Raw genomic sequence first — 116,193 nt, 5'->3', positions numbered from 1 at the left:
TAACCTGATTGGAGCAGCTTTAAGACTTTTCCTCCAACACACATGGCCTCGTTTGATCAGCCAAAATGTCTTAATTTTCAAGATGACATATGTTAGCAATCGATTGGATTGCCTATGTCACTACTTACACGCGTCGATGTGTGGCCTATGTCATTGCTTAGACGTGCCAATGTGTGATTGGTTTTGCATGCTTTTATTTCAATGACACTTAGCAAATTTTTGTTGGTTTCTGAATAGTGATAGCAGAACCTAGTAACAATACGTGACGCTTTTGTAATTGGCCGTACTTTGTGGACTTGGTACTTACACTCGTCGATGTGTGGCCTATGTCATTGCTTAGACATGCCAATGTGTGATTGGTTTTGCATGCTTTTTTATGCTTTTATTTCAATGACACTTGGCAAATCTTTGTTGGTTTCTGAATAGTGATAGCAGAACTTAGTAACAATACGTGGCGCTTTTATAATTGGCTGTACTTTGTGGACTTGGTAGTATGATGTGTCAGCTTGTGATAGGTTGAAAATTTTCCCTCTCTATGCCTACATTAATTTCAATGTAATACAACATTAATATAAACTATTTAGTTGTTTATGACTTTCCACTATAGTCGTAAGCCTTTTAAGCCAAACCATGTTAATTTCTGTATAATTCCATTCACTTTATCTATTGTCTTTCATTCTCAAACTCAAACACCCCACAACAATTTCAACAATGTTATCTAATTTCATGAGCAGAAAACAATTGCGTTTTCCTCTTAGGTTAGATATTACATCATATTATTTTAGTTTCTCCAAAGGTAACAGGTTCACGAAAGAGGGGAAAAAAAGTGTTTGAAGCTTTATGATGGGTCTTATTCAAGCTCATGTAATCAGCTCTTGTTCATATCAATGTACATTTAGTTTCAAGCATCCTTCACCGATTTGGAAGAGACCAAATCCAAAAAATTTAAGTATGTCATTGTCACCAAAATTTATTTGTTTGTTTATATTTTTACTGTTTCTTGTCTAGTATATTTATCTTATTATCTTGAATTAGCATGACAGTTGCAAAGCTTTAATTGGAACAGCATCCAGTCAGCATCAAAGACTTGCTGCAATTGTGAAACAATGGCAGATGTGTAAGTCCCGAAGCTAACACTGGCTGTCACATAAAAGTAATCCCACACAAGATTGCTTGTGGCAACATGGGCTCGAACATCACTAACAACATACTTTCTGTGTTGACCCTTGTAAAACCAGGATAGATGTTTCCTGTGCTAGTTCCATTTGGAAATTTGGCAGGTCCTGTCAAGTTGAAACCGGGAACCTTATAGTACTTGATCTCAACTTTGCCTGCACAGTCATTGTACTTTGAAGAAGAGCAGAGAACGTTAGAGTCGAGGAGAGACTTCAAGTATTGATCTGCATTGCTGATAGAATTTCCAGTATGCTACCAATAACTTCACTGTTGCTTGCTTAGAGGAGAATACCTGACAATAATAACTTTGTAAGAATGTGAAACTTTGATACATGGAAGTATACTTATTAGAGAAGGAGTATACACCCTATAGCACATTGGCTAATGTTAATTTGCAAACTAATTATTTATGAAAGGAAAATATGTATGGCAAAAATTTAAAGCAATGACATTGGAAGTTACCTCTGATATTGCAGAGGAAATGGATGACCAATAAACTGTTGGGGTCATATACTCAGATTGACCAAGCCAATCCATGGTATTAATTCTAACGATCGATCCACTTCCTACAGATTTAATTGTATCCACCATGCTTGCTCATCAGCTTGATATGTTCCAAATAATAACTGCCAGCCACAAATCACATCAAGATAAATGAAGTATAAAACAGAATAAACATGTTAAAATTAACACATCAATTTTATTAATTTAGGAGGTTCTTATTTTTCTTTTTAAATAGAAGTACAAGAGCATTAGATATAGGAAACAAGAGATGTAATTCCAAAATGCAAAGCAGAAAAGATAGAATTGATTCTTCAATAAAACATTATCCATTCTCATTTCATTTGTCAACTCAAATAAAGTCAAAATAGAAATTTGGGTTAATTTCTAACAACCATGTATGAGATCTCTTTCCAAATGATTCAATTTTAGTTATGTATCATCATTTGTAATAGTTCTATACTAAAATTATGAATTTTCCTTTGTTTATATATAGTCCAATTTCCAAATGACACTTTTAGACATCGTGGTCGATACCAGAAATATGAGCTTTAGAAAAAAAAAAAAAAAAAAAAGTAATTGCAGAATTACCTCTGGAGGAGAAAAAGAAAGACAGTTGAAATGAGGCCGCAGAGTTGAATTACTGTATCCAGGAGTTTGAATTGACATCTTAAACATATAGGGATCTGACAATGTAGGATATCCAGCTACAAGGGGAATCTCCACATATGGAGGAAGAGGAGACCTGTGATGACATAATTATATACAAATAATTGGGAAAAAAAAAAAAAAAAACTGTCCTAAGAGTTTCTTCTTCCAAAGTCTACTAACAATACAGCAACCAAAAATAGTTATCAAGTCATAATTTGCTCATTGCCAAGCACGACATTCAGCCTTTGAATTTTGATGATAACTACAAATAGAAAACCTAGGGTTACAATCACCCAAAGTGAAGCAAACAGTTCCTAACCAGAATTCTTAACTTATATAATAATTTAAACTTAATGAAACATCTTACAAAAAATATTATTGAAAAGCCTCTGCTTCAAGCTATTTTGATATTTCTAAACTCGCATTCCAAGTAAAAATTGAGTTTAGCAAATGCAAGTTCCAAGCAGATAGCCTCCGTCTGATTGAAATTTGAAAACACCACATTAGATGATCCATGTGAAGCTATCGGCATGAAACTAGAGTTTGCTAAACTCGATTTTCACTAACTTGGGCATAGAATTTTCAATAATATTTTTTGCAAAAACTAAATATTTGGCAAAAATAAAAAAAGCTGTAAATACATGCATTATTTAACCTACAAATTTTTCATTATTTTCTTATAAAATAATTATATTATATTTTTCCACACATTGCGTGGGTTTGCAACTAGTTATACTAATAGGTCATTTTCTCTTCATTAACAAAAAACCCATGAGATGAATTCCATAATTGTCGAAATATAGAAAGTAATACTAGAATTACAAAGGTAAAATAAACCCTAGAAGACATAAAACACCAATATATGATAGTAAATAAACAAAAAAATCTAGACACTTCAGGCAGAGAAATCTATATCAGAACTTAAAATTAATTGCAATGATTAAAACTGGTACATGGTTTTTCACAATAAGCATTTGACATACCTGCACCTCTCTTTTGGATAAATGAAATATGACCAGAAAGGAACTGTTCTATTAATTTTCCATTGTTCATCCCAAACTGTTTTTGTGTGAGCTGAAGAATTAAGAAATGCAAGTTTCCATAGGTTGTCAAAGTACGTCTCAACCATCTTTGCTATTGTTGGACAACCAGCAAGATAAATTCCAAGCTCCTTCACCTATAACCATTTGGTAATCAGGACACACTATGGCATGATTTTATAGAAAACCAACATGCTCACAGCTCACGACATAATTAGAAGAGTAAACTATACAACTTAAACAAATAGTTTTGCAATCGTAAAGTTCCCCCAAAAAATCTTGATAAATATATACTTGCATAGGGATGAAGACAAGGACAAAGAAAAAAAGAAGAAGATATCTTGAGTAGATTTTGTAGCTGCTCTTATTAGTTATTACATATACATCAACCAACAGGCAACAGCAAACAACGAAGGACAGATTTCCCCACAAGTATAGAGCAACTGTTGATGATTATGAAGTAGTAAAAAAATTAAACAAGGGCAATTAACAAACTGAAGAGATGGTTTTAGACCCTGGTTTTTAAAATAAATTAATTTGATTCCCCTACTACATAGTAAGGAAACAAAAAGAAATTCAATTAGATACTTGGTAAAATCCCACATTGATCGATTCATGCAAGATGTAAAAGGAGAGAATCTGACCTTTGAAGCCATCAAATTTGGCTGATATATATTCAAGTTCTTATACCTTTTTATTAATGAAGAAAGCATGATTGATAATTAGACTTGTTCACTCTAATTAATTTTATTTACAGTATCATATAAGTGCTTTGATCCTCACAGATGTAATCACCAGAGAACGTACTTTTACTATCCTTACAAAATGATTTGGCTTTGAGAAAATGAGAAGTTATCCCTTGATAGTCATCACCAAATATGCAAGAAATATGATGTATTACAATACCTGTGTGAGAGATTTCCAGTCTTGATTAGCGGATCCAATATATACATCTCGACGATCTGAAATCCAAACTTTTGCATGAACTATGCCTGACCCATACCATTCACTAAGTAACAAAGTCACATTCTTCATATTTGGCCTTCCTGAAGCAAGGTTTGATGGTTCTGTGGCATAGTCAGGATAAACTCCTGAGTGTGATAATAGTCTGCATCATATGCATCAAATAAAGAATGGTCGATTTAACTATTTAAAGTACGAGGATCATTTTTCATTTGCAGGTAAATTGTGTATAAATATCATTAATTAAAAAAATAACAATTTTAAAGCAAATAAGAAGATAGCATCATTCTATAAAAAGGGAATGTAAGCATATATCAATCATTTTCTATTAATAAAGGGGCAAGCAAAATGCAATTCCCAAATCCATATCGTCCCCCCCCCCAAAAAAAAAAAAAGCTTGACAACTTGGTATTAGAAATTGGCTTTTCAAAACCACCAAACAGACTCGTGTCCATTTCAGCATTTTTCCAGACTATTCTCTGCATTGTATGGTTGCATATTTAGTTTGATAAGTATAGTCTTCAAACACACAGACGCACGCACATCTTTAAAATAAATCAAGAGTTAAACTTTAGCTTGTCAAGTGACCAGAAGCCATCAAAGGCATAGAGACCACTCCACAATAACTATCAATTATGGTATAAGAGATTAAAAAAAGGGGGGGACCACCTCCAACAGAGTAAAGCTCCTAGAGGAACATGAGGATAAGGCTATTGACTACCAAACAACTTAATATGGGAATCATTCCACCTTATAGCAATAAGATATTGCATACATAATATTTGAAAACTGCCTTCATCTTAAAACTACAAAAGAAACTTTCATATATGCACACACGCACACTAAAGAAATTTGCAAGTCACATGCAAGAGTTGTGAGCTTCAATACCCACCAGCTACATCATCATGTTTCTCTTATCAAGTTTGCAGAACAGTTCTGAAACTAAAAGACCATTGTGGCTTTTATAACATAAGCATACTAAATTTTTTTAAAAAAAAAAACCCTACCTAACATTAACATTGCGATCAGCAGCATTCTCTGTAGCCTTGTATACATCATAACCTTCTTTAGCACCAAATTATTGCATGTTAGCTTTGGAGTATCCATAATCCCCGGAGTGTGGATCATCAGGAGCCACTAGTAGCTCCCAGTACTGAGCAATTATGTCTAGTCTTTTAGAAGAGTTCCCAGCTAACCACTGGAACACATCCCCTGTAAGCCATCACATTCCATCACAAAAGCTCACACCATATGCGTCGATTATCAGAATAGAGTAAAAAAGCAATAAGTCTATCTATACACATAAATTAACAGCCTTTTTCAGAACACAACTTGCTGAGCATTGGTGGAGAATTTTTGTTTAGGGGGCTATAGTTAATCACAATTAGAGACATATACCATTATGCATATCATTTTTCTATATCTAAAAAAGAAAAAGAAAAGGTTATAATGCAGTAGATGCTATAGTTTCCAACAAGAAACAAAATGATGACATAGTAATTTTATTTTGCTTTGCTGAAAAGTTTATAATACATTACGTGATAGAATAGTTTAGTATAAGCTTACTATATAAATTCAAGTTCACCCTTTATTCATCAAATCGGTTCCTATGCTTCTTTTCTAGAAAAAAATCATTTAACTTTCAAATTGGTCTTGTATAGCACTTACTAGAATGAATACCATTTGGTCCTGTATCAAATTGGTCCTGTATACCATTTACTAGACTGAATACCACTTTAATGTTTTAATTCTTAAGTTAAAGTACATGTTTTATTCTGAAAAATCATCTAATTCAAGTTTATCCCTTTGAAAGTCAAATTGATTCTTGAAAAAAAAAAAAAAAATCATTGAGCATTCACTTCACTTGAATTTTGTGTGTCAAATTGATCCCTAATACCATTTACTAGAGTGAAGGAATTGTTTGTTTGACTTGGAAATTTTTTTTCTTTTATCATGTAGCAATTAGCATACTTTGGAGGGGGAAAAAAGCCTAATATACAACAGTTACAACTATAGCAAATGTCCGAAATGAGAGAAAACTGGTAAGCTACATTGCTGATGTTTACACTGTTAAATAAACTCCTGTTTAGTTATAAAAAAATTGTTTTTCATTATCAAAATAATTTCTATATTAACCAATTACATCACGTCATTACGTTAGAATTGTTTGATTAGATAATTAAATTTACCATTTCCGAAGAGTTTAAGCATTTGGAAGAATCGATCACCAACTTTGTATAAATCATCAAAGTTTGACTGTATTTTGCTAAGCTGCGGTTCTTGCATTCTTGCATTCTACTTCTCTTTCATTTTTACAAAAGATTCTCACTAGACTCGATTTCCTAGGAAATGGCAATGACAATGACAATGAAATGGAGTGTGAAATGCTGACTACTAACTCCACCTGCTAATATTTTATAGTAGAAATATTTGTAAACGTTGATATATTCAAAGATTATATATTCTCTTTTGTGATTTCCAACACTTTCTAGCCTACCAAACAGAGCTGAAAAGTTGTACCAAGACTAGTGTAAAGTGTAAACATACCGGTGGATAAGACGCCAGGTACACGAGGGAGATGAGGCATGTCTATGGGGATTGATTGGACTAGCCACCCTTTGCATTCTTGTGATGACTCAGAAACACGTGGCAGTGAAAAATTGGCCACGGTAATGAGAGCAACAATTATATTGGCTCTCTTACTATAATCTGACGTTCATTTTTCCTTGTCTTTTCTCGCTCTCTTTTCGTGTGAACCAAAGTGCAAAGTGTATAGACAATACTCTTATAGAGAGACAGTCACAGAACAAAAGTCAAACCACTCCAACAAAGGGAATATTCAGAGGTTGTTTGGCTGATGATTCTAGGAAGCATGGGAAAGTCACTCTCAAGAGTCAAGACTCGCGGCTATCCCTATCCTCCAAGAAGTGAAAACCAAAATATTCTAGAACCTCCTATTATTTCATTTCACATATACAACGTAACTGATTGTAACTGATTATAAATGGTTGGTTTAGGTAAAAGTGACAAACAACCAATCATAGTTTATTACATAAAATAATTGTGAAAATTGATATAAAATAAGTTGTGGTCCTAACTAATGAAAACCGTGCGTAAAGTCTCATGTAGATAAATAACATGTCACCCACAATTTAGATTTCCAAAGGATTAGCTGATTACTATTGAATAATCACAATTATTGCTTCAACTCTTTAGTCTTTTCCTCTAACACTACATTTTTTTAAATACAATTTAGGTTACAATTTTCCCTTTAATTTCGTTAACCAGTGTCCTAATGCCACAAGTAAAGATGCATTTTGATTATAAATTAATGGTCCGGTGCTCAACATGTCAATGGAATACTTGCAAAAACCAAGGTTGACTAGTAGCAACGAAGAAAAACTATCATGTATTTGATTTATGTATTCACCCTCTTACATGGGTACTACATGTAAGAGGACGGACGCATGTATTAAATACATATAATACCAAATTTTAGCAAGAAAGTAGCACTTTAACGCTTAAGTATGATGATCTCACTAAGAAATAGCTTTTAGGAGGTATCATGCACATGCACTCATATTTGTATACCTTAATTTCTTAAGCTCATTAGGAGTGCACGCTTCTTGATTGTAGCCCTCAGTTTGATAGTGAACTTAATGGTCTAGTTGATATTTTTGTTATGAGCGTGATTAGTAGGGTTGCATCTATCATGGGCGAGATTCTTGGCCTCTAGACCATTGTTTCCCATAAATGAAGATTGTGTGCCTAAGACTAAGAGGTCGTCTTTCAGGTCATGCTTGTCCTAGGAGCTCCGAGATTTGAGGTCCAAGCTCTAAGAGTAAGCATGCTGCCTTTCATTGGTTGCCCCGTCCAACATGTCCCAAGTCATTCGTTCAAGCTGCGATGATGTAGCAGGTTGTCTAATCTTATACTAATGTGGCTCTCTTAGACTTGTTTTCCTGTATCACATATTCACATATCATACTTAGTATAGCAGCATATGAAAAAAGGGGGGGGGGGGGGGGAAGTGGAGAGATAATTTTGTATCACATTTGAGCAGTGTCATATCACATTTTGGGAAACATGTCTTATGTTAAGTTGAGGTAGGAGAAATGGCTCATGTCAATCTTGAGGATTGGTAATAAGATATTGGAAGAGAAAATAGTACCACAGAGAAAGCTAGTGAAGGGGAAAGTTTGAATCATTACGGCCTTTAATTTAGGGGATCAAGATCCTGTACAAGGAAACATAAGTATTAAGAAAGCATAAAGAACCTACATTGACTTTATAGGATAGCCGATCTTACATTTGAAACCAACAGATGTGAGAGAGAGATCAAGCAATCAAAAAGCTCATTACATTTTTCTGCAGAAAACCCCCTTCTCTGAATATTGTGCACTGCAGCTAAGTTAATACCCATTATCAGCTATGGCAAAACCTACCACTTTTTACACTTCAAGCAGTTTGAATCTTCTTCACTTTTTAGTTTGAAATGAGCTCCCAAAATCCTTTAGGAGATGGAATGCCTCCTGTGTCTTGATGATGAGCCAGAAGATTTGGTGTCTCCAGGAGCCATTGAAGTCGGGCTTTGAGAACTCCCAGATGACTCAGAGCTCTTGTTATCTCCATGCCCTTTACCCACAACCCACAGCTTATCAAATATTCTACGCGACCGTGATGGCAGTAACTGAATGCCACTTCTGCCATTTTTGCTGTTCTTCTTAGCCAATTTCCCATTCTTCCGGAACTCCTCCTCTTTTATCCTCATTTGACTCATCTGCTTTTTAAGGGTTCTGCAGCTTTCAGCTGCTGTCTTCTCACATTCTTCATCTGTATTTGTCGTGGAACGTGAAGCATCGCGGGGATTGTTGTTAATGGATCGAACGTTAGCAGATGCTCTAACCTGCTCAAAAAAGAGAACCTGGACAACAACCCGAAGTGGCAGGCGCTCATTCTGTGCAGCATGCATGGACGCATCCATACTCAGTTTCTTGACATCCATAAGTCCACATATCTTCTTCCTTTCAACTTTTGTTAAATTAGGATGCTCCTGAAAACACAATAATTTATCAGAAATTCATTCAGGTAATGTGTTCAAATCCATATAGGTTGCATCTTCTAAATCATGAGTTAAGCTGTCTGGTTCACATTCACAAGAGAGCACCATGCATTTATAAATCAAAAAGAGTTGAGGTATTATAGTGACTTAAAATCTTCACCCTGTCTTATTTGATTAATGATGTATCGACAATGTTGAACAAGAAAACACAAAGAAGATAACATTTACAAAAAGAAAATAACGGCATTTCCCAGAAACAAAAATAAAAGAACCCCAAGGAGTTGGTTTGAGCGAGTCTTCAATTTGCAATCAGGACACCTCAGCAAGCATTGGCCCAACTTGAAAACCAAAAACCACCCCTTGTGGTGGCCAACCCCAGGGACTTATTCTAGTGATTACCAAATACATGTGAGATAGAAGCGCTACAGGTGCACAGGCAATAGTAAGACAAAAAGGAGCCTGGAACACATTGTTAGCCAAATACAAGACAAAATGCATCAGTATAATTCTAATCTCAGCGTTAGAATATTTCACAGTATTAGTTTTATATATTTTGTGTTGGAAATATGAGAAACAAAGCAGTGAAAATGTTCCACTTTAATCCGATGCTAGAAGCTATCAGACAAAAATTACTCTGCATACCACAGCAGAGCATAAGTCTAATGCCATAGCTAGATAATGTCTGGTTAGTCTACTCAGAGCCCTAAGAATTTGAAATACCTAAGCATCTACAGTAATTTTCTTGTATAATAATACATGAGTAAAGGCCACTTTACTGATACTCAGAAAGCATAACCCAGTTTACGTATATATATTTCAAGAGCTTAACTCGGATAATTAAATATACTAAATTGGCGTGCAAGGCATAATAAAATCCAACAGTTCATACCTTCAGGTAAATGTCTATGGCCTTGTACAATCCATCATGAATTAATCTTGCTGACTGAGGAATTGTATGTGATAAGTCAATGAAACTAGACAGGGTAAGATTTCGATCACGTGCAATTTCCGCAAGATAACCATCAATCAGTTTAGCAACACTCAACAAGAATCCATGCCCCAAGACAAAACTATCAACCCCCTTCTCATTCTTCCCAACAACATCCATATCCCAATTAGACTTTTCATGCATCAAAAATCGATTTACAATGCATTGCACCAACTCAACATCATATGTAGTAATTTGAGGAGGCCGAGATGGGATCAATAAATCCGTAACAGAAGCCTCATGTAACTTCATACTTATCCTATTCACCAAATCTTCCCTTGATGACTCATCCGCTCCAACTAAAATTGCAACTTTCAATAGTTTCAGCAAGAAACTACATGAACAACCCACACCTCTGTCAGATGGCAGTAAGCAAACAATTGTTTCTACCAAAGATGTGTTCCTCCAGGCATGAGCATCAGAAACCAAAGCATCAACAGAATCCGGCAACCATCTAACTGCATAAGTTTTTAGTGCCTCCCCAATTACGCTACCATCCATTCTTCCCTTTGATTTTACAGCAATCATAACTCGCTTGTAAAGATCAATCTCCAACTCACATATATCTTCAACCCACCAATCTTTTGGAACAGATTCGAATTTCTCAGGGAACTTCACTCCATCCTCGACAATTTTATCTTGCTCTGCTAATTTCCGATTATATGTGTAGGACCAGGTGATGTTCACAGGGTTCACAGAAGTTTTAGAGGCAATGGAATCTATGCATCTTCCAATAATTTTCAGGTCTTCAGACCATGGTAGAAGAGATTTGGTCGTTTGGAGAACAATAATGGAATCTTTCCAGCTACGGAAGATACTTGAGTTGAGAAATACCTCAATTTTAAATATCAGGTTTCCTCGATCAATGTCCTCAGTCATCTCAAGGTACTCAGCTGCACAACGAGCAGCCACGACATTGTATGCATTGAGAGTAACAGTCATTCCATAGCAGAACTTCGCACAAATTTCAAAGGCTTTTGGCCCACCAGGAAAATCAACCATGTGAATTTCATCATCACTCTCCTCATTGGCCTTCATCACTAGTTTCTGCAGGCGATTGCTCTTGGACAAGAGAGGGAACTGCAAAGACAAAGACAGTATACAAAGTATTACAAACCAGAATATACAGCTGGTGGAAAATAGTCACTTTTTTTTTTGGGGGGGGGGGTTGGTCCTCAAAAATAGAATACATCTTTCATGCTCATAGACATTGTACACAGAGCAAATAACTTTTTGTCAGTAACCTCGTTAGATCATAAGTTAAGTTTCTACAAGAGATAATTAGGCATCTATGTAAGACGAACAAAATTTTGCACTTCAAAAGATACCAAGAAAGAGTGTTATCATCTTTCTTTGTATGCCATTCACATTGCTGTTTCCTGGGTGGTACTAACACAGCCTGTGAAGAGACCTCAACCAGCCATGACGACATTATAAAGTCCGAATTCAGAGGCCTATGCTCCCTGTTCTTGGTTGAAGCATGGATCATATACCACATGCCTCTTATTAAGACAGTTATTTTCCTATTAATTTGATCATTTGTTTGACTGTTGTCCATTTGGTCAAGCCTTCAAAATAACAAAAACGGTTTATCTCCATCTAAAAACACAACATAAAATAGATTCCAAAATGATGTTTTCAGGTATGTTTCTCCAATCACAACAATGAACACAGATTTCACTTGAGATTGGATTATTGGAAAGAGATGCTTTAACTGCTGTTGTATGAGCCCTTAAACAATAGCTTCAGTCTAGCAAATGCTCTATTTATTTTCTATTTCCATATTCTTTTGCAATGAAACAGAAACCCGTAAATTTTGTAAAAGATATGCATATGTAGCCACCTGTCACCCAATCTTCTAATGTCGATTTAGTTTGGTTTCACTTTATTCACATGCTTGTTTGCATAAAAGATAAAATTATCTCCTCTCAGAACAGTTGGCATATTAGTTACCATGAAAATATCATTACTTTTGAATATTTTTACAGGTTGACCAATTTAAAATAATAAGACATTGAACCAATTCTTTTTTAGATAAGTAGAATAAAACAACTCAGTTAGCTAAGATAATGTTAAATTCAACCCACTTGAGGGAAAAGCATAAAAAGAACACCATACCTTATGAAGGTAAAACTTCACTTCACCGACATTTATGATGACATCCGTAGCCAAATCAGATGACACATACCTGCATGAACAGACATGATATGCTAAGCCATTAAGGAGGGTGGAGACCACAAAGTTAAAAATGAAATGAAATGCATATGACCATCTCATGGTTTATAACCTAAAATAAATATTTTTTAAAAATTATAAAGAGGTTATGATTCTTTTGATGGTAATATCATTATAAATTGTAAGTTTTAACTCTTCACTACATGATGCAACAGATATAACATATTCTTCTTTTATTTTTTTACCGAACATATTCTCCTTATAAATGTTTTAAATATCCAAAGACCATAGAACCAGGCATCAATCTCAAAAAAAAAAAAAAAAAGTGTAATGTGTAATATAAAGGTATCAGGGAGGGCTGGGTGTAACCTTGATTAGAGGACCTCACCCTGCTCCTAGGGTTGTACTTGTAAATAAGTCAAGCCAAGTATTAAAAATTCAAGATTGATTCATTTAATTTTACTTCAAACACAAGCCAAGCTTGAGCTCGTCACCAAGCTAGATAACATGTTCAAGCTTGGTTCATTTTCTTATTCAACAAGCCCAAGCTTTTCACAAGATACTTTGAATAATCTATTTTTTACATCATATATACTAAACACCATGACAAAAAAAAAATATATATATATATATATTTACCCTTTCAAAAATTCATGCTAATAATTAATAACTAAATTTAAGTAGAATGATTTCTGTTTATGAATTTATAAATTAGATTCACCAATCTTATGTTGTTAAAAATTATAGAATTTTTACTATGACATGAACTATTTATATCATCAAAAAAATTACACATAATAATTTGATATCTCATATACTTATTTACAACTTTGCACAATATGATCTCAAGTCTAATAAGCATATTTTTATGTGTCTCATAGTCACAAGCTTGTTCATAACACATTATTATGTTAGAGCTTAGCTTGTTTAATAGATGAGCCCAAACCTAGGCAGCTTGGCTTGTTTGCTAACAAAGCGAATATAAACAAGTTTTTTGTTGAGCCAAGTCTAAGCTGTTCATAACAACTCAGTTCTTTAACAGCCCTACTTGCTCTTACACACAGTTGATAACCCAAATAACAGTTACAGTGAAATAGCAGCACAATTGTCATCCAGTCTTAAATGCAAAGAGCATAACAACTCAAAGAAGAGTAATTTTTGTTTTGTTTGATAATTCAAAAGTTGGGATTTGAACCATGGACGTCTTTAGTGTTTCCAGGAGGTGCTAGTTGAGCTACAAGGCTATTGGCAGGAGTGAATTGAATGTTAGCTGGTGCATGTATGATCATTCAATTGATCGTAGTTTAAAGATACATGTCTTAAAGAATAATGAGACAAATGTTGAGTACCAGGACTGCCTAACCCAAATAACAAGCCCAATGGATGAGATAAGAGCTTTCTTCTAAAATCCATATACAAATTATGCTTGATGCTTAAGTATATGAATGGATGGATTTGAATTTACAGACAAAGGTCAAGAAAACCCACCCCTCTGGTTCCCAAAAATCTAAAATCAAAACCATAGCATGCATGTGAGATATGAACCAAAAGGTCTGAAAACTCATTTTATGGGGTAATAACACTCCAATATCTACCACCCTTTTTTTTCGCTTAAGTAAACAATACTCATAAAAATCAAGGCCCCCACCCCCCCCCATCTCTCCCCCCCCCCCCCAAAAAAAAAAAATGCAATTTGCATTATAACATGTGATCCCATAATTAAAGGAATTAACCACCAAATTAGCTTTGTTTTTGTCTGATTTTCATTATGCAACGAGACAAAGATAGTGCACATGCAAGAGGTTATGACACTTCGTTATTAAAGATGCCCTTGAGGCAACAAAGCTGGATTGGTGATGGTCAAACCATCCATGCACAGGTTTAACTTTTCCTCTGACCAATTAGACACATGATGTGATAAATGGAAATCTGCATGTAGCATCGCCAGTACAACCTATTTGGAGGTAGAAATTGTAAATGTTGGTGCAATTAATGTCATTGTATGTGTAAAGAAGTTACCCAAAAAACAACTTGGAACTCCCATATGACATTATATTATTGATCTGGGCCACAAATTCTTCACAAAGATGAAACCTTTCAATGACAGGACCACCTCCTGAGTGGACTTAAGATTATATCACATCCATACCTTCTTTTTATTTTTTAAAGTTTGTACTTAACAGGGTTTTTCAACTGAATTTAAAAAGGTTTTGATTAGTTTTACAATTTTCAAAAGTTAGAAATGTCTGCTTTACATTTTTTCCGCTTCACATTCAAATCTCAAAACTGAATTAAGTGTAAGCTTTTGCTGAAAATTTCCAGAGCATGACAAAGAAATACAAGCAAATCTACAATTCTTACAAAGAAAACTTAAACCAGTAGAGCATTACCATTAAGTCCAAAATCAAACAAAAAATGAACCCAAAAAAAGCACACAAAAGAACTTTTATATGAATTTAGAATTTGAGGTAAAGGAAAAACCCCTCACTCACTGACTGACCTGATAGTTTTCCCTTCAGCTTGAAACACATCAGGCTTGGAACCCAACTTCATAAACTTCATTTTTGTTCACCACTGAATACCCCTCCTAAGTAGCACAAATAGCAAATTTGTCACTCTGAAATGTCGGATTTTGAGACAAACCCAGTTGAAGAAACCAAAAACCCACTTCAGAAATGGCGGTTCTTCTTCCTCTTTCTTCTTCTTCTATCTAAAAGAACGCTTCCACAGGACCGTGACAACCACAAACAGCACCACCACCACCAGAGCGAGACAAGTCTCTACCTTTATACCACTGTCTCGATCTTCGTGCTTTTCCCATTGATTGATTTCAAGGCTCTATGATGGCATTGATGACGCTGGTAGAGAAGAAAGAAAGAGAATATCTAAAATCCTATGGAGCAGAGAGAGAAAGAGAGCGAGCAATGGTTTCCCAGAAGAACACACAAGGAAAATAGCGTCAGAAAGAGAAAGAAAGAAAGGAAGAGAATACAAAGCTTTGAATACAGAAACAAATATTAAAAGAGGGTCTGAGTTCTGAGCCTGACGAGTGAAAGCGAGAAAGTAATTGGCGTCAGCGTTTTAGAGAGAGAAACAAGGAAAAAAAAGCAGAGCATGAGAGCACAGACATAGAGAGAGAAAGAGAGAAACGATCCAAATTCTTTAATTTTTTTTTGTTGAGTTTCTCTCTCTAAGTCTACTCTACTCTATGAGCTCTAAACTCTCATAAATTGTCGCCGCCTTTGCTTTAAATCACTCTGATCCGCTGAAGATCCTTTCTTTTTTGGCGCAAATCTCAATGCGTCTCTCTCTCTATACGCTCTACTCTGAGCAAGCCCTCTGATGCCCTTGTCTCCTTCTAGCCCTGAATTCTTTCAGCAAAACAAAAATGAGGGAAAGTGAGAGAGAGTGTTTTAGTGAGAGAAAAAAGGCTCAGGCTTTGTGAGTGTGTGTGGTAGTATTAGTAGTAGAAGAGTAGAGAGAGAGAGCAGAGCACTGTGTTTACAGGGTGGCTCAGACCTCTTCTCTTCTCTCTCTCCCTCTCACTCTCTCTCCTCTTTTCTCTCTCTCCTCTTTTAAAAGAAGCTTTTCTCTGCCGTTAAAGCACGCCACCCCTTATTTTCTTACCTTTTTACCCTTTCTTTTTCTCTCTATTTTCATGTCTACCACTTCTAGTTTTACCTCAACTATGGTTTGCAATGTTGTTGTGTTTCATTGCTCTGTTTTATTATTATCGTATCAATATGGGTGTCACTTGTCAGTTCTATTAATCTTTTTGGATCCAAAAAAAAACAACAACTAATAGCACTGACAAAAGTGGTTGAGATGATACAAATAGATTTGGGTCCTTTTCTTTGAACAACAAAAGTGAGAGAGAAGAAAATAATAATAATATACTCTTACCAAGCACATTACGACTAGTACTTATCTGGGGTCCCAACGTGGTCGTTTGGTTTTGGTTTCATTCTCCTATGCACTCTTTTTTTAAAGAATCCTCAACTTTCTTTCCCAAGTTGTGTATTGTTGTTGTGTGTGAATGTGTATTGTCAGTGTATTGAGAACCAAGTAAATCAACCAAGTTCAAAACTGAATATAATCTAATAATACAAATTGTTGAACTATAACAGTCCACGTTACAAGCTATAGCAATGCAGCTGTGTTGTGACTACATATGTATGTCTCTGTGTCTGCCGCGTAGCTTTGTCTTGTGACTTTGTCATTTTGACCTTTGATAGCATTTTAGGTACTGGAAATTGGGAAAGAGCAATGTTCTCACACACACACGTACATATATATATATATATATACACACACAAATTAGAATAATAATTTGATATATAATCATAATATATTCCCGCGTGAACCGGTACATCCAATACTGAGTTGATATTTTGTTAGGTATTTATTGAAAACTTGCTCGACACATCCCGTATTAGTCAATACCAGCCAAAACCTATAATTTTGTTTTTTTGTTTTTTTTTTTTTTGGTTTATTCAAAAGGTTTCTTTTTTTATTCCCAAAGTTATAATTGGTTTTCTTTGAAATGTGCTGAGGCACAGCAGTTGACTGGACATCTAAGAATAAAACATTATTTCGATGTGGGTCACAAGAATGATATCAAAATTCATTACTTGAACGAAATTAGATCTTATGGAATCATATTTTAACTCATTTTTGAAAGTTAGATTTTTATTTTATTTTATAATTAGTTGTTAGTAGAGAGAATTTAAACCATGTACATTTTTATTGAAAACATAAGGAAGCATAAGTTGAACTAAAAGCTCTTTGCGAGAATGTGTTTCCTTAATTTAGTTTTGATGTTAATACAAAAACCAGTCATGCTAGTTATTGGTACGGAATGGTTTTTTTTTTTTTTTTTAGATCATACTACGGAATGGTATTTATAACATTGAGTCAAGCTCAGTCAATAATGCACCATGGATATAAATAAAGCAGAGACCAACACCATTTCTCATTGTTTGTGTCATTGTGTGTGCCTTCCATGAACGGGTAGACACCCAGACGTTGCCATAAATTAGCACCCTGTGAGGGTTTTACATGGAATAAGTACAGGGCCACAACTTGTGGCACAAGTTGTGCCGGCACTAGTCTTATTCTTTTATATGAGCCCTCTATAATAATGTACTGCATATCATTTATAAGGACAACAATGAAAGAAACTAGACTGTCCAAGATGGTGGTACATTCTACTATCTGCAGTAGTAGTGCTAATGCGCCATATACAGTGTAAATATTTGTTCTTTCTCTCACTCCCTGTTTTTGTTTTTGTTTTTTTCTTTTTATTTGCATTTAATAGCCTCAAGCCTACATGCATGGCTTATTTGAATTTGCGAGCTAAAAGCCTAAAACAGTAAAACCAGCGTTTGACGAGGTTTTTCATTCTGGGTCCTTCTAGTGGCCAGTGGACACGTGTTCAGTCTTGACACGTGTTAGCATCGCAACATATTTAGCCGGCACTGACCATTGGATACAAGTTTCACCCTTTTATTTTTGTCCAAAAACTTTATTTTAAGAAAATATCTGCGTGTCTGTTTAGATACCGCTTATTATTGAAAACTGAAAATATTATAGTAAAATAATTTTTAAATGTATAAATAATATCGTAAGACCCAATTTTAATAAAAATTTTGTTGAAAAAAGTAGTTATAAATCCTATAAATAGTACACGAGACTCACTAAAAACGCCAAAAAACAAGGACTGAAATAATTTCAATGCAATCCAAACATAGGCATGATAGGATTCTGTCATTCTGTGTCCATTTAGGATAGTTTAAATTTATAAACTAATTAATACTAACAATTTGTCAAATAAATCATGACAAACACATGCATAACTAGCACAGTGAGGTTGATTTTTCTAATTTTTTTCAATTATCATCTACCATCCAAAAGTAATAATACAGTAATCATCATTAACATGTTCAAAAATTTGTTTTGGTCAAGATTATAGGAAGAAACACTATATTTTTCTGTGCTCAAGGAGCAACATGCTACTTTTTACTTATATATATTTTAATCTCAATAGAAGGTGAAGGAGAGATTTGAAAACATATGATCCAGAGACGTGGTCTTTAACCGATTGTGCTACCTCTTTGGGGAATAACAATATGTTACTTGTATGGATAAGACTAAAATCCCAAAAATTAATTCTTGTACGTTTGTCATTAGCTTATTTGGTGTTTTGCTAAAAATTGATACTTTGGAAACAAAAAACAAGAAAGAAAGAGAGAGTGAAGTTTTAAAAAAACTGTTTATAAACAAAATAAACTAAAATCTAAACCAAAAAGCTAGTGACATATAGACCATTTTGTCTATTCTTCTACCTTGTACCTCCTACTTACCTTTCTTAATCTCTTTAGTAAGATGGTTTAGAGCTTACACAAACACATTTCCAATTCAATTTTTCTTTATTAACCAATTGACTAAGACAACTTTTTTTTTTTTATAGGGACTAAGACAACTTTTGGTCCATCCAATTTCTAACACACTATTATTTTGGTTACTTTGAGTATCAGAGTTAATAATTTAAACCTCCAAATTTAATGCGGTTATTTATCAAAATGTTTTTTTTGTTAAAAAAATAAGACGAAGTAGTGTTGGGATATTTAACAATTCATTTTACAACGAAAAGATTGTTAATTAGAAGATATGTTACAATTTTTAATAATGGAGGGATTAAAATGACAATGATACAAATAAAAGGGACCAACCCATCGTCAAACCAAAATAATTTTAGCCTACAGGCTACAGCCAAGTGAAACAAACCATTAATTATACCTGCTTTTGTCTTGAATCTGATCTATGTAAACTGATTAAACTACTACCTAATAATCTTCTTATATAATTTAAAGCTTTCAGTCTTTAGTCAAACAACCTTGACTAAAGACTTTTACTGTTACTTATGTCATCTTTGGCAGAACCCTAGTCTATAATCTATATGTATCACTATCAACTATTGGGGATTCAAACATCGACACCTTGGTCCGTAGTCATGTACTCTAATCCTCTAAAATGGGGTGTTCATTATTGCACTTCAAGGTGTAGTTTGGCCAAAACTATCACGACATTGCATCTCAGTTTTGTAGTTATATGTGCAATTTTATACCGTGTATCACATTGTGATTTGATTGGTTTTGGGTTTGAATATTTTTCAAAATTTTGGCAAAATATTTGCTTTGTTTTTGGCCTATTTTTAAAATGTTTGGTTGGTTTTTCTTTATTTTGGAATGATTAAGAGTAAATCAATAATTTTTTGGGTGTGAAATGTCTCATCTTTAAATTCAAAAAATCAAGTAATCAACACTTAGTTCATATAATATATATTAATATAAAATAAAGCACGCACACACACATATATATGGGCACGGTGCAATGTGGTTTTTTCACCTCCACTTATAATACAATGTGGTTACTCTATTTTGTGGGCAATTTGGTTAACTTAGATGCGATCCGAGCGGTTTAATGAACACCCATACTTTGAGCTACAAGTTCAAAATTGTTCATATGCCCTTTTTTTTAAACCTATAGTTAGAGGAGAGTGATATGACCATTGAGTATCTTCGTGAAAATATCAAGAAGTACTAATTAAACTACAAAATTCTTGGCATTGATACGACAGATTGGCCAACGGAATTGATGTCATACTGCATTGGCAGTTTGTCACCTAAGGTTCTGTTTTAAAATGTCTCTACTTTTTTTTCGGGTAAGACTTAGTTCATAGTGGGATAGTAAAGATTCTTCTTACTTACCTTGCACTCCTTATCTTTTCAGATTTCAATAATGGCAATTTAAATTGTTACCTCTAAATGAAGAAACAAAAAGATAAAACTTGCCAAAGGGTTCAAAGTTCAGTGACACTTTACCCCTTCTCCTCCCTCTCCCATTTGTCGAACTTTAGCTCTAATTTTAATGTATAAGAGCTTTAAGCTGAATTCAATCAAAATAAGTACTCTAATTTTCAAGATAGTTTGATTAAACACTTGCATCATTAGTGATGTAAATTAAAACAAAGGGTTAGTTAAAATGTAGTTAGACGCAACATAAATTAATAAGCTTAAGTTATCCCCACAATATTTATTATTCAACTTTTGACTATAACATCAGTGCTAGTCATGTTATGTGAGATCTCAACTAAACCTACATACCCAAAAAAACAAAAAACAAAACCAAATCAAAAACTTAATTGTCATCGACAATTTTAATTCTAGAATATGCTGATCAGACTTGGTTGGAGTCTAATTGTAATATAATTATTGCTGTTGTTGGATTAAACTCTACATATCGAATAGCTAGCCCTACCCCAAATCCTAAGCATAAGATATGCATGCACCATTGCTAATTTCAGTAATAAAGGAGATATATGAGTGATGGATATAATGAATGTGATGTACTAGATCATCACAAAGTATTGGTACTACAATTTTAATTTAAGTTCACATATCATTGCTTAGGGACCTAGCCTGCTGCACATGGGCAACTGGGTTGTGAATTTTACCTTCACATATATGTTATACAATAAAATCTCTTTTGTGTTTGTGATAGGTTGCATATTTCCAATGGCTTAATTAATTCTTTTTGTTTAAAATGCTTATTATATATAAAACAGTAAGATTAAAACTATTTTTTATAGAAAAGGTCAAATTTATGAGTGGCTGTGCACATAAAGAAAGCGGAAATGAAATTATGACACATAATTACAAAAGTTTGAAAAAAAAACTTAGATAGTCCCGAAACACTGCTCCGGGTTCTCACATAAAGGATGAACCCTAAATGTGGTACCCACCATGGGAGCCACTCTCTTTGTGAGAGCCCAGAGCAATGCTCTAGGACTACGTAAGAATTGTCTAAAAAATTTGAATCAATGCAAACCCTGACCCAAAAAAAGTAAAAGAATTTGTTGACACGCTTTCTTTTTTGTTTTGATTTTTATAAGATTGAGGCCCCTACTCCAACAAAAGTAAAAAAATAGATGGAGAAGGAAATCAAAAACAAATATAAAAAATGTCATTGCAAAAATTGGTTCGATATTTAGAGGAACTTGAAGATGTCACTCTTTGTCATTGGGAGGTTAGCGTGGTGAAAAAGAAAAGGATTTTAAAAAAAAGATGTATTTAGGAACTTTACTTGTAAGTCATTACTCAATCGGCCAAATTAATGATAATGGTTGGTTGATGCCTCCTTTTTATTCTACTATAATTTATATCATCTTGGACCACAAAACCATCATTAAACATTACATCATCTATGTGTGGATATGTGATAATTTTGGTTATTTATAGTAGTAGAAATATATAGGGTTCATGATAAAGTCTATCAGGACCACATAACCAAAAAGACAGGTTCAATTCTCAACAGCATTGCAAAAGCTGTACATTACAGGTAGCAAATCATTCCCATGAGCTCTTCTCCATGCAAAATATAGTATCTTTCTCAGACCCATCGAAAACCATTTTCAACAAATTTTCAAGCTCGCCCCTAGATTTCGCATTGCAATGGATAAAAGTTCAATCAATTTATCTTTAGCAGGAAAGTATATTCCCTAAAAAGAAACAATATGTAATAAGAAAGCACTAATTATTATCATATACACTGAGTTATACACTAACATGGTAAAAAATAACACGATATTAATTATGTGTACCATACATACAATGTGTAATTATCACCACTTATAAGAAAATATATTAGCATTGCATTTTGTCAGAGCAGGAAAGCAAATACATGTGCTGATGTGGTAGTTGTCCCAAGAGGGGACCGTCCGAGGTCCAGAGAATTAAGTGCTTTTCCGATACTCATCAATACTTTTTTGTATCTTATAAATTTCTGTGTGATATATGCCATTGCCATGCATGAATACCTAAACTATATAATACAGCTTTTGGTTTCAAAAAAAAAAAGTAGGTACCAGTCATGGTCTAGGGATCATTTGGGAATTTTGTTTTGAACATAAAACCGCCAAAAAAGTGTATAGTGAAATTTTAGAATGCATTTATTGATTTTTTTTTTTATAATTATATATCCAATGTTTGCTAGCTTTGCTAAAATGTAGTCAACTTTATAGTCATGTCAAACAGGGAGTTGAGTATGTGCATTCATTGGCAAGCTATGCACCTTTTCTTTGCCACTTCACTGTCATATAATTAAGCTATGCATGGTCCCAAAGAGCTAAACATGTTGGGGTAGGAGTAGGGGACCTTAGGTTAGTCTCCATGCATTAAACTTTCCTTAGACTAATTCCTTTTCATATTCAGCACAGTCGCCAAGTCCCTTATCCATTACAGTTGCCTTGTTGTGAATGTAGCTAGAAAGGAAAAAAAAAATAGTATAGCTAATGGCTATCAAAATAAAACAAGGAAAACGTTTTGCTATATACATGGATATGTGACAGTAAAAAAAACTAAGGAGGAGTGTTTAAAAAACTACTTGATTATGGGCATTGTATATGACCTTTATATACATGTTACTTTTTTTTTTTCGTTATTACGTAATCTTGTAGGTAACAAAACTTTTTCCATAAAATAATAAGAACTAATTTTTTTTTTTTTTTAAAAAGACAAGGAAAATTGGTATGCACATGAAATCATAGGTGAAAACTTAAAAACTTTTTAAAAGAGACATTGGTAGTGGGTGTTTGGCAAATGCTTTGCTTTAGCAATGGGCAGAGATTTGTGTGTAATATTTTATTTAAATGACAAAAAGGCAGTTGTTAGTCAAATGATAACACCCATGTGTGGGTGCATAGAAGAAATTGCTGGTGAAATTAGGCGTGAGAATAAAAGCATCATAAATTAATGATGATGGAAAGATGGGGGAGGCGAGGGTCCCAATCTTTTATAATGGTTTGGGGGTGTGGATGGGCTTTTTCTTAGCAATGGCTCCAAAGTGGGGGACCATATGACCCCCTTTATGCCCAACCCTTCGTTTGTTTGTTATTAGAATAAGTTCCACATTTTGGGTTCAATTGGTGCTGTTGGTGCTGGCCCTGGGTTGCAACTTATAGATTCTCTCCAGGTTTTATGCTCTAAAAGCTTGGCATGATTGTACCAACTACACAACCCATGTATCTACCTTTGCCCCCTGCCTGCTTGCTCCTCTCTCTCTCTCTCACACACACACGTAGGGATGGTGATACTTTGGAATCTATGAAAGTTGAAAGAGGAACAGACTGAGATGCAACACTATTTTGATATTTAAAGAAATGCACATCTTAGTTTACGACATAACTTAGATATATTTTCCTTTAAGTGTAATACGTTAGTTTCTCCAATTAGATTCAAAAACTTGTCTTTATTGATCAGTACAAGTCATACGACTATACCATACAAACAACACTATCTTTTTCAAGAAAAATTAGATGCAATCAATTTATGTGTTTGAATTTTATTGGGGTAATCAATGTGCTACACCAAATTTACTGTACCTATATTTTCATCTTATTTACAAGTTTTCCACAAATAAAAGAAAAAAAAATTAGAATTGAGGAAGATTATGAATGCTACAAAATATTACAATATTTTCACAACACTCTTTCTTTTAGTTGTGGTGGTGGGTCTCAGTATAATATTTTAATATTTTATTTAATTTTCTTTTGACCTATGAAAGATTGATATGAAAATATTATGACAATTTGCTATGTCATAGGTAGGGATGGCAATGGGGCGGGGCGGGGCCGAAGGATGGGGTCTTCGTCCCCGCCCCGCATGGTTTTATCTTACCCCATCCCCGCCCCGCCCCGCATGACGGGGAATACTTTCTCACCCCATCCCCGCCCCTTGGGGCCCCACGAAGCCCGGCGGGGCCGAAGGATGGGGTCTTCGTCCCCGCCCCGCATGGTTTTATCTTACCCCATCCCCGCCCCGCCCCGCATGACGGGGAATACTTTCTCACCCCATCCCCGCCCCTTGGGGCCCCACGAAGCCCCGCCCCACCCCGTAAAACTCTACTTTTTGTTAATTTGCCCTACAACTAGTACAATTTTTTTAATGAAACCTATTTCATTAATAAAAATATACTTGAAATTACAACTAAATTTATCCCATAAAATCAAATCAATTTTTAGAAAAAATTGAATAATATATCCAAGTGTTTATCAAGACAATCATTAAAATAAATAAATAGATAAAAATCTCATGGTATAACACAACGAAATAAAGGCAGAGAATCACATTGGGTAGAATAAAATATGCTAATATTAATATGTTTGTTTAAATAGTAGGGTTTTAGGGTATGAAAATTTTACAATTATAACTTTTAGTAATGCGGGGCGGGGCGGGGCGGGGATGGGGAGGGGCGGGGCGGGGTGGGTCTAAAAAGCCTAAACCCATCCCCGCCCCGCCCCGTGGTGCGGGGCTAAAATCTTGCCCCATCCCCGCCCCACCGCTTTTGCGGGACGGGGAAAACCCGCGCGGGGCGAAGCGGGGAGGGGCGGGTTAAGCGGGGCGGGAAAAAATTGCCATCCCTAGTCATAGGACCACCGGAATTGAATTTTATTATGGTTAGTGAGGCCCAAGTAAAAGAGTTTTGACTGTCCTGGCCCGCATTGAGCTCTTTTGGACAAACAGGGAGGTAGTGAAGATGGGGGATGTCAACTAGGCTGGCCCTAAGGCTCCGTTTGGGAGTTCATAAGGGAAGGGAATGGAATGGAATCATAAGGGAATGGAAAGGAACGGAATGGAATGGAATGTATTTAAGTAAGAGAAATGAATGGAAAAGAATGGAATGGAATGAAATTAAGTAACCTTGATTGGATGTTTTAAAATGAAGGAATGGAAAGAAATGGAATGTAAGTAATTTTGTTTGGAAGCAACATGGAGAGAATGGAATGGATTCATTTTATAACAATATTACTATTAGACCCTTATTTTAAAATAAATAATTGAATATACAGGGGTATTTTGGGAGTTTTAGTAAAAAAAATCATTAAATCTAATTCCATTCCCTCCCATTCCTCCCAATTTCGAGGGGAATGAAAATTTGAGGTTTTAAGGGAATAAAGAGGAATGAGTGTTCCCTCATACTTATTCCATTCCCTTCTACTTAAACTCTCAAACAAGGGAATGAGCTTTCCATTCCCTCCATTAAAACTCCCAAACAAGGGGAAGGGAAGAATATTCTAAAATTATTCTTTTTATTCCTTTCCATTCCATTCCATTCCCTCCTCCCAAACGAGGCCTAAGAGTTCAGACCAAAACCAAAGAAAGTGAAGGGAAACCAAACCCAAAAAAAGGGGGTAAGAGAATATTGGGCCTTTTACTTTGCCCACATCAAACTCATTTTGGACTGACAGAGTAGGGACGTTGTATCCCAGCTTCCAAGCCCCCTCCCCCACCTCTAAAGTATAAATAAATAAATAAAATTCCCCTGCCGACATCCAACTGATCCAAATGAAGAACATGTGATAATTTTAGCTCTTTTTGTGAAATGTGCAATTCATGTAGTTTGCTAAAGTCATGGAAATCAATCTTCCAACCAAAGCAATCGGTGGCCTGGCTATTGGAAATACTTGGGATTCTAATAAAATTTTATTAGCATAACTCAATTGGTGTATGGTAAAAAAAAAGCAAAAAAAAAAAAAAAAAGGATAAGAAGTGGGTGAGCATGATGAAAGTGAAACATCTTATGGGGTGCTTATTGAGAGTTCCTAGTTCTTAATAATTTGTTTGAAAGATTGGAGGGATGGAAAGTAGAGGGTATGGCTAGAAAAAAAGAAGAAGAAGGAGATGAGAGGGGAATAATTCACTTTGTTGTGAAAATTTGTTATGTCTCATAGTTCAAGTAGGGGTGTCCACGAGTTGGGCCGGGTCGGTTTTGGGCCCAAACTGAACTCGACCCAGTTGAATTGGTTTCCTGAATTTGGGATCCGTATTCGACCGAATATCGGGTTGGATCCGACATTTCGAGTAATCGGGTTGTCCGGGTCGGAGTCATCGGTTTCACGGGTCTGGGCCTCAGATTGGGCCGGACTTTTTGCCATAGTTAAAATTACGAAAAATTCATTTTTTTGGGCCTTTTTACTTAATTTATTTTAAAGTAGAGCTTCCACCTTAACAAAACTAGACTATTGGGCCATCAATCAGGACAAATCAAAAAGGCCCAAAGAAGGCCTATTCTTTTTATCACCTGTGATCAACACAACACACCAAAAAGTCTTTCTTATTTTTTAGTCACTTGTGATCTGAAACAAGAAGCACCTATCAATCCCAATACATAATCTTTCCCACATTAACGACAAAAAATAAACACAAAAAATAGTATGTAATCTATTAAACAACACAATAAGCACCTAGGCAGTAAATTGCTCAACACCCGTAAAACCTGCAAACCACAACAAATAATATTTCCAGCAATAAAATAAATCACAAACAAATAATACTATACTGCAATATTCCAACAAATATATATACTTAGTAACATAAAGGCAGTCACTGCAAGTTTTTTGGGCAGTAACCCATAAGGCAGAAAGCTTGCTAGTTATACAATGTTCCAAGCTATATAATTAATTACAACAATCAAATACCATAGGTATTTCCAAAAAATAGCTTTTCCAAAGTATTGAATAACTACTCTATAGTTTATAAGTCTATAACTAATAGAAAAGAAAACCTATGAACTAAGATTTCTTTTCTATAAGTATTGACAGTTGAGTATTGTTACAAGTTAGAAAAGCAATATGTCCAAAAAAGCTTCCAAAATATTCCCAAAATGCTGCCTTCTTTACAAAATAAATTACCATCCTCCTACAATATATAAAAAAATATTCAACAAAAAATACATTAGTACCAAGTACAAGACCAACTAGTAAGGAAACCAAGTTTATAATAGTAAGGGGCTATAAAGGCAAAATCATATCAAGTTAGTGATTAATCATCAATGCTAATCAAGGGTCGTTTGCCTGAAGTGGAACCCTTGCTTGAGCTGGTATTTGCTGTTGCACTTGCTGTTGGTTGTTGATTTAAAACTAGAAAAGAATAGGAAATAAACATAATAAACACAATAGATTAAATTCTGCTTGAATACATGAGACATTCAATAAAATTAATACACTAAGTTTCAAAATTTAAGCATATTACCTAAGTCAAGTAACTCCTCCTCCAATGCCTCAACATCATCCCTTGACTGGTGATGAGAAATTGGAACTGTGGCTTGAAGCCAATTTTGTAAACATACAAGGTTTTGAACCATGAGAGGAGATAGTGCACTTCGAAATCGATCAACAATTCAACCTCCAGTGCTAAATGCTGACTCAGATACAACAGTGGAAATTGGTACAGCTAGCACATCCTTAACAACTTTAGACAACACTTGGTACTTATGACAATTGTCCCTCCACCACTCCAATATCTCAAAATTTGTATCCTTTCTACCATCACAGTTTTCAGCCAAATACCTCTCAAGCTCATTACTACAACCTACAGATTGCTCAACTTGCAAAAAACGTTCATATTGCGAGTGAACCATCACATATGGATCACTAGCATCACTTTCCAATTCTGTCTTCTCACTCCCACTTTGATCTTGCACATTTGGTGAATGAATAGAAGTGTAAAAATTATACAACTTAAACAAAAGATCTTTCACCTTATCAACCATCACTTCTGCAACTGCATTCCCATAAATTTCAGAAAACGAAAACTTCAAAAACCTCAATTTTTTTCGTAGATCAAAGACCACAACCACATACAAAAGAGGATTAATTTTCTCCCCTTCCCCCCAATACTTCTCAAACTTAGTTTTCATGTTTGTGGCTGTGCTTTTCAAGAGAGTGTTTTGGGATTTAACTAAATTGGAAATACTCTCCTGAATAACAAAGATCTCATCATAGAAGGCATTTGAAGTAACGTACAATGAACCAGAAAATTTATTTGTTGCATTATAAAACAGCCTTAAGAAAGTCACAAATGCCCTACAATTTTGGGAATTAGTCATACATGGAGACCCCAAACCACCACTATCTTCCTTGGTCCTAAAGTACGACGAATAACCATCATCTTCAAAATCCATTCGAAGGAACACTTTTTGAAAATTTTCAGCAATTTCTAACATGATATAGGTCGAGTTCCACCTAGTAGGTACATCTAGACTAAGAAGACTCTTGGACTCCATACCTAACCTCTCCATAAAACTCCTAAAAGTTTGACTTCTATTGGGTGAGGACTTCACATACCTCACAGCTTCACACACCTTAGCAACAAATGCATCTATCTCTTTCAAACCCTCCCCCACAATGAGATTTAGGTTATGGGCACAACACTTCATGTGCATGTACTCATTTCCTAAAACTACCCCATTCCAATTTTTAGTCACCCTTTGCAAAAATTTAATTGTTGTTAAATTTGAGCTAGCATTATCCACTGTCAAGGTGAATATCCCATCAATACCCCACTCACGCAATGACATCTCAATCTTTCTACCTATAGTCTCCCTATAGTCTCCCACTTGTGGTCTTCAACTTGAAAAAAATTTAAAATTCTCTTATGCAATTTCCAAGCATCATCAATAAAGTGACATGTCAGACACATATAATTTAAATTTTGAATAGAAGTCCATGTGTCCCTACAACCCTTCAAGGATTTCCTTAACTTCTCTCTCTCACTATTATAAATGCCAATCACATCCCCAGCCACAGTTTGACGAGATGTGATATCCTTTAATCTAAGCTTAGGTTGTAAGGTACTTACAAATTTCTTAAACCCATACCCCTCAACATACCTAAAAGGCAATTCATCAATTATAACCATTTCGGCCAATGCCTTTCTAGAAGCCTCAACAGAAAAGGATGTTGACACAAGGTGGAATCCGTCTTCTCCATCCTTTTTGGGTACAAAAGCTAATGTTTTCTGCCCTTTAACTACATTTACTCTATTAGGGTTCTTAGGACATATTGGCACATGAGCTAACAAATTACTAATACCACAACTCTTACTATCAGCATTATAAGATTTTTGACAATAATTACAGATAGCCTTAGTTTTACTAGTATCACCCTCACCTATCTTTACTTTTTCAAAGTCACCTCAAACAACAGACTTTTTCCTACCACTACAACCACCACTAACAGGAGCTGTCATACTCACTTGGCATGGTGGAATTGGGGGTAACTCAGAAGCAGCAGCTGCTTCAGCTTGGGTAGCAGCAGAAGCTTAGGTAGCAGTAGAATCTTCAACTTGGGTGGGAATAACACCATCATCTTCTGTAGCAGCTGGTGTTTGGACAGAGGGTTCGTTAGTGTTGGTTTCCATGACCTAAAAAAACAAAGATAAATATTAGCAAACTAGAGTAACAAGTATAATTATTAGCTTTAATAATAATAATAAATAATAACCACACACACCAAAAAGGAAAACCAGTATCCTGGAACCACACATTTTAATAAACATAATCAAAAGAGATTATTAGAAAGAAAGATCACAGATCTCTTAGCAAGATCACAGATCTCTTCTTAGCAAGATCACAGATAACTCAATGAAGTAAATTAATTAGGGACATGCAAGATCACAGATCTCTTCTTAGCAGTGACAAATTGCATGATCATACTAATCACATCATAACAATCTTCTCATACAAAGCAAGGTAAATGTTCTCAAACTTGTGTTAAAAGTGTTAAAAACAAAGCAAAGTAAACTAAAACTTCCATAAGATGCTGTAACCAAAATGTTAAATCAACCTTGTTCACATCATAACAATCTTCTCATATAATCAACTTCTAGGTGTTAAATGTGTTAAAAACAAAGCAAGGTAAACTAAAACTTCCATAAGATGCTATGACCAAAATGTTAAATAAACCTTGTCTAATTTGGGCAATACAGAACATACAAAGCTACAAACTAATAGAAAAGCAAAATCAAAAGCATCTGCAAGCCACATTAATGCAACTCTCATGAATTAAATTCAGTAGTTTCCCTTTCAACATTCTACTAATCACATCATAACAATCTTCTCATACAAAGCAAGGTAAATGTTCTAAAACTTTAAAAACAAAGCAAGGTAAACTAAAACTTCCATAAGATGCTATAACCAAAATGTTAAATAAACCTTGTCTGATTTGGGCAATACAGAACATACAAAGCTACAAACTAATAGAAAAGCAAAATCAAAAGCATCTGCAATCCACATTAATGCAACTCTCATGAATTAAATTCAATAGTTTCCCTTTCAACATTCTACTAATCACATCATAACAATCTTCTCATACAAAGCAAGGTAAATGTTCTTAAACTTTAAAAACAACTCTCATGAATTACATTCAGTAGTTTCCCTTTCAACATTCTATTTATCATTTAAATTACTTTGCCCCTTTTGTAAAAAGAAATATCAAACAATCACCACAGTCACTACATTTTTTTTTTTACTAAACACAAAGGAAAGCAAAAACCATACCTTGAAGAAAACCGTGGGTGTATGGGTTTCAAACTTGAGGGTAGATAATGATACTTGGAGTCAGCTTTCAATCCTGTATAAAATTAAAACAGGATCAAAATTGATTAAAGAAAAGAACAAAGAACAAAAGTAAAATAGTTAGGGTTTCTAAGTTTTTTTTAGTTGGGGTTTCATAGTATGAATCTTTGGGTTTATTTGATTTTAACATTTGATTTCCATCACAAATGAAACCAACGAGACTAACAAAAAAGAAAGATGAGAAACAAAGAAAAATTACCTTACTGACTTAGTGAAGAGTACACGGGGTGAGGACTCCGGAAGTAGCTATGGAGAGAGGAGTGGACAGCAGCGGTGGCGCTAGGCGTTGGAGGCGGAGAGGGGACTGGGTAACGGCATTGGAGATGGCTAGGGTTTGTTCTTTAGAATTTTGATTTGGAGAAACAGTAGTTTGGATTTGGGGAAACGGTTTAGACTTTATAGAGTGTGAGATTGTGAGAGTTTGAGAGAGCAAATAAAGAATTGAGAGTTTGAGACTGAAGAGGTGAAGACTGAAGAGGTGAGGAAGAGTGAAAAAGGAAGGAGGAGGCGTGAATGGGAAGCCATGTCCATGACCTAAACTCTATCTCTAAAGTGAAAATTGAAGAGTGAAGAGACTCGTTAGAGGAAGTGAGAGATATCAGATATTTCCTATTTAATTCTCACCGTTAGATTGGCTCTTCATCTTGGATTATAACCATTGATTTAAAATGGGTTATTGTGCCACTATAACCGGTCATATCATGATCAATTTTACTCTCATCAACACCATTAATTTTAAATTTTAATTTGAGATGAACGACTGATATTCATGTTGGGAAGGTGTGAGGAAAATCTTGCTTTGAGTCTCGGGTTGGCATTGCTGGGCATGGGCTGTTCTGGCATGTCAAATCTTTTTTTTTTTTAATTATAAATAATCCGGTCAGTTCGGGTTTCCCGGGTGAAATATTTTGAAACCCAGGTTCGAACCGAACTATTCGGATTTTTTACTTGCCAATCCATGACCGAACATAGAGTGGATTTGGAGCCGCCTGTGGACCTTCGGTTCGGGCGGTTTTGGGCGGGCGGGTCGGTTGATGCGGGTCATTGGACACCCCTAAGCTCAACTCTCCGCTATATTTGTTTCGATGGAAAATTTTGTGCAAATATAGTTTTCCATATTTTTCAGTATTTGGTAGCATAAAAAAAATGAGTCAAATGAAAACTATCTTTAATTAATATAAAAAATATGTTTTACTTTTAGATATTGTTTTCCACTAAATTTTTTTGGAAAATAATTATATCTCACAGTAAACTAAATAAAATATGTTAGGAGATTGTTTTTCAACCTAATTAAAGTTACTATCAAATATTGAAAAATAAAATTACTTTATAAAAAATTACTCATTTTTTAGAAAACGTAGTCGTTATAGCAAATAGAGCATTCTAATTAAATTTTAAGATGGCTAGCGAGGCCAAGGTTAAAAAGACTTGGCTGTCCTGGCCCGCATTGAGCCCTTTTAGACAAACGCGGAGGCAATGAAGATGGTGACGTCAACTAGGCTGCCCTTCAGAGCTCAGACCAAAAACAAAAAAAGAGAAAAAAGAATACTGGGCTGTTTATACCTTGCCCACATCAAACTCATTTTGGACCTTAATTTGTTGACAGAGTGGGGACGTTGTAGCCCAGCTTCAAAACCCCCTCCCCCACCCCTAAAGTAATAAATAAATAAACTCCCCGGCCGACTTCCAACTTCCAAGGAAGAACATGTGATAATTGATTAATTTTAGCTCTTTTGGTGAAATGTGCAATTCATGTAGTTTTCTAAAACAGTAATGCTAGAAAAACATTTTTTTTTTTTACAATCTGGTGATGTGGTGAACGGTTATTGGTAAATGAAAATAAGGTCTAAAGTAGGGACGGAGGGAGACTTGGACTGGGGGGCAATGGCCCCTCCTATCTTTTTTTTTATAATTAATATATAGATAGTCACCAATTTTAGCAATTTTGTTCAATAAAATCACACTTTGCCCCCCTTAATATTATCATTGATTCTTTTAGGAGTACTACTCTAACCACAAAATTTTCTATAACATTTTTACAAACTATTATGGTAGTAAACTTTTATTGGTTTGCATTTGGGCTCATCACTTACATCGCATTTTAACTTACTAATAACCACTCATCACATTAATAATTTGTAAAAGAAAGTTTGTAATTCTAGCATTTTCCTCATTTTAAAGGCCAGATCTAAAATCTAAAGCAAAATAAACAAGCCCAAAAAAATTATTCAACAATAAAAATTACCAATAGTAAAGCTAAAAACAATTAAACTCAATCAACCAATTTTACCTAAAACAAACAACTTGACCCTTTAAAAAATTTTAAACAAAATAATTTTGTCCATACCTGGATGGACACATAAAAAACACACAAAAAAAGAAAAGAAAAAAAAAGACTCATTAGCTGTTAAGCAACTGAGCCAAAAGCTAGAGCCACCACACGTAACTAATAGTAAAACTGCCCTCCCTAATTTCAAGTTCTAGTTTTGTCCCTAGTCTGAAGTCTAGAAATACCTAACTTAATAGGACATTTTAAGAAATGTGCAAGTTAACAATAAAAATGAGAAAATCCTAAGTGATAAACTTCTTAATTGACTAAGTTGATTATTGAGTCTAAGTTACTAAATTTAAGTTATCAAACCTAATTGAAGTGAGCTAATTCAAAATGCATTATTTCGAAGTGAACTATCTCCAAGTAAATCATCTTGAAGTGAACTAATCCGGAGCAAATAATCTCAACGTAAAATAAATTGCAACAAATATAACAAATTCAAGACTAATTAATCTCTAACACTAAATTGATTCAAAGCAAGAAAGAAATCATATTAATCTTAAACAAACAACTAACTATTGCATCAAAGTAATTGAATACTTGATTAAATAAGATCACAAGTACAAAGGAAATGAACTTACAAGCACAAAATCTTTTACAAGTCCAAGGACGGCTTGATTTGCCTACAATCTACTAGACCTCCTAAGAATCTAAGTACAATTGATCTTAGAAGTACACCATTGTTTATGCTTTATTGTGCGTGATCCCTTCTCTTGTAAAATTAGCCTCCATTTATACTTAAGGATTTGATACTTATGCCTAGTTCCTCTTGCCACGTGTCACTTCTTTAATATCAATCCATTGCCAAGTGTGCTATTATCAACAAGGCTTGGTAACCTCTCTTAACCGTTTTGAGACAGTTGTCACCCTATTGCTCTTGATTACTTAGCACACATGTCTTCATATTTGATGCCTCTGATGGTCACTTGAGGTAACTACCTTTTCTACTTGTATATACATGGGAATTCTATTAGATTAACGCCACTTGTCATTCTTTTGGCTTGATATTTCTGGAATTGAAGGAGATGTCATCTCCCTTCTTCCAAACATAGGGTAATATCGAATTTCACCATTTTTGATTTGGCAATTACACCGAAGCCTCTTTTTCAAAGAGTAAATGCTACAGCCATAAACTATTATTGATGCCAATTTTTGCAAATCCGTACCCAAAAGCCTATGAGGAAGAAAGCCCAATAAGAAACAAGACTCAAGAGCCCATACGAAGGAAAGCCTGATGAAAAGCAAGGCTCAAAGGCCCACCAAGAAGACCAAAGAGCAAGAAAGGTCTAAAGAAAGAAATGCAAGGGAAAGCGATCTGCAGCAGAATACAGTTCTTCAGCAGAATGACTTTGGCAAATCAACGCAAATTAGGCCCAAAACCCTTTTGATCCAGTCAACATTATTTGGCCCACAAATGCCCAAATCCTTTTGTATAAAAGGATACGTGTAAAAACTAATATGAAGAAGCACGATGAAAAGAAACAAGGAATAGTAGGAAGTGTAAGTAGCAGGAATTGCGTGAAGGAAAGAAAAGCCAAACTAAAGGAAATGACAAACATAGCAGGAAACACATAAAGAAATAAGACAGAGACATGCAACAGAACAGAATAAGGCTATTTTGCTACAATAGAAACTGCGTGGGAACGAAAGAAGACAAAAGCAGAAGATAGTGGAGCAAGCACACAAGGGCCGAAGCTCCACCAACCTATATCCAACCAATACAAGGGAGGTGGGCCCATGATTAAGGGGATTTAGAGGGTGTGGTTTGGTGGTGGGGGGAAAAGAGGTCTATATTTGGTTTCCAGCTGTGACTTCTTTTAAGAATATACCTTGCTGGGATGATATCTTACCCAAAAGAGGTAGTAGATGACTGGGACCATTTGATGCATGCCATAGAGGTAAGTGGTGAGATAGCTCAATCCTTATCCATTTGAACTCAGAGGTAGAGGTATACAGCAAAAACAAACAAAATGGAGTTTTGTCATGAAATAAGTAGTGTTGGAGTGAGAATATACTAAGTAGTGGAAGTGGCTGGGCCACCAATGGGTTGGTGGGTAATCTTGAAAGAATGGTATCAACAAACCAAAGATAGTTGGTGAAGCCCTAGGGGTAAAATAGAAAAATCCCATTGAACTAGCTCACTATAAAAAGAGGAGGTAGTCATAGATGAGGGAGGAGGAACCTATGGTAAGAGAGAGCAGTAAATACCTAGGAGAGGGACTTAGAGGGGGAGAGACTCAAAAGAGAGGGACTCAAGAAAAGAAAAGACCCAAAGGGGAACAACATACGATAAGAGATCAATAAGAAACTAAGAGTAAAAAATGAATGAAAAGAAAGAAAGAAAGAAAGAAAGAGAGAAATGAAGTGGTAAAAAGAAGAGAGAAAACAAAGTAAGAATAGGGGCATGTATCAATAGACTATCTTTTCCCTCCCTCTTAGCAAACCCACTCTTTGAAGTTCCCCAAAAGTAATAGATAGTAGCCATTTAGGCTTATTCTCCAAAATGCACAACTTTGATGGCAAAAACTGATGACAAGGTTGTTCAAATTGGGGTTTGGGTTTCTTCTTGGTTTACTTATTCTTTGGGAAGATTTAATACTTGATTTTGATTGCAAAATATATTTGATTTCACTCATTATAATTTATATCTGCTATATTTAGTCATTCTACTATAGCACACTTTTTATCACGTTCAACGCATCAGTTGTCTTGCTGTGGTATCTTTATTTACCATACTAGTTATTCTGTTGTAGCACCATTTTATTATATTTACTGTGTTAGCTATTATACTACCTAAGCCTTTTATGCTGAAACTTTCTTATTTCTTTGTTATTATGTGTTTTACTTTTGGCACGAACTAATCATTATCCTGCTATAAGTATATATACATATACTACATTGTATCTCATATTCTACCATATATTTTATATATGTATATGAAGATACGTATAAATGTATTTACGAATATATGTATGTATATATTTGAGAATATGCTAACTCATGTAAACTAACATTTGCTTAATAAGTATTTTCTTTGGGTTTTAAATTTGTTTATATGCAAGAAGTAGAAAATGTGCAAGAAGTATAAAAGTAAATCTGCAGTAAAAAATAAAGAGTAGTCATCCACATTGCAGAAAAATGCAAAAAGTTTTATTGCACGGCAGAAGGTTTTATTGCACAGCAGAAAACTTTACTGTACAGCAGAAAGCTTTACTGCACAGCAGAAAGCTTTACTGCCCAGCAGAAGGTTTTATTGCACAGCAAAAAGTTTTATTGCACAGTAGAAAAGTCAGTCTCATGACAAAAACTGGAGAAAAGTTCCTTCTGCGGTAGAAATAGAGGATAGGCCCACTTTGTAGCGTCTTCCCTTTCACTTTGAACTCAACATTTGCACACAAACTGGCAGTGGCAGAATGGTACTTTGGAACCCATTCCACAAAGCGCTAGGCCCAACTTCCTTATTAGAAAAAAGCCTAGACTAAGCGTTGTTCAATAACATCAAGACGTGTGTCTAAGGTACAAGAAATATAAAAAGAACCCTCAACAACTATTTTACAACATTTTTACAAAATGTTGATATGGCTAACCTCTTATTGGTTTTCATCTATACTTACCATTAATATCACTTTGGCTAAAATCTAAAACTGACCCTTTAAGTTTTAACTTTTGTCATTTCAGTCCTTTAAGTTTCAGTTTTGTCATTTCAATTCTCTAAGTTTCAAATTTTGTTAATTCAATATTCCGTTATCCTTTAGTTAAGTGCTACCATTAACTAAGCCAAAACGACGCCGTTTTGGGTTTTATTATTATTATTATTATTTATTTTTTATTTAAATAATTTTGTAATTTAAAAAAGAAAAGAAAAACTGTTATTAAAAAAAAAATTAACCTGAAAATTAATTAGCCTCACCGATTTTTGAGAAATAGTGAAATTTCGAGAGACATGCATTTTTGCAGATCTTCGACAAAAAAGTGAGAGGGGCTTCAGCCTATATTCTTGCTTCCTTTCAAGTTCTCCTGAAGTTGATTGAAGTTTGTCAAAATGGTGATGTTTGGGTAAGTTGTAAGTTGTAGCCATCATTGTTGCCTGTGTCCTATTGTGGTCTGTGATAGAGTTGAATCCTTTCAATATTTCCTTGCCACTCTAATCTCTAGCTAGGTAAGCCACTCTTCAACTTGGGTTTGCAATAACTAGCTATAAGGATAAAAAGTTGCCAGTTGGGATCCCCCCTTCCATGGCTTGATTCTTTTGGATGGAACATGGATGTTGTGTTCTGCCTAGGGATTGTAATGGGGCGGGGCGGGGCCGGGCCGAAGGATGGGGTCTTCGTCCTCGCCTTACATGGTTTTATCTTGCCCCATCCCCGCTCGCCCCGCATGACATGAAAAACTTTCTCACCCCATCCCTACCCGTTGGGGCCCCGTGAAGCCCCGCCCCGCCCCACCCTATAAAACTCTACTTTTTGTTAATTTGCCTTACAACTAGTACAATTTTTTTTAATCAAAACCTATTTTATTAATAAAAATATACTTGAAATTACAACTAAATATATCTCATCAAATCAAATCAAATCAATTTTTAGAAAAAAAAAAAAAATTGAATAATATATCCAAGTGTTTAACAAGACAATCACAAAAAAAAAAAAAAAAAAAAAAAAAAAAAAAAAAAACCTAATAGTATAACACAACAAAATAAAGGCGAGAACCACATTAGGTAAAATAAAATAAGCTAATATTGATATATTTATTTAAATAGTAGGGTTTTAGGGTATGAAAAATTTACAATTATAACCTCTTAGCATCACAGGGCGAGGTGGGGATGGGGAGGGGAGGGGAGGGGCGGGGAGGGGTGGGGTGGGTCTGAAAAGTCTAAACCCATCCCCATCCCGCCCTGTGGTACAGGCTAAAATCTTGCCCCATCCCCGCCCCACCACTTTTGCGGGACGGGGAAAACCCGCGCAGGGTGAAGCAGGGAGGGGCGGGGCAAAATTGTCATCTTTATTGCTTCATTGGTAAAAGCTCTGTAATACCTGTCAACCAAATTATGACAAGTAGGGCTATCCACGAGTCGAGATTGGGTTGGGTCACTGAAAAACTAACCTGCAACCAACCGAAATACGGGTTGGACCTGCCGGGTCGGATTATCGGTTAGAACGGATCGGATTCAACGGTTTGGCAGGTTGGACCACTTATTAGGCCTTTCTATAAATTTTATTGGATTAATTTTTTTTGGGCCTTTTTGGCCGAAATTATTGGGCTTTTCAAGGAATTAATAGTTTTTGAATCTCATTGGGCCTGTTTTTTACTTAATTTCTTTTAAAATGGGCCTTCAACTCTAATTGATTTTGTCCAAAACTCCAAATTCATACTTCCCAGATATTGAGTACGAATTCATACTCCCTACAACTCTATATGAATTTGGCCAGAACCTACATATTGAATACTGACATTTGGGAACAAAAAATAAACAAATTAAAACCTAGGTACCTGGTAAACATCAATAGCATGTAAAACACAATACCAGTTTGTTACCACCTGTTAATGATCCACACATTATAACAAATGTTTTCCAAATTTCCTAAGCCTTAAGGCCTGGGCAGTACCTCAAAATTGCCTCAAGAAAACTCAGGCATATAAAAGTCAATCTATCAATCTTAACACATATTAAACCTACCAACCATTCCACACATCAGCAAGCATTACCAGTTTGTTACCACCTGTTAATGAACCACACAGCAGCAAGCATTACTAAAAATACTTCATAATTCCATATATATATATATATAAAATAAGCCATAGAGGCAACAAAGTAGGCAGTTACTGCACAAGGCTGTAAGGCAGTAAACTACCAAGGTAGTAGGCAATATTCCCAACAGTATATATAATTAGTTACAATTATGAAATACTATAAGTATTTCCAAAAAATAGCTTTCCTAAAGCAGTAAAGAACTACTCTACTATCTATAGTTAACAAGTCCATAACTTATAGAAAGGAAAGCTTAAATAGATGCCAAGTTTTCCTTCCTATAAGTGAGACAAGAGTTCATGTATAATTAGAAAAGCTACACATCTATCCAAAAAAGCTTCAAAATATATCCAAAAAAACTGTTTCCTATACAAAATGCGACCTTCCTTCCTCCTACAATACAAGGGGAAAAAATATTTATCAATAACATATAAAGACAACGAACAAAAGCTACAGAATAACCAAAATGGAAGTTACCAATATGAACAAAAATTATAAGGGCAGAAACATACCCAATCAGTGATCAATTATCAATACTAACTGTGGTACGAGTACCACCTTTGCTTGAGCAGGAACTAGAACTTGCTGCTATTGTTGCTTGATTTAAAACTAGAAAAGAAAAAATTGAGACAACAGATTAAATTTTGCCCTAGTATATGACACATTTAATAACACTTAATAGACAAGAAGTTTGGAAGTTAAACATATTACCTATTCATGAAATTCATCCTCCAAGGCCTCCATCTCATCCTTTAACTTGCGAAAAGAAATTGGGACACGGGCTTGCAACCAGTTTTAAGCACAAACAAGATTTTGAACCATGAGAGGGGAGAGGGAACTTCGAAATGGATCAAGTATGAGTCTTCCGGTACTAAATGCCGATTCAAAAGCAATCGTAAAAACAGGAACAGCCAGCTCATCCCTGGCCATTTTGGATAGCACTTGGTACCTATCTGAATTGGTTTTCCACCACCCCAAAATCTCAAATTTCACATCCCTTCTACTCTCACAATTTTTAGCCAAATATTTTTCAATCTCATTGCTACACCTTATAGACTTCTCGGCCTCTAAAAACTGTTCATATTGTGAATTAACCATCACATATGGATCACTACAACCAATTGTATCACCTTCCATGTGTGTCCTCTCACTCTCACTTGGTACTACCACATTTGATGAATCAACCCTAGAGTAATCATCATACAACCTATTCGTTGTGTTCCTCACCAACTCAACCATCTCATCAGCCACTTCATCCCCATCAATTTCAGAAAAAGAAAACTTCAAAAACTTCATTTTCTTCCTTGGATTAAGAACCACAGCCATATACAAAAGATGATTAATTTTATCCCCTTTCCCCTAGTACTTTTCAAACTTAACTTCCATTTTAGTTGCCATGTTTTTCAAGAGATGATTTTGAGATTTAATTAAATGAGTAATATTCTCTTGAATCACAAACATCTCATCAAAGAAGGTATTTGAAGTAACATACAAAGAACAGGAAAACTTTTTTGTTGCATTGTAAAAAAGTTTCAAGAAACCCACAAATGTCCTACAATTTTGAAAATTAACCCCACAAGGAGATCCCACACCACCACTATTTTCCTTGTTCAAAAAGTAGGAAGAATAACTATCATCCTCAAAGTCCATTCTTAGGAACACTTTCTCAAATTTTTCAGCAGTATCTAACATGAGATAGGTAGAGTTCCACCTAGTAGGTACATCTAGACTTAGTAAACTCTTGGATTCAATACCTAATCTCTCCACAAAACTCTTAAAAGTTCGATTTCTATTTGGTGAGGACTTCACATACCTCATTGCTTCAAGCACCCTAGCAATGGACGCATCAATTTCTTTCAAACCATCTCCCACAATCAGATTTAGAATATGTGCACAATACCTCATGTGCAAGAACTTATGTTCTAAAATAGTCCCCTTCCAATCTTTAGTTACTGTTTGTAAAAATTTAATGGTAGTACCATTAGAGGTAGCATTATCCATTGTTAAGGTAAATATGCCATCAACACCCCACTCACGCAAACATATCTCAATCTTTTTACCTATAGTCTCCCCCCTATGGTCTTCCACTTGGCAAAAATTCAGAATTCTCTTATGCAAGTTCCAATCATCATCAATAAAATGACTTGTGAGGGACATATAATTCAGATTTTGAATACTAGTCCATGTGTCTGTAGTAAGGCACACCCTATGACCTTTTAAGGCTTCCCCTAATTTCTCTCTCTCAACACCATAAATGCCAATCACATCCCTAGCCACAGTTTGACGAAATGGGATATCCCTAATTTGCAACTTAGGTTGTAAGGATGTTGAATATCTTTGAAACCCATACCCTTCAACAAACCTAAAAGGCAACTCATCTATTATAATCATTTCAGCAAGTGCCTTCCTAGAAGCCTCAACAGTAAAGGTTGTTGGTACAAGCTGAAACCCTTCCTCCCCATTCATTTTGGGTTCAAATGCTAAGGTTTGTTGCCCTTTAAGTGAAGCTCTATTAGGGTTCTTAACACAATTTGGTGTATGATTCAATAAATTGGTAGTACCATGACCCTTACTATTAGCAGGTAAGTTTTTTTTGGCAATAATGGCAAACAGCCTTAAATTGACCCTCACTAATCTTTATTTTTTTAAAATGATCCCAAGCAATAGACTTTTTCCTATTATTACCACAATCAGCAGCTATCTCACTCACCTCGGTTTTATCATTAGGTTTAGGTGGTAGTGCCTGAGCATTAGTTGGAGTGGCAACAGATTCAACTTGGACAACGGGTTCAACTTGGGTAGCGAGTGTTGTTTGGGAAGGGGATGCATCACTAGAGGTTTCCATAACCTAAAGACATCAAATTTAAGCATTAGCAAACAATCATAAAAAAAACTAATCCTAAGAAAGATCATTGTAGTTGAACTCTTAAAGGGCAAAGTCACATACACTGGAGCTTTGTAGAATAAGAAATATCATTATGCATAAGTATTGACTTCACAAGTATTGATTTCATTTTACACTCAGTGTTCTATATCAAGGTAAATTACATGGCACTTCATGATTTCATTTAAATTACAAGTATGTATGTTTAAGAGTCAAGACAAAACTAAGAACTAATATAACTATTAGCATTTGAAAGAAATTGTCCATGGCAAAAGTTCTTATATTCATAAACAATAAAGATAAGAGGGACAGGATGTAACTAAAGATCGAAATACTTATGAGTTCCTTCAGCATAATAACCGAGCAACCTCACTAAATTCTTATGCCGAACATGTCCAATTGCTTCAACTCCAACCTTAAACTCCTTCTTAGCTTGTCCTCTAGAGCAAAAAAAAATTACCCCAATTAAGCTTTCTCTGCCATAACCCCCACAACCCAAAGCACATGAAACACTTGTTCAACACATAATCCACACCTTAAACTCTCAAAGTTATAACAAACCAACAACAAACATGGTAACAAACATCCATCTGAACTAACACATTTAATCCCCAACAAAAAGTAAAGTATTTAAAACTAACACCCCAAGTAACAAAAATATTAAAAATCCATAAATATACTCAGTTTCATAAAAAAGCAACAACCAACCATAGTAACAAACATCCAACTGAACTAACAACTAAATTTCCCAACTCGGTTCATAACAACACAGAGCAAGGTAATTAAAACTCACATCCCTAGTAATTAAAAGATTAAAAGTTTATAACAAAGAAAAAAAAATAAAGAAAGTAACAATCATCCAACTGAACGAACACATCAAATTCCCTAATCTTTAAGTTTTAAATCATTTGAACAAGATCCCTTCAGTTTGTTTTCATATGATTCTTATTACATATCAAAAAATAAACCATTTGAACAAAATGATAAACCCATATCACAAATACAAAATACAGAAAAAGAGGGATGAAAAGGGAAAAAAATTTACTTGATCTGAGACTAGAGGCTGAGAAAACTCATGGAGTGAAGAAACTAGAAAGATTTTGAATCTTTGATGTAAAGGAGTAAAAGACTTGGTTTGTTTCAAAAAAAAAAAAAAAAAAGAGAGATTTTGAAATCATTAGAGACTAGAGAGACTTGAGAGCAGAGAGAAAAATAAGAACTCAGAGAAGACCAATTTATAAGTGAGAGAGATGAGGGTTGAGACTTGAGAGTTAGCCGTGTAGACTGTAGAGAAAGGAAATCTAATTTGGTTTTTGATTTGAAGTGTAGCCGAGACTTGGGTATGGGGAATTGATTCATGATGGTAGAGTCTTGAAACCCTAAAGGGCTTAAACCATGATTCATGACCATGGGCATGGGGAAGTGAAAATTTTCCATCTGATTTGAAGTGTAGTCGTTCCATATCTTCAGACTTCAGCAGAAGATTTTCTTTGAAAGGGAAACTGTGTGATATGAGCTGTGGAAACTGTGGGAACAAGTGGTTTTAGGGATGGATACTACTCAGTGGTTTAGCTTTTAGTCCCATCACTCTTGCAGTCTTGCTGTGTGGCACTAAACAAACTCAGCCTTTAGTCCAATCACTCCATTTCCCCATTTAGAGTTTCAGATTTCACGAGTTGTACAAATTAAAAACTCTTTTTTTTAAAAAAAAAAATATATATATATATATATATATATATATTAAACCATTGGTTGGGTCGGTCTTTGCGGGTTTTCAACACATTAACCCACCACCCGAACCGATTCTTCGAGTTTTATTAGAGAGGGACCCGAATCCGACCCACCATGGACTTTAGGTCCACCCGCTGGGCCTCAAGTCAGTCGGACCTGGGCGGTTTGGTCGGGTCTTTTACCCACTGGACAACCCTAATGACAAGTTAGTAATGTATGCTATAGTTTTGGAACTTGCAAGGGCGTTTCTGAGAAATCGATGAGGCTAGGGTATCGGTGGGGTGGGGTTTTTTGTTTTGATTTTTAGGTTAATTGTTTTTCTTTTTTTAAACAGTTTTTTTTTTAATTATGAAATTAAAAAAAAAAAAAAAAAAAAGAGCTTGGCTTAGTCAATGGCAACAATTAACTGAAGGGTAACAGAATACTGAATTGACAAAATTTGAAACTTAAAGGACTGAAATAACAAGACTGAAACTTAGAAGACTGAAATGACAAATGTTGAAACTTAGAGAGTCAATTTTGGATTTTAGCCTATCACTTTTTTATCTACCAATAATCACTTATCACATCAACAGTTTGTAAAAAAATTTGTAAAATAGTTTGTATCTTTAATATTATGCATTTTTCAAATGGGCAAGCAGATATGGTTATCTCCTAGGCACTAATTTCATAATTGACACTTTATCCTCTTTCCATAGTTGTTTTGGTTGACCGGATTGGAGTTTATTCAGCAGCAGCTGTTTCACGGCTTTGGGCTGGGCCAATGGTCCAATACTTGGGCCTTCATTTACTATAAACATTGGATCCAAATCAAGCCGTGCTTGTTTCCTTGTTCGGCTTATCTGCTTTGGGCTGTTAAAAATTGGCCACAAACAGCTATCAGCTGTCAAGCAACCACCAAATGACTTGGACACAGTGCGGGGGTGATTGTATGTGTAGTCACCCACAGACGTATAGTACACTTGGTATAATCAAAGATTTTGTGTTTCTAAAAAAGTAACATTTAACAATTAACATTGCTTAATTGTTCAGAACTCAGGATTGCAGCTATGAGATTTGTTTCCAGTTTGAAAATGAGCAACGGGAAACATTATAAAGTTCATATGCTTTACAGTTTACACACTTCTATCCTTTCCATCACAAAACCAATGTGGTTCAACCGTTCAAGTGTTCTGCGTTTGATCTAATGAGGCTTTTTGCATGTTGGCCCAAAGGTTCTAAGATATTCAAAACTGGAAAGGCTGACTGGGATGGGCTTGTAATTTTCTCTTCCACACTTTGCAAGCACCTCTTTAACTTTAACCAAAAAAAAAGTCATGTAGGGAGTGAAATATCTTGACCAATGAGTCAACGACTGTGATACATTGATACTATATATATATATATATATATAAATTAATATCAAAAACCTAAAAACACACAATAAAAAAAAAGAAATGGACTTGGCTTAGGTTTAGTGCTTCAAACACAGTATCTGTCACAACATTGGCACATGTTTATTTTGACCACATATTAAGTTCTAATGCACAAGCTTTGCCAATAAAGAAAGCTAGCTAGCTAATGATGGAGCACTCACATAGTGAATGTATAACAGAAAAATGTGTCAAATTTACACACTTAAGCTTAAAAATTGTTGTGGGTTTTAGTTAGTTCAACTGGTAAAATCTCTGATGATTGTATAAGAGATTTAAGGTTCAATCTCCGCCTACATCAAAAAGCTATCATCGGGAGTAGACGCCATATATTTACATTTTTGCTACAATAACTGTGTAAATATACATGATTACTGTAAATCAAATTTTTAAATAGTTCTTTACTCATATACATAAAGATAAAGATGATTTGAGAGAGTAATAAAAATCTAATACTAGAAATAATATTTTAATAAAATGTAGTTTAAAATAGATAATATAACGTGGGTGATTTTGTAGAGCGGCCATGTAAAATAGGAAAAAAAAAAAAGTTCTCATGTTAACATAAACAAAAATTTTTGCACAAGCTTATCCGAATGCTCCGATTGTTTAAGCTAGCATAAAGAGGACTAGTAATAAATAGTATAGAACATTAACTTATGCAAAAATTCATGTCTATTTTAGCATAAAAACCTATTTTTTCTATTTTACCTACTCACTTTTCAAGACACTCCACGTAAAATTATCTATTTTATACTCCATTTCATTAAAATATCAAATTTTCTTAATTAATTAATTAATTTATTTTTCTTTCTTTACAGACTATAATCATCCTCTACTCTTTTCCTTCGTCCTTAAATAGTAGTATAAGGGTAAATTTACATTTGTATTTTTACATAATATAATTTTACGATAGACTGGTGTCGGTGAATGTTGACCGTGATGGGCTAAAATATGATATTTATGAGCTGGAGTCACCGTAGTAATCATAACTGGAGAGAAGTGAATCTCAAAGCCTCACAATCCCCTTATGCTTCTCATTTCTAAAAATTTATCGTGGAGTGAGAGCGATCTCATATAAATCAAACGAAGACCTCTCATCTCTCTCTTTCTCACAGTAATTCACAGATCCATATCCCCATTCTCTCTCTCTCTCTCTCTCTCTCTCTCTCTGAAAACGAAACGCCATGGCGTTTCGAACGTCTCTCTCCGCGATCTCCGCAATCCTTCTCCTTCTCTTCCATGGCGGCCTCTGTTTCTATCTCCCCGGCGTCGCTCCCGAGGATTTCGAAAAGGTCAACTCTCTCTCTCTCTCTTCATATATACTTGATGTGCTTGCTTGATCTGAATTCGTGTTTTGGATCTGAGTTTCATATGATTTCACTTGTTTGGATGCCGAGAAACTTTTAAAATGAAAAAGAAAGTTCATGTTTGGAACCGGAGGTTTTAGGTTATCCTGTTGAATTACTAATATTTGATTCTCCAAATTAAGATTAGGTATTTATTGCAACTGTGTTTCTATGATTCTATCACCGGATCTAAATAAATGTTTGGAATTTCGGAATTTAGGACAATCCAATGCCTAATTAAGATGCTTTTGGTTTTCTTAGCATTGAACATCTAATAACTTGAAAGGTTTATCGATGAGCATTTTAGAACTGTGTGATCTTGATTCTGGTTCTCTCTGTGGTTTTTAATGATTTGCTAATTAAGTTGTAGCTGGTAGAGGAGGTTGGATTTGATGCTTAATGAAGAATTCAAATGCTGTAAACATTTTTGGAAGAATTTTTAGGCCTATTTCTTTGGCTCTGTGTGCATTCACGGGAAAACATGATCCTCTCCATTTCGAGAAGACATTATTCGTGGATCTGACAATGCCACATTATTTAAATATTTATATAATGTGGCACTAGATACATGCGTTTAGATTTGTAATATTTAATCTGAACCTTGAATATAGATCCATTTCAAATGGAGAGGATTATGATTAACATGGGGTAGGGGAAATCCAAAATAAGTGTAGATAGCTCCAATCATTAGTTCCCAACAGTGGGGCCTGTGATTTGCTGATGAATCTCTTAAGCTGTAAGATTTGAGAGTGCAATATATCTAGAGTAGGCTGAGAGATTTGGGCAGGAGCTGGGCTTTGATGGACTCAAACTCTAGGCAAAAGTGCATGAACTGAAATGTTCTACATTGGGGTTTGGGGTTGGATAAGCTTTTTGGGAGCTATAGAAATTACAAGCATAGCTAGCGCCATACCTGTAATAGGAGAGACAGTAGTCACTTGGCTTTGGGGTGGTTTCTTTGTGGACAATGCCACCAATATGTGGATTGTGCCAATTATAATTTTGGGGAAAATTTATGGGATTCACTCATTCAATTTACAAATATTTTAGTATTATGTACATTTATGCCAAGAGCCTTGTAGCTCAACTGCCACCTTTTGGTCAGTGTTGGTAAAAGCACATGGCACACTTAAGCGCAAAGGCCTCTTGAAGCATAGGCTCAAAGCATAAAGCTCAAGTACTCGCCTGATTAAAGTGAAGGGCATGTCTTTTAAAAAATAATTTGATAAATTAGAAAATAATTATTACTGGGAAATACAACAATCAAGTGATCAAAAAATATTCATATAAATTGAAATAAGACATTTTATATAATTCATATAAAATTTATATAAGTCAAGTTATTTTTATTTTTGGATCAGCTAGATTTGAGTACATCTATGCAATAACCTTTCTTGAATATCTGGTAGCCATAATGCTTGTGAGTAATCACTAATATTAGTTAATAATTTAATCACTTAATGAGCATAAGTCTATAAGAATTAGTCAATATAAGGTCAATGGAGGATTGTTGAGTGATTGTGGTCCCAAAATGGGTGTCATAGAATTTGTGAAGTTGGAGGGGTTGGATAATTTATAGCAGCACACCATATCATTGAATTTTATACACCAAATCAATGGTCTATATCAATAGTGCTAAAATCCTATGTCTACAATTCAGATTTGTTTTTTTTTTTTTGAAAAATATAAAAATAAGTGTGCTTAAAGCATGCTTCTTTGAATGCGGCTTGCTTTAGAGTTGAAAAGCGCTGGAGCCTTGGTGCTTCGCACTTTGTGCATAAGCTCGCTTTCACGAACACTGCTTTTGGTGTTTTCAATAACTATGTCCAAGGTTCAAATCCCCCTTCCCCCAACTATCGAATTATCATAAAAAAGTATTCTGTACTGTACATTGTGCTTCAAAGGGAGTGAATAAAAGATTAAAATGAAAAGTGATACAGCAAACAAGTATATCAGAAAGTAAAATATGGATCTATGGCTCTATGCCACATATGACTCTCTCCAATCTCCACTGGAGCTCATATTTTTAAAAATATGAGACATTGTTAAGAAATATAAGCCTGCACTAATACATGCTTAGTAATTTATGTTTTCTAAGCCATGTTACTCATTTTATTGCATTTGCCATTATTCAATTAAAACAGTTATCTGATGATGCTTGGATTTATTATTTGTGCCTGAATATTTTTTAGAATTCATTCAAAAACAATTGCGACTAACTTTTTTTTTTTGTGTGTGTTGGGGGGTGGGGGGGTGTTTCTCTACATGCAGGGTGATAGTTTGAATGTAAAAGTGAACAAATTGACCTCTATAAAGACTCAGCTTCCTTACTCATATTATTCTCTGCCCTATTGTAAGCCTAAAAAAATAGTGGACAGTGCAGAGAATCTTGGGGAAGTACTTCGTGGTGATCGTATTGAAAACTCTCCTTATGAGGTCAGTTTTGATTTTCTTTTACAAGTCTAAACCTGATAAATAATTCCATTACTATTGACTTTTCTAAGTTGACTTGAATTTTTGCAGTTTAAAATGCGAGAACCGCAAATGTGCAGTATTGCCTGCCGGATTACACTAGATGCCAAATCTGCAAAGGAGTTTAAAGAGAAGATTGCTGATGAGTATCGGGTTAACATGTATGGGATTCTTCAATTCGTGATAAATATTTACTTGCTAATGTCTGTTAGATCTGCTTTCAAGTTGCATTCTTCTAATGAATCTGCCATACATGTGACAGGATCCTTGATAATCTTCCGCTGGTTGTTCCTATGCGAAGGGTGGATCAGGAATCTCCTATTGTTTATCAGCTTGGCTACCATGTTGGTCTCAAAGGCCAAATTGCTGGTGTATATACTTCATTTATTAGGATATAATTATTTTCTTGTGGATGTGCAATTTTGTTTCCTTCTTTTTCTTATTATAAATTATTTTGCACAGAACAAGGGTGACAAGTATTTCATCCACAACCATTTGGCATTTACTGTCAAGTATCATAGAGATACACTAACAGACTCTGCAAGAATTGTGGGATTTGAGGTTAAACCATTTAGGTCAGTTTTTTTTTCCTGGTCCCTTATTTCTTATTAAATGATTGCTTCTTGTTTATTCTTGTGTCCCATAGTATCTAGTGGTGATTTTACTTGATTACTGGATAAATACAGTGTTAAACATGAATTTGAAGGAAAATGGGATGAGAAAAATACACGTTTAACAACCTGTGACCCTCACACAAAACACATGGTTGCTAATTCCAACACTCCTCAAGAGGTTGAAGCGAAACAAGATATTATATTCACATATGATGTTGAGTTCCAGGTAAACTCATAATTTTAATTATAGCTTTCTTTTGCTACAAACGTTCTCTTTTGAGCATGAAATCTCTTTTATAATCATCATTATTATTATCATTATTGCTCCCACCTAACAGTACAGACACCAATGGGGACTGGTGAATTTATATATATATATATATATGCTCCTTTATGAGTCCAGTGCTATTGTATTTATAATTTTCTTTTTCTTTATGTCTACCTTCAGGAGAGTGATGTGAAGTGGGCATCTAGATGGGATGCCTATCTTCTAATGAGTGATGACCAAATTCACTGGTTCTCAATCGTCAACTCTTTGATGATTGTTCTCTTCCTCTCGGGCATGGTTGCAATGATAATGCTAAGAACGCTTTACCGTGACATCTCCAAGTATAATGACCTTGAGACCCAAGAAGAGGCTCAAGAAGAGACAGGATGGAAGCTTGTCCATGGGGATGTCTTTAGGCCCCCAAATAATCCAGAACTGCTCTGTGTCTATGTTGGAACTGGTGTTCAGTTTTTTGGGATGATACTGGTAACTATGATCTTTGCCATCCTTGGATTCCTCTCCCCTTCAAACCGGGGTGGTCTCATGACAGCCATGCTCTTGCTTTGGGTCTTCATGGGCCTTTTTGCTGGTTATGCGTCAGCCCGTTTGTATAAGATGTTTAAAGGAGCAGAATGGAAGAAAATTGCTTTCAGGACTGCAATCATGTTCCCAGCAACTGTCTCTGCCATTTTCTTTGTCTTAAATGCCCTCATATGGGGACAGAAATCATCTGGGGCTGTGCCATTTGGTACCATGTTTGCTCTGGTATTCTTATGGTTTGGGATTTCAGTCCCACTTGTATTTGTGGGTGGCTATGTTGGGTTCAGAAAACCAGCAATTGAGGATCCTGTGAAGACAAATAAAATCCCAAGGCAGATTCCTGAGCAGGCCTGGTATATGAACCCAATCTTTTCGATTCTGATTGGAGGAATACTCCCATTTGGAGCTGTTTTCATTGAACTCTTCTTCATTCTTACCTCAATCTGGCTGAACCAGTTCTACTACATCTTCGGCTTCCTCTTTTTGGTCTTCGTTATCCTCCTTGTCACTTGTGCTGAAATAACCGTTGTGCTCTGCTACTTCCAACTGTGCAGTGAGGACTATCTGTGGTGGTGGAGGTCATACCTTACATCTGGCTCTTCTGCACTATACCTTTTCCTCTATGCAACATTCTACTTCTTCACAAAGCTTGAAATCACAAAGCTGGTGTCCGGGATATTATACTTCGGATACATGCTAATTGCCTCATTTTCATTTTTTGTTCTGACTGGTTCCATCGGATTCTATGCATGCTTTTGGTTCACAAGGCTCATCTACTCCTCGGTTAAGATCGATTAAATAATGCAATAAGGTGTGTTGGATGGTCTGTTTCTTTCATAGGCTGCACAATTTATCTGTATAAGAATTAAAATTAAGTTACAATTATGCTTTTCAGATGTAACATTGTACTCAATTTTGATTTTTGACAAGGCCATGATTTGGTGTTTACGGTAGCTTTTTATTTGTTGAATATTTAATGAATGATTCTCTCCTAGAATATTTGTTTTCGTTCCTAGTCTGGACTTCTAGTGTATATTTTTTGAGTGGTATGTGACATTTAGTTACATAATTGCTGTTGTTTCTTTGGTATTCCGTACCTAGAAGATTGCCAAGCACAATCTTAATATTTCGAAAAAATAAGTTGACTTACCAAAACCATTTCCTTGAGATTACAAAGTTGAAAAAGATGGGGGGTATATATCAAGCCTATAATAAGAATATATCAAGGCAACTTACTATATACTTGTTAAATGATGTGGTGGAATGATGAGGTGATCTTGGGAAAAGTTAGATGAAAAAAATGTAAAGCAGTTTGACGTATAGGTTAAATGTATCTTGGGTTTGTAATTGAAAAAGATTGTTTTGGTTTCATAGCGGCTTTAATCAAATATTTATAAAAGCTAAATAGAATATCAGCAAGAAATGCAGCGTGCTTTGTGCAGGTGTGTTCAGTTTTGTGGGGCAAATTTATGGCTGATGCGTATACTCAAAAGTGCAATCATATTTCTTTGTATAAGGGTTCTTTGTGCAGGTGTGTTCAGTTTTGTGGGGCAAATTTATGGCTGATGCGTATACTCAAAAGTGCAATCATATTTCTTTGTATAAGGGTTCGGCTTGTAAAACATGCAGCCTGAAAGGAATTCTGTACTATTGGTATTCAATTCAATTGTGGTTATACTGGTTGGCATATAGCCACTTCGAAGTGGATGCCAACGGTGGCGGGCTCTGAAGAAAGCTAGTTGCAACCCATTATGTTGTATTTGGGGACTGAGGATCAAGTTAAAGTGTGCTAAGATTAAGAACGTAGCATAATTTGATTTCGTTGTTTTCCATCCAAATTTTATATTCTATTTTTGCATATTTGTTTGATGTATCATGTATGTGCCCCATTTAAATTCCTTTTTAGGTTTGATCCTATTATTGATTCTTTCTCGAAACGTCAACCCACTAATAAAGACCTTGTAAGAAATGATGTTTGCGGAAAATGGCAGCCTTAAACATGTTAGCTGTCCATGCTTGTATTTATAGAAGTATCAATGTACAAGTGATATTTATCACTCACAGGTGCTATATAGGTATAATGCTAAAATTTAGCTCCACAAACACAAAAAGGTTGCTGTAGTAGTGGAGCTAAATCTAAAAATTTTAGCTCCATTGCTACAGTGCACATCTTTTTTTCTCTCTCTCTCACTCTGTGCCTCTCTGTTTCTCCCAAATCACTTAGCCTCCTCTCCCAAATCACAATCACTCAGCTCTCACTCCGTGCCTCTCTTTCTCTCCCAAATCACTTAGCCTCCTCTCCCAAATCACTCAAGCTCTCATCCTCCCTCAATCACTCTTGACCCAGCCGTCCCTCTCACTCTCCCAAAACTTTCTCAAGCTCTCATCCTCTCTCAATCACTCCCGACCCAGCCGTCCCAAGCCGCCGATAAACTCACCGTCACTCTCCTCTCTCACCGCCACACCGAGAATCCACTTCCGATCGCCGCCCATCTCTCTATTCTCTTTGCTATGATTGAGGTTTTTATTTATTTATTTATTTTTTTAATGTATTTTCATATGGGTTTGGTGACTGTGGTGGTGGTGGTTGATTTTGGCTATGGTAGTGGTGGTGGATGATTTTGACAGTGGGTTTGTGGATTTTGGTTGTGGTGGTGGTGGATGATTTTGACTTTGGCAGTGGGTTTTGTGGATTTTGGCTATATGAGTTTTGTGGTTTATGGTTGTGGTTGTGGTTGTGGTTGTGGCAGTGGCAGTGGCAGTGGGTTGTGGTTGTGGTTGTCATGGCTGGTGGTTTGTGGTGACTGGTGGTGATGGGGTTGCGATTGTGGTTGTGGTTTTTTTTTTTTTTTTTTTTTTTTTTTTTTTTTTTCTATGTTGTGTTGTGGTTGCCAAAGTAGAGTGGTGGTTGTGGCCGGTGGTGGTGGTGGTGGGTGTCGTTGTGGTTGTGGCAGACGGTAGAGGCAGTTGTGGTTGGTGCTGTGGATATTTATTGAGTAGTGGGATATATTATTTTATTGTGATATTTATATTATTTTATTGTGTTGAAAGTTAAAATAAATCTACTGCTGTAGCATGTGTATAGGTAAAATAGATAAAGTAACTTTTGGTGGAGCTGAAAAGCTAAAATTTTAGCTCCACTGCTGTGGATGCTCTTACAAGTAAAAAGGAAAAGGTAAAGATACTTTACAATCATGATCATGCCAATCTATTATAATACTAATTTACTGATATGGACTGCATTCTGGTGTTGGCTGTAATCTTAGCCTGATTATCATTTCTAACGACCTTGATTTTATCATTACTGGTTATGCTAACAATAAAAACCTGAAAAGAAAAATACTTCTAAGAAGAGAAAAAAATGAGTCAAAGGAATCTCCACGACGAACGAACCTTTTCCTAGTTTGAAATTCTGAAAATTAATGCCCATGTTGGAGAATGGATAAGATATCCTACCACAAAACATCCAAAATTTGGAAGCAAGATCACTTTAACAAGTCTAATTGTCAAGCTTAATTCAAAAAATCATTTCCGTGCAGAAGGAATTTTCCACCTGGTAGAAGTACATTGGGTCACTAATCCAGATGGCACTTTACACACACATCGGGACACATCTTGGGTATCCTGTTATCATGCTCTCATAATGATAGAATCCCTAAACAAGGGAATCTTACCTGAAATAGTACCAATGGATCCAGAAGTTTGTAGACAACAGTGGCCACATGAAAATCATTGGGAAATGCCCAATCCTCTTATGGGATATGATGACCCCTACTACCATAACCATGATCCAGATGTCAATGCTGATGTTGATGAAGAATGGTTCCAAGGAAGAGATGGATGGGACAAGATATTTCTAACACCTAAAAAAAAAAAAAAAAGGTCCTACAAATGTCTTTAGACATAGCACTCTTATTCTCAATAGTCACATATCTACTATTTTGTCAGAAGCATATCTAAGTGATCTTACCCATGTAGACAGGTTCCCTACTCGGTTTGACACTTGTTCATCAGCTCCAGCCAAGACCTCTACTCCTAATGCATGTGAACCTTATCCTGATGTCCACAATTATTACCATTGCAAAGCTCTATTCGGAAGAAGATACATCTCCAACCAGGCCCCTACCTTTTTGCCACTTGTAAATCCATGGCTTAGGCCCCTATTTTCTTCTGAAATGTATAATGTACATTATCTCTAAGTTTTGTAGTCTATAAATAGAGTCCTTGTAACTTTGAAGAGGCAATAGTGAAGAGAGAAAAGAAAACCCTTAGAAGTCCTTGTAAGATTACCTGTTCTTGTAAGATGTTCATCGGTGTTTTTTTATGTCTAATATAAAAAAGTTATTGGATCTAATAATATCTCTTAGTTTGCTATATCTTATGCGGTGTTCTATCCCATATTTTCATGTTATCTTTTATATCTTCCATAACCTTCTTACACCCTCATTCTCCCGTTTCCTGGTCTTTCTCTCAGCAACTGTTATCAGCATATAAACAGTTTATATATCCACAATTTATAAACTACATCATGTCCGTAGTCAAAGATAAACACTACAAAAAGGTCCACAAATTAAACAAACAATTACGACATCAGCAGCAAAACCTTCATAGCAAGCACTAGAATAATACTGCCACTACTACGACTACTGCTACTTCCTAGGGTGAGTGTCTTCGGGTTTGGCGACTCCAACAATAACCTTGCCAACATCTTTGGCAGTGGCTTCAGGCTTTTTCTTGACATACAAGGTGGAATATCCAATGGCAGCAGTAATAAGGAGGCCACCGATGGCCATGGTTTTATAGCTGTATGGAAAGTTGCGCCTCTGGTGTAACACTTCCCCTGGGTTCTGTCCGGAGGGGTTCTTTGATCCCTCTACACCCGCTACTTTTACATCCTCTGGTTTCATTTTGTGGGTGTTTGCCATTTTTCTCCACTCCTCGTCTCCTGCCATGATGTATCTCTCTCTCTCTCCGTGAGTTATAAATTTGTTGTGTTTGTGTGCGTTTGCACTTGGAACATTAGCCACGTTTAATCCAGGCATGTTGTTGTCGTTTTTGTTGTTGAACACGTAGCTGTGTGGTGTTACTGTAGCTGGACAAGTGTGTATGTTGACACCAATCAACGTGCCCTTCTGACGGGTTGTGCAAACCCAGTTTAACCAAACCAAACCAACCCAACCCAAGCCTGACTTGTGCTTTGAACCCAATTGAAACCATAGTCCGGCTTATGTTTTATGATACCGACCAAAATTAGGGTTGTAAATTAATTAAGCTGTTTATAAATATCTAGGATTTGATTTGAAGTTCTAGGCTCATTTAATAAAGGAGTCGAGTCCAAGCAGGAACAGAACCAGAATTTAAACCTAGGGGGGGCCAAAGTATGAACTAAAAAAATTTCAAGTAACATGGTTTATTAAAAAAAAATCATGGTAAGCAAAACAATTGCACTTTATTACTATAAATATTTAAGTCAAGAATGAAATAATATGAACCAAAAAAGTTGAAAGTTACAATATGATATTCTAACCTTTTTGAAGAAGAATAAAAAAAGAAGAGGGCTTCGGATCTCTAGATTTTGAGTAATTGGAATTAATATGTTGATTTTATCATGTTGACCAACTCACCAATATGATAAACACATACTTTTGGATGCAACTGAAAATCACACTAATAAAGTTTTCAAAACTTTTTTTGAGGATTTTAAAAAATTGGGATATTAATATTAAGAGTTGGTAATGCTACATCACCAATATTGGCTTCTAAAAGAATTTTGCATTTTATCTTTTGAAAAAAATTTAAATATTTTAATTGACTTTCCCATAATTTATAAATCAATTAAAAAGTCATAAATTATTGTCACCCCCGTAAGGGAATTTTTTTTGTTATGAATTATTGAATTATGATATTGGTGATTTGTAGATTTTTTGTTGTGTTGTATTTAGACTATGGAGGGGTCACAGGCCCAAAGAAAGATTTAGGTGATTAGTTTCATTTGGGCTATTTGGACCAATCCAAAAATTTGAGGGGGGCCAACTATAAACTCTAAAATATAAGTCATTCAATATACATATACTACTTAAATTTTTCAAAGAAATGTGTTTGGGTGGGGGGGGCATGCCCCCTGCCCCTTAGTGGGTCCGTCCTTGAGTCCAAGAAAAAAAAAAAAAAAAAAAAAACATTTTTATTAACAATTGTGTAAACAATAGGGCTTGATAAAATGCAAGTAGGGCATAGGCTCGTTTATGGACTTAATAGTAAGTTTGATACAAACTTAATAAATAAATTCATATCTTACTAAGTCTTTAAATTTTATTAGAGTTGAGACACTCATCCAAACAAAAATGGGCTTGATATGAGCTTCATAATGTACTTGTATTAGATCTAAGGTCAAGAGTTAGATATTGAGTTCAAGTTTGAGCTCGACTTAAGAATGAATTAAGTTAAGTCTAGTCAAGCTCTAGCTTTTGGACATTTTGACGAGCTCAAGCCCAAACATTTGTTCCTAGGTTTGGTTCGAGCACGAACCGAGCTTGAATGTTTAATACTTAACAAAGCAATTGGCTTATTTAAAGCCTTAACCAAAATGATATTCCAAAATCAACTGCTCTATAATATAAATGTGAAATGGATTATTCATACAAGTTTGGAAAACACACATACTAATAGGTAAATTTTCAACTTTGAAAGAGGAGTTTTGCTACATAGTTTTTCCCAGATATGCTTTTACAAGTCACAAACTCACCTCACCGTCATCCATTACAATACAAAAAATAAATAGGTTAAGTGAAAAATTGATGATAGTTTCGAGGTCATCAAGGGATTCCTCTATGTAATACTTGGTATGTGTGATGCGGAGGGACTGTACACACTTAAAGGAATAGTAAAATGTTTAAAAAGCATTGGACATCCTTGGTCTTAGGAAAAAAAAAAATCATAAATCATAAATCAAAGCTAGCTATAATGATCTATAATTTTCCCACTATTTTAAGAATTCTCATGCAACTCTCGAAGGCCTCATCTCTAAAAATTTTGTCATCCTAATAGAGTAAAACTGGATATTTAAGATATTTAAAATATGTGCTATCTCAATATATGGTCTCTCAAGTTTCAACATTAAATTTTTTTTTTTTTTTTTTTTGGAAAACTAACTCATTTTCTTGGGTTGTATTATTATATTAGGGTTAACTATATTACTTTGCTCTAAAATACCAAATAAACTTGAGAGATGATATATTGGGATGATAAATTTTAAATATCTTAAATATTTTGCTATAGAATGTATTGAATATTTCTTAGAAGGTCCATTTTATTCTATTCATTTCCTCATTCTAAATAGATTATTAGAGGGTAAAGGAAGTGATACTAGGGATACAATTTTTTTTTGTTGTTACAATAAATATGTGTGATAATCTCTCTTTCAAAAAAAAGAAAGAAGCTTATTTGTGTGATAGTGAGATAAAAAAATGACTTAAAACAAATAAGTTGGCTATATTTAAAGTTGACTTATATACATAAAAGTCAATTTTTGTTTCACATTTAATCAAATAAACTATCCAAACTGATAACTTTTTTTTTGGTAAACAGTACTTCTATCAGAGAGAAACAGGAATACAAACTAAGGAATCATCCCTACAAACAGCCTCTAACGAGGGGGGGAGATTTCCTTTATTAAAGCGATACTCTAAATCAGAATTCAATGCAAACTTGGCAGCTACATGCGCTGCAGAGTTGCATGATCTTCGGACCCAACAAAAATAGACAAAATCAAAAGCAACAACTAAGCTACGAATATTACAGATAATATTGTGCGTAAGCCATTCAGGGGATAAGTCTGGGTTGATGAGTGGATCAAAACAATTCTTTGCATCTCCTTCAAATATCACAGATTTCCATCCCTCCTTGACCGCTAGATTCACAGCCCAGTAAAGTGCTTCAGCTTCGGCAATCGTAGGGGAGGAGCTGTGATGTTTTTTGGCCCAGATTGATAGAACTTCACCCAAGTGGTTTCGTGCAACAATTGCTAAAGCAGAGCTCGAGTCTTGTTGAAACGCAACATTCACATTCAGCTTGATGCAGCCAGAAGGGGGAGGAGACCAAGTCTTGCTACTAAGCTCTTTAAGAGGTTGGGTAGCTAAAGAAAAGACTTTAACTATTTCATTGAATCTGGTTTGAATGTTCTGCCTAGCCTTCATCGCATCAGGGTCGATGTTACTAAACTGTTTGAGGTTTCTTGACATCCAAATCTCATCAATTACTAATGTCATGTTGAGGGATACACTCTAAGACTCATGGGCAGGGATGATAACTTGTTTGATATATTGCAATATCAATTAGTAAAATTATGGTAATAAAAACTAAATGCGTGTTTAGAAGTTTTTTTTATTGACTGCTTATTTGTTGATTTTTTTTTTTGGTTGGAGAGAGAAAGGTAAGAAATTTGCTTATTATAGTTGATTAATGTATAATTATACTTTATTTATTGAAATTTGATTAATGTATAATTGTACTTAACTTGCAGAAACTTTTTTTTTTCTTTTTAAATTTAATTTATATAAAATAGAATTCTACTATAATTTAGCCTAATATATGTGTATGTGTATGAAATTTCCTCATAGAAACTTAAATACTAGCTCTTTCCCCAACCCCACAAGCACTTAATATTGATTAATGTTTTGATTGTAACTAAAAAAATGGATTTTAAAATTTGTATACAAACAAATAAGCTAAAAAAATTAAACTAATAAGTTGAAAGAAAAAAATCAACATCAAACAGACTTTGAAATATCTTTAAAAAAAAAAAAAAAAAGACTTTGGAATAACACGGTCATTTTTAATATTTCAAAGTTACTATGGGTCCGGTTAGTAGTATATGCCTTAAAAATATATATTAATTATTTATTTTAAGAATTTTTTATATGAAAAAGTGGAAAATCTGTCAAAAAAATTAGTCACATTTTTTTTTTTTCCATAAAATATTTTTAAGATGATTTACTAACATACATTGGTGAAACCCTTTTTTTTATTGGTCGTTTTTAGTTCCTCAGTTCAAATCATGATTTCAATTAAAAACCAGTTTGGGTACACGGTGTCTAAAAGTAAAAGTAATTTCCCCTTTACTTTTCAGATTCTTTTCTCACCTTTCTGAATTCTGACCGTTGTTCTTCCCCAGACTCCCTGCTTTCCACGTCATTTTGAACGTTCAAAATCTCTCCTGCTTCATATTTCTACCGTTACTGACACTGTACCCCAAGGCCAAACAAATAAAAAAGAAATTGACCGTTACAATATTGTAACGTACAACAAAAGGCCAGAAAGGCAGAGTGGCCCACACTGACCTCTGTCCCAGGCCCCAACGGCTAGTTTTCTTCACCTTTCTTCCTCCATAAATACCCCCCAAAACACCTGAACCAACATCACAATCATCTCTCTCTCCCACAAAACACACACACACCTCACAAAAACACAAACTTCTACTGCTCTTTCTTTCTCTCAGTTTCCAATGGCAGTTTTTTCAAGAACTATTTCAGCTTTGGTGCTCTTGTTAGTAGTCTTCAGCTCCTGTGAAGCTAAAGAAATCTTGGTAGGAGGAAAGGCAGATGCTTGGAAGATCCCATCCTCTCAATCTGATTCCCTCAATCAATGGGCTGAAAGTACTCGTTTTCGCATCGGCGACTCTCTTGGTAACTTTTATATTCAATCAAATTAATAATAGTCTTTTGTTTTCATAAATCATGGTATCAGTTTGTTTTTTTTTTTTTCTGACATACCCTTTTTCATGGTTTTTGTCTCAGTGTGGAAATATGACAGTGGGAAAGACTCAGTGTTGCAAGTGAACAAGGAAGGCTATGTTAGCTGCAATATTTCCAACCCCATTGAAGAGTACAAGGATGGGAACACCAAGGTGAAGCTCAGCCGATCTGGGCCGTTCTACTTCATCAGTGGAACCAAGGGAAACTGTGAGAAGGGTCAGAAGGTGGTTGTGGTGGTTCTTTCTCCAAGAAGCAGGTACACTGGTATTTCTCCGGCACCTGCTCCTGCTCCGGTGGAGTTCGAGGGGGGTCCTGCTGTTGCTCCCACTAGCAGTGCTACAAAGTTGCAGAGCGGGTTGTTGGTTGCATTGGGGATCTTTGTTTTGGGGTTGTTTTGAGGGTGAGAAAGAGGGCAAAGTGATTGCCAGATTTCGAGCTTTATATTTTGGGGGGGGGGCATTCTTTTATTTGTTCTGATATCTTATGTAATCCAGATTCAGATTATATCCCAATATTAATTTAAATTTATTTTATACAATCTCTAGCCTCTTCTTCTCAAGAGAACTTTTTTATATTTTCTATATTTGGCTTCACAAGTAGTTTCACAACAGAGACTTAAATTTTCACTAAAGAAATATTCTATCCTTGAAATTGAGACTCACAAATGGATAAAATGTTTACTGCGAAGCTCAAAATTGAAACTCATGTCAATCAAAATTCATTTCAATCCCTCACCGAGGCCTTGTGGCATTCCTAAACTCTGGGCAATCTTGCTCATATGGCCTTGAAAAAAAAAAAAATCAGAAACTTCCAGTAAGCAAAGGTGCCTGACTCCCTTGGGCAAGATTTGCAATCAGTTATATGCCATGAAGTGTTCCTAATATCTAATAATTTGGAGCAATAAAATATCCTAACTCCATAGCAAATATTAGGAGCAAACTTGCAGATTTGGACAAGAATCATTGTAAATTTGTAATCGGGTTCAGGACTAGGAGACCAAATGAACCCAGTTAATTATTCATGTTGTGCATATATGGTAATCCTTGGTTGAGAGTCTTGTTCTGATTCTCCCTCAAAAAGGTTTATCCTTATTACTATTGATGCCACCAAGTAGTTAAATAGACACAAGTAAGCTAAGGTTACCAAACTTGAGCCTAATCCATGACAAATTTATCAACCAACTTTACGGCCACACACAAGTATTGGCATAAAAAATCTAAACCACATTCAGGCTGATTTTTGTAATAAAAAGAAAGAAAAATCATACCTTAATTAGCTCACCTTCACAATAACCATCAAACTCTGCTCTGCAAAAAGAGAAGAAAAAAATGCAAAAGATAAATAACTCTTTTGGCAAAAGGAGTACAAATATAACACAAAAATGGATATAAAAAAGAACATACGCAGCAAGCTCTTTCTGCACACGCACTGCTTCAACTTGGACTACCATTTGAGCTTTCTTAACGGTTTCAAATAGATTTTGCATATTACCCAGTGTGCCTGCCTATATCAAAGAACTATGGTGACCAACAAAGGATGAACATACAGTTAAGAAGTGAAAGGAAGAATATGAGAGATAACATTAATTTAGGAGATGGAAGTTATACTCATGTGTTTAAGGTATGATCTAGTTGTTTAATTATGTAGTAGTTCAGTCTATATGACACAATACTTAGCTGAGGGAAAACAAAATGAGAGACGGAATGAACCGAACCTTTGATGGCGTATCATCACCCTTTCCATTATTTTCCTTTTCCCCTCCAAATAAACCATACAAACGGAGAGATCTTGGTGTCCTTCCAGTCTTCCAACTAGGCCATGATAAAATTGAAGGACCAGCTGGATATGCATATATGTTAACTTCAACCAAATTCAACAGAGAAATAAGTTCGAACAAGAAAAATTAGACAGGAAAAGAATGTTGCACAGAAACATTAAGAACAAGAAAAAGCATGCAATTTTTGTTACTTTCATAATTTTCCAAACAATTTATTTACTTTCATAAATTTCTAAACAAGTTGAGTTGAAAAAAGGCGAAATTCATTTACAGCAGCACAAAATAAATGGCACACAAGGAAAATTCTAAATGACGAAACTTGGGCACACTGGCACCATGCTGATTGCAGGATTACTAAAGAGTGTCTTTCTTTTTTTATGGACTGCTGCTAGCGATGGTATTCTTACAATAGAAAACTTCTTTAAGAAGAACTTGCCTCTTGTCAATTGGTGTTGCCTTTGTCGGTGTGATGAGAAAACTGTGGATCACCTTTTACTCTACTGCAAATTTGCTCATGCTTTGTGGAGTGTGGTTTTTCTTATGTTTGGTGTTCAATGGGTGATGCCAATTATAGTTCTCTCTTCTTTTTGCTTGGAGGAATTTGTTGGGGGGAATTATTCTTCAAATGTTTGGAATATGGTACCGGTGTGTCTTATATGGTTAGCATGGAAGAAACGCAATGCCCGAACTTTTGAGAACATTGAGAGACCTATTGATCTATTGAAGTCTTTGCTAGCTAGGACTTTATTTGAGTGGTCTCGTATTTGGGGTCTCACACTTTGTATTTCCTTGTTTTATTTCATTATTTCGGTTAGATTTTCCATTTGATTTGATTGTATTCTTTTTTCTTTTCTTTTTTTGCTGTGAGTTTACAATTGTAAACACATTGCACTTTTGATAGCAATAAAAGTTTTATTACCTATAAAAAAAGAGAGAGATTATTATTCATTATTGATCACCATGAAAAATTAGAGCTATCGAAATACTAAGCCACTAGATATGCAGAATAACAATGAAGAATTGTTTGTCAAGGTGTTCAGTGAATTTTCATCCTCAAGGCTAGTTGATGATGAGTTTTGAATCCAGGTTTTAATGTTCTAAATTTGACCTCACCAATTTTTCAAGCATTGCTCTTTATTAAGTTTAACAAATATACATATGATAATTAAAAACAGGAGCATACGTGAAAAAAAATGAAAAACATTCAAAAGGCTGGCTAACAATCACCTCTCCCGAACCTCTAAAAAGTGGGAGTTTCGTGTATTGGGAACAGCCTTTTTTTTTTTTCTTTGAAAAAGGATTAAGAATAGTAGGGACAAAACTTACTGTTGGTTCACTTTCTATTTCACTAAATTCCCCGACTAAGAATAATTTCATTTTGAAACACACACATAGGAGAAAATACTCAAAGAACGAAAACCATGTGATCAACATATGGAAATATAAAAAAGAAAAAAGCAGTTCTGCTAATCTACCAAACGAAAACAAAAAAAGAAGGCCAAAATAAGTATTAGTGACAGAGACAAACAATATAGAAGATAATGAAGGTAGAAGACAATGAAAAACCTAAAATAACCTACTTTTCTTTGTTAGCATTTAGTGCCCTATGGCCATGTTCCACTGCATAAAAGCTTGAGGCAAGCACCCTAGGCCCTGTTTTTTAACTTAGGCATGTCTCTAGCATGAAGCTACACTGTATAAGGATATGCATCTAGCATGATGGTCAGTATTAATAAAAGCACACCTAGGCACACTTAAAGTGAAAAGCATGAACACCCAAGGCCAACACTTTAATCATTTGAAGCTAATAACTAATATATTACCATTTTGATTTTCTTTTTTCAACTTTGAATTATATGTCGTGAATCATTCTATCACAAGTCATTATACATTATGTTTAAATATTGTGCACTTTATTTCAATTAGGCACAAGCTTGTGCTTTGCACCTAAACTATAATAGCACTTTGCATTTAAGTGTACCGATTTAACAACAATGATAAGGGTGTTGTTGTCAAAAGGACCTCAAGGATGCTGGCTTTTAAGGTCAGCTAACACATTGTGCAAGCACACACACACATCACCAAGTAGGCATGTAACCATTGGTGTTGGCACTGTAATCCAAGTAGTCCTACACTTGATCTTTCTAGTTGAATTCTTGCGGTTTTAGCATGTGAATTATTACCCCATCAATCCTTTCTCCAAGCAGAGAGAGAGAGATTTGTGGACTTACAGTAATTAACTACTGGTCTATTTGATGTGAGTGACCTATTTTCTTTGCCAAAATCTACAATCTATTTTTTTTTAATTTATTTTATAAATTAAACATAAAATTAACATAAACGCTATAAACTCGGACATATTTTCTTAAGGTTAAAAAAAAGAAAAAAAGAAAAAAAAAAGGCCTCCCTGTCTCATGACACCCTCTTTATCAAATTCAACCATAACCTTTGAAGGTTAGCATACATGAAGAAGTCAAGGTATATAATTCATTAAGTTGTCCCATAAGTTAAAAGCATGGTAATGGAAAATGCACTCAAATGGAACTACGTTCAATTGATTTAATAGAGTTTATTGTGCCTCCTAAAACCAACAAGTATAACAACAAAGAATTTAGATATTTCAAAATCATAAGCTACCCCATGCCATTCAGTTGGAATATAAGCTTACATGATATATGTGTCCACCGATTTCCTTTTTTTTTTTATGAATAAGAGAAATTTTATGAACAACACAACCAAATTGGATTGCAGAGCCCACAGCTGATAGGCCAAAGCAAAACAGCATCTCAGGTCCTACTGTTGACATATAGGATTACTCTAATTATAATATAAGACCCTATTTAGAACTGAGTTACAGTAGTTCCCTTTAGCCAGCATCCTAGCTCTAACTTCCAATCTTATTGCAAGAACAATGTTGTCCTTTGACGTGAATTGGCCACCATGGAGCCTAGCATTTCTTTCTAAACAAACATGGTAAATAGCAGCCCACAAAGCAAGCCTACACAGGGCAGTACTGAAGCTTCTGCCTCAGCAGTTTTTATTCCCCAATTCACTATCTCATCCCATACTATTATTGGATTCCTGACCAGACAACATTTCAGCAACTCTTTCCAAATTCTTCTGGTGAAGGAACAATGAAAGAATGAGTGATTTCTACTCTCTAGACATCGCCTACAGAACACACAGGCTGTAGTTGCCAAGTACCCCCAATGCAGCTTTCAACCACCTGTTGCCAATCTATTTCTGAAGGCTAACCAACTGATGAAGGAATGTCTGGGAATGGCACTCACAGACCACATTAATTTCCACAATTTACCTCAGATTGTTTAGCTCATATAGCCTCCCAAGTATCAGCACAACTGTACATGCCATATGTTGTAGGGAACCTTACTGTCCACCCCTTAACTTGAACCAAGGAAGGTCGACTTTGTATGATATGCAAGTCTTCCAATCTTGTAGGTTTCCAGAACCAATTACTATTCTTTAATGCACTAGACAGTTTGGTGTGCAAAGAGATATTTTAAAAACAAAATCCTGTCAGGATCATACCAATTATCATTCCATAAAAGATGTTCTGTCCATTCCTCACTTCAAATCTCAGAAAAGGCCTAAATAAATTCTTCAATTATCATTCCATAAAAGATGTTCTGTCCATTCCTCACTTCAAATCTCAGAAAAGGCCTTAATAAATTCTTCAACTTTAAGATTATCCTCCACCCCCATTTTCTTTCCTGTGGAACCTTCACAAACCAGAAACTCTTGCCTCTTTACAGATTTTTGTGAACCCAAGAAACCCATAGAGAACCTGCTCTAGCAAACAGATTCCAGATGCGTTTCATTACTGCTTCACTTCATTACTACTGCCTTATTCAAGCCCAAACCACCATTTTTTCTAGGCACACACACTAACTCCCAAGATACCTTAGCCCCAAAAGCAGATTTGTCATTTCCATTCCATAGGAAGCTATTAATTTTTTTCTCATTAACTTTGATAACCTTCTTGGAAGAATGAACAGTTTTGCCCAATAAGCTTGTATGCTATATAAGTCTGACTGCAATAAGTGCAACCTTTTTTTTTTTATATAGGTGATAAAAAAAAAAAAAATTATTAACAAAAATACCTGCAAGTACGCTGGGAGTATACTAACAAAACATCATGGTACCACTCTAAATTATATGACACTAAGCACAGACACATGCATTTCCTAAAATTCCTCAAGCTTTGCACCACAGGTGTCTCGTCTTTGTGAAATTCACAACTCCATACTGTTTTACCCATGTAATAATATGAGTTACCATTCTTTTAACTGGTTCGTAAAAGAAGCAAACAGAATACAATAAATTTTACCACATGAATTGTAATTTGGAGATTCAGTTTAAGCACAAATGATATGGTATGAGAGAAGCAATATTTTTAATTTTAGACAAGTAGTACAAAAGTAGGGAGTGTAGTATTACTTTGATTAATGTTAAAGAGGGATTTATGTACACTTAAAGAGAGAGATTGGTTTCTGGGGGTGACCACCGGGTCCAACACCAATTGGGTGGCACTTAAAACTTGTGAGGTTAGAGTAGCAGCTGTCGGGGCCATTTGATAGATAGAAAACAAATAGAGATGGTGGCGAAAAGGTTCCTACTTTGGACCAGAATTTAAACTAGTACTGTCCTACAAGCCTACAATGACTACAACTCCCTCTGTGTGTAGAAAGTCAAAGAAGTGTTGTAGTTATTAGAGAGCTTGAACATATGGGGAAAGATCTTTTTGCCATTTTGGTTAGGGCGGCACTCGCCTCTTTGACTTTTTAGCGGACCACGTACCAAATTTCTATGTTTCGTATCTTTTCTCTTTTAGGGTGGTACTCCATTCTCACGAATAATTCTAGTATCAGACTCTGTAGCTCTTCTGTCTGATTGTGAGTAGTAAAAAAAAATTATAACTCAATGCAATAATGACTACAGTCAATTACATTTTATCACATAAGATAATTGTAGTAAAGTGTGTGGTACTAGAATTACTTTGTTCTCTCATTTCTTAACAATGCGAACAGTGAGTAGTGGAAAAAAAATAATGATAGATTTATATAATAGTGACTAACATCCAATTATATTTTGTTATATAAGATAATTGTGACAAAATGTGTGTAAAAGTGTGTGGTACTACCATACTAGAATTACCCTATTCTTTCATTTCTCAATAATGATAGTAATAATAGCAAATCAGAAATCCCCTGTTTGGAAATTTCCTAATTCATGCGTTTAGTATTAAAATTTATATATATGCACATACGTGTGTGTGTGTGTGTGTGATTTTCAATTTCAATGTTTGGAATCTCAACTTGGCTATATTACTTTAATTAAACTAGAATTTTATGGAAATTAGTTAGCAAAGAATCAAACAAATTTGGTGATTTGGAATCTCAACTTGTCTATGACTCTAATTAAACTAGAATTTTATGTGAATTAGTCAGCAAGGAATCAAACAAATTCCGTGATTTAGAAGTTTGATAGAGAACGTTATCACAAATCGACATAAAAAAAGAAATGAGAGAAAGCGGACATATGTAATGAAAATATTTATATCAGTTTGGTTCAATTCATCAAGTTAAGAAAAATACAAAGCTGACAAGCCTGACATCAAACCAAACTAATATTAAAAAAAAATGAAAATGTTAATAAATGCTTTAAAGGCATTGGTTTGAGAATTATTTTAAGAAATATTTTATGGGAAAATGATAAAGCAATTAATTTTTCTGACAGTTTTTTATATTTCTCATAAAAATTGTGTTAAATTTTTTTCTAATATGGTTTATTAACAATTGTCCTAAAAACAATCATTAACATGACCCTTAAAAAAATAATAAACCAAACTCTCCTGCCTTTAAATTGGGTTGGGCTTGTTGGGTTATTAGGTTCCAATGATTTATTCACATCCCCATTCAATGCAATTCATCTTAATTTTTCCCCCGAATTTAGACTTCCACTAATTTGATCTTAAGAAAAATTCGATTGAATTTGAATTTTTAGAATAATTGAAGTCAAAGTAATTCATTCATTAAATAGTTCCAAACAGAGTGTACCAAATTAGTAGTTAGTAGTCATAGTTTTGTCTTTATTTTAGAAGTTGCACTACTTGTTACTAACAAAGAAAGTTACTAACAAAGAAAGACACTCAGATAACAAAAAAGGCACATCACCCATGTTGGCAAAGGAGGTTTTCACGAACAAATGCACTGGGTTGTAGACTTGTAGTGCATGTTTTAAGTTTATAAAAAGAATAAAAGACTAACCAAAAAATTTGCAGGTGATCACCATTTTTCTGTTCAGAAGTAGACAAAATTGTATCTTTTCATTATGAGAGAGAGAGAGAGAGAGAGAGAGAGAGAGAGAGAGAGAGAGAGAGTTCTTAGTAATATAGAAGGCAAGCGCCACTTAGAGCACCATAAAATACAAGAACATCACAGCAGCTGGCTTCTCTGAGACGTCTATGTTTGGGTGCTCTCCCTCCGTTCCAAACTGACCCTTTAGGGTGTGGAACTAACCCTTTAGATTTTGTTTGGTTGGGAGGATGTCAATTGAGAGGATAGAAAATAGAGGAAAGATTGAAAAGTAGAATGATAAAAAAATGTTAGAGATGATGGAAAATTGAAAGAATAGAAAACTCCACCCACCCCTTTTCCATCCTCCCTTTTTTTCCCACCAAATCAAACAATGGAAAACTTTCATTTTCCACCCAAATGGACCATTACTGCTTGAAGTTGGAGGCTTCTGCTAAGGATGTCAACTGGTAAGTTGGACACAAAATTCCTCGGAAATGTTTTACGACCCTTGTTTCTCTCCCCAAGCAAACAGGCCATAGGTATTCAACAAATGTGAAAACTGATTCTGCTTATTGTCATTGCCTAAATTAGTTCTCACACTCACCAAATTAATGTAACAAGGCTTCCAGCTCAATAACCTTAAATCTATTGCAGGATGGTTCCTAAAACAATCTCTCTGAAGTTCAAAAAACTGAAACATATATCACACGTACATATATTATCCAAATAAAATATAAGACCACAAATTTAAAAAGAAAAAATATATATACCAAACATGGTGAATCCATTGATCACATTCTCATCATAAATTCAAAACCATAGTCATCATCAACATTATATAAGATAAGATTTAATCCAAATATATGTGGATTGTACAGCTGTTGGAAAAAGAGCTACTGTTGCAAGTGGATGGAGAACTCAATAACCAAAACAATTTTCCCCATCAATCATCACAGTTCAGGAAACAACTTCAACTATTGGTATGGTGATAAAGACTGAAATATTGGACATCTCTCATGTAAATTTCAGAAGTTTATAAACCAATTACTGGGAAAATTGAATATTTAAAAAGCAGAATCCTGCATAAGGAGATTGAAATAAACACTTGCTTTAAGACAATAATGAACATGGGCGGTCTGTCTCCTCAATCCTGTGAAGATACAAACAAAAGGATTGTCAAAATGCCAAAATAATAAATCATAAATCCAATTCTCAAAAACAATACCAGAGCAAGTTTAGAGTTTGAAAGGAATTAAACCAGGAGAGACTAAACATACATGCAGCGCATCCTTCAAATTTATCCTTGAAACTAGTTTATGTTATTATTTTTCCTCTTAAAAGAAGGCACATCATCCATGTTGGCAAAGGAGGTACAAAAAGGGCAAGAGCATGAGAGATAAGACCCTGCTAAAGAAAACCTTCAGAAAGCTGCATATTTATCACATTCATTATCTTGAGGATGTTTTAGTTTTCCAAACACCAGCCAGTTTAAGTTAAAATTAAATTCAGCCGGTCCAGACCAGAACTGTATATAGGTCAGTCCAGACCGGAACTTTTTTGTCCTGGATTTATTAGGAGTGTGTCCCTCACATTTGTCTATCTAATCAAGTTTCCATAACTTGAGTCAATATTGTGATTGGCCAGCAGGATCTGTTGTTTTTCCTAAACATAATACATCACAACTGTTTCCCAATGTAGTTCTATAAATCTTCAAACCAATTATCATAATTAAACGAAAGTAATCGATATATGATTTCACTTTCTGTTTTCCATAAGTAGATAGATTCAATTTCATGGTAAGTTTACCTATATCTAGTCATAGTTTGAACCATACTAATATCTACAAAGCCTTTCCTCATCAAGTGCACAAAAAACTACTAATCATGCACTCAAAAAAATTTTCATGTACGAAGGCTATGCATCAACCCCAAATTTTTTACAAATATGGACAAAAGAACACTTATATTAATGTGGAAAAAGCAAAAAGAGTAAAAGAGGAAGCCGAAAATGACATTTGTAGAAATTGTAAGGAAAGACATGAGCTCTAGATCAAATGGAACATTTTCCCTTTATAAGAGATTGGTGGAGGGTGAGCCGTGAGTTCAAGACAGACTGGGTGCATGTATAACTTCAAAAAGAGAGAGAGAGAGAGAGAGAGAGAGAGGGGAAAGACATGATTCTTGGAAAGGGCTATGGAAATATGGCCCTGGATGGAGCAAGTGGGTAAAGGATCCATGGATCCCAGATCAGTTAGTTAGGATTAAGGCTTAGTTGACACAGCTTAGTTATCATCAATCCATTGTTTCCATATTTGATGCAAAACCAGATAATTTTTATACGTATTACAATGGATATCTCGCAGGTTTAGTTGTTACTTGGTGAACGATATATTTATGGCATTTGATTCAGATCCTACAGCCTTTTAGGATGAAATTAATATGAATGTATGAAGTGCATCAAACCAGAAAACCAATTAGTCACTCTACAAGCTTTATGAGAACATTGTACTCCAACCATCAGCTTAGTACCAAGGCTGAGCAGACATGGTATCAATATTAATATACAAAACTGATCTATGTGATGCAAATGGCTTAGCTTACTGTCAAAAAAATAAATAAATAAATAACGATAAATACACAATTACATCTTCCTAAAGTCTATATAAATACACACAATTACATCTTCCTAAATCAGAAAACAATTTCCTAAGATAAAATCTAGAAAAAATATTGTTGCCGTCCCTATAGTTTGCCTCAAGTTTGCTCTTGTCCCTAAACCTTAAAACGGTTTTTTATTTTATTTATTGCCCCTAAACTATTTAAACGTCACATTTTCTATCTTTCCGCTTACACCCAATAAGCTTCCATCATACATGTCTAACAGAACGGAATGCCTAGGTGGCATTATTTAATGAGTAAACTGCATTAATTAATATGACATGGTCCACAAATTTTTTATTTTATTTTTATTTTTTTAAGTGTCATCTAATTGTCTTTTCCCAATTCAAACCCCACACTGTGAAACACATTCAGCCTTATTTCACAAATCATCAAACACCCAAGCCAAACCTATCACCAATCAAACCCCAAGACAACCTTGCATAAATCAACATCAAAGAAAAATAAGGAAATGAACTCAAAACTGACAGATCTCTCAATTTTGCAATTGAACAAGCCACTGCAGAAGGAGAAAATGAAGTCTGAAAGGTAGACAAAGATGCTAGGCATCCTGACACCACAGAGGGAACAAATAATGTGATTTCAAACCCTAACCAAGCTGAATCTGATTCAACTCCCATGCCTTTTATACACTGGAATTTGTTGGCAACGGAACCCTCCAACAACAACCATGATAGAGAGATATAAATGATTTTCTGAAGTCTCACAAGTCACAAGAGAGAAACCTCAACTTCTTCCCCTGCATCCACAAACACAAGAGACACCATCTGTTGGGGCATCCAAGCCGAGGATAACCAGAATTGCAACCTTTGTATAGAAGAAAAGAAGAGGGAGGAGAAAGAGAAGAAATAAGGGTAAAAAAAAGGGAATATGTTTAAAAATATTTTGGGCCATGTCAGATTACCTAATGCAGTTTAGTCATTAAAAAATGCAACCTAGGCATTCCGTTAGACACGTATAATGGAGTGTTAATGGGAGTGAACAGAAGGATAGAAAACGCAGTTTAGTCATTAAATAATTCCACCAAGGCATTCCGTTTCTCAAACACTGATAAATTACCAAAATTTTCCCAAAAGCTTATACTATTAGGAAAATGGTGAATTTAATAATCTAACTATAATTCTAACACTCCCCCTTTGGTGTGGGCCTAAATTCCCCCTTAATAAGTGGGCCTAACACGTAGGATTTTTTATATTTTAAATGGGAGGTAGAGTGAAGACAGGAATTGAACTTAAGACCTTCTACTTTGATACTATTATAAATTATTGATCGTCTCAAAAGCTTAACCTATTAGAAAAATGATGAATTCAATCATTTAACTATAATTCTAATAGACAAATATAATGGAAAAATAATGGTAGTGAACAGAAGGATAGAAAACGTGACATTTAAATAGGGGGGACAAAAATATAACTCTTGAAAGTTTAGGGACAAAAGGCGAACTTGAGGCAAAATTTATGGACAGAAACATTAATTTTCCCTAAAATGTACATTCACAACTATCTTATTCAGGTGATCACACCAAACCAATAAAGCTTTTCTTCATCAGCAGCTAGCATACAATCAGAATGCACCCTATAATAGAGATTTGCATATCACAATTATATAAAGCATATATACATGTAATGCATACCATTAGGAAAATATCTCTGATTAGTTATCGTAATTACCCTTCAAATTCACATAACTTTTCTAATTTCCCTTACTAAGAAGAAAATTTGATAAGTCTAAAATATATACCTTTTCAAGGGGTTGAAGATGTTGCCATATTCACTCTTAACCATACATTCAAGTATCTAATACATCCTTACTATTTAATGCTTAATCACGTCAGTATAGCAAATAAGGAAGGGCAGAGAGGTCTTCCATACTGAACGATTTTTTTTTTCAGTGTGTAGGTTAGTCTTGCACAAGCTACTTATGTGATCCCAGGCTAGATTACATGAGTTTACATAGTTGTAGAAGTATTTGAAAGCACGAGCAAATAAATGAATGGAGCCAGCCTACAATGTGAAGAGATAAAATTGCTCTTCACAACTTTCCTATTTGGAATAAGACAGGGTGCATACTTAAATTGGCACCATAAAATACTACCTATCAAAAAAAAAGTTGGCACCATAAAATACTACTTAAAAAACCCACAGGTCTAATGGGCTTCCTATGTACGAAGGAAAAGTTATTTTATAAAGCTAAAGAAACACTCGTGTTAATGCCAAAGGAGTCCATTCTCCTAGCAATGATAGTGACTTTACAGAACCAAAGAAAAATTAGTTCTCTCCAAATAACACTCAGAAGTGGCTTTTAAAGGGATGGAGCTACCTCCCTTTATTATCTCATATCTGCACAAGGTCCTTCCTCAGAAAATAGATGTCTCCGTTAAAATTTCATGTGAAATTCATTGTTGGGAATTGTATTTCATTTGGTTTTGGCATAATGTGTGATGTGGGGATGAACCGCTTAAAAATATCTTTTCCTGACCCACATATTTTGGCAGTTAATAAACAAGCCATTGTTGCTCAACATATGTATAGGCTAAATGATACAGTTCACTGATGTCCTACCTCCATTAGGGACTTTAATGATTTGGAGCTTGAAACTATTGAATATTTGTTTGACACTATTAGTTTAGCTCATATTTCAAGGAGAGGTTGGTATTAGATTTATCTGGTATTGCCTAAAACCACAGTTGATGTGAAGTCTTTCTACAGGACTTTACATAAAGACCACAAGCAGGGTTTTCCTTGTAGAGCAATTTAGAAGACTAAAATCCCTAAAAAGCTTGCTTTCTTTGGATAGACTGAAATTTCGGTATAATTCTCACCATGGACAACCTTCAAAAACGAACATCAATGTGGATTGGTGTTGTATGTACAAAAAGGATGACAGTAAACCATCTTCTCAATCAATGTGTTATCAAATGAGATTTTTGGCCAATGGTTCTCCTTATTGGAATTTCTCAAGTCATGCCTTGGAGAAGGATCTCCTATCTTGTTGGAGAACAGGTTTTATGGGCCACCAAAGTGCGGACATTTGAAATGCCATCCCTCTTTGTCCCATGTGGTGTATTTGGAAGGAATGAAATTCTAGGTTTTTGAAAGAATAATTCCCATTGTTTTGATTGAAGTTCTTTTTTCTTAGAACTATTTATGATTGGCTTAGGATCATTGGGGATATTAATTGTTCTATATATGGGATATTTGGTCTATGGAAGTATGGTTCTCTTTATTTGGAAATTCTTGGGTCATAACATACACGATGAAGGATCTCTCATCTTGTTGGAGAGCTGGTTTTAAGGGCCATCCAATTGCGGACACCTGGAAAGCCATCCCTCTGTCTTATGTGGTGTATTTGGAAGGAACATAAATCTAGGTAGTTCAAACTTCAAAGGGATATAATACTTCTTTCTTAGATCCCTTCACAATTGGCTTAGGAGCATTTGGGGTAAATGTTCTTCAGTTCAGGAATTCTTAGATCTTTGCAATTTAGGTCTTAGGTTGTTGGATAGCTCTTGTATACTTGGGTGTGTAATTACAAGATTTTCAGAACCTTCCAACATCAGAAGGTTCTTTTTACTTTTTGGGAGGGGGGGATGAGATTATAAGTTACATATCACAAAGAACATCAAGACAACTGTAAATATCAACGGCATGAAAATAACATAAAAAGAGCTTTAAACTAAGAATCTACCTGGATAAAGCATGAAATTTAGCTCACAGCATGTCATCATCATCTAAAGCCTCAGCCTGTAGAGGTCCCACTAAACCACCTTTATTATCACCAAGAAGTTCACGGGCTGCCTTCTCCAGAAATTCCTTGGCAGCAGTTTGAACAGATTGTTTTTCAGATGATTGATACTTTCTCTTCTTTTGGACACTCCTCTCAAGATACTTAATGGTTGGCCCCTCTCCTCTACTAATACTTCTCATACTTTGTTTTTGCTCTGCACAAAATGAGCAGCTTCTCAATGGAAAGATCTTAAGATGGTAAAACATTCATGAACATGACAATTAGGAAAGGACCAACTACCTGAGGAAAGGTCTGGCAAGGCATGCTCGATAAAGCGCGTTGCTGCCTGAGAATTCAACGTAGCAGAAGGTCGAAGCGGTGCTTCAAGAACAAATTTTAAATCAAGCAATCAATTAAAGGAAAATGAACTACAAACAACTGTTGAATAATGTTTGTAGGAAATGACTTCTAAAATGAATTCAAATCCAAAACATACAACAGTATACTATGCATCTTGTATACTTTCCTTTTTCATCTTAAAACAAATCCCTTTTATCAATGATTAAGATTAAAACTGTCACTGCATAATAAACGTGTGTGTGTGTGTGTGTATTAGAAGTGCCATTGCAGGGAAGCATCATTCAAGATGATATTTTATGACAAGAAATTAACAGCAAATGGCAGCTTTTAAAGAGAAAAATGTACCTTTACTCAAGTCTATGAGCCTTTCAAGTTTGTCTTCATACAAACTTAATCTTTCCTGCAATACATGGATAGTGAAAAAAAAAAAAAAAAAATCAGTTTTCAAACAATCAAAACCAAAAGGCAAAGCATGTAATTTCAAATAATGAGCTGGTGCTCTCCCACATGTATAGACCAGCAGGAAAACAAAAATCACATGCTTGAAGCAATACCCACAAAATCTATAAGTCAGAAAGACCCAAACAGTCACACCCAAATATCAAAGAAAAATACATAATACCCATCATTAAAGACCACAAAACATAGATACCCACATGACAAAAACATATAAACAAACACAAATTCACAGTATGAGCAAACCTACAAGCTCTGATTTGACTGGATGGTCATCTGGGTGAACTCCAGTACACCTCAACCTCACTGTAAAAGAACAAAAACCAAAAACAGAATCCAAAAATTAAACCTTTAAGCGAATTCACAAACAAATAAAGGGAAAGTGAAGGAGGAGGAGGAGGAGGAGTTGGCGTACATGTGAAGAGGGTAGTGGTGGCTTTGGCAAGGGTGAGCAGAGTCTGAGCCCGTTGGAGAGGCGGCATTTGAGAGAGGACATGTGGGTCGTAGAGAGACAAGAAGTTGAGCAAATGGGTCTGAACATCTTCTACGTTGGCTAAGGTTCGGTTCACAGAGTCCATCACTGAGTCTGGTATCACCGAGCTTTCTCTTACACCTCCTTCCATTGTTACAGAATCAGAGTTCACACACACACACAAGATTTTATTTATGATTTAGCTGCCTCTCTAAACTCTGAAGTTTGAAGAGGCGCTAGATAGCTAGGGGTCCTGTGTTTGGAAGGTTTAATTAATACGTTTCTGCTTGTTTGTTTATTTTTCTTTTCTGTTTTTTGATTGGTGGCGGAAGAACATGACTTATGTTATTTGCTAGGATTTCTCTCAGTCTAAAATTAAAAATCCATCCGGTAATATCGACTCTTGAGTATACTCAACTATAAATAGATAACATGACATGACAAACATGGCCTATTTAATGAACACTATTCTTTATATTTGAACTTTCAAAGTACACAAATTTTCAAATTCAACATACATATTATTTTTCAAATAAAACGCACGATTTTGTATGTTCAATATAAGCAAATTTTTTAATTTCTATATTCAATGAACACAATTTTTTTTGCGTAATGTATACAATTATGTATATTTAATGTACTCAATTTCTTATTTTTGTACATTTAGTGTATACAATTTTTCAAAGAATTTATACAATTCTATACAATCAATGTATGCAAATTTTTGAATACTATACACGAATTTGCATATTCCAAGTACATAATTTTTCAAAAAATGTACACAATTTTGTATGTTCAACGTACATAAACTTTTAAATAACAAACACAATTTTGTACATTCGACTTATACAAATTTTCAAAAAATGTACACAAATTTTCAATTATATACACTCAATGTATACAATTTTGTACATTCAATACATATAATTTTTCAAATAATGTACGCAAATTTTCAATTATGTACATTCAATGACATACTTATCCAAAGAATTTATACAATTTTGTATATTTAATATACCCAAATTTTCAATTATGTACAATCAACGTACACAATTTTTCGCAAAATGTACACAATTTTGTACATTTAACCTACACAAATTTTAGGGATCTATTTTCAAAATAACACTAAAACTCAAACAATTTCGTTAATTAGCACATTTTCAAAACTATTTAGCAAATTGACATCTCGAGTCTAAGGGTGTCAATTTTGTTGTGCTAAATCGAGTATAATGAACTCGAGTTCTATGCGTGGAAATCGAGCATTACATACTCGAGTTCCATGAAGAGACCAAACGAAACCGAAGAAACTACATGAAGAACTACACGAAGAAGGCAAAACCAAATGAGAAAACCCAGAAACCCAGACTAAACAAAGAAGAAACACAAACTAAAGGTTCTAGGAGGCGACGACGGCAACGGCGACAAAGCTCCAGATGAAGGTTTTCCTCTAATTTGTTGTTTTTTTTTGTCTGGGTTTTTGGATTTGATGATGCATGCTTCGCTGTTTTTCTTGTTCTTTGGTTTGATGATGTTCGTTGCCTCTTAGGGAAATCAAGTCTCAAAGACTCAAGTTTCATGGAACTCAAGCTTTTCACACTCGATTTAGCACAAGAGAATCAAGTACCCAGCACTCGAGATGTTAGTTTGCTAAATTGTTTTGAAAATGTGTTAATTAACGAAATTGTTTGAGATTCAAGGTTATTTTGAAAAAAAAAATCCCAATTTTTAAAGAAAGTACACAATTCTTGTATATTAAATGTATACAAATTTTCAATTATGTACATTTAATATGCAAAATTGTGCAAATAATGTATGCAATTATGTACGATCAACAACTAAAAATTTTCAAATAATGTACACAATTATGTACATTTTGCGTAATACAAATTTTAAAAGAAAATACACAATTTTGTATATTCAAATACATCAATTTTCAATTCTACACATTCAATGTAAATATTTTTTCAAAGAATGTACACAATTGTATTTGTGTACGTTCAATACACACAATTTTTAAATTAATTATGAGGATATAAGATCAGAAGACAAACGAGTTTGTGCATTTTAATTCCAAAAATTAAAAATTAGGAATGCTAAAACGACGGCGTACACTTGTTCAGTAGACACTATACTATGCCTTGTTGTCTCTGTTATTTCGAAATAAATATCCAAAGCCTCCACCCAACTCAACCACAGAAAACTAAGCCCATGGCCATGGAGGAGTTCTCAGCTAAACCACACTCTCAGAATTCAAACATCTAACCTTCACATATCCACCATAGCAGATATCATCTTACCACTTCCAGAGCACTACACTCTTGTCTCTTTCCCCCCACCTCAAGTCATACATACATAGAGGTTAGTACATGCCAGTTTGTATATATCTGCGTTTCTTTTGCTTTTTTTTCTCACAAGCAATTCAACAGTCACCAGACATGCACAAACCAATTCATTTATGATTTATAAGACGTACCCTCTTTTGGTCACTCCTTTGTTTATGGTAACAACTCCTTCATGGCTGAGTTAATCCTCTGTTCTTCTAGTGTTTGCTGTAGTAGTATCACTTATAGTTGTGCTCTCACTGATAGTAAAGTATATGGTTTAAGCCACAATGGGTTAGTAGGTGGAAGAAATTGTAGAACTTTAAAGGTTTTTCCATTTGGGTCTGTGGTGAAATGGAAGAAGCATAGGAAAAAACTAGTGAGTTTTTGTGGGTTTGTGATGAAAAGTCCAAATGGGGTGGGGGTGGCGAAGGCAAAGTCAAGAAATTCAGTGTCTTCTGAGGAAGTTATTGGCGTTTTAAAGTCGATTTCGGACCCGAATTGTGCTTTGTCTTACTTTAAGTCTATTGCACAGTTGCCCAGTGTTGTGCACACCACTGAAACGTGTAATTTGATGCTTGAAGTCTTGAGGGTTCACAGGAGGGTGGAAGATATGGCTTTTGTGTTTGATTTGATGCAAAAGCAAATCATATACAGGAATTTGACAACCTATTTGACTATTTTTAAAGGCCTTTACATAAGAGGTGGGATTCGGCAAGCACCAATTGCACTAGAAAAGATGCAAAAAGCTGGCTTTGTTCTAAATGCATATTCATATAATGGGTTAATCTATTTGCTACTTCAATCTGGGCTTTGTAGGGAGGCTTTGGAGGTTTATAGAAGAGCAGTCTCTGAAGGAAATAAGCCTAGTTTGAAGACTTACTCGGCGCTTATGGTGGCATTGGGGAAGAGAAGGGATATTGAAACCATAATGGATTTGTTAAAAGAGATGGAAAGTTTGGGGTTGAGACCAAATATATACACGTTCACTATATGCATTAGAGCACTTGGAAGGGCTGGGAAATTTGATGAAGTGTATGCAATTCTTAAGAGAATGGATGATGAGGGATGTGGACCTGATGTTGTTACTTACACAGTTATCCTAGATGCTCTTTGTAATGCAGGGAAACTCGATAATGCCAAGCAATTATTTGCAAAGATGAAAGCTACCCGTCATAAGCCTGACCGAGTAACCTACATTACTTTGCTGAACAAGTTTAGTGACTCCGGAGACTTCGAAACATTTAAAGAAATTTGGAGTGAAATGGAAGTGGATGGTTATGCTCCTGATGTTGTTACTTTTACCATATTTGTTGATGCCTTATGCAAAGCTGGGAATGTTGACAAAGCATTTAGCATATTGGATGTTATGAAGAAGCAAGGGATCTCACCAAATCTTCATACCTATAATACTTTGATTTGTGGACTTTTAAGGGTAAGTAGGTTGGATGAGGCATTGAAGCTTTTCAGTGATATGGGATCTTTGGGAGTTGAACCTACTGCTTATACATATATCCTTTTCATTGACTACTATGGAAAGTCAGGTGATCCTGCCAAAGCTTTTCAAACCTTTCAGGAAATGAAAATTCGAGGAATTGTTCCTAATGTTGTTGCTTGTAATGCATCTTTATACAGCCTTGCTGAAATGGGTAGGCTTGGAGAAGCAACAGAAATATTTAATGGGCTTAAAAATAGTGGGATTGCTCCAGATTCAGTAACTTATAACATGATGATGAAGTGCCACAGTAAGCTGGGCCAAGTAGATGAAGCCATTAAATTACTCTCTGAGATGATGGAAAACGAATGTGAACCAGATGTTATTGTAATTAATTCTTTGATTGACACACTTTACAAGGCTGATCGGGTTGAGGAAGCATGGCAAATGTTTTGCAGAATAAAGGACATGAAGCTTGCTCCTACAGTTGTGACCTACAATACATTATTAGATGGGCTAGGGAAGAAGGGTGAAGTCCAAAAAGCCATCGAGTTGTTTGAGAGCATGACTAGGCATGGGTGTCCTCCAAACACGATAACTTTCAACATACTCATGGATTGTCTTGGCAAGAATGAAGAGGTTGATTTGGCCTTGAAAATGCATTTTGAGATGACAACAAGGGACTGTGTTCCTGATGTTTTGACCTACAACACTATCATTTATGGCTTGATAAAAGAAAATAGAGTTAATGATGCATTTTGGTTCTTTCATCAAATGAAGAAATTTCTGTATCCTGATCATGTGACTTTGTGCACCCTCCTTCCTGGAGTTGTAAAGGATGGGCGGATTGAGGATGCCTTCAAGATTGTCGAGGACTTTGTATATCATGTTGGGGTTCAAACAGACAGGCCTTTTTGGGAAGATTTAGTGGGAGGTCTTTTGACTGAAGCTGAATTAGATAAAGCCATATTATTTGCTGAAAGATTGGTGTGCAATGGGATTTGCCAAGATGACTCAGTATTGATACCTTTTGTAGTGTTTTTGTGCAAGCGTAAGAAAGCCCTTGATGCCCACAATTTGTTTGTGAAATTTACCAAAAATCTGGGAGTTAACCCAACACTAGAAGCATATAACTGTTTGATTGATGGGCTTCTTGAAATCCATTGTACTGGAAAAGCTTGGGATCTTTTTAAGGAGATGAAGAATAGTGGTTGTGCCCCAGATGTTTTCACATACAACTTGTTGCTTAATGCTCATGGAAAAGCTGGGAAGATCAACGAACTTTTTGACCTGTACAAAGAGATGCATTGTAGGGGATGCAAGCCTAACACCATCACTCATAATATTGCAATCTCTGGTCTTGTGAAATCTAATAGTTTAGATAAGGCTATGGATTTATACTATGATCTCATAAGTGGTGATTTTTCTCCCACACCTTTTACATATGGTCCTCTCCTGGATGGACTTTTGAAGTCAGGGAGACTGGAGGAAGCAATGCGGTTCTTTGAAGAGATGCTGGATTATGGATGCAAACCTAATTGTGCTATTTACAATGTTCTTATAAATGGATTTGGGAAGACTGGTGACTTGGAAACTGCCTGTAAGTTGTTCAAAAGGATGATCAAAGAAGGTATAAGACCGGACTTGAAGTCTTACACTATTCTTGTGGATTGCCTGTGCATGGCAAGGAGAGTTGATGATGCCTTGCATTACTTTGAGGAACTAAAGTTTTCTGGCATTGATCCTGACTTGGTCTCTTACAATCTTATAATTGATGGACTTGGAAGATCACAGAGGTTAGAGGAAGCTCTCTCTCTTTTCAATGAAATGCGAAATAAGGGCATTACTCCTGATCTTTACACTTATAATTCATTAATCTTCAATCTTGGGATTGTTGGAATGGTGGAGCAAGCTGGGAATATGTATGAAGAACTACAACTTATAGGTCTTGAACCTGATGTGTTCACCCATAATGCTCTCATTCGAGGATACTGTACGTCAGGAAACCCAGACCGTGCCTATGCAGTCTACAAGAAAATGATGGTTCGGGGCTGCAGCCCTAACAAGGGAACATTTGCACAGCTTCCTAATTAGTCTTGACTTTATTGAGATACTCATGGGGCCACTCAACTGTATATGTTTGGTGATCTCTGTACTTGAGGAATACCAGGTATAATTTTTTTTCCACTCTCCTTGAAGCACTGAAAATCTTCTTTAAATGTCACTAATAAAAGTTTGGCCATCATCTTTTGATGGATCTATATGAGTATGTGTTGGGGTTCTCCCTTTTACTTATGTCTGTTAACTTGGGTTTTTCAGTGATGCTTTACCCTAACAGCAGTAAATGGGTTTGGTCAGTACCAACTGACAATGAATGTTGTGGAAACAACTTTGTCCTGCTATTAGATGTATCTGCAAGGTTGGTGGTAAGAAATCTGTCCTGGTTTGGAACGGTTTTTATAATATTTGGTCCTAATATAGAAGTTGCTTGTTAGGTCTGTTTGAAGTCTGCTAAAACTTTTGAGCCTGAGAACTGTATCTTACTTTTGTATGCTATGTATGTAAGATAGTAATGTAATACAGTGACTTTGAAATGTAACTACTATTTCTTGTATCATCATTGACCTTGTCATCATTTTGTAAACTAAAACATTACATTATGTTATACTATGTCTACAGCACTTTTACTCTACCAATATCAATTTGGACATATTTTATCTTCTCCAACCCATTATGTGGTGATTTAAAATAGTATTCTTGTGTGTGTGTGTGTGTTTTTTTTCCTTTTTCTTTTTGGAACAAGTATTCATGTTACAGATTATTAAATAGATACATGAATAGTCACATTAAATAGATAATGTGATAAAGGAATTTTTCTCAAAACCTGTTTGGAGGAAAATTCTAATCTTTAATTTAAAATTTTATAAGGACCAATCAAATTATATGTAAATATTGGCATATCGTTGTAGTATGTGCTATTGTAAAGAAGAATCTATGGATCGCCTGCTGATTTTTTGTCTGGTAGTTCATTCTATGTGGATGTATATGCTTGAGTTGTTTGGGATTGATTGGGTCATGCCAGGTTCAGTTACAGACTTATTATTTTGTTGGTATCATTGGCTTGGGAAACTTAATTCTTATATTTGGAATTTGGTTCCAGACTGTTTGATGTGGACTATTTGGACTAAATGTAATTGGCGTTCTTTTCAGATACTGAGAAATCTCTGGCTTAGTTGTTAAATTTGTGCCAATGGACTCTCTTTGATTGGTCTCAATGTTGGGGTCTCTTGGATTGTTTTGTTCTTATGGATTTTCTTTTGTCTCTTGGAATAGTTTAGTGATTGTTTGTTCCTATTTGTTTCTGTTTGCTCCTTGTTCAGTATCGTGAACTCTGTGTATCTTTCCTTCTATTCATTTTTTAATAATATTTTCTTTCTTACCTATCAAAAAAAAAAAAAAAAAAAAAGAGTGTTTCATATCACTTGAGAAATTATTTGCGCTTAAACAAAGTTTGTTCCCCGGAGCACCGCATCACTCTAGTCCAATGGTCCTCTCAACCAATAAGAAGCCTTCATCTGTGCTTAAATTTCTGAGTCAGATCCTAATAAAGCATGACAAGGAAAATCCAATTCTGTTTAACACCGTTGGAATGAATGTTTGAGCATTTTCAGAATAGCTCGGAAAAATTTTAATCTCAAAATTCAAATCCAAAGTTCAAATCTGTCTCTGTCGGAGTGTCAGATCACCCTCTTCTCCAAATGATTCCTAATTCTCTCACATCCAAAATTTCAAATCAAACCCAGCAACCCAAGCATGAGTTCCACAAGGTCAGTCAAAGTAGCCGAGACAAGCCCAAGCTTTCAAGTCCATCTCCAGTTTTTGAGCATATCAGTATGGCACTCCCATTTACTGAGGTTAGTGATTTGCTTGGTCTTATTTTTTGTCCTTGATTTGTGGATGCAGTTTTTTTAGTCTTTGTCGGGGTGTTTGGTTGTTGAGAAAATGTGGCTGTTGGTTAGTGAAGGTAATTGGGTTTTCCCCTCCTTGAAGATTGTTTATTTTGTTGGGAGTGGGTTGTGCACATTTGGATCTTTGTTTGGTGATAGAATTTAAGGAAGCGAAAAGGAATTAAGACTTCGAATATTAGATCTTTTATTTGTTTTGATCTAGGGAACCAAGTTTCTATCGGATTATGGAACCGAAACAAGCATCACCATATGGGTTTAGTGATAGATGGAATACAAAATAAGAAAAATAGTATGTTTAGTTGAGGCAATCAAATTTTGGCAGCTTCAATTTTCTTAGCAATGGTGTAGATAATTAAACGCTTTGAATCACTGTACATACATGATAATCGTATGCAAAGATTTTCATCCTTGTGCGAGGTTGAATTCTTCCCTCTAATCTTGCTTCTTTGGTTTTTGTCAATTTTTCCCTGCACCTTCTGATCAACTTTAGGAGTAGATTTATTTTACAATTGCAATCACATATTGAGATTCATTTTTTCTTGTTCTTATTGACTGTTGGATACTCATAGCACATGTATTCTATATAGTCAACAAATTAGGTATGTCTCAAATGAAATTTTGATGTGAATTCATTCAAAAGTTCTATATGAATAGTACATACTTCAGATAGTATTGCATTTATAAAGAATGAGTTCATCAAGTTTATGGAATTTTCTTATCAGCTAGTATTCTTAGGCTTGTTGTTATGATTTATCATGTATCTCTAAATTCATTTGCTGCATTAGAATATAGAAAACTGGTTTGGAATTTTATTTGTTGTAGAAGTTTCTGCAATATACTTTGCAATTTGACTTCTTTTTACATGTCAAACTTCTAGTCTTGACTAAGAGCACCAGTAAAAGTTTATGGGCCTAAGGTAGCTCCATTTGTTAAGCCAATAACTATACTTGATGTAACAAAGGAAAATAGACTTTTTGTCTAAGCTTTCATGATACTAGTTGAGCCCACCTCTCTGTAGGGTCTCAGAGAAGGGTATGCTCCCGATTGTTTTGTTTTGAGTCCTCTTAGTGCCATGCTTCTCCATGTCATATATATATATATATATATATATATATAGAACAGTATAGAAGTTGATGACTTTGATTTTTTGTATTTTCAAACTTTGTTATTTTAAAATTTTAATACTTTGTAATGGAAAGAAAGTTGTCTATCAGGCACATCAAAGATGGGAATGGGAGCACTCTAAGTATGATAGGGGTCATCCAATGCCATGATAATGTGCCTGTGATTATTCAACCAGTAGAGCCTATCTCAACAGGCTTCCAGTGGATAAATTGTCTCTTCCCTACCTATGCTGCAGGACAAATTTTGACGTGGGATGATAATCAATATCTGATATGGTTCTGGTTGCATTTCATTGAATGTTTTTATGATGTTCCAAGTAAAATATTTGGAGGACAGAACCGAAAAGAATATGCTACACTGCCTGGTCACTCTGTTTTTTCATGTCCAAAGTTTAAGTTGCGAAGTATGAAGCTGAAGATTGTCTTGGAAGAGATGTAGAGAATGGATCTGAAGATTGTGTAATAATCAATAAACTCTACCTGGAGGTTAAGATTCCATAAGGATTCTAATTGCTAATGGAGATGATGGGGAAAAATGATTTCCACTAGCAAGAAGCTAGAAGATGTGTTGTGAGGAAGTAGCACATTTTGATTTTTGCTAATGTCATATGTAAATAAGTAAATTCAATTTCCCTAAGTAGTTCAGAAAAGTTTGTTACTCCCAATTCTGGCTTGGAATGTAGAATTATGAGTATTATGTTTTAATATTTGGCTATATTTGTTTGTTTATAGAGATCCCATCAATGTCCATATTCTATTTCTTTTCATGAATGTACAACAAAGCTCATACTATTTCTTCTCATCAAATGTCCATCCTCTCTCTAAATATAAAGTTCATTTGCTTCCCGAACTCTCCTTTGTGGAAGATGAGGGTTCCTGCTATGGTCATCTGATCAGCTAAAATACAGAATAGGGGCCAAATGAAATGAAGAGCTCAAACTATCACTACATAATACATACACAAAAAAATTTTAGGCTTCAAGCCTTCGAGTTCTCTTTCCCCTTCATATAATCATTACATCTAAAATTATAATCACTGTGATCAATTTGAACCAAAAGTTACCTATCAAAAAAAAAATTTTGAACCAAAAGTTACCGAATATATACAAGGACTAATATAAATTAGATAACGGATTCATCACCAGAGTAAATTGCTTATGCAGTCCCTCCCCAGGAAACAATGATAACAAAGTAAATCAAACATGAGATTGCATGACGAGTTGACATCATTAATGATGATAACATTATGTTACAAACCCATAATCAAGAATGCAATTGGACCATTAAGAATTTTTTTTTAATTGCTAAGAAATCATAGGAGAGAAAGAATAAAAGACAAAAAACTTAAATTCTTCATGACATTCCAGGTCTTGGCAATTAAATAATATACATGCATAAGATAAGAAGTTGGAAATAAAGACAATTATATTGATCTTATCAAAGGGTGTTCCACAGTTTTCATCTATACTTTCGGTCTTAATCCCAACTACATGGGCAATTATCAAATATACTCTACAGTTCACATAGAATTTAAGGGAATGAAAGGAGACCTATATGTAAAAGAGATTAAATAATAATTTTTTATCACATTGACAATAAATTATAAACTCTTTATCTCCTCACAACAGAGCTGAATATATGAAATTTAAACCTTCAGAGCAACCTGATCTTGCAATGAGATTTTCTTCTTCCCAACTCTTTTGTCATTGATCATGCAATTCTTAGGCTTCTTCCCTACTCTCAGTGGTTCCCAAACAATGTCTTCTTTCCTTTTCAGTTCCTGTTCATCATTCTGCAACAGAAAAATCACAATCAACATTATACAACTCATTAAGAATAAAGAACAAATTTGTTAATATTCTAATTTTCAAAACAGTCCCAAGTTTACTACCGAAATAGGCGTCATAGCCAGAACTGGAGATGGATGTTTTAGAACAGCTTCATTGACATTGTTGTCAATCTCATTTGCAAGCAATTGAGTGCCTATATCTGAGTTCTGTTGTTGTACAAATTCTGCTTTGCCTTTGGGCGATTGTAACTTCAATAAATGTCTGTGCCTTTGTCTCAAAAATCTGAAATTCCAAAATAATGTATCAAAGAATAAAGGAAGCAGCCAGTTTATCTTAGATTACTAAGAGAAAAAAAATCAAAATCCATCTGAACCAAGAAAATAGGACAAGAGAGAAGGGAGACATACTGGACTTCAGCCAAAAGGTTCTCTCTGTATAGCTTTACAGTCTGCGCTTTTTTCTTCTTTGAAACAAATTCCTATCAAATTTTGACAATACACATTTAACGAATGAACCACATGCAACCAACCAAACCAAAATTAGAGAAAAACCCATTGTTCCCCCACTAATTATCTAGTTGGAAAAAAAAAAAACGATAGGGAAAGAAGAGTTTATTTTTTTCACTCTATGATAGACCCTGAAGAACAAAGCTTTCCGCAGCTAAGGCAAATACAATAATTGTGTAAAATTCATTTTTATCCAGAAACTTTTTGGCGTAGTGGATTCCATAAAACATTATTCAGAATTTTATACGCTTCTTTACCACTCTCTCAGAAACCAAACAGAGGGACATACAACGTGTCAACAACCATAGTCACAATTACAAGCACTAAGGACCATATAGCAATCGACCAATTCACTAAATAGTAACACCTGACAACAGAAGTTTTCAGTCACACCCAGATGATCAGTTAAAAGTTCAAACATAAACAAAACAAAACCTTAAACAACGTAATCAGCAAAGAAAATACTAACCTTTTGCAATTCCAAGTAATCTTGCAATAAATTTTGATATTTAACCTTAACCCTCCCACCATCAATAGGACGAGATTGATGAGAATCCATGGAGACCCTTTTCATCTTAGTCTTCAAAATTGCCTCTTCAACATCAAAACTTAGTCTTATGTTACATATAATGACAAAAATTCAAAACCCTTTTCACCTCCAACTCCAAAATTGAATCTTTAGCCACAACTCTAAAAGATGAAACCTACGTTTTTTAGAGAGAGATAGAGGAGGAGGCAGAAAATTGATGAGAACCCATTAAAACCCTTCTCAACTTGTTCTCTGAAACCACAAGTACAAAAAAAAAACTTGGAGATTAAGCAAAGAAAAAAACAGAGACCCAATTGGAGTTGGAAAATAAGGTATGAGATTATAGAGAGAGAAAAAAGAGAGCGGTAGTAATAATAACAAAAGGTAATTATGGAAAGATGGGATACTGAGAATCTTGAATTGGGTCTCTGTGTGGAGTCCATGAATGTAAGAAACCGAAAAGGCCCATGAAGGTTGGAGATAGAGTGGAAGGAACGAGTGATGAAGATGGGATATGCAGAAAGGGCATTTGTGGGAAGTGGATTATGTGTTTGGGAGAGAGCTGTGGTTGGAGGATAATAGGAGACATATCTCTCTGTCTTTCTTTCCTCCCTATCCTTCCAATTCCATAATTTTTTTTTTTTTTTGGTTTTTATTTTTATTTTCCTTCTCTACAAAACTTGGTCCAGGTCCAGCTAGCTGGACCTGGACCATTCTTAGAGACAAAGAAGAGGGTCTGGTTGTACATCTTGTGTGTAAATATATACATATACATGTGTGATGTATATATGTAAATCTTATAGTTTTTGGAAGATTTGGGTATGGCATAGAGGTAGATAGAGAGAGGGCATGGGGTGGTGTAGAAAAGTCAGGAGATAATAAATGGCTGCTGTTTGCTCTTGAGTTGCAGTTGTAGCCAAGGAAAGACTTTACACGGCTTGGAGTGGTAACTAACAACTAACATAAGGAGTTAAAGGTACCAAAACACCCAGCTATATTTTGAGGCTTTTATATGTATTGGTCATTAGAAATTCCAATAGAGGATCCACATTGGTTTAGCCAAAACATCATCCTAATTAAAATATGCCTAATAAACCCCCAAAATCACCCACATTTGAATCAATCCATTCGCCAAAATGTCATTTTGCTATGATGCTCCTCTCTCTCTCTCTCTCAGAGAGAACTTATGACAAGGATCTCTTTGTAACTAAAAGACACGAGCTTCCCTTTAAAGAAAATATCTGCCACGAGATTTGGATATGAGTTGTTGTGTGTGAAGATTTGGATGTGGGTTGTGATGAGGATAAAAGGAGAGCTTAAACCACACGGACATAAAGCCGACGGTTTAATACTTTTTCTTTGGGCGTAGCAGACGGTGCTTATGCTGACGGTCATAGTATCAGCTGACTCCGTGGTTGACGACTCAAATGCTGACGGTATAACAAAGGTGACGGAGGAAAATTGAGGCTGACGGACCGGGCACAAGTTTACTTGCTTTCCACGCTAGATAATATTTAAAGGATCCCCATAAGGAAAAGATCCCGTAAAATACGCTCAAAAGGACTCCTATAAGGAAAGGACTTCTACTCCAAGGTAAAGAGGTCAACCTTCTACTAGTATAAAAGCCCAAGCATCCTCACAAACTAAGGTACGCATAATTTACCCTCTCTAGCACTCTAGAGCAGTGAGAATAGTTCTAACTTGACCTTCGGAGGGTGTTTGGCCGGTACCACACCGGTACTCTCTGCTAGGTTCTTCCTTTTCGTTGTGCAGGTGCCGTTTGATCGTACGAGGAACGTGTGACTCACTGGTGATACTATTTTCGGCATCATCAGTTGGCGCCGTCTGTGGGAAGCGTAGCACGTTCTCGCTTCCTAGACAAAAGAGTTACATGGTACTCACTCGCTCAATGGCGACTACCAACGACGCTCAAGAAGAAGAAGCCCCTACGACTGCTCTTGAAAGACAGGTGAGGACACTCGCCGCTGCCGTAAAGCGCCTCACCAAACAAAATCACGACCTAGAAGAGCAACTGAGACAGAAGAATGCAGCCCCCAACAACCAAGGAGCAGATCAAGAGGGAACTAGCGCCGACAGGAGAAATCAGGAAGGCCCCCAGGCCAGCAACGCCCCGAGCAAACCAGAACGGCAGAACACGAGCATCCCCTCCCTCGCAGAGATTGCTCCGCCACTTGTTATCGCGGAGATGCAGGCCATGAAGGAACAAATGGAGGTCATGATGAATGCTCTCAAGGGACGAGTATCAAGCGACCTGGACGACCTTGTCAACCGAACTGACTCGCCGTTCACCGCCACCGTCAACTCCTACCCTTTACCAAGCAAATTCCGCATGCCACAGATAGACAGTTATGACGGGGTCAAGGACCCGCTGGACCACCTGGAGACCTTCAAGACCCTAATGCACCTTCAAGGAGTAGCGGACGCCATCATGTGTAGGGCCTTCCCTACAACACTGAAGGGCGCAGCGAGAATTTGGTTCAGCCGACTGGCACCAAACTCCATCGGCACCTTCAAAGAGCTCAGCGCTCAGTTTACCGCACACTTCATTGGAGGCCATCGATACAAGAAGTCTACAGCGTGCTTGATGAGCATGAAACAGCGAGAAGATGAAACTTTAAGGGCTTACATCTCCCGCTTCAACAAAGAGGCACTCTCAGTCGATGAAGCCGACGATAAGATCCTTGTTGCGGCATTCACGAATGGCTTGAAGAAGGGAAAGTTTTTGTTTTCCCTATACAAAAACGACCCTAAGACCATGTCGGAAGTGCTTTACCGCGCCACGAAGTATATGAACGCTGAAGATGCCCTATTAGCTCGGGAAGAGAAGCCCAGGAAAAGAGAACGACAAGAAGACAATCGGCAAGACCAAGGCCGCAAGAAGACAAGAACAGGAGACCGGAGGGAAGAAAGACGCCCTAGACCAATGGGGGGAAGGTTCACAAGCTTCACTCCGCTAACAGCCCCGGTGGATCAAGTCCTTATGCAAATCAAGGACGAAGAGGCTCTGACGTTCCCAGGAAAACTGAAAAGCGACCCCAACAAACGTTCCAGGGATAAGTATTGCCGTTTCCACCGCGACCACGGCCACGACACGGCTGATTGCTATGACCTCAAGCAGCAGATTGAGGCCCTTATCAGACAAGGAAAGCTGCAGAGATTCGTTAGCAAGGAGAGAGCGGATCCCCCCGCACAAGACCAGCACCCCCGACGGGACAATGAGCGACCGAGGCCTCCGATCGGGGATATCAGGATGATCGTAGGAGGAACGGCTGCCGCCGGGTCATCCAAGAAAGCCCGCAAGACCTATCTTCGGATGGTACAAAATGTTCAGCTGACGGGAGTCGTGCCGAAGATAGCACGGAGAGAAGGTCCCATAATCGGATTCTCAGAGGAAGACGCGCGACGCCTTCACCATCCACATGACGATGCGCTCGTCGTCAGCCTGCGTGTGGGGGACTACAACATGCACCGGGTGCTGGTCGACAATGGCAGTTCAGCGGATATTCTATACTATACAGCGTTCCAGCAGATGAGGATCGACAGAGAGCGGTTGATCCCAACCAACGCCCCGCTTGTTGGCTTCGGCGGGAGCCGGGTATTCCCATTAGGCGCAGTCACATTATCCGTCATTGTAGGCGACTACCCTCGACAAATAGCCAGGGACGTGACATTCTTGGTGGTCGATTGCTCATCAGCCTACAACGCTATCCTCGGGCGACCCACGCTCAACTCATGGAAAGCAGTAACCTCCACCTATCACCTAATGATCAAGTTCCCGACTGATTACGGAGTAGGCGAACTGCGCGGGAGTCAGATGGCCGCACGCGAATGCTACATAGCCATGATGGAAATGGAGGATCAGGTTCAGGCTTTAAGCATAGAAGAGCGCCGGACGGTAACAGAGCCGGTCGAGAAGTTGGAAGAGATACCCCTTGACAATTCCGATCCTAGTCGAACGACCAAAATTGGAACGCTCGCTAACACCACGATCCGTCAGGAGCTCGTAACCTTCCTCAGACGCAATCGGGACGTATTCGCGTGGGATCATGAAGATATGCCGGGAATAGATCCTTCAGTCATGGTGTATAGGTTGAACGTATCGCCCGCCTTTCCACCTATCAGACAGAAGAAAAGAGTGTTTGCCCCCGAGCGAGACCGAGCCATAGCAGAAGAAGTCAGAAAGTTACGGGAAGCAAGTTTTATTAGAGAAGTATACTATCCCGACTGGTTAGCAAATGTGGTGATGGTCAAGAAGGCGAGCGGGAAATGGCGGATGTGCGTGGACTTCACCGATCTCAATAAGGCCTGCCCCAAGGATAGCTACCCCCTCCCGAGGGTCGATATCCTAGTAGACTCCACGGCTCGACACCAGCTGCTGAGCTTTATGGACGCCTTCTCGGGGTACAACCAAATCCGAATGCATGAAGCCGACCAAGAGAAAACGTCGTTCGTAACCAGCCAAGGCCTCTTCTGTTACAAGGTGATGCCCTTCGGCCTAAAAAACGCAGGCGCAACGTACCAGAGACTCATGAACAAAATGTTCGCGCAGCAGATTGGGAGGAATGTCCAAGTCTATGTGGACGACATGTTGGTGAAAAGCCGAAAGGAGGAAGATCATCTAGGAGATCTCAAAGAAACATTCGACACACTTCGCTCCTACAATATGAAGCTCAATCCAGGAAAGTGTGCCTTTGGAGTAACGGCAGGAAAATTCTTAGGATTCATGGTGTCTCAGAGGGGCATCGAAGCAAATCCGGACAAGATCCAGGCCATCCTGGATATGGCACCACCAAGAAATGTGAAGGAGGTACAAAGCCTCAACGGAAAGATAGCGGCACTAAACAGGTTCGTGTCAAGGGCTACGGACAAGTGTTTACCCTTCTTCCGAACATTGAAGAAGTCCTTCGAGTGGACTGACGAATGCCAGCAAGCGTTCGAAGAACTGAAGGTTTACCTTTCCTCCCCACCATTACTAAGCCCGTCGCAGCCAGGAGAAGAGCTTTTTCTCTATCTAGCCGTCTCCCCCGCGGCAGTTAGCGCGGCCCTGATCAGAGAAGAGGAGAAAGTACAAAAGCCCGTGTACTACGCAAGCCGAGCGCTTCATGGGGCCGAAGAAAGATACCCGCCCATGGAAAAACTTGCCCTGGCATTGATCACGGCAGCCCGCAAGCTCAAACCGTACTTCCAAGCCCACACGGTGAACGTTTTGACCGATAAGCCTTTAAGGCGAGCAATGAGCAGTCCCGAGGCCGCGGGACGATTGGCATTATGGGCTATAGAACTGAGCGAATTTGATATTCAGTACCGCCCGCGGACTGCCATCAAGGGACAGGTCGTCGCCGACTTTATAGCTGAGTTCACTCATGATGAAGACAAGGAAGCAGCAGAGTCCCCTCAATGGAGTATATATACGGACGGGTCATCCAACAGGCAAGCCGCAGGGGCCGGCATTGTGCTATTATCGCCCGAAGGGGACACCATCGAATGTATGGTCCGTCTCGACTTCCCTGCCACCAACAATGAATCAGAGTATGAGGCTCTGATAGCAGGGCTCGACCTCGCCAAAGCAGCAGGAGCCGCGAGGGTAGTCATCTACTGCGATTCACAGGTCGTCACTAACCAAATCAATGGAGACTATGAGTGCAAGGGCGAAAAGATGAAGAAGTACCTTGGTGAAGTAAAAGCGAGAGTGGCTGACCTAGAAGCTAAAGTTGTCCAAATCCCTAGAGAAGAAAACGAGCGGGCCGATCGCCTAGCGAAAGCCGCCTCAGCAGAACAAATGGTCATCCCTGGTAATGTACTCTCCTTCATACAGCTTTCTCCGCTAATAGACCTCAGCAACATGCAGGAAATATGCTCCGACAAAAGCTGGACGACGCCGTTAGTTTCATACTTGAGGGACGGGGTCTTACCAGACGAAAAGGAAGCCGCAAGAAGACTTAAGGTCCAGGCAGCGAGGTTCGTCTTGATAAAAGATGTCCTTTACAAAAGAGGTTTCTCCCGACCATATCTAAGATGCTTGGGTGTGGAAGAGGCAGACTATGTCATGAGAGAGGTGCATGAAGGAATCTGCGGAAACCACTCAGGGACCAAATCGTTGGTACACAAGCTTGTGCGAGCAGGATACTATTGGCCCACTATGCAGAAGGACGCCGAAGCCTATGTCAGGGCCTGCGACAAGTGCCAAAGGTTCAGCAACATTATTAGGCAACCAACCGAAGAGCTGACCCCAATGACGGCCCCATGGCCGTTCGCACAGTGGGGCTTAGATATCATGGGACCCTTCCCTACAGCAGCACGACAGCTAAAGTTCCTGGTGGTAGGCATCGACTATTTCACAAAATGGGTGGAAGCTGAAGCATTGGCCACAATCACGGAGAAAAACGTACGAAGCTTTGTTTGGAGATGTATCATATGCAGGTTTGGCATTCCTAGAGTCTTCGTCTCGGACAACGGACGGCAATTCGACAACGACCCCTTTCGAGATTTCTGCTCACAACTAGGAATAAAGAACCACTATTCCTCCCCCGCCCACCCTCAGGCTAATGGCCAAGTCGAAGTAACGAACCGATCCTTGCTCAAAATTATCAAGACCCGGCTCGAGGGGGCAAAGGGTATATGGCCCGATGAATTGCCAAGCATATTATGGGCTTACAGGACGACAGCAAGGACACCCACAGGAGAAACACCATTCCGACTGACATATGGAAATGAAGCGGTCATTCCAGCAGAAGTTGGGCTCACAAGCTACAGGGTGCACAACCACGACGAAAACAAAAATGATGAGGCCATGCGACTACAGCTGGACCTAATAGACGAAATCAGGGCAATAGCAGAACAAAGGCTCGCTCGATACCAGGACCGTATGGCTAAACACTACAACTCTCGGGTTCGACACAGGGACTTCCAGGTTGGAGACCTTGTTCTTAGAAAGGTCATGGGCGCCGCTAGGGACCCTACCCAAGGGAAACTCGGCCCCAATTGGGAAGGACCCTACAGAGTTACGTCGTGGCTAAGGAAAGGCACATACCATCTAGAGACATTGGAAGGAAAGAAACTGCCGCACCCGTGGAACACCGAGCACCTACGAAGATACTACCAGTAGGAGCGACAGCACAAAGTTCAATTTTTTATTTTACATTCCAGCAAGACTTTAGTCTCACTCCTCATAACTATCATTTACTTTAATCTTTTGCAACAATTCTTCTTTTTAGCCCAAGGGGCAGGATTTGGTTTTAATTACTTTCATTTGAATGCATGACAATAAGAGGAGTTTTTCAGAAATTACTGAAGTGTATTTCTTCTACGGTCTACTAGGTTCGCGGCCAAAACCGCTAAGTCCATAACATACGGACCAAAAAGACGTCAAAGACATCAAGGCTAAGGCCGACGGTCCAAAAGATGAAACAATCATCGTATGGACGAAGTCCTAAAAAACTAAGGACTAATGAAGGTGTTAAATACACCAAAGCTTAAAAAGCTGACGAACCAAAAAAGATGTCAGAGACATCAAGGCTAAGGCCAACGGTCCGGGAAATCTAAAAAACCGACGGTCCAAAAGATGAAACAATCATCAAATGGACGAAGTCCTAAAAAACTAAGGACTAATGAAGGTGTTAAATACACCAAAGCTTAAAAAGCTGACGGGCCAAAAAAGATGTCAGAGAAATCAAGTCTAAGGCCAACGGTCCGGGAAATCTAATAAGCCGACGGTCCAAAAGATGAAGCGATCATCAAATGGACGAAGTCCTAAAAAACTAAGGACTAATGAAGGTGTTAGATACACCAGGCTTAAAAAGCTGACGGTCTAGTGGATGAAAATATCATCATATGGACCAGGACTTAAAAAACTGACGGACTAATAAAGGTGTCAAAAACGTCAAGGCTAAGGCCAAGAAAACAACGGTCCGGAAAAACCAAAATTAAAAAAGTGACGGTCCAACAAAGTCAACGATCCAATAGATGAAAATATCATCATATGGACCAGGTCCTAAAACTAACGGACCTATAAGGCAGACGGTCCAATAGATGACGGTCTAACGAAAAAGTAAGACCCTACTTACAAACGTGGTTCTCAAACCAACAAGCCCGTAGAAATGATAAAAAGGGGCTAAAAAATCAAAAAAATAACGATCTCATCAAATAAATGGGGCCATAAGAAATTAGAATCAGTATACATGTTCAAAGCGACGAATTCCAAGTGCCATAAAAAGGGGCAAATAGAGTTACAGGTAAAAAGCCCAATAAACAAAAGGACATTTAAAAACATTGTTCAAAAATTACAATAGAAAAGCTATGGTTAAATGGCAGGAACATCCTTGGAGACCCCGTCAGCTTTATCCTTGGCAATTTGTGCCGCATCTGAAGACTCGGCAGGAATAGTGACGGCTGGCTGAGCCAAAATAACTCCGGCATCATTAAGCAAAGAGTCCAAACTAATAGGTCCGTCACCTTTGTCAGCAACAGTTTCACGAGCAGGAGTCATCGGCACGGAGGCGTCCATGGTAATTCCGGATAGATCCAACTCTGGATAAGCTGACGCTACCTGCCTCAGACAATCGTCGAAACCTGTGCCGTAATAATCAGCGCAGGAGTCAATAAATGACTGGGTTGTCTTGAATTTTTGGACCGCATCAGTCCCAGCCGTCTCTACTTGTGCACGTAAGGATGAAACCTCCTCCTCAAGCTTCTTCTGCTGACCCTCAGCCTCTCCCAACTTCTCCTTTACATCCTTCAGCTCTGAGTTTAAGAGACGGACGGCCTCCTTATATTGCGCTTGCTGATCCATCAGATTGGCGTTATGCCTCCTAACCCGAGAAACGACGCCTTCTTTGGCCACGCACCGGTCTTGAAGTGCTTTTACACGAACCAAGGCCTGAAGGAAGTACAACCGTCAGCCATAAAGCAAGGCAAACATTAAATTAATCAAAGTAAAAAGCATACCCGTGCTATGTCAAAGAAAGCTGACGCCCCCAGGTCTTCCGTCCCTAGCTGAGCACAAGGGTCAAGATCCGTCTGTTTTATGAGGGATTCTACCCCCTCAACAGCATAATCCTTGTGGGTCAGCAAGCAACGGGGTCCCTCAATGACGGGACCAGAAGAGGTCATCACTCCTTTCCCAGCACCGTGACCAGACTTGGGAGGCGACTTCGTGGAAGGCACATCCCCTGCACTGACAGCTACCTTCTTAGAAGGAGGATCGTCCTTTCCGTCAGCCTTCCTCTTAACTGAACTCTTCAAAGAGGAATGAGGGGTTGACGCTCCTTCTTTTCCCTTAGCTTTCTCCTCCTCCTTCTTACGGGCAGCAGCGGCCCTCACCCTTTGCTTCGCAGCTTCCATCTCTACACAAAATAAATTGACGGATCAGTAATAGCCGACGAAAGAAATAAACCGACGGGTCATGTAAGGCTTCGACTTACGTTTACGAGAAAATTCTTCCAACTTCCGAGCTTCAACCGTCGGCTCTGGACCCCCACAATACAAATGGAGGGTGTCTAGGGTGATCAAGTCCCTACACTTCCGTTGCTCAAGCGATATGCCAAGTATCCGACGGATAAATTCCCTTTGTTCGTCAGATATCTCCGGGCGAGCACTAGCTGAAATAAAAGGGAATAGACGGTGTTAAAGGAGACGGACTCAAGAAAACTCCCTGATAAATGAAAAGAGACGGTAAGAAGAAAGACAAGGGGGCAACCTGACTCCCTAATATAGGCCCAAGTGTTATCAAAATAACCGCCAGGCAGTGTATCCCACTCACCTGGACGGCACACCCAATCCGTCCCTTTAACAAAGAAAAATCTATTCTTCCAATTTCTATTGGAGTCTGGCATATCAAACACTAATCTTAAGCTCTTCTCACGTGGAGCAAAATGGTAAGTCCCCTTGGCAGATACTTTATGCTGGGGTCTGTAGCAATAAAAGAACTCGTCTAGCGAAAGCTGACGGTTCCCCCCACTCAAGCGACCCCAAAGGATCTCAGCACCAATAAAAATCCTCCAGGCATTCGGAGCAATTTGGCTGACGGACAATCCCAAGAAATCCGCTAGACGGTGTAAAGCCGTCAGTGGTAATCTAAGGCCAGCAGCGAACATGGCATCGTACATCCCCACATCAGCAGTCCTCCCTGTATAACACTTCTCATTTTTTCTAGGGAGACGGATAGGAATGTGGTCTGGGATTTGGAAACGGGTACGCAACTCGTTAAAAACTCTGTTGCTCATCTTTGGAAGGAATTTATTGACGGCCCACTCCTCCGGGAGGATGAAGGGACGGTTACCTCCAGAACTCCCTGAAGTTCCATCACAGGACTCGTCGTCACCTTCATCCTCATTTCCGTCACTACTAACCTCGTTACCCTCGTCCCTACTCCCGTCACTATCCGACTCCTCGTCGCCTTCATCCCCGTTCCCGTCAACACAAATTTCCTCGTCTCTCCTCTCGACCTCAACCTCACTTAACACTTTATCCCTAACTTCCTCAACTTGGCCTTCTACATCAATACTAAGGGACTGGGCTGACGTTTCCTTTCCTGACGATTCAGAAAAGCCGTCGGACTCTTGACCTGAGCCAAAGAATTCGTCGTAGCCCGCTCCATCGCGGACTGACGACTGATCACTCGACGCGTCACTCGACATCTGACTACCTACAAGTGACGGATATGCTCTAAGTTCCTAGACTGACTTTGTTTTTTCAGGAAAAAATAAAAAAGGGAGAAAAAAGCGAAGAGAAGGAAAGAAGAACTTACAGGTGAAGCAGATCTTGAATGGATGGAACGACCTTGAAAGTGACGGTGTTGATAACAGCTGACGGATCAAATTGGAAGTAAGGGTGACGGATTCTCTCTTGAAAAACCAGCGAGGTTGAAATGATGAAATGAGTGAAGGGGCGTGGTATTTATACAAGAGAGAAAACGCACGGAAGACGAGGCGACGCCCGCGCCCAGAAACGAGGCCAACGAATGAATGCCACGTGACCTTGCATTTAATAGCTCGAAGATCGAGGAGTCGTTCATATTTGATTTTTCCCTAGTCATCTTCTAACTCCACATGCTGACGGTCTTATTCGTCGAACATGTAGAGTAGGGGGCAACTGATGAGGATAAAAGGAGAGCTTAAACCACACGGACATAAAGCCGACGGTTTAATACTTTTTCTTTGGGCGTAGCAGACGGTGCTTATGCTGACGGTCATAGTATCAGCTGACTTCGTGGTTGACGACTCAAATGCTGACGGTATAACAAAGGTGACGGAGGAAAATTGAGGCTGACGGACCGGGCACAAGTTTACTTGCTTTCCACGCTAGATAATATTTAAAGGATCCCCATAAGGAAAAGATCCCGTAAAATACGCTCAAAAGGACTCCTATAAGGAAAGGACTTCTACTCCAAGGTAAAGAGGTCAACCTTCTACTAGTATAAAAGCCCAAGCATCCTCACAAACTAAGGTACGCATAATTTACCCTCTCTAGCACTCTAGAGCAGTGAGAATAGTTCTAACTTGACCTTCGGAGGGTGTTTGGCCGGTACCACACCGGTACTCTCTGCTAGGTTCTTCCTTTTCGTTGTGCAGGTGCCGTTTGATCGTACGAGGAACGTGTGACTCACTGGTGATACTATTTTCGGCATCATCAGGTTGTTTCTTAAACAATGGAGGAAGAGAGATTTGGATGTGGATTGTTGTGTGTGAAGAAAGAAAAACTAATAATTTTAAAAATTAAAAAAAAAAAACTAAGAAAAATAATATTTGAATAAGAGAGAGAGAAATAAAGAGTTAGATGTATAGTGTTTTGAAAGGTTGTTTGATAAAATACAAAAAGTAGATTCTTATTCTAATTGATCGAAAATTTTGGCTAAACCGACATAAATGTTCATGAAGCATGACATGCATTTAAATTAATAAAAAAAGAAAAGAAAAGTGATTTTTACTTTTTTGGCTTAATTATTTGCAAGACCTTGCCTGTGGATTGAAGCTAGACTCTCTTGACTATTTTTGGCAAATTCTTTAAATTTTTGTACTGTTTGGAGAGTAAACAATTACATTTATCTTTTACTTACTTACTTTTTCAAATACACTTTTCAATAGATTTTCTATCCTTTCTCTATCTCATTTAAATATTATTTCTTCATCTTTTTTTTAACCAACAAGAAAAAGAAAGAATTGATATAAAACTACCTGCTAGAATTTTTTAATAAAAAAATTCAATTGCTAATGAACAATAGCCCATCAAACTTGGTGAGCTATACTGTTCATGCGCAAATTTTTTTTTGATATTTAGAGAAACTATTGGAGACCTATTTTTTGGTTTCACTCTTTCTTGTAGAGAAAATTTTGGTTTTACATTTGCTGTTGGAGATACTCTTAGGAGAGTCATAAGTGTATGGTGAGCTATAGGCTCACAAACAAAACAAAGTGGTTCGCAATATGAATGACCGGTTGATTGTTAAGAAATGTATCTTTTTTCTTTTATTTATTTTATAAAAAATTATGTTTTTACAGCAACAATCTTTTGGAGTTTTCTATCATACATTTATTTTAATAATTAGAAATGAAAGCTATGGACTTAGGGTAGAAATATGAAAGATTAGGTATTGCAAAAACTCTTAAAATAAATCAAAGTACATATAAAATTTCTTGAAAATTTTTGTGTATGTTGTCAAATTTTTTATACTTCTACATTCATTTATTTTCTCAATTAACTCTTAAGCTGTCAATTTTTTTTCTTTATTTAGATTTCTTTTTTAAAGTTATTCTATTGATAAATATATTGTGATAATTTTTGTTAATATAGATTAAAGACATGAAAAAATATAATAAAATTACCATTATATTTATTTTGTGATGATTAATTATTTTTTAAAACTTTTTATTTATGTATTATTTACATTAAATTAACATGTTTTGAACTAATTTTATTTTCAACTCTATTTTCAATTTTGTCTTTTACTCTTACCAGCAATGGACCAAAATCTTAACTGGTCATTGGTCATTGAATATATTTATTCAACTAAAATGATTTTTTTATTATATATATTTAATTTGAGAATCAAAATGAAATTAATTAATCACCGACAAAATGGTACACAATAAACATACAAAATTACAAATAACACATAACAATGAGATGGACCGAGACACCAATCAGTTTTTGGTGTAGGCGAGGATTGAACTCCAGATCTCTTATACAACCATCAGAGACTTTACCAGCTGAGGTAACTGGAACCCACACATATGCACTATAACTCATAAGTTGGTTTTGTGATTAATGTGTGAGGATATTTCATATTTTGCCCATTTAAAACGTGGATACCAAAAAATTGTATTCTCTTATATAAGTTATAAATATGGTATAGATTTTTTCAATTTAGTCGTGTGGGGCCAGAGAGTTTGTGACCCCAGCCTATTTCATGTTAAGGCCCAAGGCCTGCACCGAGGAGACACAGGGCCGGGGATGCATCATGAGAGTCATGGACGGCCTAAGGAAATGGTCGAGGACGAGCTCTTGCTCGGCATGCCATAAATGCCCCTAAAAGGAAGAGCGACCACAGTGCGGAAACAGCACAATTAAAAGGCTGCCAAAACTGCAATAAAGTATTCTGCACCTGACAGAGCCATGCTCTTAAACTCTTACAACCACCCCCAACCACTCTGGGTATGGTCTGATGGGACAAGTATCAGTCTTGGAAAAGTCGATCCTACACGTGGACGAAGGATAAGGAATATAGGCTAATATAAAAAGAGGAACAAGCAATCCGGGAGATGAGGCGGGGGAAAAATGGCCAAAAACCAAAGCCTCCCAGCCCGCCTCCAGGAGAAAGACTCCTCGAGCGAACACGATTTAATTCTGTATGAACACCACAAAAAACCACCGTCCGGTGGCCAAGGCCTAGCCTTTCAAACCCACTCTCTACAAATGATATTGTTTGGGCCTATTTACGTGCGAACCTAGTATCGTTTTGGGTCGTTACAAATCGAGTCCTTACAAGTCGAATATAGGCAAATACATGATCAAAATATAATTTAAAAAAATGTAAATATTGGAATTATAAGTTGTTATATTTACACACAAAAAAAGCATACTATATAGTGTTGCTTTACAAGATCTTGGTATTAATGGTTACAAAGATCTATAATAAAAACTAGATTTTGTTGTAGATAATGATAGAGAAGGTAAGATGAGAGGAGAATTCTTCTGCTTGAGTGTAAATAATACTTGAGAAAAGCTTGACACTAATATAAGATTTTTTGGGAATGAAAATAAATACTATAATGAATACAAGAAGTTATAATGAATAACTACTCTTATGCATCTGTTTGATGATATCACAAAATTAGAACCTTAAAGCTATATTTCACAGATCGGTTTTTGGTGTAGGCGAAAATTGAATTCTAGATCTCTTATTCAACCATCAGATAAATAGACACTTTACTAGTTAAGCTAACTGGAACTCACACTGTGGATCTCCTTGAACATTCAATTATGTATATTAGATAATTATATCATTGTCTTTTGTTTAAAATTGGTATCTCCATAAATGTTAAAAATAGAAAATTATTTGAAAACACCTTCTTAAATATTAAATTCTAATAACTAATAAATTCTCTTACTTGAATAAAATAATGATACATAAAACAAACTTGATTTTTTTTTTATTAAAAAAAATACATGTTTGATAAAAAAAATAAGTTAATACATATTTGAAATTTAAATTAATACATTAAAAAATGCTTTTGCTTTTGTTTTTGTTTTTTTGTTTTTATATTAAATTTCACACATAATAAAATTAATTAAACTTCTACTTATCAATAGTTTTTCTAACTAATTTGTTTACTTTTATTGAAATTAATCTTACATTTGTACATAGGCAAAAGATTTTAAGTAGTAGCAATCGACTAGTTTTTTCAGCTATTATGATAATTTTAATAAGGAATAGTTATTCTTCCTTTTTTTGATAATAGCTATTCTCTATAATAATAAAAAAAATCTGAATAATGATTACAATTTTATTCATGAAACTGTTTCTACATACCAAATGTGTCCTTAATGGATTCTAAAATAAATAAATAAATATATGTGTATATATATATAATAAAAGTGTCAATACAAACATAATAGAATTTGAATCTATAATTTCTGCCTCTAAGATGATTGTTATTTACTATCATGTCAAGACCAATAACTTTCTTTTTAATGTAGGTGTAATTCAAACTGAACACAATAATACCTAATTTAAATACAAGATAAAAATATGCATAAGGTTTGTGTTCCCCAGGCCTAGCTAACACTATATATTCTCAATTTAGTTTTGCTAATACTTCAGTAGTTTTTAACCAAAAAATATGACTGCCCGCCCAACAAAAAAGGCATAAATATGAGCTTTAGGATTGCAGAAGATAAAAATATACATAGAGGTTTCTATTCCCCTGCCCAACACTAACCCACCTTCCAACGACCAAGGACAAATGTGAAAAATAAAGAAATGCAAGTTATATTTTCATTGAAAAAAAAAAAAAAAAAAAAAGGCTAACTAAAAGAAATAGAATCTTCTGCAATCTGTGTTCATCTCCCACTTCTGTATTTTCATGAGTACGTTCTCTATTTTTTTTTTTTTTTTGATAATCCAGTATGTTCTCTATTTGAATAAGTTTTTGGCAGCTGTTTTTTGAACTTCTTGGACATCCTCTGGCATCATGGATATGACAATGATAGCCCCTCTTTTTTTTCGCAGCAAGTTCATATGTTCATTCCCATGACGATGTTCTGTCATCAATGCTTCACTGGTAGTGCCGACCTTGCACATTTGGCACCAGAAGTGATGCTTCTGGCTTTCATCGTCACTCTCATCTGAAGTCTTGCTTGGACTTAACAATGCCAAATTGGCCTTCCCTTCATTGTTACTCTCCTCCTCCTCTAGTATCTTGCCACCATTTACTAATGCCAACTTGTCCTCGTGTTTCTTCTCTTCATCACCATTACTCTCCTCTATTGTCTTACTGGCATTTAACAATGCCTCCTTGGCCTGGTGTTTCTTCCCAATGCAATGACTTTTCAGCATAGCTTCACTGTTAGTCCTTAACCTGCACACTTGGCACCAGAATTTGCTTTTCTTAACTTCATCATCATTAGCACTCTCATCCTCTGGTCTCTTATTAGCATTCAATGATGCCACCTTGTTCTTGTGTTTCTTACCTTCATCATCATTAGTACTCTCATCCTTTGGTAACTTATTAGCATTCAATGATGCCACCTTGTTCTTGTGTTTCTTCCCTTTCAGGTGATCCTCCAGGGTTTGTTGGCTTGTGGTTATTACTTGACAGAGATCGCAGCTCCATTCGATTCGACTTTTCTTAACAGCACTATGTGAAGGGGCCTCATTAGAGTCATTACCATCTGCCACCACTGGTGTTTCAGCTTTCCTCTTTTCCACAAAGTTGACATTCTTTGTCTGCATAACCTGTCATTTTGTTGACATGGCATGAAATTGCTAAAATTAGACTATCAAGTTACATGATCCATTACAAATTCAACATAAGTAGAAATTCCATTATGGACATATTCCTTAATGCAATATTAAGTGGAAAATAAAAAGGATCAATTGCAGCTATCACCCTACTATTTAATCAACACCCTCCTAATTTTACATTAATTCACAATGTCAATCCACTGTCCAAATGATCAGAGATTAGTAGGCAACTAAATCTAAAATTAGGACATTGTAGAACTGTTGTAGTTTAGGGAGCACGCATAAAATGCTCCCTAGTTTAGAGTAGATAGTTCTCATTAAGCAATTAATTTTGACCATAAGAAAAACTATAAATTAATCTTGAAATAGGTTTAGAATGTTGATTGTAGAATTTAGAGGGCTAAAACACACAAACATAAGATAGACACCTACACAGCATTTATTTAATCAAGTTTTACCCATATTTTCCACCACAGCAAGTAAACAGAACAACCATATGAAGGCTACCCAATCCATAATAAAATCCTGGCAAGTGAATCTCAAGCCTAGGAACTAAATCCAATAAAAATGTCAAGCTAAAGAAGTATGAACTTTCACTTGATTTGGTAGGAAGCTCTTCATTTTCTTTTTGTAAGCACCTGATCACAGGTAATATCATTATAAAATAGAAGGGAGAAAAGGTATAGGCCAACCCATAGACAACAAGCTATGAGTTTATTGTCAATATCATATGCTACCTTGAGCATTTTAGACAACTAAAACGACAAGCGGGAGGAGTGAGGGAGGGAGTGGTAGTTGTGGTGGTGGTAGCGGCGGCAGCAGTGTTGAGTGGAGGAGGTGGTTGCAGCACAGGAGAGTTCCTAAGAACCCAAACCTCATCAAGAGGTTGGCTAGGACCACAATATGGCTTACCCATAAGACAAAATTATCAAGTTTGAGCTCTAATAACAAATAAACTAAAATCAATAGCTCATAAGCCTAACTGACCCTAATTATATGTCCAAAAAGAGCATTGCAATAAAATCTATTTTGAAGTAGACAACATATAAAAAAGAGAAGATAATAAGGGTGATTTACTACACCAAAATGATCATTGGCAATTATTTTCATGCAAGAATTTTGAACATGACAAGCAAAACTGACTTATTTTTCATATGAAAAACTAGCACAAAAATAAGATACTAAAGACAATTTCAATTTGACAAACCAACACTATCGGATTGACCTTTTAACCAACCACACCAAAAATAATATACAACTATCAGAGAGAATAAGCAACAGTGGAAATTTTCATATCACTAATTCTTCTACTTTTGTATGACTAACTTGAACCCTTGGCAATAAAAATTACATATTGCCACAACCAAAAAGCAAAAACTTACAGAAACATAAAATATTAATGACAATTTTAGCATGATAAACCACCAATATTGCCACTGGTCTCTGGCAAGATTATGCGTTATTTATTTATTTTTGTTATATCAAAAAAAGGGTTTAAACTTTAAAGTCAAATTCACAAAACTAGCATATACTGAATGATACAGTGCTTGAACTTCTTTTTAGTCATGGCTCTCATATCGTGAAACTTCTATTTGATTGAAAAAGACTGTCACATGAAACTGTGAGGTACAACAAACTGAATTCAAGGGAAAAAGCGGGAGATTTTTTTTTTTTTTTTTGGGTGAGGTATAAGAATACTGTTATATTTAAACTCTATTATATAGCCATACATGCTTTCTATTGATTAACATGGCTTTTTTCTAGGGCAATTGCAAGGCCTAACAATCATTCAAGAACATAGAAGAGACAACATTACAAACCAAAACCTCAGTGCTGATCTCCAAATATCTTTCAAAACTAAGGACTACCTGGAAACATAATGATGAACCCTTTTACCCAAAAATGTATGAGATTACTTCTGAATATATCTCTGATTTAATTTACAAAAGTTCCTTTTTCTTTAGATTTTTTTTTTAAAAAAAAAATAGTAAAATTGGCTAAGTAATATATGCTTCATTATGTTCACCATATATGCTAACAAATTCCATCCAACATTAATCTCTAACTCTTACATTCCTTTATTACCCCAAGCTTTGATTGCCAGTAAAGAAGAGCATTTCTTCAATGAAAGCAAAAGCACCCTTGCATCCCAAATCAAGCTTTTAAGTAAAACAAAAAATCATTAATTTACTACATAATTTCCTGATCATCGTCCTAAGCTTCAAAAAAATATTCAATACTCTGGAAGCAATGCTCCTTCGTAAACTTCACCCAATCAGGCACGTGTTACATATAATATCAATAGTATCAATATAAAACTCCAAAGTCATAACAAAGACAGACCCTTTATAATACTGACAAAGCAAGATCCCAAAACCATTATTAAAAAACAAATTTATTAACAAGAAAACAGAGCAAGTAATTGAAAGCAACAACATGAAAGTTGAAACACTTACCGTGTCCTCCACTACTGGTTCCTTTAAATCCTCAGACAAAGACTGAGTAACGGGCGGAGTCGTCAGCTGCTGAATCGCCGCCACATTACCAAAGACCTCGGCAGGGCTGCTGCGGTGGTGTTGCTGCTGCAGCTGAAGCTGCTGCTGCTGATGATTCATCATCAAGAAGGGATTCATGCCCATGTAGTTGATGTAAAAATCTTGGGAAAATCCAAATGGTGACGAAGAATACTGGTGTTGACTCAGCAAAGACATCTTGCTCTGTTCCATCTCTACCATCATCTGTCTCTCCACCTCTGCTTTGAGCTCGAGACGCCGCCGAGCCAAAGCTATGTCGTTGCCATTGTTCAGAGTCAGAGACAGAGCGTTTTGGGTCATTAGGGTATCATTTACACTGCCATTGATAGCAGTAAGGTGCTGCAAAGGACGAGACAGAGGCAGAGGCAGAGTGGTTGAAGAAGAAGAAGAAGAAGGAGGAATCTGAGTATTGGGGGCTCTTTCATCGATTGCTCTGTACCTGAACTCCATCTACACTACACAACCCAAAGTTTTTGACTGATATATGCTGAAACAATAAACAAGTGTGTGCTTTTTTTCTTTTCTTTTTTTTCCTTTTTTGGCTCTGCCTCGGAGAAAGTTTTGAAGTGAAAATTTAAGTTTTGTGTGTTAGTATACGTTACTACTTCTATGATTCTATAGTATTTATTGTGAGTAGAGAGAGATTTATTGACGTCCATCTCTGATTCGATTTGGGAGTCTGTTCTGGTTTCTTTGTTTGAGACAGATACAAAGCTAGACTCCTTTTCCTAATAGTAGTAATATTCCTAGTCTCAACTTTGATATCTTTAACACGTCACTGTTCAGTTTTGTAATCTTTGACCTTTGACACACACCCTTCACATGATTCACTTTCAAAAACCTTTCAGATAGGAAGGTAGATGGAGGGAAGATTTGGTTCCGGCCGAAATTTCGGCATGCTGGGCGAAATGAGTGTATCGGCACGAAACAATAACACCTGAAGAAAAGAAAGAAAGAAAAAGATAAGAAATAAATGTGGTGGGTTTGACCGTTTGACTTTGGCTTTACTCGTTTGGGCTTTTGCTAATAAAGTGTTAAGACACTAGTAAATTAATTATTATATTTACTAAATTAATTAAACTCATTTGGGTTTTTGCTAATAAATTAATTAAATTATTAGATTTCAATAAGTTATGAATAAAAAATTTTCAAAAGAAAACTGACATCAGAGTAAACACCACTTATCCAAGAAACTAGTAACCTCAATACTTAACAAAATTATTTAAAGTGACATCAAGTTGAAGTTGACTAGGGAAATAGTTTAGAATATGGTAAATAAATTACACTTTTAAAGTTTTCAGTTGTATCAACATTTGAGAAATTTGATTTTATATTCTAAAGTTTGGTTTCGTTAACAATTCATCTTCCATAGTTAATTTTTGCTTTTAAATGACACATGTGTATACTGATATATTTTATTTTTGTCAAATCAATCCCAAACCGTACTATTTTAGTGGAGACCAAGCGCAAACTTGGCACAATCCAAACGGTACCGTTTTGCCCAATGTTGAAACACAAAACACCAATCCTAATCTACATCGTTTCAGCAAGTTCTAAAATCAAAATAACTAGTATCAGCTACTCCCAAATCAAGTTCTAAACCCATCCATCGGAAAACTACCGGCAAAAGCCACAGATATGGCGAGCAATGTTAGAGAAGCCGGAAGAAGGAAGATTATGGAAAGAGGATCTTACTGTTTACCAGCAAAGGTTAAAGGAAAACTTGTCAAAAACAATTGTAATGAGTTCTTGATTTGAAATAGAAATTTTTTTTTTCATATAAAAAAATATAAAATTCCCGTATTTAAATATTTTTCTAGTTAAAGATTGCATCCACTTGAGAAAATCTTGGCTCTGCCTAATGACAGAGACAAATCAATTTCAACCATATGAATATTCTTTGTACATTCATCCTAGCGTTTCTGAGGAAAAACATATAACTCATCAGATAAGCAGTTTTTTAAAAGAGTAATTACGTGAAAATGTAGAAGCTTGCAAATTGAATGATTAAGATGCGTATTTGCAAAGTAGTCACATGTGAGATGCAAGGAAGTCCTATCTGTTGGGGTAAATACAAGAAAAATTAGAAATAGTACAAGAGAAACTAAATTAAAAATACAGGATAATATTTGTTTGGGAGAAAATACACCATTATACCACAAATTACACAATTTTTGTTTGGAGTGAGGCGCGACACTCGCTCTCTTTAAGGAGAACACCTTTCTTTGCCAAGAACCTCGATTTTTGTGCGTTCAAATGCTTTATGGTATTGTGTTATTTTTGCTGCTGTTGTTATGTTACAAATGATTTTGAATGAGTCTACTTATAGGTTAAAGTGCCTCATGAATTTGATTACACAAGTTAATCTAATTCATAAGGTCCATTTAATTTGATTTAGTTGGAGTTTTAAGATTAATAATTGAACATTATCTTGATGAGGTGAAAAAAAAAAAAAAAAAAAAGTACATGTTTTAATGAATTATCTAGATACTTATTGTGCACATATCTAACTCAATTTCTTTTTCAATACATATCACTAATTTATAATAAAGGAATCCATCTCCTTATTAATGTGGGATTCCACATACGACTAACTCCTTATCTCCAAAACAACTCCCATATCAATACATTTAAGTTACCAACTTTTTATTCATATTAATCAGTTTTTGGCAGCTGTGTCTTCAACTTCTTGGACATCCCCTGATATCGTGGATAAGGCAATGATGGCCCCTCCTTATTTTCGCTGTAAATTCATGTGTTCGTTTCCATTGCAATGTTCTTTCATCAAAGCTTCAGTAGTAGTCCCAACCCTACACATCTGGCACCAGAATTTGTGATGCTTGTGACTTCCATCTACTGGGAATTCATCATTGTTACTGTCTTCGGGTGTCTTACTGGCATTTAACAATGCCTCCTCGGCCTTCCCTTCATCATTGTCACTCTCCTCCTCTAGTGATGATGACTTACTAGCATTTGACAATTCCACCCTGTCCTTGTGTTTCTTCCCTTTCAGGTGTCGGTCCAGGTTTTGTTTGCTTGTGTTTATTACTTGACACAGAGAGCAGCTCCATTCAATTCGTCTTTTCTTATCAGTATTTAGTGAAGTGGCCTCATTAGGGTCATTACCATCTGCAACCACTGGTGTTTCAGCTTTCCTCTTTTCAGAAACATCAAAGTCAACACACTTTGTCTGCATAACCTTCCATTTTTTGAACATGGCAGCAAATTGTTAAAATTAGACTATCAAGTTTGCATGATCCATAACAAAATCAACGCAAGTAAAAATTTCAATATGGACATACTCAATTTTTTAGGAAAATTTCCCAATTTCAGTTTCAAGGGTGCTTTCACTGTCAGCCAAAGATAACGTTCTCTCTTGGCATCCATAGCAAGAGAGTAAACAGAATGAGGCAATTTAGAAAACAATATTAAGATCTCTATGAAAGAAAAGAATCAAAGGATTATTGATGAATTTGGTAATCTTAGCTTTCTCCAACTAAGAGGACTTATCCTTATATAGCTTCATGGTCTTGCCTTGCTTGATTACTAAGGCTTATAAATCATTCAAGAACAGAGATGAGCAACATTATAAACCAAAACCTCATCAATGATCTCCGCATATTCTTTAAAACTAAGGACCACCTGGAAACATCCTGAAACCCTTTTAGCCAATACCACTTCTAAAAATATATGAGATATATAGAAAAAATCTTCTTTCTTTTACTTTTCAAAAAGAGACTAAATTTTAAAATTTTAATCTGATATATTTTCAGTTGTAGTGTTGACTAAGTAGCACATGCTTCATCATGTTCCCATATGTGATAGCAAATTCCATCCAACATTAATCTCCAACTTTCCCATATGTGGCAATCAATACTCTAGCTTTCCTAACCATCATCCTCAGCTTCAAAAAAATATTCAATATTTTGCCAGCAAAGCTTCCTAGCTCCTTTCACATGAATGATAAGTCCATGATTAATTTGTGAGAAGAGTAAGCATTTCTTCCTAAATAATGAACAATTACTCCTAAGCTTCACAAAACTGATGGATCACAGTACACACCATCTCTCTAGGTGTTTCTAAGAGAGCCATCCGGGGTTCAAATCCCCCCTCTCATATAACTATCAAATTATTAAAAATAATATTATAGCATACAACTCCTAAGCCCTAATAAAGACAGATGCTTTATTATAATATAAGTTATTAACTACCGAGTATGACAAAACAGTACACTTAAACAATTACAAAAATAAAAAATAAACAGATTTATTAAGTTGTTTAAAAGTGGCATAATAGTTGTGAAAGCATAAAGTAATTGATAATAACAACATAGAAGTTGAGACATTCACTCACCTTATCCTCTACAACTGATTCCTTTATATTATCAGACAAAGGCTGAATAACGGGCCGAGTAGTCCGTATCTGAAGCGCCGCCACATTACCCGAGAGCATGGTAGGGCTGCGGTGTTGCTGCTGCTGCTGATTCACCGTCAAGGAAGGGAGGAACTTGTTCTTGGCCATGCCCATGCAGTTGTAGAACTTGTCAAAAAAGCCAACTTCCGATGAGTTCTGGAGTTGTTTTATATAAGATATCTCCTTCTCTCTCTGCTCCATCATCATTGTCATCTTTCTCTGCCTCTCTCTCAGATCGTTCATCATCTTTATCAGTCTCTGCCTCTCTCCCTGATCTATCATCATTATCATCTCTGCTCTCCTCATCTCCTGTTCTTCCAACTGGAGGCGCTGCCGAGCCAATGCTATGTCGTTGTTGTTGTTTAAAGCCATGTTTGCGGTTAATAGGGCATTGTTGGCATTGAATGGAAGAGGCCGACGAGGCTGAGTGGTTGAAGAGGAAGAAGGGATGTGAGTGGAGGCTCTTTTGTCCATTGCTCTGTAATTGAACTCCATGGAAACTACGCTGCACAGAGTTTGTGTGCGCTCCAAATTTAGGTTTCAGAGAGAGAAGTAATCGGCCTTGGTTACGCTGGAAACTCTATGGAGGTCGCTTACTTGTAGAACAAGCAACTTGATCTTAAATTAAGTTTTTTTTTTTTTTTTTTTTGGGACGAGATCTTAAATTAGTTTGGTTAGTCTAGTTTTAATAAAATATTCTCAAAGTATATAAACTTTGGGTTCTTTATAACACAAGTATGCAACAGTTAAGGGTTTTCTCATTAGAAACTCTCTCTTTTATGCTTTTGCTCAATCATCCCACACAATCATACAACAACTCTAACACTATTTATTTTTGTTGGATTATTTTGATAAAAAACATTAAAAAATTTAATAAATGCTCTTTAAGTGAATTGATGAAATCAATTTTTGACTTTTTAGTTTCTTTCTCAAATGCTATAAATTATATGTTGATATTTCCTAATTAAGCATTTTGTAATTATGATATTGTGAAAGAAAAGATTTTCAATGAAAAACAATACTGGCATATGTAATTTAGTGGTAAAGTGCCGTTGGTTTTAATATGCATGAGAATAAATAATTATTTTGTAATTGAAATATAATAATATATAATTTGTTCTCTAAAATTTGTTGAACGTAATTTGTTCTCTCTAAAAATTAAAAAAATTGTAATAATAATGTATAATTATCTAGGGTTGGTTTTAGAGTTTCGTTGGTGCTTTTTTGGCGGTCGGTATTGTTTCAGTAGTTGCATTGGGTTTGAATTGATTTGCAATTTGGATGACTAGTTTGATGGTTCAGTGGTGGTGGTTGGTTGGTCACTTGGCAATGGAGAGAGACAGAGAGAGAGGAAGAAAGGGAAGAGAGAGAAGAGTAATTTATATTATTTTATTGGGTTATATGTAAAAATAAGAAATGAGAAGTTGAGAGTATTGTTAAATGCGTTGGTAAAATAGATAATTAAAGTAGAATTTTAGAGTGTAAAATATGTATTTTTTAGATACCCGAATGTAAATGTTAATATTATTCTTTTCAGCTCCTATACTCCACCAACTTTCAAATTTGAAATCTTAACATGTCACTCCTTAGTTTTGTAATCTTCAACTAATATTCAAAAAGTTAGTTTTTTTAGGTAGATGGGTGAGAAAAAGACACTATTATAATTGGAGTGATGATGATTACACACGATACTGTTTTGTATTTTTAAAATACAATTTCACGGGAGTGTACAATAAAGAGTGTGCAACAAGATTTAACCTTATAATTTAATAATTACTTGAATCCCTAGTACCTATTATTAGTAGTAACATCTCTTTTATCATGTCATTGCATATCATAATTCACAAATCACAACCTATTCTAAAGTAGGTTCAAATTAACTTTTCCAACCATATCAAAATCATCTCAATGTAATGTTATTTTTCTTTTCTTTTTTGATAAGTGATTTAAGAATTTTTTTTCTAGAGAAATCAACAATAGACTTTATTTGTTCATAATCACGTTATATAATTGGGAAAAGAAAAAAATGGCATAATGCCTTCTTTTTCACTTATGCGACACTAGCAGCTGTTAGAGTAGCTCTAATACATCGCAAAGAAATACTAACAAAAGAAATGAATGAAACTTTCAAAATTAGAATAATATCTTCAAGTATCATCGTGAGTCCTAACCTTTCCAAAGGATATAATGCTTCCTTCATTAGGTATGTAGTCCCATAGCCAAGCATGACTTCTTCGGGAGAGCGCTTTCAACACTAATATGGGATGTCTTTTCTTATTTAATCCAAAATAAAAATATTTTGAAAAATACACAATTGATGTAATTAAAAATATTAAAATATTTATTATACATATACCATATTATAATTATACGAAATGCTTTAAAATACCTATTAAACATTTACAAATATGATTGTTTACCGTGTCAAAGATTGTTATTAATTTAATATATATAACATAAATGATTAAAATCAATATTGTTTAATTTTATTTTTTATATTAAACATCAAAATTATATATATATTTTTTATATCTTAATCGTGAATTTCTTTCCTTAAAATTTATTATTAAAAAATTAATTGGATTTTGAATCTTAAATTTCATATATAAAAAATATATGTATGTATGTACTACGTACTATATATGTATGTGTGGGGTCCACTAATTTGTGGCCCTGGCCCATTTTTACGTTGGGGCCCAAGGCCTGAGCCGAGGAAGGTTATAGCCGAGGATAGGTAATAAAAGTCCAAATAGTCTTGAGATACAGCCGATGATGATTCTGTCCTCGGCATATCTGAGGTCTCCCTAGAAGGAAGGGCAAAAACGGTATAGGAACAGTTCGGGAAAAAAATCTAAAATATCTAGGTCAATAGAGAAGGATACGCTGGATAGTATAACGACCGAAGGACAATGGGAAAGCTGCCCTTACTGCCATTCAATACTCTGCACCTGACAGAAGCCATACTTTTCAGCTTTTACAACCACCCCCAACCACTCTGGGCATGGGCTGATGGGACAAGTATCTGTCCTGGAAAATCGAACCCCACACATGGACGTTGGATAAGGGATACAGGCTAGTATAAAAGGAAAAGTAAGCAACCCGAGGAAAGGGGTTGGGAAAAATGGCCAAAAACCAGAGCCTCCCAGCCCGCCTCCAGGAGAAAGACTCCTAGGGCGAACACGATTTAAATTATGTATGAACACCACGAAAAAGCCTCCGTCTTGTGACCAAGACCTATCCTTTCAAACCCACACTCTATAAGTGATATTGTTTGGGCCTTTTTACGTGCGAACCCAACATTATTATGGGTCGTTACAAATCGTGTCCTTACAATTGGTGTCGTCTGTGGGGAAGGCTTGTGTGTTGGAACAGGTCGTGGGTTGAGACGATCACTCACATCATTTCAAACAGCTGGGTGTAGTGTTTAGTACAAAGTTCCACTAGGGGCTACGTTTCTTCACTAGGGGCTGTACTTCGTAGCGTCAGCAGCGCAGATGGTTCTAGGGGCTTGGCCGAGGGGCTAGTCCCTCTAAACCAAGGTCCCACGCCATAGCCGAGGGGTTAATTCCCCCAACTACTTATCAAAATTAAGTTTTGGACAGAACCAAGGTATTGCATGGTCCTCGGACTTAAACCTATGGGGAAACCAACTACTTATCAAATCAAGTTTTGGACAGAACCAAGGTATTGGACTCAGTGGGGAACCAACTACTTATCAAAATCAAGTTTGGGACAGAACCAAGTATTGCATGGTCCTCGAACTCAAGCCTGTGGGAAACCAACTACTTATCAAAATCAAGTTTGGGACAGAACCAAGGTATTGCATGTCCTCGAACTCAAGCCTATGGGGAAACCAACTACTTATCAAAATCAAGTTTTGGACAACCAAGGTATTGCTGATCCTCGGACTCAAGCCTATGGGGAAACCAACTACTTATCAAAATCAAGTTTTGGACAGAACCAAGTATTGCATGGTCCTCGGACTCAAACCTATGGGGAAACCAACTACTTATCAAAATCAAGTTTTGGACAGAACCAAGGTATTGCATGGTCCTCGGACTCAAACCTATGGGGAAACCAACTACTTATCAAAATCAAGTTTTGGACAGAACCAAGGTATTGCATGGTCCTCGGACTCAAACCTATGGGGAAACCAACTACTTATCAAAATCAAGTTTTGGACAGAACCAAGGTATTGCATGGTCCTCGGACTCAAACCTATGGGGAAACCAACTACTTATCAAAATCAAGTTTTGGACAGAACCAAGGTATTGCATGGTCCTCGGACTCAAACCTATGGGGAAACCAACTACTTATCAAAATCAAGTTTTGGACAGAACTAAGGTATTGCATGGTCCTTGGACTCAAACCTATGGGGAAACCAACTACTTATAAAATCAAGTTTTTGACAGAACCAAGGTATTGCATGGTCCTCGGACTCAAGCCTATGGGGAAACCAACTACTTATAAAAATCAAGTTTTGGACAGAACCAAGGTATTGCATGGTCCTCGGACTCAAACCTATGGGGAAACCAACTACTTAAAAATCAAGTTTTGGACAGAACCAAGGTATTGCATGGTCCTCGAACTCAAACCTATGGGGAAACCAACTACTTATCAAAATCAAGTTTTGGACAGAACCAAGGTATTGCATGGTCCTCGGACTCAAACTTATGGGGAAACCAACTACTTAAAAATCAAGTTTCGGATAGAACCAAGGTATTGCATGGTCCTCGGACTCAAACCTATGAGAAAACCAACTACTTATCAAAATCAAGTTTTGGACAGAACCAAGGTATTGCATGGTCCTCGGACTCAAACTTATGGGGAAACCAACTACTTATCAAAATCAAGTTTTGGACAGAACTAAGGTATTGCATGGTCCTCGGACTCAAACCTATGGGGAAACCAACTACTTAAAAATCAAATTTTGGACAGAACCAAGGTATTGCATGGTCCTTAGAGTCAAACCTATGGGGAAACCAACTACTTAAAAATCAAGTTTTGGACAGAATCAAGGTATTGCATGGTCCTCAGACTCAAACCTATGAGGAAACCAACTACTTATCAAAATCAAGTTTTGGACAGAATCAAGGTATTGCATGGTCCTCGGACTCAAACCTATGGAGAAGTCAGCTACTTAAGAAGAATTCTAAATCGCTCAGTTCTCGGACTAAACA

At 36.2% G+C, this 116,193-nt stretch overlaps 13 protein-coding genes and 1 pseudogene across 20 annotated transcripts; 3 read left to right on the top strand and 11 right to left on the bottom strand.

Moving 5' to 3' along the window:
- Positions 1 to 945: 945 nt before the first annotated feature.
- LOC115974845 lies at positions 946 to 7,353 on the bottom strand (annotated as a pseudogene).
- Positions 7,354 to 8,517: 1,164 nt separating this feature from the next.
- Positions 8,518 to 16,233, bottom strand: LOC115974844 (BTB/POZ domain-containing protein NPY1). Its single transcript, XM_031095384.1, has 4 exons — positions 15,057 to 16,233; positions 12,500 to 12,569; positions 10,283 to 11,461; positions 8,518 to 9,384 (listed from the first exon to the last, which is right to left on the bottom strand). Exons 1-4 carry the CDS (start codon positions 15,116 to 15,118, stop codon positions 8,845 to 8,847), a joined length of 1,851 nt encoding a protein of 616 aa, XP_030951244.1. The 5' UTR covers positions 15,119 to 16,233; the 3' UTR covers positions 8,518 to 8,844.
- Positions 16,234 to 27,793: 11,560 nt separating this feature from the next.
- On the bottom strand, positions 27,794 to 28,972 carry LOC115960636 (zinc finger BED domain-containing protein RICESLEEPER 1-like). The gene has a single exon (XM_031079577.1). It carries the CDS (start codon positions 28,970 to 28,972, stop codon positions 27,794 to 27,796), a length of 1,179 nt encoding a protein of 392 aa, XP_030935437.1.
- An 11,495-nt stretch (positions 28,973 to 40,467) lies between these two features.
- LOC115960628 (zinc finger BED domain-containing protein RICESLEEPER 2-like) lies at positions 40,468 to 41,574 on the bottom strand. The gene has a single exon (XM_031079568.1). It carries the CDS (start codon positions 41,572 to 41,574, stop codon positions 40,468 to 40,470), a length of 1,107 nt encoding a protein of 368 aa, XP_030935428.1.
- Positions 41,575 to 46,116: 4,542 nt separating this feature from the next.
- Positions 46,117 to 51,386, top strand: LOC115974841 (transmembrane 9 superfamily member 8). The gene is made up of 7 exons (XM_031095380.1): positions 46,117 to 46,430; positions 48,756 to 48,920; positions 49,008 to 49,117; positions 49,219 to 49,327; positions 49,419 to 49,531; positions 49,643 to 49,796; positions 50,019 to 51,386. The coding sequence occupies exons 1-7, from the start codon at positions 46,323 to 46,325 to the stop codon at positions 51,174 to 51,176; spliced, it is 1,917 nt and encodes a 638-aa protein (XP_030951240.1). The 5' UTR covers positions 46,117 to 46,322; the 3' UTR covers positions 51,177 to 51,386.
- Positions 51,387 to 54,825: 3,439 nt separating this feature from the next.
- LOC115974843 lies at positions 54,826 to 55,330 on the bottom strand. Its single transcript, XM_031095383.1, has one exon. The coding sequence runs from the start codon at positions 55,328 to 55,330 to the stop codon at positions 55,028 to 55,030; it is 303 nt and encodes a 100-aa protein (XP_030951243.1). The 3' UTR covers positions 54,826 to 55,027.
- Positions 55,331 to 57,970: 2,640 nt separating this feature from the next.
- On the bottom strand, positions 57,971 to 58,642 carry LOC115960617. Its single transcript, XM_031079557.1, has one exon. It carries the CDS (start codon positions 58,640 to 58,642, stop codon positions 57,971 to 57,973), a length of 672 nt encoding a protein of 223 aa, XP_030935417.1.
- A 1,133-nt stretch (positions 58,643 to 59,775) lies between these two features.
- LOC115974842 (early nodulin-like protein 1) lies at positions 59,776 to 60,665 on the top strand. The gene is made up of 2 exons (XM_031095381.1): positions 59,776 to 60,058; positions 60,170 to 60,665. Exons 1-2 carry the CDS (start codon positions 59,878 to 59,880, stop codon positions 60,523 to 60,525), a joined length of 537 nt encoding a protein of 178 aa, XP_030951241.1. The 5' UTR covers positions 59,776 to 59,877; the 3' UTR covers positions 60,526 to 60,665.
- An 8,321-nt stretch (positions 60,666 to 68,986) lies between these two features.
- LOC115974840 (nuclear nucleic acid-binding protein C1D) lies at positions 68,987 to 76,286 on the bottom strand. The gene is made up of 6 exons (XM_031095379.1): positions 75,857 to 76,286; positions 75,692 to 75,747; positions 75,331 to 75,385; positions 74,926 to 75,006; positions 74,587 to 74,839; positions 68,987 to 69,371 (listed from the first exon to the last, which is right to left on the bottom strand). The coding sequence occupies exons 1-5, from the start codon at positions 76,062 to 76,064 to the stop codon at positions 74,610 to 74,612; spliced, it is 630 nt and encodes a 209-aa protein (XP_030951239.1). The 5' UTR covers positions 76,065 to 76,286; the 3' UTR covers positions 68,987 to 69,371; positions 74,587 to 74,609.
- A 1,781-nt stretch (positions 76,287 to 78,067) lies between these two features.
- LOC115974837 (pentatricopeptide repeat-containing protein At4g31850, chloroplastic) lies at positions 78,068 to 85,499 on the top strand. 8 transcript variants are annotated; one of them, XM_031095372.1, is made up of 4 exons: positions 78,068 to 81,839; positions 81,989 to 82,095; positions 83,341 to 83,583; positions 84,852 to 85,499. In XM_031095372.1, exon 1 carries the CDS (start codon positions 78,428 to 78,430, stop codon positions 81,761 to 81,763), a length of 3,336 nt encoding a protein of 1,111 aa, XP_030951232.1. In that variant the 5' UTR covers positions 78,068 to 78,427; the 3' UTR covers positions 81,764 to 81,839; positions 81,989 to 82,095; positions 83,341 to 83,583; positions 84,852 to 85,499. The 8 variants fall into 8 exon arrangements, with proteins under 8 accessions (XP_030951232.1, XP_030951230.1, XP_030951235.1 ...); XM_031095370.1 differs by having other exon boundaries at positions 82,880 to 83,583; XM_031095375.1 differs by lacking the exon at positions 83,341 to 83,583 and having other exon boundaries at positions 81,989 to 82,088.
- Positions 85,500 to 86,168: 669 nt separating this feature from the next.
- Positions 86,169 to 88,532, bottom strand: LOC115974838. Its single transcript, XM_031095378.1, has 4 exons — positions 87,527 to 88,532; positions 86,959 to 87,029; positions 86,653 to 86,833; positions 86,169 to 86,553 (listed from the first exon to the last, which is right to left on the bottom strand). The coding sequence occupies exons 1-4, from the start codon at positions 87,629 to 87,631 to the stop codon at positions 86,407 to 86,409; spliced, it is 504 nt and encodes a 167-aa protein (XP_030951238.1). The 5' UTR covers positions 87,632 to 88,532; the 3' UTR covers positions 86,169 to 86,406.
- Positions 88,533 to 95,444: 6,912 nt separating this feature from the next.
- Positions 95,445 to 99,125, bottom strand: LOC115975414. Its single transcript, XM_031096178.1, has 4 exons — positions 99,108 to 99,125; positions 97,027 to 97,203; positions 96,551 to 96,948; positions 95,445 to 96,482 (listed from the first exon to the last, which is right to left on the bottom strand). The coding sequence occupies exons 3-4, from the start codon at positions 96,944 to 96,946 to the stop codon at positions 95,907 to 95,909; spliced, it is 972 nt and encodes a 323-aa protein (XP_030952038.1). The 5' UTR covers positions 96,947 to 96,948; positions 97,027 to 97,203; positions 99,108 to 99,125; the 3' UTR covers positions 95,445 to 95,906.
- A 4,006-nt stretch (positions 99,126 to 103,131) lies between these two features.
- Positions 103,132 to 107,188, bottom strand: LOC115956935. The gene is made up of 2 exons (XM_031075198.1): positions 106,523 to 107,188; positions 103,132 to 104,057 (listed from the first exon to the last, which is right to left on the bottom strand). Exons 1-2 carry the CDS (start codon positions 107,048 to 107,050, stop codon positions 103,236 to 103,238), a joined length of 1,350 nt encoding a protein of 449 aa, XP_030931058.1. The 5' UTR covers positions 107,051 to 107,188; the 3' UTR covers positions 103,132 to 103,235.
- Positions 107,189 to 109,138: 1,950 nt separating this feature from the next.
- On the bottom strand, positions 109,139 to 112,130 carry LOC115974835. Its single transcript, XM_031095367.1, has 2 exons — positions 110,954 to 112,130; positions 109,139 to 109,799 (listed from the first exon to the last, which is right to left on the bottom strand). Exons 1-2 carry the CDS (start codon positions 111,506 to 111,508, stop codon positions 109,335 to 109,337), a joined length of 1,020 nt encoding a protein of 339 aa, XP_030951227.1. The 5' UTR covers positions 111,509 to 112,130; the 3' UTR covers positions 109,139 to 109,334.
- Positions 112,131 to 116,193: the final 4,063 nt, after the last annotated feature.

This window comes from Quercus lobata, chromosome 2 (genome assembly GCF_001633185.2).
Source record: "Quercus lobata isolate SW786 chromosome 2, ValleyOak3.0 Primary Assembly, whole genome shotgun sequence".
NCBI classification, from domain to species: Eukaryota; Viridiplantae; Streptophyta; class Magnoliopsida; order Fagales; family Fagaceae; genus Quercus; species Quercus lobata.
This window is presented reverse-complemented; position numbering and strand designations above follow the sequence as displayed.

What these genes read in the sequence shown, in the direction of transcription:
- LOC115960617 (XM_031079557.1), bottom strand. Translation starts at nt 58,642, where the DNA reads ATGACATTAGTAATTGATGAGATTTGGATGTCAAGAAACCTCAAACAG.
- LOC115974841 (XM_031095380.1), top strand. Translation starts at nt 46,323, where the DNA reads ATGGCGTTTCGAACGTCTCTCTCCGCGATCTCCGCAATCCTTCTCCTT. An exon ending in CTCCCGAGGATTTCGAAAAG is followed by an intron (nt 46,431 to 48,755) that starts GTCAACTCTCTC and finishes CTCTACATGCAG; the next exon opens with GGTGATAGTTTGAATGTAAA. An exon ending in CATATGATGTTGAGTTCCAG is followed by an intron (nt 49,797 to 50,018) that starts GTAAACTCATAA and finishes GTCTACCTTCAG; the next exon opens with GAGAGTGATGTGAAGTGGGC.
- LOC115974838 (XM_031095378.1), bottom strand. Translation starts at nt 87,631, where the DNA reads ATGAAAAGGGTCTCCATGGATTCTCATCAATCTCGTCCTATTGATGGT. An exon ending in ATTACTTGGAATTGCAAAAG is followed by an intron (nt 87,030 to 87,526) that starts GTTAGTATTTTC and finishes AAAATTTGATAG; the next exon opens with GAATTTGTTTCAAAGAAGAA. An exon ending in TGGCTATGACGCCTATTTCG is followed by an intron (nt 86,554 to 86,652) that starts GTAGTAAACTTG and finishes TTTCTGTTGCAG; the next exon opens with AATGATGAACAGGAACTGAA.
- LOC115956935 (XM_031075198.1), bottom strand. Translation starts at nt 107,050, where the DNA reads ATGGAGTTCAGGTACAGAGCAATCGATGAAAGAGCCCCCAATACTCAG. An exon ending in AACCAGTAGTGGAGGACACG is followed by an intron (nt 104,058 to 106,522) that starts GTAAGTGTTTCA and finishes ACAAAATGACAG; the next exon opens with GTTATGCAGACAAAGAATGT.
- LOC115975414 (XM_031096178.1), bottom strand. Translation starts at nt 96,946, where the DNA reads ATGGAAGCTGCGAAGCAAAGGGTGAGGGCCGCTGCTGCCCGTAAGAAG. An exon ending in CTTTCTTTGACATAGCACGG is followed by an intron (nt 96,483 to 96,550) that starts GTATGCTTTTTA and finishes TACTTCCTTCAG; the next exon opens with GCCTTGGTTCGTGTAAAAGC.
- LOC115960636 (XM_031079577.1), bottom strand. Translation starts at nt 28,972, where the DNA reads ATGTCATTGCGTGAGTGGGGTATTGATGGGATATTCACCTTGACAGTG.
- LOC115974837 (XM_031095377.1), top strand. Translation starts at nt 78,428, where the DNA reads ATGGCTGAGTTAATCCTCTGTTCTTCTAGTGTTTGCTGTAGTAGTATC.
- LOC115974835 (XM_031095367.1), bottom strand. Translation starts at nt 111,508, where the DNA reads ATGGAGTTCAATTACAGAGCAATGGACAAAAGAGCCTCCACTCACATC. An exon ending in AATCAGTTGTAGAGGATAAG is followed by an intron (nt 109,800 to 110,953) that starts GTGAGTGAATGT and finishes AAAAAATGGAAG; the next exon opens with GTTATGCAGACAAAGTGTGT.
- LOC115974842 (XM_031095381.1), top strand. Translation starts at nt 59,878, where the DNA reads ATGGCAGTTTTTTCAAGAACTATTTCAGCTTTGGTGCTCTTGTTAGTA. An exon ending in TCGCATCGGCGACTCTCTTG is followed by an intron (nt 60,059 to 60,169) that starts GTAACTTTTATA and finishes TTTTTGTCTCAG; the next exon opens with TGTGGAAATATGACAGTGGG.
- LOC115974840 (XM_031095379.1), bottom strand. Translation starts at nt 76,064, where the DNA reads ATGGAAGGAGGTGTAAGAGAAAGCTCGGTGATACCAGACTCAGTGATG. An exon ending in ATCCAGTCAAATCAGAGCTT is followed by an intron (nt 75,386 to 75,691) that starts GTAGGTTTGCTC and finishes CATGTATTGCAG; the next exon opens with GAAAGATTAAGTTTGTATGA. An exon ending in GCTCATAGACTTGAGTAAAG is followed by an intron (nt 75,007 to 75,330) that starts GTACATTTTTCT and finishes TTGTTCTTGAAG; the next exon opens with CACCGCTTCGACCTTCTGCT.
- LOC115974843 (XM_031095383.1), bottom strand. Translation starts at nt 55,330, where the DNA reads ATGGCAGGAGACGAGGAGTGGAGAAAAATGGCAAACACCCACAAAATG.
- LOC115974844 (XM_031095384.1), bottom strand. Translation starts at nt 15,118, where the DNA reads ATGAAGTTTATGAAGTTGGGTTCCAAGCCTGATGTGTTTCAAGCTGAA. An exon ending in TGAAGTTTTACCTTCATAAG is followed by an intron (nt 11,462 to 12,499) that starts GTATGGTGTTCT and finishes TTGTCTTTGCAG; the next exon opens with TTCCCTCTCTTGTCCAAGAG. An exon ending in CCATAGACATTTACCTGAAG is followed by an intron (nt 9,385 to 10,282) that starts GTATGAACTGTT and finishes TTGTGTTTTCAG; the next exon opens with GAGCATCCTAATTTAACAAA.
- LOC115960628 (XM_031079568.1), bottom strand. Translation starts at nt 41,574, where the DNA reads ATGAATGGGGAGGAAGGGTTTCAGCTTGTACCAACAACCTTTACTGTT.